This window comes from Cololabis saira, chromosome 8 (genome assembly GCF_033807715.1).
Source record: "Cololabis saira isolate AMF1-May2022 chromosome 8, fColSai1.1, whole genome shotgun sequence".
NCBI classification, from domain to species: domain Eukaryota; kingdom Metazoa; phylum Chordata; class Actinopteri; order Beloniformes; family Belonidae; genus Cololabis; species Cololabis saira.
In genome coordinates this window covers 10471236-10615414 of record NC_084594.1, presented here as the reverse complement: position 1 = coordinate 10615414, position 144179 = coordinate 10471236, and the positions used below count along the sequence as shown (strand labels likewise).

The following is a 144179-nucleotide window of genomic DNA, read 5'->3' as shown; positions in this document are numbered from 1 at the left end:
TATGTTCAATAAGAATCAAAATTAGAATGTTTTCACATTCGTTTTGGGTTTTGGTAATTCTAAAATTACTGACAATATCAACAAGTTACAACAGACACAGAATAATAATAGTGATCATAAAATTGTGTAATTGGCAATGAGGAAGCTTTATAAAATAATAATACAATAGAATTACAGCACTAGAGGAAAGAATGCAATGCAAAGAAAATGTATAGAACATTTCTACTGTGTTTCCTGAGAACTGTAAAATTGTGCAGGGCTGATCTGCAAAACATTCAGTTATTCACAGGTTGTAAAGTATTTTTTTTATTTTGTCAGTAAGTATGTTGGACTACTAATTTATGACGAAGTCCCTCTACAAAAACCAGAGCGTATGAGTTTGTAATTTGGGGCGCATTATCTGGCTGCAACAGGACAGTACAGGACAATAAAAACCAAGTTGAACTTAGTGATTTTCAACATTGTCATATCATATTGTTTAGCCAAAAATAGATACATTACCTCTTCGCTATCCATCCTGCAAACGACCGCTGAAAACAGAAAAGTAGTTTTGAAAGTCCGTCCCGTCTTCTCTCATCAAAACAAATGCAGCGGCGGGGACGGGGGTTTTCCGGCAGTACGTGCTGGTGCTCATGGGAAATGTAGTTCTTTCTGGTAAAGCACTACCGATTTTGTCCAAAGGAGCCGCCAAACTCAACAAAAGCTGAAAGTTACATTGTTCTGCTTTAAGTGTATTTGCATATTTGAATAAAAGGCTCAATATCATAAAACATGAATTGTATTTCATGTCAAGAATCCAAAGCTCATCATGCTGCTTGGACGAAGACGTCATTATGTTGATACTATTGGTGCACGTTTTGAGAGTTACTTTTTGTTACTTTTACTGTTTGTTATTGTTCATTTTTGAAACCATACAGTAATTAAAAGATATGTCTAATTAAACCACTGCATGACAGAGCTCTGTCCTTGGTAATTACCAGTTTTTGTATCCAACTTCTGTTGGTAGTGGGGACTGCTGCTGTGACCGTTTTTCATGTATAATATGTAAACAAAATTAAAAATAAAACACAAATATCTACTTTTGAAGACCAAAGATGTGACGACTTCAGAGGATACAGCCTCGTCTCTTGTTGGCTTCCCCTTTAACTTCATCGCAATCAGTACCTGCGATTTCAGAGGTGATTAATTGCTGGATTGATCCACTGATCAATTAGCAGGTCCAGAGGGGTAGAAATTGAAAATCCCTGATTACGGGGAATATCAAGAATAGAGATAAATCAAACAGAGAAAACTGAAGTGTGTGGAAACGTTTTAGCTACAAGTCACTTCCAACTTATTTATTTATATATATATATATATATATATATATATATATATATATATATATATATATATATATATATATATATATATATATATAAATAAATGTATAACTACACACCAGGCTGCTCAGTTGTCAGTGTATTAAAACTGCTTTTGTTTAATTTTCTCCGGTTAAACAAAAACAATACTGATTGTAATTGTCTTTGGAGCCAAAAAGAAACAATTACAGTCACTACAGACCTTCAATCTATAGACCTAACCCAGAAATTTGCCGTGTTGGGCAAGCTACTTGGAAAGTGTAGTGAGCTAAGCTACAAGTTACTCTAACATTAAATGAAGCTTAACTACATCAAAGCTATTACCTTCAGAAATGTAGTAAGCTAAGCTACAGCAAAATGAAAGTAACTAGTGCAACCACATCCAAGCATTTTACTAAATTGAACCAACTTTGAACAATTTCTTTCGTAGTTATTTGCACTTTTTTAGCAATTTATATATTTCAAAATTGTAGCTTCCTTGGTGTTAGCTGTTGTTGGTGAGTTGCTAGTAGGTTTGTGTTAGCAGACTGGAAAGTGATGGTTAGCTTTGTTGGCAATCATTGTGTCAACTTACCTGAATGTTCTTAAGTTCTTGTTCGACGTCCTGGAAGTTGAGAGCAGTTTCTTCTTTGGGTTGCACAAAAATACGGTGGCCGAGACCCGCCATTGCTTAAAATAAAAGTAACGCTGCAAACAGAAACAGAAACAAACAGAAACAAACGCTTAGCAAATAAAATAAACGCTGAAAATATAAAGAAACCCCACCGCAAATAAAATAAAAAAACGATGCAAATAAAAAAGCCACAATTGAAGTGAATTCAGCGTCATGCAGACATGACATAATGACGCTGACAGCTCATGCCTCTGTGTTGTAGCAGTGACAGTTTTATTTCAGTCCGTAACAGAAATCTCCGGCTCGTTTGAGCTTCAGAAATTATTTTGGAAATGTAGCTTGTGTGGACGCTACCGCGCTAAGTGATCAATAAAAGAGCTACTGAGAAGTTACTTGATTCAGGAACACTGGAAATCTGGATTTAGTGATGGACTCAGACCTACATTTGGAAAAACACCTTAAGACAATAACAAAGTCAGCTTACTAACACCTTAAGAATATGTCAAGGTATAAAGATCTGATGTCTCACCAGGAGATAGTAAAACTGGTCCATGCATTCGTCTTTATCAGCTTGATTATTGTAACAGCATCTTTGCAGGTTTACCTGAAAAAAATGTATGTATGTATGTATGTATGTATGTATGTATGTATGTGTGTGTGTGTGTGTGTGTGTGTGTGTGTGTGTGTGTGTGTGTGTGTGTGTGTGTGTGTGTGTGTGTGTGTGTGTGTGTGTGTGTGTGTGTGTGTGTGTGTGTGTGTGTGTGTGTGTGTGTGTGTGTGTGTATGTATGTATGTATGTATGTATGTATGTATGTATGTATGTATGTATGTATGTATGTATGTATGTATGTATGTATGTATGTATTCAGTATACATATATCTGTCAAGACCTGATGAAAAACAAGGGTAATTAAAACAAAAGGGAAGAGAAAGAGAAAAGAGGTGGAGGTGGCGGGTTGGAGTTGGAGAAGGTGACCCTGAGATACAGGCAGGGCTGTTCATTTAGGAAGGCAGGGAGCAGTGTGGTGACAGCCAGCACCTGAGCAGCCTCGGACCCCTGGAGAGAGGCACTGTGGCAGATGGAATAAGAGAATCTAGATTAATAACCCCTTCAGACCTGAGACGCCCTCTGAGCATGGAAACTGCATGTTGCATCAGCTCTTAATGGGTTAAACAATCCCACACTGCAGAACATCACCACGTTAGGCCTGTTCTCTTAGTAGACTGAAAAAAATACATCTAAGTGCATGTAAATATAACATATTTGAAACTGTGATATTAACAATAAAAAATGAAGTTTGTTGCTTTACATGAATACATCTAGTTTTTAACTTAATCTGCATTTGTTCAAAAAGCAAGACAGTGTGCATTTTTTTCTTTAACAAGCAGTATTTATGTAATCCCAGGCAATCTTTTCATTTAGACACAAACAACAAGGAATGATCTTGTTGTATTTACTTTTCCTTTAACAATTTTAATCTATTGGGCAGATTGACCAACATTTAGATGAAACATGCTTTATTTGTTTAAGTAGAACACAACAGTAAAACATCTTGCTTGATCGACTTTAAAAATTAAGGCAACTTTTTCGCATGACATTTTTATGTAGATCAAGAAAGACTAGTCTTTGTATAAAATATTCAATTTTTAGTATGTACAAAATTCATTTGCAAGTAAAGTCAACTTAATTTTCATAAATAAAGTAAACTTAACACAATTAAGTTGATTGTTCTTGCAAAATGTATTATACATACAAAAAAATAAGTAGCTTATACAAAGACTAGTCTTTCTTTTTTTTTTTTTTAACAACTTTATTTATCGTTTTTCCATATAAAAAACATCGGCATCATTAGTTATGCAAAAAAAAAAAAAAAAAAAAAGGAAAAGGAAAAAGGACAGACAGGAAAGACTCAAATCTGTGTCGATCATTAAAGTAATAACACCAACATTTTGGACCTTTGGCATAGAGAGAAAAAAATTCCAACAGTCAGGATATGGGCATTACAAGTATTTTTAGGCAAGAAGTTAAGCAAAAGGCAGGCTCTTGATATGATTTATGAACTGTGACCAGGTTCTGTTATATTTATCCTCCAACCCATGTCCTGTATACCTATTTTTTTCCAGAGCCAACCCCAACATCCCCTCTCTAATCCAATGAACATATGAAGGAGGGTTTTTCCCTTTCCAATTCTCAAAGACTAGTCTTTCTTGATCTACATAATAATCTCATGCAAAAAGTTGCCTCATTTTTTTTAAGTAGATCAAGCACAATATTTGTATCAGTGTATAGTTGATGTTAAGGCTACTAAAGAAGAGAAACCTTAACAAAATTTTACATCATTCAGAATAGCTAAGGTTTACTGCAACAACTTAGCCTCTATGTAGTTGCACGAAAATGACTGTGAAGATTCAAATACTTATTAAAAAGAAAATACAGCTGGATTTAGTATTGTTAAGATCTTTTTCACATTTCACTCGTACAATGAAAGAATCGCTTCTTTTTTAGACACTTGTCCTGAAATTTATACAAGTCTAACAGAAAACAATGAGCACATGTGGAGTCCAATCTTATCTTTAAAAGAAAAAAAAAAAGAAGAAAAAGTGAAAAAATGAACTGAGAGTGAGGACAGGGTTGAACAAATTCATCTTTACTGGGTACTGGACTTGTAATTTTTCCACCTCAGTCTCATTCTCCATTTCAAGGACACATTGGCTGCTGAGAATGTTATGACTTTGTGGCTACGGCGGTGAGGCTCACTCCATTGAGGCCGGTCGGCCGGCTGCCTGATCCATTATATCTCCTGATTACCACCCACCACACACGCTGATAAGATCCCAGCTGGAGCAGGACAGGGGCTCCAAGTGCCAGCACTCCGCTCAAAACCAGTATCGGCCTGTTTGCACATAATCGTGTGTTTGTGTGACCACTCGAACATCAGCAAACATGAATGTATTAGTGAAGACAACCCAACCAGCAGCACTTCACGTCTGAGAGAATTGGAAATACAAGTGACGGAAAATAAAAAAAACTTTAGAGAAATACAACCTGCCTGTGTATTTCAGAAACTGTCCTTCGAACAGCAATAGGGTTATTTGTTCAAGCAGGTATCTCAACATATATTTAAGGTCAAACCATGCTTTTTACACTTAATCTGGCAGTCTTAGGATGTATTCACACTTGTTGTTTGGTTGGTCTGGTGGCTTTGACTTTGTTGTGCCGCTCACCTGAATATGTGTGAACGTCGCTATCCAATTAGACCTGGTGTAATTGATGTGATTAATCAATCCAATCAGCCTGTGATCTTTCCCTATTTTTTTCTATGGTGTCTTTTTCTCCATCCAGTGTTGGAAGGCCAATGAGAACAAAGAACACAAAATGAAAAACCAAACACACAATTTTATGCTTTGATTCGGACAAAACGTGTGGGACTAAAGGCTCAGTTGTTCTTATACAGGCTATGGTTGCAACCAGTACTCGAGTTGTAAAAAAAAATCAGGGGGGGATGGTGGATTTTATAATATGGGGACGTAAAATAAGTCGAAAAATCTGCCAGTGGAACACGATTTTTTTGCTTGTAATGAAAAGATAAATCTTGTCCCACTGGCAGATTTTTCTACTTATTTCAAGTGAAAATTTACTTGAAACAGATGAAAATTGTCAAATAAGTAATTTTTCTGGTGTTATTTTTCTGGTGATGACTCTAAATCAGGGGTCGGCAACCCAAAATGTTGAAAGAGCCATATTGGACCAAAAACACAAAAAACGAATATGTCTGGAGCCGCAAAAAATGAAAGGTCTTGTATAAACCTTAGAAAGAAGACAAATGGTGAAAGGAGAAATGTCGAAAAAAAAGTCAAAATGTGGACAAAAAAGTCAAAATTTAGAGAAAAAAGTCAAAATGTTGAGATTAATGTTGAAGTACAATCTCGAGAAAAAAGTTCAAATGTTGAGAAAAAAAGTCGAAATGTTGAGAAAATAGTCGAAATGTTGAGAAAAAAGCCGAAATGTCGAGATTAAAAAGGAAAGGAAAAAGGAAGAAAAAAAGAGGAAAAAAAGGAAAGAAAGAAGAAAAAAGAAAAAAAAAACAAGAAAAGAAAGAAAAAAAGGAAAAAAAGAGAAAAAAAGAGAAAATAAAGACAAAGAAAAAGAAAAAAAGGAAGAAAAAAAGAAGAAAAAAGGGAAAAAAAGAAGAAAAAGGCAAAAAAAACAAGAAAAGAAAGAAAAAAAGGAAAAAAAGAGAAAAGAAAGAGAAAGAAAGAGGAAAAAAGGAAGAAAAAAAGAAGAAAAAAAGGGGAAAAAAAGGAAAAAAAGGTGAGGTCCAGGAGCCCCTAGGGTGGCGCTAAAGAGCCGCATGCGGCTCTAGACCGCGGGTTGCCGAACCCTGCTCTAAATGTTCAAATATCAGTAAAACCACATTCATTGATGAAATGGCATAAGGGATGGAAAGGGGGATGGCAGTTTTACAGAGGGGGGATGATTTTGACCGTTTTTATTTCAGGGAGGGATGCCATCCTCCCTCATCCCCCCTCAACTCGAGTACTGGTTGCAACAAATTTTTTGTCTTTTTTTAATCCAAATTATCCTCAAAAATGTGGTGTCATTATGATAACTTTACTGATTTTGAGTGGGAGCCTCCCCGACTGAATTATACTGTCCCTCATTAGATTAGCAATGACAGACTGAAGCAACTTCAGCAACAGAAACACAACATAACCCCAAACCAAATGGAATAAAACGACCAACTCCGGCAACTGTGGCACAAATATGAACGTCTGTATAACATGACATGTGGGACAAACCCACAACAAGACCTGTTTGTTTTTCTTCCCGTTTGATCACGTACGATTCCCTAAGACCTTGTGCCTGCGGAAATGCCCTTGTGAAATTGTTAAGCGCTGCATGTGGGGTCGTGCAGTCTGACTGAACTGTTCATTGTGTGCGTTTGCAGGATTGTAATACTTCAAATAGGTTATGCTTTTCCATGGGCATTACCCCAAGTTTTTAAAATCAGCTAAAATTTGAATATTCTGTATTGTGTCGCCAGTCTAATCCTGAGGGAAAAGTAAGTGAAGCAAAAGCAAGTATGATGGGTTTTTTTTTTCAGATTTTTGACCTTATCAGGCTTCCTTAGCTCTGACCAGTGAGGAGTTCCAGGTATTGAAGCCTGAAAATATTAACTTAGAAATAGATGCAAAAAGGAACACTGTTCACCAGTTTGTATCCATACATTTGAAATAACCAGATGTTCTCCTTGAATTCCTTTTGTTTGCTGTTGTTGCATTTATTGCAACTACCCAGGCTGCTGACATCATTTTGCTTTATTATCTCCATCCTTGTGCCTTTTCCTCATGACAGAGCCATTTTTCAACAAGACACTCTCTTCTAACTAATTCATTTTCCTGCGACAGAATTTATCTTCCATTTCTCTGCACATACAGGGACACAATCAGATTTTCTCTCCGTTGAAAATGAGGAAGAAGGGCTTTTGTTGCCAGAGTACGCCTCATGTTTTTTACAGTAGCCGGCTGCTGATGATCACCTCTGTACTTCTGAATGTAAACTGTCTGAATTTATAATGTGGCACTGACGGATGCATTCATTTTCTTGGCCACTTGTCTGATTCAATGTTATTATCTAAGAGAGCTGCCTTTTGTTCTCACTAGTGTAACAAACCCTCTCAAAGGAAAAAATAAATAAATAAATACTGTGGAAAACTTGCCTCTGAATATTTCAACAGAGGTCTTAAAATAGTAACAAACACGAATACAATTGATTCTGTTCCAAGGTTATTCTGCCTTTTTACCAGAAAAAACATGACGTAACCCTCTTAGAATAATAGCCTAAGTCATATTTTTCTCAAAATAAATACATATTAGCTTTAGTTTTTGCTATTTTCTGAAAATATGTGACTTAGGATGTGATTTTAAGAGGGAGACGATGTGATAGTTGGTGGATAATCTCTAAGATCTTCCACAAAATCCAATGAACAGCTGGTTATTCATTCATATTCATACTCATTCATACTCATGCTAGCCTTTAAACTGCTCACCAGTCCACCATTAGGCCACAAATAAATGATAAAAACAGCTATTGACAACCATACCTTTGGCCAATATTGCTGGAGCATTCTCATTACCCTGGACTTGTACATTCTATTGTTGATCCAACATCACAAAAATCCTATTTTTTCTTTTTTTAACCATGCTTCCCATTTATGTACTTTATCATACAGTCCAAACCAACGACTTTCACAGGCTTGGACTATTGTTGCCCAGGCAACAGGCCGATTTGCCCTCTTTTCCTGAGCTGCCCTGCAGAGGGGGGTATTTACATAGAAATGCAGCATACAGTATAGTTGTTTTTTTTTGGTCATTGTTACTTAAATAAAAGTTCAAACTTAATATAACCCATATTTATTTATTTTTGACTGACTTGGCTTGACACATGAGTAGAGGAAGAGCAGCAACATCATCTGACTCAGAGCCAAGAATAAGCAAACGCCTGAAGTGGCTGAAACTTTTTCCTGTGAGGACGACGACAGGTGAGCGTTTTTCCGGCCTCTACCACAGGAACTGACCTGAGCTAGCACATTAAACAGCTCAGCGGCAGGTCAGCCCAAGGTAATACGTCATTATTCAATAATAGATACAGCTATGATACCAGACTGGCTCTAGCTAATCACTTTTCTCTGCCTATGCCCAGAACCAATGCTTTGAAAAAAACAGTAATGTATAGAGCAGTCACACACTGGAACCATCTCCCCCCATGTATAGTTGCAATAATCAAGGCGTCAAGTTTTAAAAGGAGACTGAAGAAGCTGTGGTTCAGAAGGAAGTTATGATCAGTCCTAGGTATATATTGTGATTATTTTGCAAATTGTAAGTATATTATAAATGTGATAGTAAATATATTCTAAATTACTGTAGGCTATGAGTGTATATATAGTATAGTACAGGGGTCGGCAACCCGCGGCTCTGGAGTGGCCCTAGTGGCTCCTGGAGCTTTTTAAAAAATGTTTGACCTTTTTTTTCCTTTTTTTCTCTTTTTTCTCTTTTTTCCTTTTTTCTCTTTTTTTCTTCTTTTTTTCCTTTTTTCTTTTTTATTCTTTTTTCTATTTTTTTCTTCCTTTTTCCTTTCCTTTTTAATCTCAACATTTCGACTTTTGTCTCGACATTTCAACTTTTTTTTCAAGATTGTACTTCAACATTAATCTTGACATTTCGACTTTTTTCTCGAAATTTCAACTTTTTTCTCGACATTTCGACTTTTTTCCCGAAATTTCGACTTTTTTCTCAAGATTGTACTTCAACATTAATCTTGACATTTCGACTTTTTTCTCGAAATTTTGACTTTTTTCTCGACATTTCGACTTTTTTCCCGAAATTTCGACTTTTTTCTCAAGATTGTACTTCAACATTAATCTTGACATTTCGACTTTTTTCTCGAAATTTTGACTTTTTTCTCGACATTTCGACTTTTTCTCGACATTTCCACTTTTTTCTCGAGATTGTACTTCAACATTAATCTCGACATTTTGAATGTTTTTCTCGACATTTTGACTTTTTTCTCGACATTTCGACTTTTTTCTCAACATTTCAACTTTTTTCTCAACATTTCGCCTTTCGCCATTTGCCTTCATTCTAAGGCTCATACAAGAATTTTAATTTTTTGCGGCTCCAGACATATTTGGTTTGTGTGTTTTTGGTCCAATACGGCTCTTTCAACATTTTGGGTTGCCGACCCCTGGTATAGTAGTATAAGTATATTATAATGTATAAGTATATTATGATATATAGTATATCTATACTACTATAAATAGTGGTATAGGTATATTATAAATTATAAAGTCGTTGCAAACTATTTTGCTCAAAAGTGGATACAGATCTGGTGATAGTAGCAAATATTGTTACTTAAGATGTGGATGGTTTTGGTTGGTTACTTAATCTTTTATTTTTGTTTCAATTTATTATTTTAGGAATTCTAGTGAATGTTTTTCACCCTTTTTGAGTTGTGTTATTGTAATCTTTTGTATGTCTATGTGTGGACCCCAGGAAGAATAGTCTTCCCATGGTGAAGACTAATGGGGATCCTTATTAAAGAAACAATAAACAATTATTCAGAGATTCAGAGCCTCTAAAGAGCTGAATTCAGACCCTCCAGCAGCAGAATCTGTATGATAGAAATGTCAATCAACCATGTTCTACCATTAATCTAATATGATACGGGTATGTTATCTCATCTTTTATCTTACTTGTAGACTATGAACTAAAAACTAATATTACTGTCAACAATAAGTGCACAATGCACTATCTGTTCAGAATATTATTAAAGATTTCACATCGTGTTGCAATTTTGAGGTTTGCACATCTCTTACTGAGTTTTTTTCTCTCCACTGTCAAGTCAGCATCAGTCTACAGTATTTTCCTGCATTTAGATTGTATTCACAATTTTAGTTTTCAAGGAAAGAAGCTACAAGATCAAATTTATCGAAGTTTTTCGGGGTGTTGGAAAGCGAGCCAGTAAACTACACAAGGTGACCAGCACGAATGAATTCACACAGGGGGAAAGGTCACATCTGACGTGATTTGTGTGCAAAGAATTAAACATGTGAGTGTGATTTCTTGTCTTTGCAGTATTTTTTTGTAAAATGTAAAATCGACATTTTAGCTGATCAGGATGAACATTAACACGTCATGAGCGCTCAAGCTTTCCTCATGCACTATAAATGTGACTTCTGTGATTTATTGGCTCTTGCGAAGCAATCTGGAACCACGCTGTTTGACTCGTACTGGAATGATCTCACCTAAAACCTTGAAGTGTCGTGTTGGGAGTGTTTGTGTGAGGGGAGGGGAGACTTTAAGAGCATAGTCCGTCCTGATGAAGGCCTTTTGACTCCTCTGATTTCTGTCATCATTCTGTCATACTCAATCACAATAATTGTGTATTCATTCAGTTATGCATTTCACCAGTATTCAGTAGATGATATGTGTTAGATAAAATGCAAAAATTGTGAAAAGACAGCTTCACAGTTGGCTTGATTGGGGTTTGGCCATCAGTGTTGCATCTATAGGCAGCAGATATACTAAATTAAGTAACAGACGGGAAGCTAGCCAACGTTTTTACTGAAAGAGCTGCCAACATCCGTGCCAGCCACACACTGGAGTGAACTGCCAGTTTAGACCAAGCTGTGTCTGTTTCTCAGTTTAGAAGGAATTAACTGCTCTGACTTGTTTCTACTATGGAAATGTATTTTTTCTAGTTTCTCCTCACAGCTCACCTTTTAACATCTTTGTTTTGTTTTTGCCAACTGGATTTTTGTCTCTATCACCCACTGTGTTCTCACACTCTATGGAGGTAGATGTGTGTCTTAATTATTCAATCAAAAAAAATATATTTTCAATGAAAAAAAAATGTCACTTCAATCCAAAAAAAAATTCAATCAAAGAAAAAAAGTGTTTGAAGGCAAAAAAATATTTGAGACCCAAAAAAATGCATTTGAACACTGTTTTTCTTTGATTGGAAAGGTTTTCTTTGATAGAAGTGAAGATTTCTTTTGTTTGAAGCAACTTTTTTGGGGTGACCAATGGGGAAGCATCCACCCACTGCGGGATGTTTGGGTCAAAATGATTAAATCCAAAAAAAAAGATGGGCCATATTATGGGAACAAATAGAACATTTGTGTCTTTATCATTTAATCAAAAAAAAAAAAGTTGCTGGAAAAAAGAAAAAAATATTTTCAATCCAAAAAAAGTGTTCAAATATTTTTTGCATTCAAACACTTTTTTTCTTTTGAAAAGGTTTTTTTTTTATTGGTGTTTTTTTTTAATTGAAAATATTTTTTTCTTTTTTCAAGCAACTTCTTTTTTGATTAAATGATAAAGAAACAAATGTTCTACCCATAATATGGCCCAAACACAAAAAAACACTACTTCAATCAAAAAAGTAGCTTCAAACAAAAAAAACTTCACTTCTATCAAAGAAAACATTTCCAATCAAAGAAAAACAGTGTTCAAATGCATTTTTTTGAGTCTCAAACATTTTTTTGCATTCAAACACTTTCTTTCTTTGATTGAAATAATTTTTTTTGATTGAGGTGAATTTTTTTTGATTGAAAATATATTTTTTGATTGAAGCACCTTTTTTTTTGATTGAATAATTAAGACACAAAGCTACCTCCATAACACTCCTGCAACTGTGCTTTTTCTCACTTGCAATCAATCAATCAAGGTTTATTTATAAAGCACCCTTCAATTATCAGCTGGCATCTTAAAACAGAGCAGATAAAGGACCAATAAAACCAGGTTTAATCCATCCATCCATCCATCCATCCATCCATCCATCCATCCAGTGGGATGTGCCTAGAAAACCTCACCAGGGAGGTTTAGGGTGGACCCTCCCCAGATGCCGGAGACACCTCATCTCAATTCTCTTGATGCGGGAGAGTCAGATTTGAACATAAAAGATACATGAAATAAGCTTTAAAACATAAAACCTTAACTTAAAATATAATATCAGAGGACTAAAATAAAAACACTAGTCATAATTGTGTGACAGTGTAAACTGATATTGAAAGTCATTCTAGGTTTACAGATTTTAAGCCTCGATTTAAAAATGTGCATATTGGTGACATCATGCATGTTGAGAGGTAGATATTCCACAATTTGGGACCAACAACAGCAAAAGCACGCTCACCATGGCACTCATTTTCATTTAATTTTATTGATTGATTCCATGTCATACCATTGTAAAGAGCATAAGAATGTTACTACTATGAATATATTTATCTATATATAAATAGATATAAATATAGATATACACTAGTGGTGTGGAAAAAAATTGATATTGCAATATATTGTTGCGCTCTCTGTTGCAATAAATAATCGATAAACTGACGGCAAATATCGATATTTTATTACAACTGTGGAAAAGGCTAGACCTGCGCGAGTTTCTCACTCTCAAGGCTGAGTTATGGTTCTGCGTCAAAACGACGCCGTGCCTACGCCGTAGGGTACGCGTCGACGCGTACCACACTCCGTCACTGACGCCGTCACTGACGCGCACCTCCCAAAAATTGACCAAACTCAGACGGAGAGGGCTGTGATTGGTTCGCTTGGTAGCAACGCATTTCCGGTTTCCGGTTTGAAGCAGTCATGAAAATTTCAGCGCTCTTTTCTTCGTGTATGTGTGATTTTTTTTTTGTTTTGTTTTTTTGCACAATAGTTGTCCTTATCTCTTTCATTTACTGTGACGCTAGACGCCAAAAAGCGTGCCCACCCTTCATCTGATTGGTCCATATTTGATAGTTTCACCAAAAGTCACCAAATTTTGCATGCAAGCCAGGCCTGGTGATGAATTTGATATTTCATGGTTTGCATGAATGTGCATGGCCTAATGGCTCAACAGCACCCTCAGCGGCCCGTTCATCGCTGCTTGCAGCTTTAATTGTCCTTATCTCTTTTATTTACTGTGACCGGAAAAGTTGGATAAACCATTCAGGAAAAGATCGCGAACTAGCGGTCGTGGGGGGTACTGCACCGCAGCGAAATGGATTGACGGAGAAGTCCGAAGGGTTCACGACGGCGTCACGGTGACGGCGTCACGGTGACGGCGTAGGCACGGCATCAATTTGATGCAGAACCATAATTCAGGCTTTACGCAGTGCCACTCGGTCTCTGCATGCCCAAACGCTCTCAGCCAATCAGGAGCAAGCAACAGCGCATGGGGACACATGCTCGTCACACATGCAGCCAGACAACTGTAGAAGCAGACCGCGACGAGTGCAGTACCAGGGTTAACTGTTTCTGTGGACTGCAACCTTATGTGTGTATCAAACGCAGGTAAATATTGATTGCATGAGAGCGTTGCATGTATTACTTCATGTTGTGTTCATGATGTGTTGTCTGTAGTTACTGTAGCTTAGTTAGTCATGTGTCATGTTCAATTGTGTTAGCTGTTAAAGGAGCAGAGCAATGTTTACATCCCTGTTTGTGTTATTATTATTATCATTATTATTATATGCTGGTAGTTCTGTTCTATATGGTAATTGTAGATATAACACTGATAGGAAAGTGTCTGTCTATTGATATTTCATTTAAGATAAAGATATTTAATTTGGTTATTATACAGAGGTGTATAATTAATATACATTATTTACTGTTTGTATTCCAGAACCATATACAGTGTACCAGCTTCACATTAAACTGCACGAAAAGTACTGACTTGACATCTCTGGCTCAAGTTCTTATCGGACATCCTGTAGCGGGCCAACTCCTCAGCTAACCAGTCAATAGTGGTTTTTACAACAACACACATAATGGATTTACACGGTTGTCACTGCACTATTATTCATGCACTTTAATTAGTCCAGCTGTACAGTGTTTACATTTACAAGCCTAGGAGGAAGTGAGCTACTATACAAATGCACTTTCTTTGTACATTGTATGAAGTTTTGGAATTGAATAAATGCATAACTACGGACGTTTTCCTTTTTATGGGTATTTTTTCTTTTTCAGTCACATATATCGTGATATATCATTGATGAAATGTCTTACAATATATCAAATATCATAGATATCGTGATATTATCGTTATCGTGGAACACATATTGCCACAGTATTGAATCGTGAGTTACTGTATCGTCCCACCCCTAATATACACACATGCATACACACACATTTAGAACATGTAGAACCCTTCATAATAAATCTATGTAAATAAATGAATCTGTTTTAAATAAATGTACACAAAATAAAAAGATATATACCCAATGTGCACACACCTATCTGTATATACATACTGTACCTATATACATGCACACTCTTAACAATACACATTACCCATAAATCCCATTTAATGAGATGTCTCAAAAACTGTAGTCTTTGTGTGGTTGTGGAGGGTTAGCAGCTTTAGTCACCTTAGATGCAAAAAACTGAACAGATGTATGACGTGCATCTGTATCATAACTAGCAGTAGTGAGTACATTAACACCACTATTGTAGACCAGACATTACGCCTTATTACAACTGAAAACATTAAGGGTTTCGATTAAAAAGTCAACCTTTTTAGGAAGGAAGGAGACATATTTCTGGATGTTATCTGTGCCAAACTCAGCGTCTGCGATGGCATAAGGCCACATCAGCATCCGTTAGTGTGGGGGACTTGGATATATTTGAAGGTGCGATTGATGCAGAGGCGTTTATTGGAATTTTGGAGCGCTGTGAGCTGCCATCAGTTTCCATGGAGGTCATTTCAGCAAGACGGTGCCAGGCCTCACTCTGCATGACTTATAACGGCGTGGTTTCATGGAGTCCAGATCTGTTTGATAAAAAGAAAAAAAAGAAAAGGCTTAAAGGAGGATCAGACAATGAACATCACACGCTGATGAGCAGCTGAAATGATGTACTGTATTCATGGGGATAGGAAAGAGATTCCTCTTAAAATACGCTAGTTTAAACATTAAATTAAAGCCTGTAATAATGTTAAACATACAATTTAACTATTTATTTTATGAATACAATCTAACTGGGAAATTATTACATTAAAAGAGTCCATTTCATACAATGTCTTCAAATATAATCTTAGGAATTGGTTGATCGATAAGTAAAGATGTGAACATTGATGTGTATACTGTCGATGTGGGGATGAACTGTGTATATTGTAAGGGTTGAATTATATATGTTATATGTTATTTCTGATGTGTTTGTACTTGTGTTTTAATCTTTTTTTACTAGGTACTAGCCTATTATTTCTGGCAGGGGGACTGCCAATGTAAACTAGCCTTTTGGCTACAATTGGGTACATTTACATTTTATTTTATAAAATGTTTCTTAATGTACGTTGTCCCTCTCTAACAAATAAAAATAAACTGAAACTGAAACTGAAAAACATATAACCTTTACTTGCGTCTGCAAAATAATCAAATCAAAAGGAAATTTCAATAATCTTCACATTTTTTATACTGGTATTTAAATTCACCAAAAGAAAAAAAAACATTAACCCTTATTAATGCTTGCTCCATTTATCCCATTATAAATGTATTAAGTTTAAAATAGAAACAGTAACCACTTTACCTCCATCAGGTTTAATCTGACAGTTCATGAGGACTGGCTTCTAGAGACTTGTTATATATTCTCCAGAGTATTTGTTGATCATTGGCACCATTCTGTCAGTCAGCCATACAGGTGATTTACTCTGAAAAAGAAAAAAAAAAAGACTTAAAACAGTGTACAGTCTGTGCCCATCAGTCTCTTCGTCTGTCACTGTCATGTTTCTTCAAAGACGTGTACCCACTGTCACCACTTGAAATATTCATCTAACCTTCCAAAAAAACACATACCAATGCAGTTATTTGACTTGAGGTTTCCTGAAAGAGCTAATAAAGCAGTTTCAGCGTAAAAACCACAAAGACAATGTTTTGCTATAACTGGCAGAAAAACGGAACAAAATGGTCGACCATTTGTGGTCGCACAAATACGTGCTACATTTTGCAACTGGCCCCAGTAATCGCTATTGCTTCCCAGCTGTCCCAACTTTTCAGCGCTTTGAATGACTCTGTGCTCCGCTGAAAGACATCATGACAGGCTTTCCTGAATTTCTCCCAAGAGAATAAAAACTGCTTATGTTATATTGATTCCTCTGCTTTATTCCCATCTCCCATTCTGCAGACTCTTCACTTTACTTTTTTTTGCAGCCCATCTGTATGTCCTGCATTTTCCACGAGCGGATAACGGTTATCTGCACAATTATTTGCAGCGATGTGATGATCAATATGGCTAATATAAAATGGTTTAACATCACACAGGAAACAAAAAAAAATACATTACCATAAGTGGGTTTGAGTGCTGAAGCCACCAGGATGACAATTAAAGGAGATTAGGCATGAGAGACACGGAAATGTATTCTGAGTGCGTGACACCTCCGCTGCCACTTGTCAACACATCACAGTGCACACACACAAACACATGAGAAAACAAGAGCAACTTGAAGGGGAAAAAAACAATGTCTTGCTTTACAGAGAATACACGTATGTGTGCATACCGGTGAAACTGCACTGGCACGGAAACATTTTCCTCATGTGTCCAGGCACCAGTGTGTGTCCAACCCATCTGCTTTGAGCAGGGCCGGTTCTAGAACTTGATGACTAGGGCTGCATCTCAGATCAGAGGGGGTGCACATGCCTGGCACGTTATTCAACACTAAATTATGCATTTTCCCCTAATTTCAAGCGGAATGATACTAGCAAAACAAGAATATTTAAAGTGTATTTAAAATGCTTTATTGCAGCAATATTGCTGCAGAACAAAGACAATGCTACATTTAGTCTGGGCTACCTCGCCCATCAGACAATCTAGCAGTTTCTTACCCTGAAAATAAAACATAGAAATTCAAACTAATTTTATCTATACAGCTCAAAACCATCACTAAACATGACAGTCATTTCAAGTGGAATGATACCAGTCAAACAATAATATTTAAAGTGTCTTTCAAGTGCATTTTTGCAGCAATATCGCTGCAGAACAAAGAAAATGCTACATTTAGTCTGGGCTACCTCACCCATCAGACAATCTAGCAACAGAAAATAAAACAGAGAAAAATAAATAACAAAAATAAATATAAATATAAATATAAACTTGCTGGCGTGGTTGTGCTTGAACCACTTCCGAATATCCATCGTTACTTTGTGTTAACGGAGCAGCAGCGTCTTGCTGGTGCAGGTAACTGCGCACTGGAAGCAGATGAGTGACGTACACTGGCTGATTTATGGTTCCGCGTTGCACCAACGCAGAGCCTACGGTGTAGGGTACGTGGCGACGCGAACGTACGGGCGCGTCGCCGCGTACCCTACGCCGTAGGCTACGCCGTCAATTTAACGCGGAACCATAATTCAGGCTTAACGCGTGCGCACTTGTCAGTTTTCTTTTCGTCTTTTCAACTGAGCATGCAAACACATAACAACTGAAGGTGCAATGCATGCTTATGCACTAGAGGTGGGTGCAATTCATCGATGTGTCGATGCATCGCGATGCGTCACGTGACGATTTGGAATCGATTAATTAAAAAAAATAAAATAAAAAAATTAAGTTATCCTATCCGGATTCCAGACTGAATAAGCTGCTGAATCATTTCATTTTCAAGAATGCACATTTCTTATTGTTCACTTGAAATATGGCAGATATGTTTACACTAAATAAATTTGATGGAAGTACATATCTTGTTTACTTGAAGTAATGAACTCATTAAATCCATGGCTTGTCCGTTTTCAGTGTTTTCCGCCAATAGAAGGGGCTCTCATGCAAGTGCAGCTTTCCCTGGTCAAAGTTAAGTAAGTCAAAGAGCAAATGTTTACATAGTCATAAAATAAATTATTTTGTGTCTTTGAAAAATACATGTCAAATGTTCAAAAAACCTTGTCATTTACTTAATAGAGGAACTGAGTTAATTGATTGGCTATTTATTTACAAATGTAGCCACAGATGAAGACAAAATCAATCTTGTATGGAAAAAAGCATTAAAAATCACAATAATCGAAGAATCGTGGCACCAATAATCGAATCGAATCGAATCGTGACGTACCCTTGTTTGCACACCCCTATTATGCACCCTTGTAGAACCGGGCCTGGCTCGGAGAGGAGAGATTGTTTTTGGGGGGGAAAAAGTAATTTAATGATTCAAAATATCAAATACAAAGAACTGCACATGCCTGCAAACATAAAAATCAGGCACATATTACAAATTTACACTACCAACCTACAGTTCTTCTAACCATTCTCCATTATTATTCCACATCTTTACCCTCACCTGAAACAGAAACAAACTGATCCGAATCAGCTTACATGTAAACTCCACTTTAACACAATCAGCAACCAGACCCATGAGCATAAGCTAGACCTTATTTGTTTTGTTTTATTTCCCCTTGTTGATCAGAAACTCATTTATGCCTGATGTAAAAGGAAATTGGTCTGACAGACAAGCTTCCGTGTCCGAACAGCCTGTCATCAAAAACCAAAGTATGGAGGCAGTAATGTGTTACACTGATGCACGCTCTGTTGGCCTAAACCATCCTAATTGGATATAAGAGGAAAGAGAAAAAAATAAAATATATATATATATATATATATCCAGAGGTATATGGAAATAAACAGCTCTTCTGTCTGACAGACTCGCTCTTATCCTGACAGAGCACACTAGTAATATTCAACTTGACATACAGTATAAATCATAAATATGCTCATGCTATAAAGCATGTGAAGGGGTCAGAGTATTTGCCATCCCTGTGTTAATAAATAAATACATGAAAAAAACTGGTTAACAACACCAGTGCTAATAACTGGATATATTTATGCTTCAGAAGGAATGTGTGGACCTTTGACCTTGAAACAGGCTAGAGACCAAACCTGATGGCAACACAAGTGGTCCCCATGACGCAGAGATCCAGTTTGCAAACATACAAATAAACCCATTCTCTCTATTCACTTGTTTATCCTATCATCTCAAAAAATAGCTCAATTTTTCTTTTATTGGATATTTTTGTTGCAAATCCATGACCCGACCAAGCTGTTGTAGGGAATATATTATTTTGAGATACTGCTATCTAGTGGGTAGTTGTAAGGATTTTTGATGAGTTTTTTTTGTTGGCTACTTTTAGTCAAAGTTGCAGGGGCAGGACCAGAATGGGGGTAGGAGTGATCAATCATTGAATTATGAAGTAAACATGTCCAAACCTGTTGCACAGTTATTGATAAACACTGGAGGGATAACAAGATACATGTGAGGACAATCAAGCACCAACCATCTAACTTCCGGATTGAGGTTCATGCAGAACTAAGATTTGTTGCAGTTCCTCGACTGACCACTAAAGCCTGTCTCCCAAAGTTAGTCAATCTCCATTGATTCTCATGTCAAAATGTCCAACTTTAAAACAGAAATAAACATATTTAAAGCCTGTTTAAAAAAAACAAAAAACAAAAATATTTTGGTCTTGGAGAAATTATTTAATTTGACATCCATGACAACTCTGAGGTGGGTGATATTTTTTGTAATTTACTTTAAGCAATCAATACCACACCAGACAGAAGTCCAAATAACAAGAGTCAGAACAATACTTAAACTCATAATAAAAATCAAGACATGTTGTAAAAGAGGGCTTGGTGTCTTGGTGGTAGCAAACTAACCCACATGTTTTCTAATATCTATTATAGCCTAAAGATGTTGTGGTATCCGTATTGCTGTAGTGTTTGTGAAAATCGTGGAAACTGAAGACAAAACGCAGTGCCATTATGGAAGTTTGCCTTTTTATTTTTCTGAAAATCACAAACAAACACAATATGTGCTCTACAGGTGCAGCTATAAAGATACACATCTCCACATCTGGTCCAGAAACTGTACACTAACGCTTCTCAAACGTTTCCGGTTCCATTTGGGGAAGTTTTCCTCCAAGACTATAAAAACATATCAAACGTGAGGTGAATTGGGTGGGGTGAATAAATAAATAATTGGATTAAGACCATTCTTTCTATTTTTTCTAAATAATTTGATAATAATATTTTGTCTATTACTAGATTACTAAATCAGAACTGATTTTTCAAAAATATATAATCTGCACAGTGTTGAAGAAAAGGCAGTAAACTACACATTTCAAACAGTCAATACTTTTTTAAAAATTTTAATGAAATTAACAAAATGTTTGGTCACCTTTTTAGAACAATAAAGTTGCATAAACTATAAATAAGACAGCAGAGGCTGAAAGGACGCTGTTCTCCACTGCTCGACTTTTTGAAGATAATAACAGTCTGTGTCTTGCAGATCATTGCTCTGTAATGCATCGCAACTGCAATGAGCCTGTTTTGCTCTGCACATGTTTTGAAACAGGACTGTTTATCTTTGGTGTTCTCTATTCATGCTCAGCGTTCAGTTTATATTGATAGAAAAGAAAAAAGTACGGATGAAATCATAAAAGTAGGAACTGTTGAAGGGAAGCAAGATACTTGAAACCCTCTGCCTGGTTGATGTTTGTCCATCTCTTTCTCTCTCTCTCTCAGTCTTTGCTTCCCACTCTGTCACTTCGCCTCTCTCTTTCTCCGTCTAATCACAGTGGGAGCTTAGTTTGTTTGTAGTATGAACTGAAAATGAGTCTGATGTTAAAACATTAGTCTGACTGCTACATTCAAAAAAAGAATAAAAAAAGGCTGCAGACTTGTCACCACTACTCTCAATTCAGTGTCCAATTTAGACTTTACAGTCTAAAGCAGGGGTCGGCAACCCAAAATGTTGAAAGAGCCATATTGGACCAAAAACACAAAAAACAAATATGTCTGGAGCCGCAAAACATGAAAAGTCTTGTATCAGCCTTAGAATGAAGACAAAAACATGCTGCATGTATCTATATTAGTTATAACTGAGGGAAGATTTTTTTTTTCATTATGCACTTCGAGAAAAAAGTCGAAATGTCGAGAAAAAAGTCGGAATGTCGAGAAAAAAGTCAAAATGTCACGGAAAAAGTCGAAATGTTGAGAAAAAAGTCGAAATCTCGAGAAAAAAGTCGAAATGTTGAGAAAAAAGTCAAAATGTCACGGAAAAAGTCGAAATGTCAAGGAAAAAGTCAAAATTTAGAGAAAAAAGTTGAAATGTCGAGATTAAAAAGGAAAGGAAAAAGGAAGAAAAAAATAGAAAAAAAGGAAAAATAGAAGAAAAAAAGGAAAAAAAAGGTCAAACATTTTTGAAAAATCTCCAGGGAGCCACTAGGGCGGCGCTAAAGAGCCGCATGCGGCTCTAGAGCCGCGGGTTGCCGACCCCTAGTCTAAAGGAAACAATCCAACCCCCCCCCCCCCAAAAAATAGCCTCTTCCAACTCAAGTCTCTCTTTCTAATCATCATGAAAACAGTTAGTTTTGTGACAAAAAATTAGGTGCAACATTTTTCCAACTGAAAAAAGGCCACCTGTTAAACTTCCACAGTTTGAGAATCACTGCTATAAACATACTTGTCTTCCATAGGTTATAAGTGAATTTTAAACGTGTTATTACCAAAGATCCTCTATACAGAAGATAGCGCATTACCGTTACTGCCAATGGTATGGATTGGTATACACTTCCTGTCTCCTAAGTGGGCGTGGTCGCCCCTCTCCCCACATCGTTTTGAAACATACAACACAGTACAACTTTCTTCCAAAAAGACTTAAATAATAAAAATAACAATATTATTAAGCAAAGAAGCAAGTTTTATTTTTGTTTTAAACTTCATTTTATCCGATGGGAAAACGATGAGAGCCAAATCTCGCGAGAGTGTGTTGCTCAGACAGAGACAGGTCTCAAACAAAGTTCATTTTCTCCTAATCTGTCGGTCTGAAAATTGTCATTTTGGTGTCAGAATGTTCAGAAGGTTTGTGGCTTTTGAAAAATGGGTCCCATATTTACTTAGGTTACTATGGGGCGAAGGAATTGGTAATAATCTGTGCTCACGTTCACTTTTCCCATAAGACTCAATAGACTCAGGACCTACTTCCGGTCTCCTAAACGGCAGTGGGGAAACCCACGTGACACAGATACAGGAAACACAACCGGAGTGGGCTGTCTCGTTTATTGAACGTCTCTGTTATTACTTATGCTTTTGCTGAGGCCTCAGTGATGTTTAGCCTGACCTTCTAAATTCTGATTGTTGTTTAGTTGTGGCGACAGAGGCACCAGATTATCTGAAAGAATTGTCTTTAGCGATGCTTCACCTCATACTTTGTCTTTATTTTCACTGCTTTGTCACTTGCACCCAGAAAGCAGGTACTCTGAATGGCTGCCGAACTCCTGTGCAGAATAAAACACACGAAGACCGTTTCTCCAACACGACTTTATTTCACTCTCAGGAATTTAGGATTACCGTAGTTTGAAAAACTACAACATTTGAGGATCTTAATAAATATTTTTAAAATGAAATATGCATTTATAGTTGTTTTTAATTACTGGCTTTACCGTTTCCCAGAGAGATTCATGTTGACATGAAGCTGTGGAGAGGACTTGGCATTTAGCTGTGTGGGTTTTAACAAAGCGTGCTATACGCTCTTTTTTTTTTTAATCTCCAGTGACGGAGCTTGTTTCCACTTTTGAGCATGTGCAGCCCCTCAAACAATACCAAAATGGAGTGACTGGATACATGGGAAATGAGCTGACGGAGGGTCTAAGTGGGAGTGGGGGTGTGCTGAGAGGGTTAAAGAGGGGAGAGAAAAAGACGGAAATAGAGTTGTTTGTGAGTTTATTTTGAGCTCCATTACCCCTATTACAGAGGAGTATCCACTCTCCACCTTCCTCTTGATGCTGAGGATGCAGGTGGCCCACTGAGGAAAGTAACTATCAATCTCTCACAGGCCATCTACCTATCCGCCTGCCCATTTATTCATCAGCTCATCTCATGACAATCCACCCAGTCCATTCCACTCTTCTCCTGCCTCTCCTCCATCTTTCAGATAATCGCTCCATCAACAGATCCATCTGTGAAACCATCCAGAAATTCATCTACCCATCCATTTATCTCCCCATCATTCATCCATTTGTCTATCTATCCATCTATTCTCACACTGGCTTGCTTCCATCTGTTTCCAGTGGCGCCATCAAGCCTGAACTTCGGTTCTTTAAAGTGCCTCACATGAATAAAAACAGCTGTAATAGACATCCAAACAGATAAATGCAAAACAGAAACACGTTTTGATTAATGGCTGAGGGCGTCTGCAATTGTTCATCGAAATAGATATCCTTGCAAAAATAAAGAACAACAAAAAATTAAAAACACTTGTAAAATATAATGAACAAGGTGTTAGAGGGAATGGGTGATGGAGCTGATCCTACAGGCAGTAATTAAAATTGATTGGTGTTAAAGCATTACTCTCTTATGCCGTCTCCAGAGAGAAAATTGATTGTGGTAAACTATATAGATCTAGATTTGGATTTTCAAGATCACTTTTGGAAACAATATTGAATGACAGACTGATGACTTAAAATTCGGATGTACCTTGCACTTTTCCATTTATTTGAGAGGATAGAAACTAAAATTGGATGCAGAAACAACTACAAAGCAGACAGCCTTGCTAGTGAGGCTATTGCGGAACAGTGTTTATAATAACCTGTGAATGTTATTGATGGATATTTTTGAATTTAAATTAATTGTGCTGTAGACACTGTAAACTGTCACGGCTAGCATCTGCATGGTGTTTATAATAAGCTCAGTCCAATGACGAACTTTCAGTTTATTCTGGGAACACAATTGCAATCATTTATTCATTTACTTTTGGAAAACACCCCCCCTGGATCCTCCAGCACTAATAAGCAAGATCATATCTAATATATTAGTTAAAGACAGTAAACTCAATTTACACTGAAATAAATGAATGGATCAATGCAATCCTCACTTGGTTATACTTGGTTCTTTAGTTTTGGTGGTTCTGTTCGGACCTGCGTTCAGTTATATGTTGGTGTTCTCGCAGAGGTGTCAAGTAACGAAGTACAAATACTTTGTTACCTTACTTAGGTAGAAATTTTGGTTATCTATACTTCACTGGAGTAATTATTTTTTAGACGACTTTTTACTTTTACTCCTTACATTTTCACGCAATTATCTGAACTTTTTACTCCTTACATTTTAAAAACAGCCTTGTTACTCTATTTCATTTCGGCCTTTAAAAAAAAACTATCCAGTTAAATTGCTCCATCCGGATAGAGTGAATTTGGTTGTGGTTGTTTCAGATGTTCTTGTCCAGTTTTGTTCTTACATCCGTTCCCTCAGATTCCTGCAACTAAACTTGGATGTACATTCCAATAAAGGTTAGGATAAATGATAACATGCCTCTGAAGTTTGACTTTTTGCACCATTACAATATTTATAGGCAACTAGTCATCATATCTCCTGCTCTCTGAAACACATATTAATGCTCAATAGTACACATTTACTACACTTTAATATATTTGCATTATACTAAGATACATTCATTTTCAATGGCTTTTGTCCTTAATGGCTTTTTTCCCCCTTACATTACTTTTACTTTTATACTTTAGTTTTGAAACCAGTACTTTTATACTTTTACTTGAGTAAAACACTTGAGTTGATACTTCAACTTCTACAGGAGTATTTTTAAACTGTAGTATCTATACTTCTACCTGAGTAATGAATGTGAATACTTTTGACACATCTGTGTTTTCGTCCTGTTTTATTTTCTTGCCTCTGTTCTCTTGTTTCTGTTAAAATCACTTCCTGTTTTACTTTGAAAGTCTGCTTTTGTCTTGTTGTTTATTGTTTTAATTTCCTTGGCCACATACCCTGATTGTTTGCACCTGTGTCTCAGCCCTGTGAGACTAGTGGTTTCCATTACCACCAGATTAGCACAAAACCAAATATCAAAAAGGAAATCCTGTAATGGAAACAGCTCAAATTAAAAAAAAAAACAATGACAATTCCGAAATATTGCAATAACCGTTTTACGCTTCCAGGAGGGAGTTTAGTGTAAAACTGTAACGGAAACCCTTTTTGCGAATTTCCACATCTCTGGCAGCGCGGCATGTGACGTAGCTGGTCAATCTAAAGTTATCAAAATCTAGTTTCCAGCTGTTTTCTCATTAATACAACTTAGTCGTGCTATAACACTACTTAATCATTATGCATAACATAAGGGCTTAACTTCTGAATAATCATTTGAATGATCGTTCGCTGCCTTCATCATCTGACTATTTTCTTAACAGCCGTACCGGCAATTGCAATAATTTGTCAAAGACTAAAGATGTTTTTGTCCATCTTATTCTTCCTTTCTTTCTTCTTCAAGGTTGAGATTTTCTTTTTTGTTGTTTTGAAGAGAACTCTCGCAGGACAAGATACAGAAAGTTATGAGAACTACACTCATTCGAAAAACACTGATCAATGGAAACACCAACCCAGTGTACCGCTACCTTTATCCCAAATTCAGAGATTTGATTTTCTTTTGCACAAAAGTGTAATGGAAATGCGACTGATATCTTGTCTTTCCCTTCCTCCCTGCTGTCTCTTTGCCGGTTTACTTGGACTTTTTCAGTTTTTGCTTATTGACTAGTAAAGACCTTGTACTTCTTCTTTGGAGTCCTGCATGTACAATGGTTTATGTTAATCAAATAACTTGTATTTGTACTCTTGCTGCCTCTGTCTCCTGGATTTGGATCCTAATAACTTATCTTATAACAAAAAAAAACCCAAAAACATGAAAAATGTTGCATTACATAATGATAACATAACCTGTTACAGCTGTACAGAATAAGTCTTAGGTGTGACAATGCACCGCTAATAGTTATTTGAGTTAATTTAATGTTACGATGTTACGTATCAGTCATCAGCTGATCTAATTATTTAATGGAACATATAAGTGTCTGTTTGAATGTCTGAGGTGAAACAAACTGCTAAATATCCTTGAAAAGCAGCATATACAGTATGTGTGTAATAGTTCTGAACATTACCCTGTAAAAAAACAAACTAGTGATCCCAGAAAGAAAAATGGAGCCATAGTTAAACTCAAGCAGCTCCAAGGACTATATACTGTACCATGGACGTAATACTACATGATATTTGACTGATGTATCAGTCAAATACTGGTCATCATTTGCAGTGCATCTTAAAAACCTGGGCTAGTTCCGTGTAAAACTCACAAGAAGATTGTGTCTTAAAGAGGCGTCAGTACCAACTGTCTGTAGCCAAACAGCAGACAGCAGACAGTGTGCAGTTTGCACTTTCAGACTGTACAGACTTCATACAATAAAAGCAAACATCACAGGTTACTGAGTGTGATGTGTATCCAAATTTACATTTGCATGGCAGCTGGAAGCTGCAGGGCTGATCCCGAATGAGGCCCATGGCTGATGAGAGAAGTGGAGTCGAGTGGAGTCGAGTGGATCACTCCACCTCAGCTGTTCCGAAAAGGACTGTAAATTGGTTGGCAGGGGGGGGTGCGGTACTCTGTCTCTGGTATTTTCTGGTATTTTTGTGCAGTGAATTACTTTAAGCCAGGGGTGTCAGACTCCATCTCATCCAACATCAGCATTATGGCCCGTTATAATGTGACTGTAAGGATATTCAAATGCAGCTCCTTTTTGGTCGTATTTTTATTATTACAGTTTCTGCATTATCAGTACTGTACTGTCTTAAGGGATACAAATATATATATATATATATATATATATATATATATATATATATATATATATATATATATATATATATATATATATATATATATATATAGTATATATACACACAGGACTGTCTCAGAAAATTAGAATATTGAGATGAAGTCCTTTATTTTCTGTAATGCAAAAATGTCATTATTCTGGATTCATTAAAAATCAACTGAAATATTGCAAGCCTTTTATTATTTTAATATTGCTGATCATGGCTTACAGTTTAAGAAAACTCAAATATCCTATCTCAAAACATTAGAATATTCTGGGAATCTTAATCTTAAACTGTAAACCATAATCACCAATATTAAAATAATAAAAGGCTTGCAATATTTCAGTTGATTTGTAATGAATCCAGAATGTATGACATTTTTGTTTTTTTAATTGCATTACAGGAAATAAAGAACTTTATACACACACATCAAACAAGTTTCTGTAAACTTGTGTATATGCATGTGTGTACTGTATATGTGTATGTAAATCTAATTGTATACACATAGACACATAGATTCATACTCGTGTTAATGATGTTATGCTCTATACAATGGTTCTGACCTGTCTAGAATGAATCAATATGTGAGAATGAAATGAAATGAGGGGTGAGAAATCTCGGCTCGGCCCCACTTGACTCAATTCTGTTTTAAGGTGAATACCAGTTCTTTTTTTTGTACCTACTTGGCCAGGGTTCTAACCGAGCTGAGTTGGGCTGAAAATGCAACGTCACCAGGCTACAGTCTCTGCTGAGTCCTGAGAGCAACTCCTTAAGAATAGTATAGTGAAGTATACTTGGTTTATTAATACTACATTAGTACATTATCAATACATCTTACCCGTATACTTTAACACCAAAGCTCATACTTGTACTTTTACTATGCTTTTCATTTCTTTCTGCCACAAAGCACTAATACTTAGCATATTTTGATCAAAGTACAGGATAAGGTCGGTTCATTGATTCATGCTTACATTTATTTCGGCAGAATAAAAGGTTTTTTCACTACACACACACACACACACACACACACACACACACACACACACACACACACACACACACACACACACACACACACACACACACACACACACACACACACACACACACACACACACACATATATATATGACATTGTCACGGAGTGGTAGGATGAGGACCCAGATGCAGGAGAGCGAGAGGCAGGAGTTCCACAAACAGGGTTTATTTTGCAGAAACCAAAAACCAAAGCGCTGCTTAGCAGGATCAAAAGAACACAGAAACAGGGATCGAAAAACTATGGGACAACATGGAGGGAGCAAACAGGACGGAACCACAAGGAGCAAGGGAAAGACAAGACCAGATATACACAAGGGGGTAACGAGACACAGGTGTGAACAATCAGGGCAGATGGAAGACAGGCGGGGCAAAACAGAAACACAAACTGGGGGAAATGTCAACCACTGACAGACGTCTTTTACAGGAGCCGCCCATGCAACAATCCAGTCTACTTTGTCTTGTTTCAGTGATTTCTTTGTTAATTGCTAATATGATGTGCTACTGTATGAGCTCACTCTCAATAACAGCTGGAAGTGTTGATGTGTTGGCATTTATGTGTTTTCAAGTAAGCAGTGAAGTGGGAATGTGTAAGTCTCAAAGTCTCAAAGGTGTTTAATATACCAGTTCACACAAATATCTTCATTACTGAGACATTCTCTGTTAAATGTTATGTGTCACATACAATTCAATTCAATTCAATTGTATTTGTATAGCGTCTAATACAACAAAAGTTGTCTGTAGGCGCTTTCCAGAGACCCAGAACATAAACCCTGAGCAATTATTACATAAAGAATATACATAAATACATAAACAAACATATAATGCTTCACCTTGCTTTTTTAATAACCGATCAGCCATGGATGAAATCAATTACCCGAGTGGTGATGTAAGCAGGAACTAAAAACTCTTTACTGTAAATCACTTAATAAAGATATGCGCATATCAATCTCAGCTTAATAAAAGCAGAAAACAGATTCTCTTTTCAAGGTTTCCCATTTTAGACATGCACATACAGTAGGACTGAATTTTAAAAAAAAAAATGTGTTCTCTCAACTTCAGTATTTACCACTTTTTTTTCTTTTTTTTATTTCGGCAAAGGCAAATCGAACTGATAAAACTGGGGGGATGACAGACAAGTGCAAAGGGAAGAGCTGAACTGCACATGTCATTGTCTGATAGCCCTGCAGGCCAACCATTAGCAAGCAAGAGGCAATCACCATTTCATCAGAGCTCGCCACACGGCCTCTCCCCCTCTCCTTTTATATTTACGCTTTTTTCCCCCCCTTTGTAGCCGCTTCTCACCAACTCGCATTCTCATTCTGTTTTCATCCCTGTTTTCCTTCTTGGAGTTCATCTCTCCTTGCTTTGGTCGACTGCGGCGGTGGGATGCATCCCCTCATCAGCCGCTGCATGTGCTGATGAATGCTGATTTGAGGGAAGAACACAAACCCAGTGTGAAACGCGGCGTGTGTGCGCGGTGTCTCTCAGGTGTGTGTTGATTTCTCTGCGATGCGTAGGGAGCTCCCTCTGGGTGACCGGCTACACCCTGATGGCAGTGGAGGAGAGCGTGGGGTTAGGCTTGCCACCCGTCCCTTGAAATACGGAATTGTTACGTAATTGGGAATTAAAAGTTGCGTTCCGTATTGAACCAATACGGACACATATTATGCTCTTATTTATTGATGTCATAATATACAGGTGAAGGTCGGAAAATGTGAATGCAAAACTATATTCGTAATAAATTCAACTAAATGTGAAACATATATATTATTTCCCACTACATTCATAGTGAGATATTTCAAGCCTTTATTTGTTACAATTTTGATGATTATGGCTCACAGTTTATGAAAATCTCAAAAAATTTGAATATTTGATGAAATCAACAATTAAATCATCAAAATTATGACAAATACCGTATTTTCTGGACTATAAACCGCTACTTTTTTCACAGGTTTTCAACCGTGCAGCTTATACATAGGTTCTATTCTGTGAATTTTTCTTCCCCCGCTCAGGGCGCTCTAACCGGAATTAGAATCAAAACTAAGACAAAGTAAATGCAAAGAAGAATACGCTACTTCTTCTTTAGCAGATAGAAGTAGGTAGGTAGAAGCAGATTTCAAACAGATAAATAGATAAATAAATAGCGGTTATTTTCTCTTGGTTCTGTCCTGTTTTAATCAGCAAAGTTGCTGCCGTGTTAAAAGACACTGTTAGGAAAGGATCTATTTAGGTACAAACATGTACATCATTTACAGTTCAAAATCCTTCTGTACATGTAGTAAATATCTAATCTAACAACATAAATATCTGCGGTTTGCATATCTTTTTTAGAGCGGATGCAGCTTATGTGCAGGTGCGGCTTATAGTCCAGAAAATACGGTAAAGGTTTAACATATCTTGTTTTGCATGTAATAAGACTATGTAATATATTATTTTCACCTTTTAAATTCAATTATTGAAATAAATTAACTTTTACACCATATTCTTCACCTGAAGGCTATATTCTAAATCTGGGCTGATGTGGACATACGTAGCATAGGAGGCTATTTCAGTTGCTATATGGTTGGCTGTCCGTACAGTCATGCAAGTTCAAAGCTATTAAAGCACTTTAAACTTTAAATCAAAGCATTTTGTTTTTTCATATAAAATAAATACATTTATATGCAGTTTAGAGGTTTTGTGGATGTCCCTTTTTTTGGCGCCTGGGCTGCTGAAATCGAAGCGTCCCTTATTTCTATTTCTGAAAGGTGGCAACCCTACGTGGGGTCCAGCGGCTGCAGTTTCTGTGGGGTAATGGATGATGTATCATTTGTTTCCCACATTATAGGTCTCACACAAACACATGTATATACACTGGTGTCCTGTCCCTACCGGGTTTCTGTGAGAGGCTTCACTCCAGAGCTTATCGGCTTAAACCAGCTCTGACAGAGCTGGCCCCGCTCACCCACACCTTGTCCCGGGGGGCACGCCACATTATGAAACAATTACTCCTTTAATTGACAGTTAATTAATCTAAAGTCAATTTGACCTTGGCTGCCTTACTTTGAGATTGAGAGCTGTGGCGCTCGTGACACTGAGGCGGAGGTCGGCTGGCGAGGAGAAGAAGCAGAAAAGAATAGCGGGGAATGATAGACCATATCGCTGCGGCAGGAGGAATGACTTACTCGATCTCTTTGTCAGAGTGAAGAGATATAGACCGAGCGGGTCTGGGATAAATGTCTGGGGATGCGTGTGATGGGCCCGCTCGTGCGCCCGACATTAGACCTTATCAGACAATTACCTGCTGACTCTGCTGAGCTAATCACCGAGGTGTTAATTATGCCTCCCATTGGCGCCTTGGTAACAGTTCGTATTCATGTGTCTTTTCAGTTCAAAGGTCAATGAAAAGAGAACTTTCTAATGTTGCTCTGTTTGATTTGACTTTGACTTTTTTTTCTTTTCTTTTCTTTTCCAGGGTCAAAAGTTCAAGGATAATATATTTGGGTCTCACGCGATGACACCTCCCTACAAGTACTTAATTCTGTGTTTTGTGTGAGATCAGTGTGATCAGAATAATAACAACTGTTTAGCAAAATTATGAATTATCACATTAATTCTGTTGATTTTATTTATTTATTTTAAAATAAATATGGTTGCACTCGCTCCTGGAAGTTCTCTTTGCTTTTTTATATAACGTATATTAAGATATAAAACTTAAAGAAAAGTTCCTCCTTAATTAAAAAGCACACGCTTTAAGGCGCTTTAACAAGTTTTGTATGGGAACTCGGGCTCCTTTACATTTTGACACTGAACTTTTTGGGCTTATTTCTGCCACAAATTAATAAAATCAGTCACCTTAAAGGAGCATGAGGCTCCTTTTAAGAAATGAGACTCTCTAGCGCCACCCTTCCCAACGACGGCCGTCGGGGGTACTGCAGCTAACAGTGAAGCCGGCACGGGAGAACGGGGAGAACGCGCATGCAGCGTCATGTGACGTCACATCCGCAGGACAGCGCAGGAAATTCGGCCTCACAATTGCAGCACATTTTGCAGCACACGGTCTGTTCAAGGCAACGGAGAGATACACTAGAGAGCTCATTCTTTTTGGTTTGGAACGCTTCATCTGACATTATTACTAGAAAACTTAAAATGTATACGGATTACTTTCATAAATCCTGCCTCAATCCTGCCTCATGCTCCTTTAACTGATGTTTGGGTTCAAATGAGGATACAATGAATAATTGTACAAATCAGTGCAGCCTATGGTCAATCAATCATGCTTACTTTGTTTTGCTTTTTGTTGCTGTTTTTGGGAGCAGATATGTTTTACTATAGCTTAAAATGCACACATTTGTTAAATTATAATAAAATAAACGTTTTCAACAAAACTATGTTGACAAGCCCACTGAGATTCAGCTTAAATGTTTCGATTGCATTGAATGTAATTATATTCGGCTTGTGCGTTTGTATCAGAACTTTTAGTTTCATACTGGACTCAGCGTTAAGCGATTTTACAAACACAAGTGCGAAAGCAATTGTTTATCCTCCCTCACTCAGCTTTTTTTTGTCATCATAGCTGTCACATCCAAAGTTGAACGTATTGCCGTGCAGCCCAGCAGCAGTCAGCACTCATCAAAATAATACCAGAGCCGACCTCAACGCCGACACCCCCCCTTTTTGTTTAGCCCTTTCTCTTCAAAAATGACTCCGCTTTTCTCCATCAAAATCTATGGCAAGCAGGTTAAATGTGTCCCTACTTTGTGTTGCTTTGACAAGACGGAGCTCCGACTTCATGGCCGACTGAATTTGTGTGATTAAAGAGATGACAAGCAAAACCATCTGCTTGTCAGATCCATCTGTCATCGCACAGCGTTCGCCATCAGCCGCGCATCACTCAAAAACAACGGCGAGTCACGAGTCAAGTCATGCTTCAGGATGCGACTGAAAGAGCTGGATTGACCAGGAGAGGGTGTGAGTGAAAGTAAATGAGGGGAAGAGGGTGAAAAGACAGAACGCAATGGTGATGGAGAAAACAAGAAGACGAATTTTCACTGCCCTTGTACGAGCCAACCTGTTGATGCAGCCCTGCATGATGTTCCCATAGATGGATGACAGAAAACAGACTCCTGCCACGTCCTGCAAGCCAGTGATCGCATCGCGCCAGGGCTCCTCTGCATTTCCTCCTTTACTTTTCCTGACAGTGTTTGTTCAAAAGAAATGACCACAAACCAAACTGGTTCTTTAGACTCATAGGGCCAAATCCACAAAGAATAGACTGCGCCTGCAAATAGCGGTGAATTGCGCCGCATTTGCGCCCGCAATTTGCCTCGCTTTAAGGTCCTATTCACTAAAGATTTTGCTCTAATGATATGCCGGCGCAAACACGCCCATAAAGTTTTTCAGCTGAGTGCAATTTGCGCCTGTGATCGCCATGATTGGGTCAGTGCATGACATCTTACATACATACATCTTTAGAAAACAGCAGTGTCCACAGAATGGTGCAGAACATGGATGACAACTGCTGGTTACTGGGTAAGAACGTTTGTTTATAGAAAACATTTGTCTTTTAATATTGATTGCAAATGAGGGAAAGATAAGTGCTTTTGTATAATAGGTGACAGCGGCTAAACACACATATTCTAGATTTATATGTTTATACGGTGGAATTGTTTGTAATAAAGCAGCCCCTTACTGTATGGATGAATCCTGAGCTCCGTCCTGTTACTTTTATTTTTAAATCCGATAAGTCCACAACCCCACTTGATCTGACTGTCTACAGTCATGTCTGAATGTAGATTTCACCCTTAATATCATTCAGTATCACACAGGCTTGAATGATATTGAAGAGAGAGAGAAACAGAGAGTGAGGAGTGAGTTTGCGCGCAGTTAATACACGCTTCGAAAAGACGGTATTTGCTCCACTATTTTTGCGTGTGGCAAATAGCGCTGGCCTTTGTGAATTAGACGGTTTTTGCAATGAGGCTTATTTGCATAGAAAGGGGGCAATTTTGCGCCGAATGTATGAATATTACCTGATTTACATGCATGCAAATGGCACAGACGCACTATGACACTATTTGCTTGGCAGCGCAGTTTGTGGTGCAATGCGCCCTTTGCGGGTGCTTTGTGAATTAGACGCTCTCTTTTTGTCTCATTTGCACCGGTTTAGCGGCCGCAAAAGCCGCGCAATCCTTTTGTGGATTTGGCCCATAATCTCCCCGTAAATGTCCTACTTATTCCTTTGAACTAACAGTTAACATTTAAAAAATTTATCCATGCTATTAGACCACAGCAAGTTGGTTGCCATGGTAACCCTCTAGATGACAAACACACTAAATACCCAGATCGACTTTGCCCAAATGCCCAAATGTGTTGTTTCCACCTTTTTTGTAATTTGAACGGTGATCAATACAGCATTTGTATTGCGGCTAATCTAAATAAGACCAAACCGCTGCCTTTTAGCTTCTCGGTGCCAAACTCACGGCCTGTCAGGTAAAGAATTATTTAATTTATTGCGATGGAGGAATGTGTCAAAGTGGACAAACGATGTCGCAAAGACACCCAAGGCTTCAAATCTCGCCACCTATAATGACCTTTTTGAATCTCCAGGGGATATATCACGGACATGGACCCTTCAATGATGCGTCACACTTGACAACTGTAACTTCAGAACCACTTCGTATTGTATTTTCAACTACTGCTTCTTTTCTGCTATAACATGAGACAAGGAGTTTGTCATTGCAGATGTAAATGCACGCATGCACACCAAATTACAAAGACTGCCAGATGGTGACAAGAGATGATGACGAAACGGTAGTACTTTAGAGGAAGTGTCAGGGTTTGACACTTCCCCCCAGTTTTTGAGTTTCAGTTCTGTCCCTCCTGTTTCCCATTTGCCCTGATTGTGTCTGCACCTGTGTCTCGTCGTGTCTCGTTATCCCCTGTGTATATCTGGTCTTGTCATTCCTTTGTTCCCCGTCGGTCCGTACTGTTTCCACCTCCATGTCTCCTCGTAGTTTTTTCCTCCATGATCCTGTTTTTTTTGTTAATCCTGCTCTGCAGTGCTTTGTTTTTGCCTTTTTGTAAATAAACCATTTTTTGTTGTGAGCTCCTGCTCTCCTGCGTTTGGGTCCTCGACAAAACCGAATCATAACAGAAAAAAGTTTGACTGCAGAGAAAAAGAGGGCTGGATATCCAGGAGGGATAACAGTGCTAGCCTTCTGTCCGTTTTTAAGTTGCACCAAAGGAAAAACGCCATGACATGGACTCCAACTTCTGTATGAAATCTGCAAAATGAGTCATGACGTCCTGCAAAATGCGTAGCTGCTAGGCTTGCCACCCGTCCCTTGAAATACAGAATTGTTACGTAATTGGGAATTAAAAGTTGCGTTCCATATTGACCAATACAGACATATATTTATGCTCTTATTTATTGATGTCATAATATACAGGTGAAGGACGGAAAATTTTAATATACTTATATTTGAATAAAACTTCATTCGTAGTAAATTCAACTAAAGGTGAAACACCCACTAAATTCACAGTGAGATATTTCAAGCCTTTATTTGTTATAATTTTGGTGATTATGGCTTATGAAAACCCTAAATAAAAAATCTCTATATTATGAAATCAATAAACAATTCAATCATCAAAATTATAACAAATAAAGGTTTAACACATCTTGCTTTGCATGTAATGAGACTATGTAATGTATTAGTTTCCCCTTTTAAATTGAATTATTGAAATAAATTAACTTTTACACCATATTCTAATTTTCCGACCTTCACCTGTATCTATATTCTACATCTGGGCTGATGTGGACATACGTAGCATAGGAGGCTATTTCAGTTGTTATATGGTTGGCTGTCTGTACAGTCATGCAAGTTCAAAGCTATTAAAGCACTTTAAACTTTAAATCAAAGCATTTTGTTTTTTTATATAAAATAAATACATTTCTATGCAGTTTAGAAGTTTTGGCACCTGCACTGCTGAAACGGGGCGTCCCTTATTTCTATTTCTGAAAGGTGGCAACCCTAGTAGCTGCACAAAGCAGCGGTTAGCTTGGAAGAGATGGAAGCAATCACCTTAATCAATTAGAGATGTTTAATACTGGTTTTGTCAGGAAGAAAGACAAGAATTGTGGGAAGGTACCAAGACTTTTGCCAGGATGATGTCTGTTCAACGGATGGTATTTGGACTGATAACTATAGAAGTTTTTGAAGGTTTATCGTATCAACGGGTCGTTTGTGCCACAAGAAGCTACAAGAAAGAAAAACCTGTGCAATGTCAACCTTTAAGCCCCGTTTGTTTGGATACCAGTATAACCTGTTTAAAGTTGTCTTGTTGTCTGAAAAGCTAGCAGGGGAATCTAAGCAAGACAGCTTAGTCAAAGCAGCCTTGTTTGTTACGCTGCTATCTACAGGCTTAAAAACCCAAAATACTCACAACCACTGCTTTACAGAAGCTTTGATGCCATAATTGTCCTTTTTTACTCACTGGTTTCCTTCATTTTTATAGCAAACAAAACATTTTTTTTTTTTTTTCAAAACATTTTTAACTGTCTTCTACCAAGAAATCCAGAGTCCATGCTTTAAGCCAAGCTGATATTAGAGCTCCCTCTGCTGGATCACAGGACCGGCTTCACAATCGATGTTTTGAGAACACGACTGCACTGGGAATCACACACATGCCAGAGGAAAGAATGGTTTTAACGTTGCAGCTGGTACTGTAGGTGCTGAAAAATAAACTGTGAACCTTAATGTGACACTAACTCTTACACATACAGTAGCTTTCTTTAACTACAGTGACAAAAAGAAGGATTAATGCAGCCCTTAGTAGCATAAAGCTAGTTTAGTTTGGCCAGTTTCATATTTTGCAAACATCTTTAACGCATTGAATGGAAAGCAGGAATGAAAAATATCACAATATCAGCACAGCAATTATGTGACTGGCCCAAATATGCACGAGTGAGCAGTAATGGTCAGAAATTCAGCGGGACTGGAGTTGAGAAAAGGAGAAGAAGAGAAAAGAGTGTACTGACTGGACATTTTTTAATTTAAATTGATTATGGCAGTTTGAAAGTTTCCCGTGTTTGAATTGTTTGAGAAATCGACAGCACCAGAGGACAATAATCTTCTCCAGATGTTGTAAATCCTCGCAAGCAATTATAAAATACGTTTCCAGGATCGTTGGAAGGCAGAGTGTCTTATTTCACTCCATCAGGACTTGCTCTCCATGCTTCCTTTCCCTCTCCTGTTTTCACTCACATTTTGGTCATTTCTCCTTTTTTCCCTCTCTTCTTCAATCACCTTTCACCTCAACAATGTCCTCACATCATCAGATAAAAACACAGTCAGCAATGGGGCCTTTGGGAGTTTGCAGGAAAACCAGCCCTCATCTTTCATCTCCTCCATCCCGGCCAGGTTCTCCAGCGCTCCCATTCTTTTTTCCCCATCTCTCCCTTTCCCCTCATCCTCTTTGTGTGTCTCTCTCTCCCTCCCTCCCTCAGCAACTTTCTCTCCATCTTTGTCTCGCTCCCTCCCACCAAGTATCTCCAGGATTATCGATTTAACGTAGGCTGTGATTGAGTCTCGCGGGGTGTAATGCGGGCCCTAAGGTGTCTTCTGAATGGAGAGCATCATGAGTTATGGACTAACTATAGTCACTCTTCCACAAAACCTGAATCACAGGCAAAAACTGTCACCCACACACACACACACACAGAAAAAAACACGGTTGTCTCCAGCCCAAATCAATGCCTGCATATAAAAACAAGGATATACACTGATCATACAACCATCATCCTCATATTGGACATGATGATGGTGATTTGTTTTCCTCACAACAATCTGCTCTGCATCATTATTCTACTTTTGCATTTCTCTTGCATGTTGTGATGCTCTGACTCGTCCATGTTCACCGAAAATGACCTTGAAAATGGCGGGACGTTTACTGAAAACTCTTTTAGTCCACAACTGTGCCAAGTAGAAGCTACAGTAAGTTACTTTATACAATACTTTGGTACTCGTTTCCGGACCAGAGGAGACCGACCCTTCCAGGCCGTTGCTCCCGGGCTTTGGAACGATCTTCCGCTATCTCTGCGTTCGATGGAGTGTGTTGACTCCTTCAAAAGGCAACTTAAGACCTATTTATTTGTGCAGGCTTTTGCCTAATTGTCTTGGGGCTGTTATGATTGTCAATGTGTTGTCTTGGCCTCTTAAACTTAAATTTGTATGTATCTTTTAACTGTGTTTTGTTTTTGTTGTAACTGTGAAGCGCTCTGTGACCATTACTTACTTACTTACTTACTTACTTACTTACTTACTTACTTACTTACTTAGGCCCTGTCCCAATACTACCACTACCCCTAGTTTTCATCCCTACCCCTATATTTTGTGCGTTCCCGTGAAGGTAGTGGTGTCCCAATTCCTCTTTCCACCTAGGGGGAGTGGAGAAAAGTAGTGTAGTGGCTATGAATCTGTCCCTACGGATCGAGGGATTTCCGATCCTCACTAGCTGATCTAGTGACAGAAAAATTTCCCAGAATGCTTTTCGTCGTCATTTGCGGACTGAATAAAAAAAAAAACATGGCGGACATTTCTTATTTTTTAGTGAATAAAATCAATATTTTGAGTTAGTTTCTGCATAAACATGCGTTTTGATTACATTTCTAGCGAGAAATATATATTTTACTTTCATAATATTCACTCAGTGAATGTACATAATCACTCATTTGCCCGTTGTTGCAACCTCGCCAGAATAAAGGCTGATTTATGGTTCCGCGTTACACCAATGCAGAGCCTACGGCGTAGGTTACGTGGCGACGCGCGCCGTACGCCGTAGGCTCTGCGTCGATTTAACGCAGAACCCTAAATCAGCTCCCGAGCCGGCAGGCAGAAATCCCGAAATTTTCAGAGCAAATTTCTTAACAGGCGTAGCTACAACTGTTAGATTTCATCTATTAAACCAACATTTATCTTGCTAAATGATTTATTTCAGCCAGCGGTAATTCTCCACAGAGCTGCAGGTTTCTCCCCCGGGACGACGGCGCAGGTTGACCCGGCGATCACGTCTGTACGTGATCTGCTGCTGCGCCCCGGTCTCATCATCGCTGAAAACATCAGATCGAATTTCTTAACAGGCGTTATTTGGATAAACTGAGCCCAGGTTGGGGATCTTAACGGTTACTTTTACGCCTGAAAAAATATTAAAACTTAATAAAGTGGCATATTAACAGCGCTACAGCTGAAATTAAAACAGCTTCTGGCTCTCAGCTTCCTGATTGTAGGGGTGGTGCTGAAAGTAGGAGTAGTGGGAGTTTTGGGACAGGGAACAGGGAAGATTTCAAGTGCCATAAAATCTGTCCCTTCTTTTTTAGGGGTAGTGGTAGTGAGGGAGGGCTAGTGGTAGAAAGTAGGGGGTGTATTGGGATTGGGCCTTACTTAATTTACTTACTTAACTTTAATGCAGCTTCAGTTTTAACTGAATAGTGTATGTGTTGATTTTAGTCCCAGTTGCTGATAACTGATAAAAATCACACGTTTCACAGCAGTTTTTGCAGAATGTTTTTCAGTTTTACACAAAATGGTCCATTTTCACTGGCTACAGTCTCTGGTGTGATCTCCTCCAATATCATGTCAAACTAAAGCATTAATAGCACTCCTTCAGCGGCTCGTTGGGCGGCGCTGAGGGCTGCAGTACAGTGTATGCTGATACCATTAGGCCGTCATTAGGTCCGGCTTGAAGTCAATGACATTTCGTCCCCCTTGAATTCCTCCTCCTGGAGGAGTTTGCCTGAGCGGTTCCAGGAGCGGAACTCGGCCTCTCAAGGCAAATTGGTCCTGGGGGACGGGCCAGACTGAGGGCAATTCTACAGATTTGTATGGATGTGATTTTGTGGATCACTAGCTTTACCCTGGAGGCCGGCTGAGGCGAGTGCATGGTGGCTGGGTTTTAATCCGTGGGGTCCAGCCAGGCTCAGGCTGAACAAGCAGCATGGGTTTGTCCTCTTGTTGGCTCAGCGCCTGCAGGAGGAGGGCGGGGAGATCGGGTGTGAAGTGGTTTGAGCAGCGGCAGAAGGCACGGGCCTTGGAATGCTGCGCCTTGGCACGCCGACCTGGAATGTCACCCCTTTGGTGGGGAAGAAACCTGAGCTTGTGCTGGGAGGTCGAGAGGTGCAGGCTAGGTATAGTCAGGCTAACCTCAATTAGCAGCATGTTTTGAGGGAGGTCGGACCTTGTTCCACTCAGGGTGAGAGGCGTCATGCTGGAGTGGGCTTACTTAGGGGACCTACTATATCAGGGGTCGGCAACCCGCGGCTCTAGAGCCACATGCGGCTCTAGTGCCGCCCTAGTGGCTCCTGGAGCTTTTTCAAAAATGACTTTTTTTTTTCTTTTTTTTTCTTTTTTTCTTCTTTTTTTCTTCTTTTTTCTTTTCTTCTTTTTTTCCTTTTTTTCTTCTTTTTTTTCTTTTTTCCTTTTTTTATTCTTTTTTCCTTTTTTATTCTCATTTTGACTTTTTTCTCGACATTTCGACTTTTTTCTCGACATTTTGACTTTTTTCTCGACATTTCGACTTTTTTTCTCAAGATTGTACTTCAACATTAATCTTGACATTTCGACTTTTTTCTCGAAATGTCAACTTTTTTCTCGACATTTTGACTTTTTTCTCGAAGTGCATAATGAAAAAACAAATCTTCCCCCAGTTATAACTAATATAGAAACATGCAGCATGTGTTGCCTTCATTCTAAGGCTTATACAAGACTTTTAATTTTTTGCGGCTCCAGACATATTTGTTTTTTGTGTTTTTGGTCCAATATGGCTCTTTGAACATTTTGGGTTGCCGACCCCTGTACTGTGGCATCTAATACCTATTTTAAACAGGCCTTGAATGTCTTAAAAACACGCTTTTTTTGCTAAATAAATTAGAAATTCAGCCTCTAAACCATGTCTTTATCATCTCATTCTCTAACCTCATTCTCTATGCGGGATTCTGAGTGGGCGGGGCTATGATAATGAGGCTCTGTGCTGATTGGCTGCCTGAATGACACGATACGCCACTACAAAAAAATGTCGGAAGCTCCGGCCGGCGGAGTTAGTTGTGGGCGTGGTTTCACACATCGGAGGCCAACCGTTGTAAATCGCATTTTGGTTACGTAACGAAAGGGAGCAGAATCTTATTGGCTCGTAGATCCACATCACACTGGACGGCTCATCCGGGCGGCTGTACAGACACTGCAGAATTTGGTTGCTTTCCTCCTTCTCTGAGTTGGCAGGCTGAGGGGAGACCACTTTATATATGTTAAAGCAAGAGAAAACGTATTTTTCAAAATAGGTCCCCTTTAATGTCTGGGAATGTCTTGATGTCTGTGGAGAGGAAGATCTGGGCCTCTCTGCTCCGGCTGCTTCCCCCATAACCACAATCCAGATAATCGGGAGTTAATGGACAGATGGATCAATCAACAAGTTGAATAGTAGGAACAAAATTAAAACAATATAATATGATTTAAACATGCAATCTAATGCGTAAATGTACTTAAGGAAAATCCATTTAACATCACAGAACTCCACTACCTGATTTACTTTGCCACACATCCTGCTGCACAGGTAAAGCACCACGAAGCTGAAGTAATACAGCAAAAAAATCTCATAGAAACAAAGATTTGACAGTTATTTACAGTGTACCAGTACCTTGTAACCCTATATACACTGCTACAAATCACAGATGCATTGTGAAAACGACAAAGAATCTACTTTTTAAAGAAACGTTCATCGTTCTTTCAATGCGACCGTAAATTATTGTACGTTTCATCGCGCTTTTATTGACACTTTTCATCCTTTGTTGGCTCGGAAACGCCTCTGGGGCACAGGCACGGCAGCCAGTAAACTGCCAGTCGACTGTTGGAGACATTGCAAAGGGATCCAGTTATGAGCAACGTAAACACTATCGTGAGAGATTTAAAGGATCTTGTCTTCTTTTTTAAACTGTTGCCCTCTATCAGCTGGTGAGAAGAAAATGTGTGTGTGTGATCTGTGTGTGGCCGTGTGATGGACTGTGGACTCCCAAAACACTCAGAAGTAGCTATACAGATAACGGATGGATGGATTATAAACAGAGGTATCAAGTAACGAAGTACAAATACTTCATTACCTTACTTAAGTAGAAATTTTGGTTATCTGTACTTCACTGGAGTAATTATTTTCAGACGACTTTTTACTTTTACTCCTTACATTTTCACGCAATTATCTGTACTTTTTACTCCTTACATTTTAAAAACAGCCTCGTTACTCTATTTCATTTCGGCCTTTAAAAAAAAAACTATCCAGTTAAATTGCTCCATCCGGATAGAGTGAATTTGGTTGTGGTTGTTTCAGATGTTCTTGTCCAGTTTTGTTCTTCCATCCGTTCCCTCAGATTCCTGCAACTAAACTTGGATGTACATTCCAATAAAGGTTAGGATAAATGATAACATGCCTCTGAAGTTTGACTTTTTGCACCATTACAATACTTATAGGCAACTAGTCATATGACACTATAATTATAAAATATACTATCAAAAACATTCTAGAATGTGAAACGTCACTTTTATATTTTGTCTTACTAATTTTTGTCTTCTTTATGTATTGTTTGTTTCCACGGAGTAAAAGCTAATGTCTCATATTTTGCTGATCATAAGAAAAAAGGGTAGGCCCTATAAGCTACGGCTTCAGCCTACACCTTTTCGGCAAAAGAAATGTTGTTTTTTCTTTCCTTTTCATCTTGTTCTGCAAAAAGTGTGTACAAGCCGAAATAAAGATTCATAACATAACATAACATAACATAACATATCTTCTCTCTCTGAAACACACGTTAATGCTCAATAGTACACATATATGCTTCTTTAAGATATTTGCATTATACTAAGATACATTCATTTTCAATGGCTTTTGTCCTTAATGGCTTTTTTCCCCCTTACATTACTTTTACTTTTATACTTTAAGTAGTTTTGAAACCAGTACTTTTATACTTTTACTTGAGTAAAAAACTTGAGTTGATACTTCAACTTCTACAGGAGTATTTTTAAACTCTAGTATCTATACTTTTACCTGAGTAATGAATGTGAATACTTTTGACACCTCTGATTATAAACAGTTCAAAAATGATTCTAAGATACACAGGACGTCAGTAATACAATTATTTGCTTTTGCTTCTGTTTATTCAACAGTAATAACGAGACTGATCTCAGGTTCATGGCCGCCTGACTTGTCCACGTAATGCAACACACATCCAGGGACCCCACATCCTGTATATTATTCATGAAAGTTTAGGACCTAACAACACACTCAGTCTGCATAATTGATCGAATGGCATTTGACACAGCCGGCACGAGCTGGTTGCTGTAGTTTGAGCTCTTTCACAAATGCATGCCCACTTTTATCCGTGCATTAACACCCCTCCCTCCCCTCTCAAGCAACATATCTGCCCCAAACGAAAAGACGCTCATTGCAATTCTTGAATCCTATTAGGATTGGCCCCAGAGCCGGCCTCTGCTTGGCAAATAAATAATGGTAATGATGATGATCCCTCATCTTGTCACCGGGGCGCTCCCCGGGGGCCTCGTGGTGCAGGTGGAGTAAGCCTCTCCTGGCCTAATTGGTTCCAGCCCCGCAGCCTTTTCTGCAGCCTCTTCTCCCTTCCCGCCTCCCTCCATCTTTAAAGGCCCAGGGACTCACTCCGTAAAACCTGTCTTTCACTTTTCTGTGTGTTCGGTGTCATCGCCATTTTCAGGCGTATTATTGCACAAGCGTGAAATCACATGCACAGACCGACACTTACACATTTCCTCTCTCACACAGATGGATGGACAGCACAGAAAATGGACAGGGTTTTAAGCACCTGCTGCCCTCAGCAGTCCCTTGGCCCCGTCTTCCCCTGCTGTGTCGGTTTGGAGACGAGTTTCATATAAACATCTTGAACTGATTAATGGTGCCAGACAGAAACCCGTTTCCATCATGATAACAGTCCGTCTGGTCCAGAACTGTGACCTCTGCTCAACCTCCGACCGTCATCTATCTCGTTACATTTCCACTTAAAAACTGTGTTTTTTATGGCTGCAAAAAGTCATTTTGAATGTATGAAAAAAAATTTGATTAGATAATTGAATTTCAGTGCTTCGGCGGTAGAAAAAGACGGAAGGAAATAAAAGGCATGTTATTTGTTAAAATAATCACGTCAGGGTTTTAATCTGATGTTTTCAGAGGTTCTGTCAGGAAGTGTAATATATGATTCATATTCACGCTGTTGCATACACGCTTACACACATTTCTGTGTTTAAAAAAAACAGACATGGGAGTGAGCACGAGTGGAAAGAATAAATAAATAATACTTTCTAAAAATATATGCGGTTCCAAAGCATAGAGAAAGGTCTAAAGTGTTGCTTTGAGCTCTGTAGAGAGAAGCAGCAATAGCATCGGCCCACTGAAGAGACTTAGTGAAATATTTCTCTAAAAATCAATACCTTCTCTGCTACAGTAGGCAAAGAGGATCTCTAATATAGTTTTATGTTATTATTTTTCCTCACACATTGCTACATTTCTCAGCGCTTGGCAGAGGGAAGATGGATTTTCTCTTCGACTGGATGCTAAATGTGATTGTGATGGCGTGGTTCAATGAGATGATGCAGAGCCTGCACTCTCAAAAAGGGGCGCGTCACTTTCTCCATATCCATGAGGACAGTTTGACGCCTCACAAAGTTATATTGCTTTTTAACGCTGTGTAATGTTTTTCTAACATGCATTGAAAATTAAGCACTCCAAACCCAGAGAGGCTTTCATCTGTGGCAAGTAAGAAGCTGAGTGTAACCTAAAACCCCACCCAGTGGGATGTTATGTATGTGTATATATATATATATATATATATATATATATATATATATATATATATATATATATACATACATCAATGTATATGTCAGCTGACTAAGAAACCCACCCTAATAATTTAAAGGATAGAAATTGAGCATCAACTCTACAAATGTAATGTAAAGACATTTTTCCACGTCCAGATTCTTGATATCTGGCTGCATTTGCAGAGTTTCATCCTTCAGACTATTTTGTCAGCTCTTTATCATCACTGAACACACACTGGCTCCCCGTGTATTTGGATGAGGCTTTAGAGGAGCTCAGCGTGATTTGATCATTTTCTAGTGCAACAGCGACCTCTGTTGGAGGAAAAGCAGCATTGCATGGTGACGTTGATTATTTTGTAAGATAGTTTCAATTTGGAAATGTGATGACTTTAAACAATTAAATTATGCTTCTTTTTTTCAAACCATTTTATTTGTGTTTGTGTTCCCACTTTTAATCATACATTGTGACTTTTTTTATTGTTATTATTTTTAGGTTATACACATTGTCTGTATTTGCTACGACAGTTTGAAGATTAGAAATCTACCCAAAAATATTTCTGCCAAAGACAAATTTTATCCCTAGTTATGAAAACTTTTTTTATGTTATCGACATCTTTGACCACGTGAAAAGTGAAAAATGATCTCAATTCAGTCACCTTTCATTTTCCTGTTTTTGATTGCATCACATATATCCCCTCACCTTATTGACTCAGTTGTAAAAACCTGCATTTAAAGACTTTGACATTGTTTTCAAGCCAACAGCTAACTGTCAACCTGAGTCTTTTACTGCAGAGGAATTGTGTTAAAGAAGTTTTTTTGTCTCCATTGTATTTTATTTTTTAAAGTGGAAACAATTTCCTCAGATCTTAAAGAAATGTCAGTGACATATTCTGGTTAAAATGCTACAATGATACTACAATGTCTGCTTTTTTAACCGCTTCTAAACTTATATCAGGCTTTTATTTATATATATATATATATATATATATATATATATATATATATATATATATATATATATATATATATATATATATATATATATATATATATGGTTGTATTACTCTCTGTGTATTTGTTATTCCAAGTGACTTCTAGTAAGAGTACAGACACGACTTTAGGAAAGTATTCTGAAGATATTTAAGTATTTGAGTTTATTTTGATTCACTTACAATAAGGATACTTTTGTCATTCCCTGTGCTCTAAAGTAAAGGAATGCATTAGTCGCATTAGACATCGTCTGTAGGTATGCACTTTTAGGGCCTGATTTACTAAAGGTTTGCGTGTGTTAAAACGTGTGCAAACTTGACAGCACCCGCAAACCAATGTGCCAGCTGATCTACTAACAGCGTGCAAAGACGACTGCGTCTCTGAAATGAGCAAAATAGCACACGCTGTTCATTTAGTACTTTTGCCCTGATGAATAATCAATATGGGGCGTACCCGCCAGAAAGCGCTAAATACTGGGAGGGGAAAATGCAAATAGGTTCATTTACCACGCGCAATTAGATTTACCAAGCCTGAAAGTTATTGTCGTATTGTGATTGCGTCTGTATTTAATACGTTTGAAAGGAAGGTGCTAATCTGCTGCTGCTGTTATTGTGGCAAGGAGGCGACATCGCCAAAATCAAAGAATACGCAGAGAGAGAGTCTTTATTCTGCTGCATGCTATTTTAAAAATGGTTGCACAAGTTTTATTAAAGGCCTTATATTCGTCTTATATCTTATATCTTCGCCTTATATCTTGCCACCTTCTTTTAACTCATCTGCCGTTCTCTTTGTCTTACCAACTGCATTTATTCTATCGCAGATTTTCTCCCATATTGTGTTTCTCTTGGTAATGTTTAAATTTCTTTGCTGTAGTTCATGAATGTGTTTATTTGCCTCTTCCACTAATATCTCTAACTCCAACTCGTCAAATTTCATTTTGCGCTTGCGACTATCTGCTTCTCCTGCTTCCATCCAGACTCTCCATGGCGCAAACCGTAAGACGCAACACCTCATTTAAATACTGCAGTTTGCACCTGTTATCAATTGAGCAAGCAATCTTAGTTGATCACCCGCAAAACACACAACAACAGCACGTGCAAACTTTTTCAGTGCACACGCAATTTAGTACTCTTTATTTAGGATCTTAGTAAATCAGGCCCTTAGTCTCTATTTGGTTTTCACCGGAACACAGATCGATCACTCCTGCTGACTGTTAGGGATTACAGACTCATAACAAACCAGAAAGCAGTCACACTTCCCAGTTTTCTGGACCTGAACCGTGAGTTTGGATGGCACACATGAATAACGCCATCCTCTCAAGCAAATCCACACACATTCTTGGCAATCCCTTGCGATGCTGCCTGCATGGAGAGTTAGGGTCAGGGGGCTGACGAGGACAACGCCGCATCGTCCCCACGGTGACTCAGCTCAAACCTGCAGGGACCGGGGAGGAAGTGACCCGTGTATGAAGGGTGCTCTCCTCTCCAATCACACTAGCTGACATCTGGCCAGGCTTACCCACCCAGGGACAAGAGGAGGGGAGGCCTGGCCCAGCAACCTGCACCTGAATCTGAACACAGGTGATGAGGGGGGGGAGGAGAGGAGACTAAGCTGAAACAACGAGAGGTAATTAGGGATGGGCGGTATGGACTAAAAAATGTATCACGATAATTTCTGGCATTTATCCCGATAACGATAAAAAAAATACCAATTCAACTCCACCTTTGTAACTATAAATCTATCACCACATTCAGTCTTTGGAGCCCCCAAAACACTGCTCTAAAAGATACTAAATACTACTAAACTACACCAATTACATTGAATTAATAAAAAACAATTAAATGAGTTACACCTGTACTGCAAAACTGGAATGACTCAGATCCTTCCTTCCTTCCTTCCTTCCTTCCTTCCTTCCTTCCTTCCTTCCTTCCTTCCTTCCTTCCTTCCTTCCTTCCTTCCTTCCTTCCTTCCTTCCTTCCTTCCTTCCTTCCTTCCTTCCTTCCTTCCTTCCTTCCTTCCTTCCTTCCTTCCTTCCTTCCTTCCTTCCTTCCTTCCTTCCTTCCTTCCTTCCTTCCTTCCTTCCTTCCTTCCTTCCTTCCTTCCTTCCTTCCTTCCTTCCTTCCTTCCTTCCTTCCTTCCTTCCTTCCTTCCTTCCTTCCTTCCTTCCTTCCTTCCTTCCTTCCTTCCTTCCTTCCTTCCTTCCTTCCTTCCTTCCTTCCTTCCTTCCTTCCTTCCTTCCTTCCTTCCTTCCTTCCTTCCTTCCTTCCTTCCTTCCTTCCTTCCTTCCTTCCTTCCTTCCTTCCTTCCTTCCTTCCTTCCTTCCTTCCTTCCTTCCTTCCTTCCTTCCTTCCTTCCTTCCTTCCTTCCTTCCTTCCTTCCTTCCTTCCTTCCTTCCTTCCTTCCTTCCTTCCTTCCTTCCTTCCTTCCTTCCTTCCTTCCTTCCTTCCTTCCTTCCTTCCTTCCTTCCTTCCTTCCTTCCTTCCTTCCTTCCTTCCTTCCTTCCTTCCTTCCTTCCTTCCTTCCTTCCTTCCTTCCTTCCTTCCTTCCTTCCTGTACGTGGATTTAACACAGAACCATAAATCATCTTTACACAAAAACGTCATCAACGGGAATTTATCGTTTTTACCGCGAGATGAGAAATTCTGGGGAATTTTTAGATATTTTTATATCGTGAATACACTGAAAAAAATAAATCTAAGCGCATGTAAATATAACATATTTAAATCTGTGATATTAACAATTAAAAATTAAGTTTGTTGCTTTACATGAATACATCTAGTTTTGAACTTAATCTGCATTTGTTCAAAAAACAAGACATTGTGCATTTTGTTTCCTTAACAAGCAGTATTTATTTATGTAATCCCGGGCAATCTTTTCATTCACACACAAACAACAAGCAATGATCTTGTTGTATTTACCTTTCCTTTAACAATTTTAATCTATCGGGCAGATTGACCAACAGATGAAACATGCTTTATTTGTTTAAGTAGAACACCACAGTAAAAAATATCTTGCTTGATCTACTTTAAAAAAATGAAGGAAACTTTTTCGCATGAGATTTTTATGTAGATCAAGAAAGACTAGTCTTTGTATAAACTACTCAATTTTTAGTATGTACAAAATTTGCAAGTAAAGTCAACTTAATTTTGATAAATAAAGTAAATTTAACACAATTAAGTTGACTGTACTTGCAAAATGTATAATTTACATACAAAAAATTAAGTAGTTTATACAAAGACTAGTCTTTCTTGATCTACATAATAATCTCATGCAAAAAGTTGACTTATTTTTTTTTAAGTCGATCAAGCACAATATTTGTATCAGTGTAATAAAAACAACACTGAATCATAAAATACAAGAATTAAAGGCGGCCTTCTTCTCTAACAATCAGTAAAAGTCTAATGGTTTTTGGCTGTTGATTAATTCAGGGATGGCGTTCCCTGTAGTCTGGATCCCTGAGTGGTATACTGTATATTTAAATGGGAAAACAATCCCCACCGTCTCCTCTGGCTGCATTCAAAGTATTCAGATAAAAAATGCGCTGCACCCTTGTGAAAGTCTCTGTCTCTCATCTGAATCTCTCGTTCATCCGATGGTGTTACAAGAATAAAAACCTGCATTTCCTAATGACAACAGCAACAGCAAAATGATTTTACACTTATACACGACTTCTAACTTAGTAAGAGTAACAGATGGAAAGAAGTGAGAACATGCAAACAGGTTTTATCATGTTAACGGCCTTTTTAACTATGATATTTATGCAGAAATAATAACTCATGTCAGGCGCTTGTGATATTTTCACATTTTCTGACAGGCACTGGAGATAATAAAGCTGTCTACATTTACATAAAGATCTTCCAACAAATATGGTTTCGCAAAAGAACAACATTTGCATCAAATTTGTTTTGAGAAAAAAGGATATATTAATCTTAAGGTGACGGAATAAATAAACAGGAAAGTGCTTATATTTGGGGAAACCAGCTGCAGGTTTAAAAGTGTGATAATGTTTGTAAAACTCTCATTATCTGATAGAAGAGAAGGATGGAGAGCAATCTCACTTATTTCCTTGTTTTACATTGGTTGGAAAACTATATGAAAATATTCTTAAAATTGCTAATTTGGGGATTACAGCAGTTGGACTTCCTTCCTTTCACCACGTTAAAGTACCGATTGTTTTGGCTCAAAGGTCATAATCAAACGATGGCAAAAGTCCCAGACCTTGGTAATGACCAAAATGTAATCAATTGATCCTCCTGCCATCTGGTGGTGTGTGGGCTGGAAACATCCCTTTGATCACAGATATTTGTTGGATGATTAGTCCGAAAAATGTCCGTTTTCATCCAGCAAAGGACCCAAAAACACAGGAAAATTACGTTGCTTCTGTTGGCACTGCATTTGTTTCATTTATGCAGATTCATGTCAGAGAAAACGGGTTAATTGTTCAATAGTAGAATATATTTTGTGAAATTTTTATACAGCGAATACATTTATACCTACTGGACAAAATTATTTTGTCTCACGCTGTTCTGCAGAGATCACATTTGTGACATAATTATATGTAGGCCTACATGTAGGGCTGAGTGAAAGAAATGATTTGAAATTGACAGGAAGTGGAGTTGTGAAAGGGGTGGTGGCATCACCGACTCCACATGGCACTCGTCAGAGGTGTCAAGTAACGAAGTACAAATACTTCGTTACCTGATACTTCAACTTCTACAGGAGTATTTTTAAACTCTAGTATCTATACTTCTACCTGAGTAATGAATGTGAATACTTTTGACACCTCTGGCACTGGTGTCCCAGAGGACAGAGGACAGGCATTAAAGGGGACATATTATGGCATTTAATGTATATTTTAAACAGGCCTTGAATGTCTTACAAACAATCTAAAGCTTGTTTTTTCTACATAAATCAGAAATCCAGCCTGTGGGCCATGTCTCTAGTTTTACCGCTTCTAACCTCTTTTTCTGTGCTTCATTCTGAGGGGAAGCTATGATAATGAGGCTCTGCGCTGATTGGCTGCTTGAATGACGTGTAGCAGGGGAGGGAACAAAGCTGAAACACTGAATTTTCACAAATGGCAACTTTATTGTTAAAAAAAAAATAAATAAAACATGAGTTGTATATAAATAACATTTATGCACTATTGCTGGCTCAAGTGTCAAGAAATGGGGGTGTAGTGCTTGTTAACCACAGATGGTGTAATCCAGAACATTTATTGAAGGAGAACTTCTGCAACCCCAGACACTGAAGTGTCGGCAGAAAGTTTCCATCCAAGCAGTTTACTGGGAGTTCACCTGCGGATGCTGCACGAGGAAACACACAGACTTGGAGCCACCAAGCCATCCTGATGCCCCCATTAATTACCACGCGCAGTACTCGAGTTGTAAAAAAAAAAAAAAAAAAAAAAAAAAAAAAAAAATCAGGGGGGATGGGGGGTTTTATCATATGGGGACAGATAATTTGTGCTGATTACAAATAATATAATATATTATAAATAATAGCACTGACCAAAACACCTGCAGAAATACTGCAGGAATGACATAGCAGCAGTTAAATGCAGCCTTCTGTAAGCTTTAAATATCCACTGGGCTTACATCAAATACATCAAAACACAACAATAAAAAACTGTTTTCTGAACTTATCAATATGACTCTGTCCTTCACAGGATAAGTAAAATGGATCACTGCAAAAACTCAATATCTTAACAAGAATATTTGTCTTTTTTCTAGTTAAAATGTCTAATTTTAGTAAAAAAAAATCTCATTACACTTAAAACAAGACTCATCACTGGAAAAAACAACAATTTTCATCTGTTTCAAGTAGATTTTCACTTAAAATAAGTAGAAAAATCTGCCAGTGGAACAATATTTTTTTGCTAGTAATGAGAAGATAAATCTTGTCCCACTGGTTGATTTTCCTACTTATTTCAAGTGAAAATTTACTTGAAACTGGTGAAAATTGTCAAATAAGTTATTTTTTCTGGTGTTATTTTTCTGGTGATGACTCTAAATGTTGAAATAGCAGTAAAACCACATTCATTGATGAAATGACATAAGGGATGGAAAGGGGGGGATGGCAGTTTTACAGGGGGATGATTTTGTCTGAAGATCAAGTCCTGAACAAACTCAAAACATGTAGCATCAGAATCCTTTGCTGTTCCATTATTGGACCAGGTTTGGGTGGACTGTTTTTTTCACACTCTTATGGGAGATTGGCCCAAATGAGTCATTGCATTATCAAACTCAAATGTAAAAAATAAGCAGTTGAATTCTAAAATGCAAATATATTCATTTGCAAATATATCATAGCGGGAATGTACAGGTACAGCCGAGCACGCCACCTGTCTCATGCTTGCTCTCAGACTGCAGACTGTGGTTCTGTGGGGGCAGGATGGGTCAACGCAGTTCAGAGACGTAAAAATAAAAATTCACACACGCATACACACATTAACTTTACTCCATTTTGCCATCTGTGCCTGGAGGGAAGCCCGATGTCTAGTAGCTGCACAAGTATCCAAGAACTGCAGCTGAATACAACATCCAGCCATCTGGACAGACTCCTGAAAAAGATGCATTCACTGCTGCTTGAACACAAACCTCACCCTGTAATATTTACACTTTCACTCAAATCAATCACCATAAAAACCTCTTTTATTCCTGTTCAACTACACACACGCTCAGATCCAGAATTACTCAGACAACGGTTTCTATGATTTTTGCCTTTAAACACCAGCGCAACAGATTAGAAGTAAATCAGTCAAGATGTGATCAAAGTGTAGACTTTCAGCTTTAATTTAAGAGGTTTCACTGAAATATTTCAAGGAATCAAATGTACCGGTTAAGGACGAGCGACTAAAAAGAAGTTAATTAGCCGGTATAGTGCCTTTTCATGATTAAAAGACAAACAGTCTGGAGTTGATATCAGGTGTTTACTTGGTATTTGGCAGCTGTTTCTCTCATTACAAGTGAAGAAAGCAATAATTTCTTTGTCAGAGTCGGACCAAATCTTGCAAAAGAAATAACTATTCCATATGATGAAAGTGTTGCAAAACCCCAGATTGAAAGGAATACAGCGACAATTTATTTGAGAGATGTTACCAAAAATGACATTTTTATGATACGACTCTGATAAAGAAAGTAATTATTGATATTGTTGACCCGTTAACTTACATTTGCAATCTATCATTCAAATCAGGTATTTAAATGAAAACTGCTAAAGTGATTCCAATATACAAAACCGGAGACATTCACCTATTTACAAATTATAGGCCCATCTCATTGCTTTCACAGTTCTCAAAAATACTTGAAAAACTTTTTGCTGAACGGTTGGATAGTTTTATAGAAAAGCAAAAGTTACTTAGTGAAACTCAATATGGCTTTAGAAGCAACAGATCCACCTCAATGGCACTGATGGATGTAGTTGAAGACTTAACCTACTCTACTGACAACAAACAGTATGCAGTTGGAGTTTTTATAGACCTTAAGAAAGCATTTGATACAATCGATCACAACATCTTGTTGCAAAAGTTAGAACGGTATGGTATTAGAGGGGTGGGGTTCAGCTGGGTCAAAAGCTACATTGAAAACAGACAGCAGTTTGTACAGATGGGTGAGTATAGGTCTTCAAGCACAAAGTTTTCAAGGGGGCGCTGTTGAGCCATTTTGCCACGCCCATTAATGCAAACCATTAAATATCAAATGTTTCGCCAGTCCTGCCTTGCGTGCAAAATTTGGTGACTTTTGGGGCACGTTTAGGGGGGCAAAAAGGCCCTCATTTCGTCAGAAGAATAAAGAATAAAGAATAACTATTCCTACAGATACAATAGGGCCTTCGCACTGCAAGTGCTCGGGCCCTAATAATGTGAAGGTTAAAGGGTAGGCATTTATAAGCTCAGAGCTTCAGCCTATTCCTTTTCGATCCAAATGATTACACGATATGCTATGAATGAGTGTACCATATTGAGCACATGATCGAAACAAATAAATACCTAAAAAAATTAGACAAAAAAACATGATTTTCAGTTTCCGAAGGCAGAAAGTCCCAACAAGCAGCTCATGGATCTGGTTGCATTGAAATCCTGGCAAAACAACCCCAAGCACGTGACTCAGAATCAGGTGAGTTCTTGGGCCCCCGACTTCAGGCGGTCGACTGCAAAGGATTGTAAACCAACAAAGTTGTAAAAAATAAATAAATAAAAAGATTTTTTTTTTTTTTTTTTATAGTTGTCACTTCATTCACATACTTGACATAAAACCGCCGTTACTCCTCTTCAAAATGAAAGTCTACACTTTAATCACACCTCGACTGTTTTATTTCAAGTCTATTGTGGTTTTGTATTCGAGGCAAAATGCCTCCCTGTATGCTGTTAAACTGTTAATTTTACTCAAACCTCTTTGACTACAAGCATTTAATTAACACTTTCACACTACCAACATGGAGCATATATGTGTGTTAAAACCATCTGCTGCTCAAAGTGTTCGTTGCAGAGATATTTCCAATCCCTTTTTTTTCTTACTCTTATTTATCTTGTTCTATTTTGCAGAGTTTGATGGATAGCAACTCTTTCCTTTAAAATTAATACATTTGCTCAATCCACATCCTCACAATGCGCTGCAAGCAGTTATAGGTTATAGTTGGTTATAGTTGATGTTAGCAGACCATGAAGGACCTTGTGGTTAAAACGTTACATCTTGTAGTTTAACTTCCGACAAAGTAAAGCTTTGGTGTAAAAGAACAAAGGCAAAACAAAGAAATTAAGACAAAGTGCTTTTTGCCGATGACCTTTCAAAGCTCGTCTTTAACAGCCTGGACGGTGATCGTCTGTCCATCATAGTTACCGTGGAAACGGGGTGTGGCGACAACTTATTTATTCATCAATGGCAACAAAATAAGTGTCAGTTAAGTACAGGACTGTCTCAGAAAATTAGAATATTGTAATTTTCTGTAATGCAATTAAAAAAACAAAAATGTCATACATTCTGGATTCATTACAAATCAACTGAAATATTGCAAACCTTTTATTATTTGTATATATCCTATCTCAAAAAATTAGAATATTCTTGGAATCTCAATCTTAAACTGTAAGCCATAATCAGCAATATCAAAATAATAAAAGGCTTGCAATATTTCAGTTGATTTGTAATGAATCCAGAATGTATGACTTTTTTTTTTTTTTTTTAATTGCATTACAGAAAATAAAGAACTTTATCACAATATTCTAATTTTCCGAGACAGTCCTGTATACACACCACTACAAAGTATTCATCTACACTTTGTGGACAATGTATTAGGCAAGTTGTATTTTTGAGGTTTCATTTTATTATTGAACAAACTTCAGTGATCTCAGTCAATCCGAAATGTTAATAATAATCAAACCTGAATATTTACGAAGGTAAAAGAAAAGGAACAGCCACACAATTATTTAACTGCTCATGTAATTTATAGCTACCCCACTTGTGGAGTCTTTTGACAGCAGACACTTCACAAGGCTCTTTCAGGATTACCTTTAACATAATTAAACTCAACATCCCATATAAACATGTAATATATATTTTTAAATCAGATGTAAACAATATCATTAATTCAGTGTTAACAGGTGATTAGTTTAAACCACTGAGCAATGTTTTGGTCTATTAAATGTATGAATTGAAAAATTTTAAAAAAATCATATCTAACATAAAAAGGGCCTCCGATATAATAACTACACATAATGACTTAAAATTGGTCTATATTTCATCGCCTTACCTCAGGAGTTTATCGACGTGGCCACTGAAATCAAACGGGATCAACGGCACTTGTGGAACTATTGAAGCTCCAACCAGGAAGTGCTGCAGAACATCTTAACCTTGTGCTGTCTTAGGGTCAAAATCACCTAATTCTCCTTCCTTCCTTCTTTTCTCCCTTCGTACATTCTTACCTTGTTTTCTCCTTTTCTTCCTTCTTTCTTTTTTACCTTCCTTCCTTCTTTTCTCCCTTCCTTCCTTCCTTCTTTTCTTCCTTCTTTTCTCCCTTCCTTCCTTCTTTTCTCCCTTCCTTCCTTCTTTTCTTCCTTCTTTTCTCCCTTCCTTCCTTCTTTTCTCCCTTCCTTCCTTCTTTTCTCCCTTCCTTCCTTCCTTCTTTCCTCCCTCCCTTCCTTCTTTTCTTCCTTTTTTCTTCCTTCCTTTTTTCTTCCTTCCTTCCTTCTTGTCTTCCTTCCTTTTCTTTCTTTATTCCTTCCTTCCTTCTTTTCTTTCTTTATTCCTTCCTTCCTTCTTTTCTTTCTTTATTCCTTCCTTCCTTTTCTTTCTTCCTTCTTGTCTTCCTTCCTTTTCTTTCTTTATTCCTTCCTTCCTTCTTTTCTTTCTTTATTCCTTCCTTCCTTCCTTCTTTTCTTTCTTTATTCCTTCCTTCCTTCCTTCTTTTCTTTCTTTATTCCTTCCTTCCTTCCTTCTTTTCTTTCTTTATTCCTTCCTTCCTTCCTTCTTTTCTTTCTTTATTCCTTCCTTCCTTCCTTCTTTTCTTTCTTTATTCCTTCCTTCCTTTTCTTTCTTTATTCCTTCCTTCCTTTTCTTTCTTTATTCCTTCCTTCCTTCTTTTCTTTCTTTATTCCTTCCTTCCTTCTTTTCTTTCTTTATTCCTTCCTTCCTTTTCTTTCTTTATTCCTTCCTTCCTTCTTTTCTTTCTTTATTCCTTCCTTCCTTCTTTTCTTTCTTTATTCCTCCCTTCCTTCTTTTCTTTCTTTATTCCTTCCTTCCTTCCTTCTTTTCTTTCTTTATTCCTTCCTTCCTTCCTTCTTTTCTTTCTTTATTCCTTCCTTCCTTCCTTCTTTTCTTTCTTTATTCCTTCCTTCCTTTTCTTTCTTTATTCCTTCCTTCCTTTTCTTTCTTTATTCCTTCCTTCCTTCTTTTCTTTCTTTATTCCTTCCTTCCTTCTTTTCTTTCTTTATTCCTTCCTTCCTTTTCTTTCTTTATTCCTTCCTTCCTTTTCTTTCTTTATTCCTTCCTTCCTTCTTTTCTTTCTTTATTCCTTCCTTCCTTCTTTTCTTTCTTTATTCCTTCCTTCCTTTTCTTTCTTTATTCCTTCCTTCCTTCTTTTCTTTCTTTATTCCTTCCTTCCTTCTTTTCTTTCTTTATTCCTTCCTTCCTTCTTTTCTTTCTTTATTCCTTCCTTCCGTTTCTTTCTTTATTCCTTCCTTCTTCCTTTTCTTTCTTTATTCCTTCCTTCCTCCTTTCTTTATTCCTTTCTTCCTTATTTTTTCCTTCCTTCTCTTTCTTCCTTCCTTCCTTCTTTCCTCCCTTCCTCCTTCCTTGACCGAAGACAGCACGAGGGTTAATGATTGCAAGGGAGATTTTTCTTCTGAAGTCACTTGGTGAATCAGAGAATGTTAGTCTTGTGTCTCCATCTAGTGGACTCTTTTGTATGATCTTCTAAAACCTAATCACAAATACGGCGTCAATACCAGTAAATCATTTAACACACCTGAAAATAAAGTAGAAGACCTCACTGTGTACTTTCACATTTTAACCAAAGTTAAACTGACAAGAATATTTGAGGAACTGTGTTTTTTACTGATTATAACCTTAAATTTTGCATTTCTAATTAGATTTTTTTCCCAGATTTCTGAGCCACACGCCACCTGTTTGGTCAAAACTAAGTTTGATTCTCCCGTTTGTCACCCGTCTGTGCAGGAGAATTTCAAATGTACAGGACTGTCTCAGAAAATTAGAATATTGTGATTTTCTGTAATGCAATTACAAAAACAAAAAATGTCATACATTCTGGATTCATTACAAATCAACTGAAATATTGCAAGCCTTTTATTATTTTAATATTGCTGATCATGGCTTACAGCTTAAGAAAACTCAAATATCCTATCCCAAAATATTAGAATATTCTGGGAATATTAAATCTTAAACTGTAAGCCATGATCAGCAATATTAAAATAATAAAAGGCTTGCAATATTTCAGTTGATTTGTAATGAATCCAGAATGTATGACATTTTTGTAATTGCATTACAGAAAATAAAGAACTTTATCACAATATTCTAATTTTCTGAGACAGTCCTGTAAACCTCAGAGCCACTTTCCCGAAAGTCAGACAAACCACATGATACAAGCATGCTTTCATAGATTTTTCTCAACTTTTATATTTTTAAAAACAAACAAAAATAACAGATTAAATAAAATTTACAGTAGACATATGCAATCATTGTGCACTTTAACTACTTCTTCTGATACGTTCTGCACAGCTGTCAACGAAAAAACAAAAAAAAAACGCAAACACAATGGAGACGCCGGGCTGGAGCTTGGGGGACGTGGGACGGGTGTGAGCGAGGAGAGGGACGAACAACTGAGGTAGAGGGCAGGAAGGATGAAAAATGAGGGGAAGAGGAGCAGGGATGAAGAGGGGAAGGAGAAAAAGAAGGCCTAAACTTTGTAACTCCTGGAGGGACGGGACGGGGGGAGAGGAGAGGAGATATCAATGAATATATAGATTTCTTTTATTCCTTACATCAATTATATAAATATATAGAACCCTCAAAAAGGGGGGAGAAGAAAAAAGATCTGGGTAAGGAACAGCGCAATACAGAAACCCACAACAGCAGTAAGGCAAACGGAAAGCAAGAAGGAGAGTAGAAGCAGTGATGGAGCGAAGAGAAGAGAAGAGAAGAACAGAGAAAGGCGGCGTGAGACGTGGCGGGAGGAGGAGATGCGGGAGCGGCCGGGGAGAGCAGAGAGTTGAGCATCTGTTCGTATGAAAATGTATAAATACATGATAATCCGAGACAACTGGGCGATGGAGAGCCGAGGGAGGAGAGGAAAGCAGGTAGAAAAAGGAGGAAGGGTTGTAAAACAGAGGGGGAGGAAGAGGAAGAAGAGGTTTGACTCTCTGAGGTCGACTGTCCAGTGTGTTGTCGTGTGCTACGTGACCCTGTCGCCTGTGTGTGTGTGTGTGTGTGTGTGTGTGTGTGTGTGAATGACATTGAGTGTTTCTGTACGATGGCAGCACACACTGCAACAGTGAAAACACATGCTCAGGTGTCTTGTGTGCTCTTCTCCTTTATAAATACAAAACAAAAAGGTTAAAAATAAAAACAAAAACCATATTTGCAAGAAAAAAAAAAAAAAAAAAACACCAACCACCTCATTATTCACACCTTCTTCCCTTTTATACATCATTTAGTTCACCAGATAATTTTCGTCTTGATCTTAAAATTGTACACTTAGAGCAGTCCCCTTCTCCTTCCTTCTCCACCGAGTCTCTGAGTCTCCGTCTTTCCTCCCCCTCTCGTTTCCTCTCACTGAGAGCTGGCTCTCTCTAGCACACGCAGGTCGTAGTTCTTTTTGGCAGCTCTCAGTTTGAAGAGGTTGCCCCCACTGTTGTTAAGTTTGAAGGAAGCACTCTGGGCAGCCATGGTGCTGGGGAAAACTGCCACTACGGTGTAGAGGTGCGCTGGGTCGTGGTGGCCGTCGCCCATCCCTCCCATGCCGGCCCCCAGAGCCGCCGTGGAAGTCCCGGGACACGGGCCGCAGACTCCTCCCCGGCCCCCCGCGGGCTCCTTAAGCCACTGGATCTTGGCACCGCACAGCGACAGCTGGTTAAAGAGCTTCTCGGCCTCTGGACGTGAAATCCCTTCTGGCAGGTCTGTGACCTCGAGGACTCGACTCACCACTGCAGAAGAAGAAACGAGCAGAGAAACGCGTGATTATCCAAACTGGATCGTGAGACACGAAGGCCCTGTCCCAATACTCCCACTACCCCTCGTTTTCATCCCTTCCCCTAAATTTTGCGCGCTCCCGTGAAGGTAGTGGTGTCCCAATTCCTCTTTTCACCTAGGGGGAGTGCACATATCGAGGGCGAGTGGTTATGAATCTGGCCCTTCAGAGTGAGGGTTTTCAGATGCACCCTAGCTGACCGAGGGCTAGAAAAATTTCCCAGAATGCTTTTCGTCGTCATTTGCGGACTGAATCCAAAAAAAAACAACATGGTGGACATTTCTTATTTTTTAGTGAATAAAATCAATATTTTGAGTTAGTTCCTGCATAAAAATGCGTTTTGATTACATTTTTAGCGAGAAATATATATTTTACTTTCATAATATTCACTCAGTGAATGTACGTAATCACTTGTTTGCCCGTTGTTGCGAAGTCTTTTTCAAACCTCGCCAGAATAAAGGCTGATTTATGGTTCCGCGTTACACCAACGCAGAGCCTACGGCGTAGGTTACGCAGCGTCGCGCGCCGTACGCGGTACCCTACGCCGTAGGCTCTGCATCGATTTAACACAGACCCATAAATCAGTTCCCGAGCCGGCAGGCAGAAATCCAGAAATTTTCGGAGCAAATTTCTTAACAGGCGTAGCTACAACTGTTAGATTTAATCTATTAAACCAACATTTATCTTCCTAAATGATTTATTTCAGCCAGCAGTAATTCTCCACAGAGCTGCAGGTTTCTCCCCGGGGCCGGCGGCTCTTCTCATCTCCGAAAACATTGGGTCAAATTTCTTAACAGGCGTTATTTGGATAAACTGAGCCCAGGTTGGGGATCTTAACGGTTACTTTTATGCCTGAAAAAATATTAAAACTTAATAAAGTGGCATGTTAACAGCGCTACAGCTGAAATTAAAACAGCTTTTGGCTCTCAGCTTCCTGATTAGGAGTAGGGATGAAAACGAGGGGTAGTGGGAGTATTGGAACAGGCCCCTGGGAAGATTTCAAGTTCCCTAAAATCTGTCCCTTCTTTTTTAGGGGTAGTGAAGAAAAGAAGGGCGAGTGAAAGAAAGTAGGGCTAGTGAAGAAAAGTAGGGGGTGTATTGGGATTTGGCCAAAGTACCCATGTTCAAGATGTGCTCCGTGTGTTTGCTCGAATGTTTCAACTAAAAATGTTAAGGCCCCGTGGAAACTCGGGTGTGCATGGCCCTGAGGCAGGAATAATAGTCTAAAGGGGAATCCTGGAATGGAGTAGAGTTAAGGTGGAAATGCAAAAATCAACCTTCAACACCAAATCTGATTGATAGTCTGCACATCGGTTTGCCATCCTCTAGTCTCCTTTATTGACACTTTGAATAAAACACTTTGGATTAGTGATGCACCGAATGTTCGGTAACCGAAATTGTTTGGCCGAAAATAGCACAAAAAAACCACTTTCGGTGTTCGGTGGAATAAGTGGGGAAAAAAATAAACAATTAATAACGGCGTGTGATGACGCAATCAAACAGCGAACAGAGTGGAGTGAGGGGGGTGTGGTGTTAAATGCAGCAAACATGTCAGCATGTCAGATCATTACTTAGATGTGGGGAAAAAGCAGAGGACACGAGAAATGATCCAGGCTGAGTTGGATTTGGGAAACCACTTGATGATGGAGACGGTCACGGGACGCACAGCGCAGAGAAAAGGGCCCGTACTACCGATGCGGTGGAGAAACCCTCACTGTCTGATATGACCAGATCCTCCAAGAAAATAACCCAGATTTTTACAATTATTATACAAGGCTTCAAATTGCGGAGATAAGCCCCACCGACACCCGATTAACTGGATTTGAACAGGAGAAAATGAAAAAGGATGATGAGACAAAATACAATAAGTACAGTGAGAAAAATTGGGACTGGTATTTCACTGCACATTTATTTGATTTATGCAATGGTGAAAAAAAGATTGCAACCAATGGCAGGACACACTAAAAACCATAGCATATATGGAGACACCCCCAACCCACAGAGACACAACCTCCAAAACACATGTTCTCAGGTGGTTAAAAAACTAAAAGCCTTTATTATGTACAATAATAATAAAGTGCATGGTGCTCTGCTGCTCTCTCTGATGATTCAATTGCAACTTACCAACATCTGTGGTGCCGAGGTCCGTCGATTGAGATTTGAGCGTTGGTTTTCTCCCTCGTGCGCCATGTTTTATTACTCCTTGACCCTGGATACAAAGTTTATTATTTGGATTTCTGTTTTCATGCAGCATTACAAAAGGATACAATGTGAAAATATGATCAATCAGCAGGAGCAGAAACCTCAAGGCTCTAGTCAGCAGCAACACAAATATGATGTTATTTTGAAGGGAAGTGGAAAAAGATTAGGCCTCTAATGAGCGCTCGCAGCGTTCACTTCCATCTGCAAAATGTACCATCTTTAATTCACACGAGGTCCTTTTAGGTTCAGATTTTATGTCTTAACCCCTTGATGCCTTATACGTGAAATACACAGAAAAATTATACATTTTTAAAATTGAAATTGTTTTTAAACATTGGAATTACAACACTTCTAATTCTGCTGTTCCCTGTTTTCTAATAAATATTTTTCTATGAATACATTAGGCAATGTTGTCTTTTCTTTATTCATTGTATCTGTTCTTTCTATTTCTTTAATTTTATTAAAGAAATAATATTTTTTCTACTATTATTATTGTTTTGATAATGGGGGTGGTGCAGAGGTTTCAGAAAGGTATGTATCAAATATGCGATATCAGACGTTGTGGTTTTTGTAAGGATTTAGTAAAGATATATGTGGAAGACAACGATCAACCGTATAAATCCCTGAGAAGGGAAAAGGGATCAATTGAGGACTTGCTTTGGTTTGGTTAGTAAAGGCTTAAACATGATTTGTTTTCTTTTTGCTTCACAAATGAGTACACTTCATCCTCTCAAAATTACATCTACATTCAGAAATGTTTCCTTGACTAATCTAGAGAATTGTTGAGTGAATTGTTAAATGATGACTAAAGTGAAATAAACACTAGTATCCATTCCTAAACCAGTGAAGTTGGGATAGAATGTGAGGCTTGTACCTGATGGGAGCTGTAGGAGGACTGGCCGTGCATGAGGGACGGAGGACACAGACTGTACTGGAGCGGCTGCCCCAGCAGAGAGTAGCGGCCGTCACCTGAAACACAGAAAAATACATACTTTGAAACCAAAATCATTAAGATAAAATATTTATTTCCCCCAAAAGACATGCATAGTAATTTATTGTATAACTTGGTCTCAATTACATTTAGCTCAGGCCAACAAAGAAACCTTAAAAACATAAAATAATATACACCACCATTATAAATAATTCAATAGTCTAATAAGATGGATAGAATTTTATTAGAGGTCAATGGATTTGGAAATCAGGATTTGTGTTTTTTAAGTTAATTGCAAAATTGTAAAAACACCAAAAACCACTTACTAAATGTTTTGTTTTGAAACAGTGCAAAGAAACAGGGGAACAGCAATGTTAGAACAAATACAAAGGGTAGATGTTTATCCGTTTTAGGAGTGAAACTGTGGAACTCAGACAACGACCTTAAATTAGCAAACTCAATAAAAGCATATAAGATATTATTCAAAGTAAAGGTAATGGACACATAGAAGCAGAATTAGCAAACAAAGAAGAATGTACACATGTGTGCCGGTATGAACATATGCATGTATAGTATGTAGGATTTGATGTATAGACACGTTACACATGCATGAGATGAAATGACAACCTAAATTGGTTTTGTCGGTTTCTTTAGCATCTTTTCACTTTCTGTTTTCAGAGCTATCATTATTATTATTATTATTATCATTATTACTACTATTACTACAGATATTATTATTATTATTATTATTTTGTGTAACCTCATGATACTTCATTTGTTCTCTTTGCGTATTCTATTATGTTAAAAGGTGGGCAAGATAAGCTTTATGCTTCATACCTTTTCGGTCAAAATAATCACAATGTTGACCAGGGAAAAACCTGTGGATGTTTGTTATCTTGCTTGTTGATTTTTATGCTTGTGATTGACCGAAATAAAGTTTAACTAACTAACTAAGAAAACCTAAGCTGTGATAATTTGGCAGGAATTAAAACTGACAAGTTCAGAGTTATTATCGTTCACGAAAACGAACGAAATAACGAAAACTAAAATTGAAAAAACAATTGCGTTAACCGAACTAAATAAAAACGAAAATTAAAAGACAAAAACGATAACTAACTGAAACTATATTGCGTGTTTAGAAAACTAACTAAAACTAACTGAAATTATAGATATAATTTCCTCCGTTTTCGTCCCTGTCAATATACGGCACCTACGGCGCTACGGCACCTTAACGCCTCACGGTCCTTGACGTCAAAACTAAAACTAAAACAAATAAAAACTAAACTAAAACTAAGCATTTTTGAAAATATAAAAACTAATAAAAACTAGCAAACCCACACTAAAAACGAATTAAAAACTAACTGAATTGAAGGAGAAAAGGTCAAAACTAAATAAAACTAAACTAAAATGAAAAATTCAAAACTATTATAACCCTGGTTCAAACTGAACCTCAGCTTTATTTATTTTGCACTTTTCAAGCTCTTGTGAAAACCACAGTAATTTACATGGAAAAATCAAACTAGGAGAACAGTAATAAAGGCTTCCTGGATATGGAAGCAGACAGCTCCTGAAGGCGCGGGACAGCGGCCAGTTAGACACTCTGCTTCCTGGACGAGCGCTGATGCCTCCCGGCTGTGAATGAGCTGTTTCAGCAGGAAGCTGCTACAGAAGGAGGTGACAATCTAATCAAGCTAAGCCAGCTGCTTTCTCATCGTCTCGTCCAGTCCTCCACAGAGCCAGTCGATGCTGCCCTGGTTCTAGATTCCTGTTCTCACTCTCCCGGTCAGCCCAGCAGGGTTGAACAGGGCTGGGAGTCGTGTCAAGGTAGAAGGGATTTTTAAAATTCAGGATCTGTTCATTCAACTTCATGATTCTAGTGAAATAGACAAACTCCAGTTACCGTTTACTCATCGCTTATTTCACACGCCCTTTTTGCTTCTGTCTAGTAAAGCGTGCGGCTGTTCTTTCCGGCAAATTGAATCACTCACATCAGCTCATTAAAAAAGATTTGTTCACTGATTTTTTCTGTGCTTGATCTGAACCCTGATCAGACTCGCTGAACTAAAACAGTTCATCGGTTTGTGCTTCAGCTCATGATTTTCGCCTTCTACCACCGCTGCCGCTTTGACAAGACTCTGCAGTTCCTCGCAATTCATACTGATTCACTGAAGTCCTTTGTTTGCAGAAAACCAGTCGTGTTCCTTCGGTTTTGTGCGGTTTCTCCTTCAACCGAACTATGAAGTGAACAGCTCGTTTCAGTGAACGTTTCAGTTCACAAAATACTTTTTTTCATCTGTGATGGAGCAAAGGGCCACCTGCACACAGGAGGCATTCGTAAAAATTGAGCCAAAAAGGTAAAAAAAAAAAGGTTTGTCAAGCATAGGCCTGTGTTGAAAAGATCGATTCTCCGATTTTAAATCGATTCTCATATTAATTCCTAAAAATCGATTCATATGTCTAAAGATCGATTTAGAAAAAAAAAATATTTTTTTTTTCATCATTACATTACAACTTTTGGTACTTTTTTGTTTATGTCCAAAAAAGGAATATTTTGTTGGACACGAGAATAACTGGTGCCATGTTTTTGCCTTTAAATATGTTTAAAAGGTATGAAAACATTAAAGTTTTCAGTTATAATTGCATAAATTGTCTATATTTCTTTGCTTTATATACTGTCTTTGTAACTGGGTTACATTTGCATAAATGTAAAAAACCAAATTCTCATAAATGGGGAAAAAATAAAAGCGATTTCTTTCGTCCTCCGTTTGCTGCCCTGGATCTGTTTGGTAATTCTGACCCACATGATGTTTCTGTTTCAGTTCTATCAGCATTCTGGGAGCTGATTGGTCCTTACAGCATGATTAGCTGCCAATACTTGCTGTTTAATCTCAATATAATACTAGTATTAATATGTTGCATAACTAGACAGTCATATAATTCATGCAACAGCTGAAAAAACAGTTTTATTAACAGTAACCCAAATCAATATCGGATCGGATCGAAGCGTGATAATCGATTCTGAATCTTAAGAATCGGAATCGAATCGATTCTTGACATTTGAATCGATCCCCAGCCCTAGTCAAGCAATTTGAGTGGCCTTCATGTGCAGCTCCTCTGAATGAATGCTGTCCTCCAATCGTTGGTATATTAGATTAAAACGTTCACACATGGTCTTTACCTCTGCGTTCAGTGAACTTGCAGCCAGGTTGGATGGGTCTATTTGTAGGTGAAACAATGTGGACCTGAGTGTAAATATAGCCCAGAGAAAAGGGATGAGGTAAAGTCATGTCTGCCTACAGCAGGGTTGACCGGCTGGCACAGTGCCAGTCGTGTGATCCTGATGCGGGAACTGATTTCATTGTTGACTTGGTGTCGAAAGGCACTTGGTACAGTTTAGAGAAGGAAGTGGGTGAAAGAGCGTAAACCCGGTGAAAGGTTAAATGACACGGCGGTTCATTGACTTGTGCAATAAGGGAAAAATCTGGTTCTGGTCACATTTCATTTTATGTCAGATAAAATGCAGATGTTTGGTAAAACTGGTGAATACTAATAATCACAACATTTGTTCAGGGTGAAATTTATCTGAATTGTGCACTGCCGTTTTTTAAATTTTAAAAGGAACTTAAAACACAATTCAATCAGATGAAATAATAATAATACTTTAACTCCGTCATTAAAAAGCAACTTCAAGTGTAATCTGTATCTGATCATCTAATTAAGATATTGGTGAAAAGATATGGACATCAAGATACAAGAATAACAATAAAATAATAAGTGGACAACACACAGCATTAGGGCTGGGCGATATATCGAGATTTTAATATATATCGATACATTTTCAAACGCGATATGGTACGAGACAATATCGTTTATATCGATTTAAATTTTTTTTTTTTTTATGATTTTGATATAGCTTATTTTGTGACAAATTGACTTGAATGCATTATTTGAGATTTGCACAAATGTTTTGTTATTTGCACAACTGTCAACCTCAGTGGAAAAGTCTGCCTGTTACTGTCTACATTGTATTAATTGCACAGTGTATTTTAATTTAATTGTTATGCAGGAAAGGGATATTTGTTTTATTTTATTCAAGAAGCATTTTTATTCTATATATGCAGGCAGTTTATTTTTATTTCATTTGTTTTATACATTTTGATATTGTGCAGACCTCTGTTAATAAAGGAACCTGTGTGACATTTGGCACGAGGCTTTGTATTAAAACTGACTGTTTTTTTAAGGGTTTGCCTCAGAAAAAGATGAAGCTAACAGAGATGCTATGCTATAATGCTTTGGGGGAAACCCCAATTATGTCACAGAAAAAATATCGATATATATCGAGTATCGCCATTTAGCTAGAAAATATTGAGATATGACTTTTGGTCCATATCGCCCAGCTCTACACAGCACCAACAAAAGTGTACTTTTCTCAATTTGGAGGTCACTAGTGTACATGTGTTTTTAGGTCGCAATGACATCTAACTGCTCGTATATCAGTCATTCGTTGTTTCTTTTTGGTTGTTTTAGTAAAACGATAATAAAATATCTTCACTGTCATCATTTGCTTGTCATCAACACTTCTGCAACAATTTTTTGTTCATGAACTCCTCAATGTGTGGGCAAAGTATGCATACATTTGTATATCTGAATCTAAGTTGTACCTTGAGTGGGTCCTCCGGGCCGGGGGAACTGGGAAATAAGGGGTAACGGTCCAAGGCCGGGACATACGCTGCTGACGCTGCCAGACGGCGATGGGGTGGGAGACTGAGTAGGGGAGGCCAGGGGGCTCGTCAGCTGAGTACTGGCCTAGATGCCATGAAATAACAAAAATAAATAAAAAATAAATGAGCTGTGGAAAACTATGCTAAAATTGTCATGAAGTGGCTCAACTTTTTTCATTCAAATCAATCAAATTGTATTTGTATAGCACCTTTCATCCAGGTACATGAAATACAAAGTGCTTAACATTTTGACTGAAGAATAAGCATAATAAAAACAAAAAAAAAACTGGGAGACCAATGCACACTGACATACAATATAATTAATTAAAATGAAATAATGATAAAAGTTCAAGAATTAATGCTAAAAAATAATCAGTCCACAACAATAAAATATAATAATAAAAACATTACAAGAAATAGATAAATAAAACAAATACCTCTAAAAAAAAATGTTAAACAGAATAAAACAATAACATTTGATCCTACATAAAAGTCAGACCAAAGAGATGAATTTTTAGTTTAAAAATCCGATCCGAAAATCAGATCCTCCGGCTGTTCCACAGTTTTGGCGCATTGTGTCTAAAAGCAGCATCACCAAATGTTTTACTTCTACTCTGTGGAAACAGCTAAAAAGGAGGAGCCAGAGGATCGGAGGGGCCTTTCTGGTTCATAGAATAAAAACATCTCTGAAATATACTCTGGTGCAAGCCCATGTAGCGCTTTATAAACTAATAAAAGAACTTTAAAATCAACACAAAAACTAACAGGTAGCCAGTTTTGAACCAGTTGCAGCTGATTTATGGTATCCTTGGGTCGACCAGTAAGAAGAGCATTACAGTAATCTATCCTGCTAGTTATGAAGGCGTGCATTAGTCTCTCCGTGTTGCTCAGAGAGAGAAACAACACGTGTAGTTACTTTACTTCAGAGCACAGACTGAACTGAAGAAACTTTAAGACAAAAATGATCACAAATGACCAGTAGGGGGCAGAGCCAGAATGATCAGGGATCCTGTACCTGTGGAGTGTTGTCAGGTTTGTAGAGCTCCCCTGGCTTGCCGGCCCTCTGCTCGATGCTGTAGTACTTGCACGGGTTCCACTGGACCAGAGGAGGATTCTGGGAAGGCTGCGGCCCGTTGGGGACACTTAGCTGCATGACCATCACCCCGTGTCCCGGAGCGGGCACTCCTGAGGGAACAAACAGCCAGAAACAGATTTGGATTAACAGATTTTGTTTTGACTCATGCCCTGAGAACAGTAATGACTTGTCACTGACTTCCCACTTTTTATTTGTGGTCAGGGAAAATAAATATTTGAGTTTTTCAAAAGTGCTGTTAAGCTAAACATTTACAAAAGATTTGTTTTTCCTCATTTTACTAAAGTTTCAAAACAATTCTCCTATTTTGCATTTACAGAATAACCATATTAATATTCGACCACATTTGTAAATATGTCTATCCGTGAAAAGAGACTGCTTTGATTCTAAATATCAGAGATAAAGTTGATATTACAGACTCATTCATAAAAATGAAAAACAATAAGTTGAATAAGTAAAAACTACAACAACATTTTAGAGGCATTTACATGCATGCACACATGCATTTATCATTATTTTGCATACTTTTAAGATTACTGATATTGAAATCAAGTGTTTTTTTTTTATATAATCAGGTTGCTCCCGCCACTTTTGTTCCTTTTAAATAAACAAAAGCTCGAGTTTCACTTCAGGTTAAAATTGTTCAAAAATAGACCACAAATACACCAGACAAAACAGTTAGTTTTGTCTAGTAATAAATGCATATTTCACACATTAAACACATTGCCACTTACTGCAGGGTTCTTCAGTGAGACACTGAGCAGCGCTCCAGACTGAACATTTTGTTCAGTCTGGTTTGTTGTTATTTCTTTTTAACAGTGTGACTAGGTTTTACAACAAGGTGGTATTATGACTCTCATTTCCTATTATCGTCATGATCTAAGTATGATGATCACTAGGCAGTGAGAACTGAGTGTGTGTGTGAGTGAAGAGGAAAAAGAGCTAAAACAACGGCAGATGGGATCAAGAGAACATGGACTGTCATCTTTTCATGTCCGCCCTGTAAGCACTCAGCTGTAGCTCTCTGTTCACTCATCTCACAAAAATACTGATTTTTTATTTTTTTTTGCAAAGAAAACATATTTCAAGACTTCCTGTGACACAAAGGTCTCAAATTTCTGATGAGGATCAAATGTGAGCTCAGTAGGTGATCTCAGTTTAAACAATTAAAATGACTATTCCTCCTGGTGAGGAATGTTTCACGTGGCTACGGTGAGGAAATACAAATATGCCTGTTGCAACAAACTTGGTGGGGATGAATGTTTGCTGGAAAATGTGTTTGCCAACCCTTCCAAAAAACGTATAACGTGAAATACTGGTGAAATGTTCACATCACGATACATATGCTACGCAGTAACACATGCACCTATCAACTAAAGACACTAACACAGTGTGGGGTTTATATGTTTAAAAAGGCTAAGTTTAAGTGAATATCTAAATATCTGTCAATAATTTATGTGGAGTTCATTCAAACTGACAGGGATGAGTCATCCAAGTAACTTTCACTAAATTACGGATAAATACATTCACATTTATACGTCTTAATTACATTACTGATAAAAGCTTGGGTAATGAATAGATAGCTTCGTCTGCAGAAATGTCAAACTGCTGTTTTTAAGAGGATACATTTTATTTGGCATTTTAAATCTGATTGTCTTTCTTTGAAGGCATTACTTTAAAAAAAGTTTGAAAAAAGTGATTAAATCAATAAAATAGACATTTGGGTGTCCTCCACTGAACAGCAATTTATCTTTCAGCTCACCTGTGTAAACAGCACATTCAGAGACAAGCTTTCAAGGTTAACGTGAACATAAAATGACCATTTATATCAACATTTACTCAAGCCTTCAGTGGAAACAGAATTAGCATCTGACATTTGCTTTCTTGCCTTTTTTTTTTTTTTTTTTTTTAACTTGACCTCTTCATAGGACATTGACAACATGAACCCTGTGTCCATCTGAACTTTCCCCTGAATACCTTTCACTTAATGTCATAAAAGACGGATACACCTTTATTACTAGTTTGTGGGTTTTTACACACGCTGTGACCTCATAGTGTCAGAACCAGTTTATACAAAGAAAGAAAAAACCACTCAGTGCCGCTGTTTTCAAAAACAGTTCTGACGAAATGTTCTCGAACTGACTTTTAAAAACAATGTGTATAAATTATGCAGTATGGCATGACTGTTTGGAAAGTTATACACGCAAAGTTAATTAAATCAAAGTTTTGAAACATTTAAGATAAGATTCATAAGTTCTGACGGTGCTTTGACAGCAATTCTCACCTGAATATTGCTGTTGCAATGGTTGAGGGTTGCAGGGGGACGGCGACTGTGTAATCTGAAACTGTTCAGAGTTGGGAGGTTGCAAGTAACCTACCGACGGGCTGCAGGAGAAAAAAAAACAAAACATGAATAAAAATAATTACAATAATGGTATTGTAAATACTTAACCCCTGGTTTCCACTGGACGCAGTGGGACCATTTAGTGGGTGTCACATTTTACTCCTTCCCTCATAAAACATTTCCAAGCCAGAAGTATTTGAGACAAGCAACAGACCACTAGTCTCATTTTGTAAAGCAAAAAAAGCAAAATGTATTTGTATTGTATAGAAAAACTTCCATGTCTCCATTTTTCTCCCAAAACTACTGTACAGAATTTCCCCTCCTTGTGAAAAATATATGAGCAATTTTTTTACAAGACCTTGAGTTACCCAACTGGCAAAAATGAGGCCAGAAATTGACTGGTCGGTTATATTAATGCAGTAAAAGGACATGTGAGCAGGAAGGAAGATCTTTTGTGTTTTATTTTGAAAATTCATTGGATTCTCTGTAGTTAGTTTTTGCTCTGCTATCATGTCCGATACACGGTCCATGGTAGCTAAAGTCCTCAGCTGTGAGCGCCGTGCTGTTTCCGGGATGTTGTTCCAGTTACATCGAGTTGAGACAAAGGGTAATGCATGCACACACAAAGATGATAAAAGAAAATAAAAGCAGCAGTCTAAGTCAAAATGTATTAAAAGTAGGCAAGGGAGGAACATTCACTAATCCTCACAACTATTAACAAATTTAAGAGAGCTGAAATGATTTGTAGCTCATTTTTGTAGACATGTTCAAGAGAAAGTCTTGCATGCCACCAGAAGAGATAAAAATATGATAAAGAAAACTGCTTTGCACACAAAAAAAGCACTCAATGTTTATTTATTTTGCATCACACACCAACTTTATCAAATAATTCATTGTGCAAATGGGATGTCCTGATACCAACCTTGTGCTACTCTGCTGTGTGGGTGTGATAACACTGTAGTAGACAGGCATGGGGCCCTGCACAGACTGGCTGACTGGTACCATGACCTGCTGCTGGTACTGTTGCTGCACCACCTGCTGATTTTCATTTGCCACTGGTACCTGACACAAGAAAATAAGAAGACAGCTCTGTGAAATAGAATGGTGGTTGAGGTGGGCTAAAACCCGCCATTTAAGTAGTGATTTTTCCCCACATGTCGTACACAGTACTCGAGTTGTAAAAGAAAATCAGGGGGGATGGTGGATTTTATCATATGGGGACAGATAATTTGTGCTGATTACAAATAATATAATATATTACAAATAATAGCAGTGACCAAAACACCTGCAGAAATACTGCAGGAATGACATAGCAGCAGTTAAATGCAGCCTTCTGTAAGCTTTAAATATCCACTGGGCTTACATCAAATACATCAAAACACAACAATAAAAAACACTTTTCTGAACTTATCAATATGACTCTGTCCTTCACAGGATAAGTAAAATGGATCACTGCAAAAACTCAAAATCTTAACAAGAATATTTGTCCTATTTGTAGTTAAAATGTCTAATTTTAGTAAAGAAATCTCATTACACTTAAAACAAGACTCATCACTGGAAAAAACAACAATTTTCACCTGTTTCAAGTAGATTTTCACTTAAAATAAGTAGAAAAATCTGCCAGTGGAACAAGATTTTTTTGCTTGTAATGAGAAGATAAATCTTGTCCCACTGGCAGATTTTCCTACTTATTTCAAGTGAAAATTTACTTGAAACAGGTGAAAATTGTCAAAAGTTATTTTTCTGGTGTTATTTTTCTGGTGATGACTCTAAATGTTGAAATAGCACTAAAACCACATTCATTGATGAAATGACATAAGGGATGGAAAGGGGAGATGGCAGTTTTACAGGGGGGATGCCATTCCCCCTCATCCCCCCTAAACTCCAGTACTGGTCGTACACACACACACACACACACACACACACACACACACACACCGCTCACAAAACTAATCAAAGAGAAGTAGCTAGCCACTACTCGCTCACCTATAAAACAAAATTATAGAGCAACAGCCATAAATAAACAAAATTACCGGAGTGGATCTGAGTCAGAGTAAGATGTGGCTTATGACTCACGTTATAGACAATTCTGCAGTCATTCATTCATCATGTTTACTTAGACATTAAAAAAAAGGGAATTGTAATATTTAACTGTATTAAATGTGTAATTCAGATGAACGACTGACTCATACCTGATACGATGGCATCTGTGGGTACTGGACCATGATGCTTTGCATCTGTCCTCCCATGCCTGCCCTTTGGGAGTTAAGCAGAGCAGGGTTGGGAGGCTGCTGCACCCCCATCATGCCCTGGTAGTTTGGTTGCTGGCTGGGCATCATGGTCTGGAGACCTAATGACAATAATTGGAGAAGAAATTAAAAAAAATCAAAAAAAAAAAGGTAAAGGATAAGCAGTAATGATAGAAGATAATGAAACGAAAAGTTGAATATGAGGTATTTAATAACAATTGTCCGGTTACCTCTTAAAATATATATGAAGTATGCCAATTTACAGTTGCCTGCCAATGTATTAGATATACCTTGTATACCTAATAGTGGTGTTAACTGTATATCAGATATTTCAAAGTACTTATCTATACAACACAAAAGTGATATTTATATATATTTTTTTTTCATAAAAACAATAACATTCATTTATGTCTTAAACAGACTATGTAGAAAAAAATACTCAAGGTCAAAGCAGCTGTCCGACAGCATTTATTGAACAGAACTCCAAATTTGACCAAACGTATTTGACTTTCTAGAAAGAAAATGCAGGGAAAAGGTTGTTTAAATTCAGCCTTTCACCTAGTAAACTCAAATCTGAGGGCAAGTTAGGGAACTGCATTGGGACTGGGATCCTACAGAGGTTTATCTTGCAGGTTTTAAAATTACCGTTGCCAGGAACAGGTCAAAAAACTGAGGGTCCAACATTGACAAAGTCTGCACATAAAGAGCTAAATTCAATCACGAGTTTGTATTCCAAAGAACACATCTAATAACTTCTGTTACATTCATGTGGTCTTATGGAATACAACGCTCTACTTCAAAAACGCCACGTGCCAATTTAATTACTGTGGTCCTCAGAGCTAAATTTCAGTATCATTTCTCTCTTTTCTAAGCTTCATCATTTGTATTTGACATCAACAAAGGTTTAAGATAATTTGCAACAAAAGATGCATTCACACCAGCCCTGTTTGGTCCGCTTTAAACGGACCAGAGTCCAGTTGATGCAAGGTGGTGTGAACACAATAGAAGAAATTAATTTATATTGCATCTGAATTTTAATTCCACGTGATACTGATGTAGAAATCCACCTTAGCACTATTAAAATCTGCCTATATTGAGAAGCATATCAATTTAGAAGATTCAGATAAGTATTTGTGCTTTGTTGACATCCAGGTTCCCTACAATCACAGTTGACTTCACAAATTGACAAAAACAAAAAAAACAGGAAAAGCTTCTTCTTAATGTTATTTACCACAGTGTGTCACGATACAGTGCATGAACATGTACACACCTGACTGCTGGGTGGGCTGAGGCATGGGCTGTGTGCGTTGAGCCTGGTAAGACACCTGGTGGGACATCGGTTGGGACACACGGTATTGCTGGCCCGAGCTGGGATACTGCCCAGGAGGATAGTACGATACCTGTATCTGAGAAGAAACGAGACAAACACTTCCTAAAATCAGCAACCAGCTCAAACAGTTTCAGAGAAAGATGCATAAAGCTGAAACAGTCAATCACTGTCGTTTTGAGAGTATTGTTACATTTTTACATAATAAATAAAACTGCTGTATACAATGTAATAATTAATATGAATAAATCATTTTTTAAATCATTGTTTGTATTTGCATTCCTTTTCAAACCCATTTTTTGCAAACATAGGATTGACATCTACCGAAAAATCAATTTGACTAACCAAACTTTTGTTAACATTCAAATTTATGCAATCACTCATTTCTCTTCCTAATTAGTTATCAACATTAAAATGCATACAGATTGCTTAAATATGTGTGTTTCTAAGAAGGAAAGAATAAAGCAAGAAATGTGTTAAAAACTCACTATCATTAATGTAACTTTGTAGCGTTCATGAAACCTGCAGTATCAGATTTGGACCACTTGGCGGACTACACAAAGAACACAAACCTTTCATCTCTTCAGAAGTTGCCCTGATCAATGCCTATCTATCTATTTTGCTAATGAGTAGAGGCAATGTCAACAATCAGTGTTGTGTTACTAAACATCTTGTGAACAACAAATCTAATACACAGTTTTGAACTCTTATTTGGCAGAGATTTGGCAACTCAATACTCTCTGCTTACAGTTTCAAGTTGTGTAATTAGTGCTACCAATATGGAGCCAAATCAAGGCCAACAGTTTTGCTAATTTGAAAATAAAATTGTAATTGAAAAACTAAGATTTGAACCTGAAAATTCAAGTTTTGATCATGAACTTATTTTTTTACAGTTTCAATTTTTATTTTTTTCAGTATCAGATCTTTTTGATATGATACTGGCTGGAGGATGATGGCTAAGCTGTCATCCATGATGGAGAAGGACTCCTACCCCATGAAGGACACCTTCAGAGCGCTGGAGAGCTCTTTCAGCGACAGGCTCCTTCACCCTAGGTGTGTGAAGGAGCGCTACAGAAGGTCCTTCCTCCCTGCAGCTGTGAGACTACACAACCAGCACTGCTCACAGTAGACCACATACATACAACCTGACAATAAATGTACATAAGGGAAATAATGTGCAATATCTTTCACTCACTGCAACGTGCAATTATGTAAATATCCATCTGTAAATATCCGTTAGTTATCTTTTTTTATATACTAGTATTTCTTATTATTTATCTTTATTATTATTATTATTGTATACCAGTTTACTGTTTATAGTGTGTTATTATTATTACTGTGTTATTACTTTTACTTTTTCTATTGATGCCTCTTGTTTTTGCACTATCCCCTTTGCTGCTGTAAACTGCAAATTTCCCCTCTGTGGGACTATTAAAGGTTTATCTTATCTTATCTTTTTTCAGTTTCAGATCTTTTTTTTTTCCAGTTTCAGATCTTTTTTCCAGTAAAACGGTAAACAAATAAGTTCATGATCAAAACTTGAATTTTCAGGTTCAAATCTGATTTGGCTCCATATACCAAGCAATAAAAATGTATTTGCGATTAATTAAGCTCCGTTATAATCGCTTTTTTAATCGCACCTAAAAATTGCAGAGAAAAGCCCTCAACTTTTCCTTTTAATTCATTACATTATCATGGCAAATCAAAAGACTGATATATAACAACAACAAAAAAAGTGGCTTTATAAAGTATTTTTTTCTTTTTTAACAGACTTGAACAGATGCAGTCCTAGCCATTTACATGCACCTGGAAAGATCATCCGTCAGCCTCTCTGTCGCAGGCGTGCGCATGTGCGCCTGCTCTCCTCCAGTCTAGTTTGGGGAAGAGCGTTGCTGTGGCAACATCATTCCTGCTAACGTTAGCTGCGGCAGCGCTTGCGATCGGGTGCACAAAGAACACACATCTCTCTACGTTTATCAACGCCATCGGGGCGTTTTAGAAATGTAAATTCACTGGACCGATAACTTTCACATGCTCCTCCATTTTCACTTCTTCTAACTCTACTCACCACCATTTTCTCTCTATCATAAGTACAGTCACAAAGTATTTGTACTTCATTATTTCCCACCTCTGATCAGGTGTCATACAATGGATACTGGACAGTGTTAAAGCTTTTCGAAAGCTCACAGCTTACACAACTTGACTAAAAGTAGCATATAGAGATTCCAAACCGGACATCAAAAAGACAAACAGAAAGAAATGTTGAATGTTAAGAGGATCAATAGTTCCTGCCTCCACCTTCATGTGAATTCATGTCCACAATCAGCTCATACAGAGGCTGCAACAGTGTCTGTACCGTCACCCTTTTGCACTGTCATCCACCCACACAATGCTTTGTTCTTCCCCATCAAATACTGCTTACACAAGTATGGAGGTCTAAAGACAGGAACAAGACAGGAAGGTTTGCAGCAGGACAAAACAGGTATGGTTTATGAAAGGTCAGACCTTGGAGAAGAAAGGTGCAATATTATACTGTATGTGTGTAAATATATATATATATATATATATATATATATATATATATATATATATATATATATATATATATACATATATATATACATATATATACATATATATACATACATACATACATACATACAAGACTGTCTCAGAAAATTAGAATATCGTGATAAAGTTCTTTATTTTCTGTAATGCAATTAAAAAAACAAAAATGTCATACATTCTGGATTCATTACAAATCAACTGAAATATTGCAAGCCTTTTATTATTTTAATATTGCTGATTATGGCTTACAGTTTAAGAAAACTTAAATATCCTATCTCAAAAAATTTTAATATTCTGGGAATCTTAATCTTAAACTGTAAGCCATAATCAGCAATATTAAAATAATAAAAGGCTTGCAATATTTCAGTTGATTTGTAATGAATCCAGAATGTATGACATTTTTGCATTACAGAAAATAAAAGGACTTTATCACAATATTCTAATTTTCTGAGACAGTCCTGTATATGCATATGCATACATACATATATACTTACACACAGTTTCCCATATCAATTCCCGTTGTTTAAACTGTGGATAAATTGTAACCTTTTCTAGGATGTTTTATAGCCACAAAAAAAAAAAAGAAAAAAGTTACTATTTGCTTTACAAAGACATTACTGTAAAAACCTACCACAGTAGTTCCACATTAATGTTTAAATACACTTTGCTGGGAATAACACTTTGCCCAGAATAATGGCGAAGTCTAAACATTTGAAGGCTGGATTTGAATCCTTGTGAAAGCGACGTACCTGCTGAGGCGGAGGGGGCTGCATGTAACCTTGGGGAGGCGGTGGAGCCTGCATGACGGGCTGGGATGGAGGCGGTGGAGGAGGTGGAGGATGGGGGTGTCCAGTAGCAGGTTGATAGCCAGATGGAGGCGGCAAAGGCTGACCAGTGGTAGCCATGATGTAGCTGGTCTGCGGTGGCGGATGCTGCGACAGAACTGTGGGAGGAGCCTGATACAAGGGGGGAGGCTCGGGGTTGTCACTGGAGCCCTGCCGGCTCAAAGTCATCTGGGTGAACTGAGGAGCCAGCTCTTCTCCCTGAGGGGGAATGCAAATGAGATTCATTGCGGGTTTTGACATGTAACTATTTTTGCTTTATCTATACCTTTTGTGAATTTGGAGCCGCATGGCCAAACTTCTACATTAATAAATCTAAATCTAAATCAAAAATATGAATTTATATAAAACTGTTGGCAATCTCCTGACAACTAGAGTAATAGTTGGAGAAAATGATTGCCAAATGTTTTCAAAACCCACTCATACATTTCTATGGTCTTCATTTCTAGCCAATTTTTGAAGGAAGTCTGAGCCACTTATTATGAAATGTAAAACTTAAAAACAATTTTATTCATAATAAAATAGAATCTGACAGTGATATCAATACAAACAATCTTTGCCAAAAAAGTGGTTCTTCAGTAAGTAGTACCAGATAAACTGAAACACACTGTAGTATTTAGGCAGTAATATCAACTTTAAGGAAAACAGCTACTATTAACATTTTTGGTGTTGCCTTTCATGCCAAAATACATTTGTTCAAGCAGTCTCCAATTCTTAGATTTGCATTCTGAGAAAGAGTAACTGGTCAGAGCAGCAACGACGGAGCTTTGCCAAGCTCCAAGTTAAATATCTATCTGATGTTAATGAGAACAGGGACACAGAATACAAGGCTTTTTGGCAAAAGAAATCTTCAGCCAGGTGTCAAAGTGTCAGTTTTGATGTGGTCTATAAGTGAATTAGTAACAACAGATGAAGCTACAAGATGTGTCAGTACCATTGTGTACTGCTGGGGAGGAGAAACTGGCAGGAGAACCTGGGGGCAGGAAGGGCTGGAGTAGGAGACAGGCTGAGAGGGCTGCAGAGACGCCACCGGCTATCCACACCAGAAACACGGAGGAAGTCAAAAAGAAGAGCATGAAGAGTGAAGCATGGCAGTGAGAAGTGAGAGGAAGATGAAAAGAAGGGAGGAAAGAGAAATTAAGACAAAAAAATGTGGGTTAGAACACAATGTAAAAGTTGTTAATGAGCAGAAAGGACAGAAACTGAGATCATGCGTAGCTTTTAAACAAACAAATACAACTTGTGCATAAAATGAAATGCATTAACCATGATTTAAAGACTAGAAAGGAAAGAAAATGTTTTCCATTAGAAAAATGGCTAGGGACCACTAAATGCTACATGTTCTCCTTGTATTTGATTAGATTGCAGCCTCTGGGGCTTCAATAATGAATAGCCACTTTCCTAATGCAGACATTCAGGTTTTCACTCAAGGTAGTTCCTCTTTAATTTCAAACTCTTTCATTGTTAATGATGTGGTTGGTAGTAGGGCTGGGCGATATATCGAGATTTTAATATATATCGATATATTTTCAAACACGATATTGTACGAGACAATATCCTTTATATCGAAAACATTTTTTTTATGATTTTGAGCTTTTGAGCTTATTTTGTGACAAATTGACTTGAATGTTTTATTTGAGATTTGCACAAATGTTTTGTTATTTGCACAACTGTCAACCTCAGTGGAAAAGTCTGCCTGTTACTGTCTACATTGTATTAATTGCACAGTGTATTTTAATTTAATTGTCATGCAGGAAAGGGATATTTGTTTTATTTTATTCAAGAAGCATTTTTATTCTATATATGTAGGCAGTTTATTTTTATTTCATTTGTTTTATACATTTTGATATTGTGCAGACCTCTGTTAATAAAGGAACCTGTGTGACATTTGGCACGAGGCTTTGTATCAAAACTGACTGTTTTTTTAAGGGTTTGCCTCAGAAAAAAATGAAGCTAACAGATGCTATGCTATAATGCTTTGGGGGAAACCCCAATTATGGCACAGAAAAAATATCGATATATATCGAGTATCGCCATTCAGCTAGAAAATATCGAGATATGACTTTTGGTCCATATCGCCCAGCCCTAGTTGGTAGGTTAGTGTTTGTCAGGTTCTTACCTGAGCAATCATGTGGTTGCCGATGGCGTGCTGCTGCGGGGTGGGTAGCAGGGCGGTCTGAGGCGGAGCCTGCGGCTGCGGCTGCTGAGACGGACATGGAAGCAGACTACGGCTGGACTGGGAGGCTGCAGGAAGAGGACACGCATCAGGACTGATGAGGGGCAAACCTGGTGATGGAGGGGAAGAAAAAAAAAACAAACACCTTTAGATCAGGGGTGTCAAACTCATTTTGCTTTGCTTTTGCGGATTTCACCAATTTTTTTCTCGCGGGCCGCACGCTCAAAATAACAAAAACGGTGCAAAAAATGTTTTTTCTAATTCTTTTTTTTAACTATTGTTATCTAATCCAATATCAGTTTAGTTAATTTTAAAGGAAATATGCACTTTGCTTCAGGATCTTTTCTTGAAATTTCTCTTTTTTTTTCAAATTATGTAAGATACTTTTAATATCATCTTACAAAGATAAACAGAAACAAGTACGTTTTTTTTATATTTCGCTTTTTATAGGAAATTTAATTAAAAGCAAAATCTTTCTTATTACATCCGAGAGTGTTTCTTTGTGATTTAGAGATTTTTCCAGTACAATTAAGTGTATTTATATTTAAAAATTGGCGCGGATATTTACGCCAGTGTGCCGAAAAAGTCAGCACTTCTCTTTTAACTGTTTTACTTTGTCACTATCCTCGTATTCAAAACTGAAATTCTCTGAATAAATATCTTCTATCATCTTTTTTAGCAGTCATGTTTTTCCTGCGAAAATATATAATAGTAGTCAGTTAATAAGAATAAACGACCGTCTACAAAGAAATAAAATCGGCAAATGCATTCTAGAAAACTGAAAAAATGTCGAAAACTGCTGTCTTTGTGGAATAACGATGGATTTGTAGAAGAAATATATTATCGGATATGCTGCGATGCATGGCAATTATTTATGCCTTCCTTTTTAGTAAATTAACATTTCATCAGACATAGCAGCTCCAGATGGAAAAAAAAAATAAAAGACTGAAAGAGAAAACTGCTTCTAAGAACAATAATGCTCATGACCACTAGGTAGTGAACTCTGTTCATTTTGGAGTTAAACATGCAGACTGTGTGAATAAGTAATTTGTACATACTTCACACCCGTCAGATATGGGCCAGTATTTAGTAATTGCTAGTTTCAGGTCATCAATCAGAGTACCTTTTTGGTTGCGGTTGCACGGGAGTGGAACTCATACAATCAGAGCTATTGTCATTTATCATCTATTTAAAAAAACAATTAAAGAATTGGTTCACAACAAATCAGACCTGTCAACATTTTGAATAAGTACTTTCTAATTCCACCTTGTGGCCACCTGTGTTTTTCCATCAATATGAAGGTTTAATTTAGTTTTAATTATTTCTTACTTTTTATGATAATTGTGTTGTACTTTCCTTGTTTCGTATTTATTCGACACATTTGTGTAGTTAAGTCATTTGAACCTTGTTTGTATAGCCTTACTTTATTTTTAGCAAGAAAAGATACCATTACTAAAACCTTTTCAAAGAGCCTAAGGTGAGTTACTAATGTTGTTTTCCTGAAATGAAAAGTGAAAAATGAAAATGAAAAATTACGACAGCCCTTTTGAATTTGCAGGCTTTCAGAAAAACCTTTTAAAAGACTCTGATTTCCAAATTAAATACTCTATAAAAAGGTTTACTCAAAAGAAAAACAAATTCATTGTCATTTTGTCCATCGGGGTGCATAGATGACTTTGGCTCTCTAAAGCAAACACTACAACTGTTAAAAGAGAAAAAATACAAAACAGTTAATGTTTATAAAACAGAAAAAAGACATAGCTTCATGTTCATGGGTTAGAGTGAAGGTCCTTATAGTCAGGGTTTGTGTTTATACAGAACTCCACAATGGCAATACGTCACACCTAGAGCGATACACAGGTAGCAGTTTATATGACTTTGAAGAATCACATTTTTTTGTAAAAAAAAAAAACCAACAATTTTATTAAAACTGCATGCTAGCCTTACTGGCATTTACTAGAAACCTAACTGCCTCTCCTTTTTCTTTCAGTCCTTACCAGACCGAGAGCCTTTGCAGCTTCCTTGTGATCCTTTGTTGCTGCCAAGGCTATCCCCTCTTGTGAGGATGGAAATGCCGGAGAAACTGCTGGCCTTGGTGACTGGTGGCCGTAGGGTCCGGTTGGAACTGTCTGAGTCTGTGCTGCTCCAGGGCCGCGGCTCCAGGCACTTCATGTCACTATCTGTGCTGCTTTGACGACTGCTAGACGCACGGCTAGAGCTTTCACGGTTCCCTCTGAGAAACAAAATAACAGAAAAAAATATAAGATTGCATGACAAAGAAAATATTCCAATGGGTTGAAACTAGGGGTGTAACGATACACTAATCTCACGATACGGTACGATACACGATATTGAGCTCACGATAACGATATGATATCATAGCAGTATTTTTTGAACAACCTTGAATGAGGAACATATGACTGGAAAAAATTGTCTTTTATTTGAAAGACACAAAATACAAAACAATACTGTGCGTTTGCCCTATTGTTACAGTTTGTAATGCTTTATAACTGTTTAAGTTTTAAAGAGAAAGCCAGGCCAACCATTTTCCACAAACTGAACTAAAAGTAAATGTCAGGTTTGCATTATGCATCTTCAGTTTCATACAAGTACAAATATTTAACCACAAACTGAATAGTTTCTCTCATGTATGATTTGACTTTTTTCTTTTCCAGAAATGTAACAACTAAAATTAAATAAATAAGTAAAAGTAAATAAATACATACAATTTTACATCATAAAAAAGATTGATTCATGCTCACCTTATAAGTGTAAGAGGAGATTTATTTTTGTTAAGAAGGTTATTTTGGTAATTCAGGGTTCATTATTTTATGAATATATTCTTTATATTCTGATGTAAATCAGGGACTATAATGAAACTAGTCAGTTTATCTGTAGTGATTAGTCTGTTTTAGATTGGGCAGAGTGATACGCCACAGTACGGCACTAGGTGCTGTGTTGATGTTCTAAAATCCTACACTGTTGAGCGGACATTAAAGTACACTCGAACTCGGAAGAAGTTGCCCCCGTGTTTATCCTACTCACGACCCGAAAAGGGTTTAATTTAATAAGGTGAGGCTTAACTGTACACCAGCCTTACATAAGTAAAGGTTCAGAGCTCAAAACGGGACCGCAAAACGGTACTAGTTTCTTCTGAGCGGAGTGAGATTTTGGTCTGCGGGTCGAGGCGCGGTCGGCACACACGGTCGGATGCGCGTTACTAGTCAACACAATAGATTAATATTAATAACTCAATATCGCGATACAGTTTGTCACCTCCACGACACGTATTGTGATGTTTTTGTATCGCGAAATTTCGTGGCACGATATATTGTTACACCCCTAGTTGAAACAGAGATTAGTGGGAGAAAGCTGTTAGGTAAAGGGAGACGTAGAGGTTGCAAGTGAGAAGTACTTGCAAATAACAGAGAAAAGAAGTAGAACAGACAGTCAGAGGAAGAGAAAGAAATGTACAGGGGCAGGATGAAGAATAAATATAAAGTATAATGTGCATATGGAACATATTTGAAGCAGAGTGATGTGAAAATTAAAATAAAAAGTTAACAAGAGAAGGAAACAGAGGAGCAAGAACAGGAGCCGACAGCAGAGTAAGGTCATCAAGTAAAGTACACATTTCAACAGGGTTCGGGTAAAGCATTCAACAAAGATGCACGTCGCTTGTTTAGTGTAATGACGATACAAATGCAGGCAACATATCAACAAAATTATCTCTAATCTTAAACAGACAACCACACATACATCCACACCCACAAACCCATCCATATAGGAAACAAACATGCATAGGAAAAAGATGCTCCAAACAGCAGCAAGAGTTTAGGGGATTATCCAGTGACACCAAATGAAACAAACTATGTAAGATCATGGACATATTTCAGATAAAGAATACTAAAAAAAAAAAAAATGGTTACTTGCAACGTGTATTTAACACTTACAGACAAAAACAAATATTAAATAAATAATTAGTTCTACTTAATAAAAGACAAATAAGGCACAAGTACACACTTTTTAATTAACATCAAGTATAGATGAACATTAAGCAACAAAAGGTACATCACCACTCAGACTCGCACACATTAAATCACACTCTATATTACTTTTCCTCTACACACTCAGCGTATTGTTGTGATGCTGTCCCCTGAGGTTGAGAGTACAAGAAAACCATCCATCACATTGTGAGAGCAACCAGCACTCTCAAAAACACTGATCGTAACAAGTGAATAGCTGGACTCTGACAGTGATTTAGTAAAATTACTGTTGCGTTTTAACATTATATATATTGCGACTGTGGTTGACTACCCATAACACAAATTGAATTTAAAAGAATAAGAAAGCTGCTTTTCAGACGAAGCTGAAAGCAGAAGGCTTAGCGGACCTACATTAAATATTCAGGACATATTACAGAATCACCATAACAAAAACAGCAACAAGGGTTGTAAAAGTCTACTAATATGAAGTAGTGTTTAATGGTGGCTACTGCTTATAAATATTTCAGGGAGCCTGTAATTAATGGACGATCTATTTTGAGGCCTCTCTGCACAGCCTATTTTAAGGAAGGGTGGGTGCAATGAAATTCTCCAAGCAGGCAGGCGCACACTTGTGTTGTTATACAGACATACATGATAGCAGGATGAGCAAAAGGAGGGGAAAAAAATGTAAAAAATGGATTTGGGTGTTGATCACATGACATTTCTTCTCCACTGTATTCTCTTGTTTTTAGGTGCTTCTATCCCTTCGGATTTTCATTAGATGTTAACCAAAATAACTATCAGTCAAGGGGTGAATGTGAGATTCCAATCACATATTGTCCATTCAGAAGGAAGTATTTCCTTTTAAAAGAATCATTACAGTAATTTCAGATGAAAATGTAATCATCAATCATCATTTTTACAAGCAGTGTGGGGGGTGGGGGTGGAGAAGAGAGTCAGGATGACAGTCAGATTCCAAATCAGAAGGAAAAATGCCAGTTCTGGATCTGCTCTTAATTCTCACTAGGGTCTTGGAGGAGGTATGGGACACTAGTAGGGCTGGGTATCGATTCAAATGTCAAGAATCGATTCGATTCCGATTCTTAATATTCAGAATTTATTATCATGATTCGATTCGATCCGATATTGATTTGGCTTAGTGTTATTTAAAATGTTTTTTGAGCTGTAGCCTGAATTATATGACTGTAAAATAACTAGTGAAATAATGATTTCACAATAATTATTGTGAAATAATAAAGAAATAAATAACTCAAACAGGCCTTTCAATATCCATTTAAAGTGCAAAAAAGAAAGAAATTGCAACAGTTCATGCAGTAAACAAATAATTTTATCTTATCTAATTACTTATCTATCACCACGCACACATATTGCCATGAAGCACCTGGCATTTTTCAGAAGTGTCATGACAAACTGTGTGTCCGACTACTGAGATTAAAGTTCACCTGGCTAAAATGATGGAGAAAAAAAAAAAAAAAAAATCGATCTTTAGACATAAGAATCGATTTTTATGAATTAATATGAGATCGATTTAGAATCAGAAAATCGATTTTTTCAACACAGGCCTAGACACTAGGTCTGTCTTTGCAGGCCATCCCTTCACAAATTGAGGAAGGGGAGGAAAGAGCCAATCAGAGTGGCAGGCAGTCCGGTGTGGCACCCCTATGAGATTGTGGACATAAGTGGATGAAATGAACTTCCACTGTAGGGACTCTCAGAGATGTGGCAAGAAGCTGCAGCAACGTTCAGGAGATACTCAGTCACTGCACATCTTTACTAAGAGGAGTCAGTTAAGGTTGTATGGGCAACTGTTTAGGATGTCCCCCGGATCCCTCCCTTGGTGATTTTTTTTTCCAAACAGACGTCCCAAAACATCAATAGGGTCATGCTGGAAATATTTCATCTCTCTAACACCTCAGCATCCCACTGAAGAGATAGAAGAGGTGGCTGGGTAGGGGGGGGGTCTGGTCAGGCTGCTGCCCCCGAGACTCACACTTGGGTAAGTGGAAGATGATGGATGGATCAATTTCAAATGTTTCACATTACTCGAACACATGAAATATTACTATGTTTTGTACATCTTTGCGGAAAACGGAAAAGAAAACACCCCTGCTTTTAACCCATCACTAGTTACACTAGGAGCAGACATTATATATATATATATATATATATATATATATATATACACACACACACACACACACACACACATACATATACATACACAAACACACACACTTCATCTGAAAATCTTAGTAATTTGATAACAGATTGGTAGTTAATAAAAATCATGCAATTTGATTCAGATATCGCAATGTCTAAAATGTGAAGATTTGATGTTCTTCCAGTGTACGCTTGAGTAAACTAAGTGAATATATGAACCAAAATATATATACAGTAATCCCTCGTTTTTCACGGGGGTTACGTTCCAAAAAGAACCCGTGATAGGTGAAATCCGTGAAGTAGCAACCTTTATTTTTATTTTACAATTACACGGCTTCAAATTGCCGAGATCAGCACCGCCCCACCGCAACCCGAGTAATTGGATTTGAACGGGAGAATCGGTGCAGAAAGTTTTGTCAACATTATGGGTTTTGGAGAAAATTTGCAAACTTAAATTTGGCAAGCTGTTTAACATACATGTACAGTAGCCTACATATTAAACCGTAACGTTATTGACACACAGGAAGTGAAGAAGCAAGGAGACTTTTTAGCCAATCAGAATGCAGAACACGATGCAAATCTGTGAAGCAGCGAAACCGTGGAAGGTGAACAGCGTTATAGCGAGGGATTAGTGTATATATATTTTTTTATTGGAAACAAAGGTTTTTGATATTACGGACACACATCAGTGTTTGTGAAACTGTATAAGAGACCATTAGTGAATGATCACTTGTTGCACTCAATCTGGGGGCTGATGGGCTGATCTTCAACAGGGCTAGTGTCGTGCCACTGCTCGGCAATATTAAGTACTTACTGTAAGTGGTCAGTGAAAGGATAAACCAAAATAGCAGACGTGGTGTTATAGGATGTGCACAAACAAGCCTGATCTTTGGTGGCTTCTCCTTGCAGATTAAAGATCTTAAAAGGATTTTCAACTAGCATCTTGCTGCCAGACATTGTGTGCGCTGTGACTGGTCACAACAGTCATGGATGGAGAACATTTTCATGGATGCAATGTTGAATTTCGGAAAGTCCCAGAGGAAAGATAAACGTGTGACAGCTGTTTAATCAATCTTCTGACCAAACATAGCCTGGGACAAAATCCTGACAGTATAAGAATCCTAACTTACATGACCTAACTAACTGGAATGGAAGCAAGAAAAGATCAGAGACCCTGGTGCTACTTTGTGGGAGAAAATAAATAAATAAATAGGAAACATGCGGAATGAAATGTCACGAGGAAAGACACAAACCTTCTTATGTCAGCGCAAGCCTGGTCGTGACTACAGCTAGTGGAAAGTAGCACAATGAGTAAATTAATTAAAAAAGAAGAATTGCAGTTGTGTATTGTACCCAAAGGTTCAGGTGGCATCATCATTGCTAGTCTACATATAAACATGATGCTGTGCCCTACTTTATGTGGTCTATGCTCCAAATCTAAGACTGAAAAATCTTCGCCTGTTTTTCATTTTATCTTTGGGTTTTAGTGAATAGTCTAAAACAGAGGGCAACATAAATGCCAAAGTTCTTGGAAATTCTGTTGACTGTTTTACTATTTGATGATAACTCATAAATTAAAACATTCATAAAATTAAGCAACTAATTAACAATGAAAATAAGCATAAATTCAGCCTATTAGCACTGATATTTTAAATTACCGTATTTTCTGGACTATAAGCTGCTACTTTTTTCATAAGTTTTCAACCATGCAGCTTATACAAAGGTGCGGCTATTCTGTGGATTTTTCTTCCACCACTCAGGGTGCTCTACCCGGAGTTAGAATCAAAACTAAGACAAAATAAATGCAAAGAAGAATTCGCTACTTCTTCTTTAGCAGATAGAAGTAGGTAGAAGCAGATTTCAAACAGATAAATAATAAATACCGGTTATTTTCTCTTGGTTCTGTCCCGTTTTAATCAGCAAAGTTGCTGCCGTGTTAAAAGACTCTGTTAGGAAAGGATCTGTTTAGGTACAAACATGTACATCATTTACAGTTCAAAATTCTTCTGTGCATGTAGTAAATATCTAATCATCTAATCTAATCAACATAAATATCTGCGGCCTGCATATCTGTTTTTAAATAGAGCGGATGCGGCTTGTATGCAGGTGCGGCTTGTATATCTTTTTTTTATTATTATTATTATTTTTTTTAAAAGAGCGGATGCGGCTTATGTGCAGGTGCAGCTTATAGTCCAGAAAATACGGTATCTATTATTCTTCGGCCAGCTTAATTGTGAGTTACATCATGTTAATGATAGAGTTATGTTATGTTCATCCTATTCTACTGAAATTGCATGTATTTACTATAAATGTATGTACCTTTATGTATCTCTATGCATCTAAGTTAATATAAAAAAAAATAATAACAAAGTCATCCATAAAACAAACAGGTTACTGTGAAAGTGATGCAGTTACTTAAATTAAAATGTAGTTAATGGTGGATGGATGAACGGACGGGGAAGCGGGTCAATCAATCACCAATGAAACCACAAAGCAGCCATGCAGGGGTCACTGGAAGCCCCAAGGTGCAATGCTGGTATAGCCATTAATCAGCCGACTCTGCCAAGCAAAGATAACCACCACAAGTCATCACTTTCATCACCAAGCCATTTTTAAAAATGAGCATGGCAACACAAGGGTCAGTCAGCAGTACCCAGTACCTAAAGATCTGCCTCCTCTTTTGAGAGCTAGAGCAGTAGCCCTCAGTGGAAAGTCTGTTGGTGTTAACATTAGGAAGAAATGTTTGGGTTACAAGTCTGGACTGAAGAACACCAGCGGGTGTAAAGAAACATGAGCTTACAAAAAAAGAAAAAGGGGGGACTATGAGAGACATTAGAAAATGTTTACCAGTAAGAAGAAAGTGGGAAAATAAAACACACAAGGCAGAAAATAACTTTTGAGAAGCCCACACCTCTCATCTCTCTCAGCATATCATCTCCTAATCAATTAAGCTAAATGGTCACAGGGATGGAGAATGAACACAACTGACATGTGAGAAAACTGTTTCCTAGAAAAAAGAAAGAAATGCTACACCAAATCTTTCTGAAAGAGATTACAGCATGTGTATATATAAAAATCTGGCAAGAAAACTTTGACAATGCTTAATAATCATCTGCTTGAAAATTATAATTTAAAAATCAGCTATTAAATGTAAATTCTCATTTACTAGCAAATTAAAAAGAAAAAAGAAAAGAAAACTTTGCCAGGGATGTCAGATTTATATCATCCAAATGTATACAGTCACATTTAGTATATGTTAGGGCCTACAGGTACCTAGCTATCTTAACGGAAACCTAAAAGGCAAACTATATCAGTAAATGGAGAGGTTGCAACGACTGAGTCTTAGGAATCACACACACTAAAGTATCCAGGAGATCACATAATCTTACCTGTTGTCATTGATGTAGCCATTTTGAGAGGACTGCAAGAAAAAGGACACCTGCACATTATGAAATGGAAAATTATTTTAGGAGAATTCAGGTTTGTATTTTTTTTCTTTTCATATTTCAGAAACTTTCAAGTTTAGACATACTGTATATGTATTCAGAATGTGCTATGTCACTTAAAGCAGTGGCGGCCAATATGAGATTTAAGAACCCCCTCAATAAATGAATGAATGATTAATTTTTAGGTACAAAATCACTTCTGCAAATTTAATAGTGCTACATATTTCTACTCTTCTCTTTTACCGAAAAAATGTCTAAGACGACGAAAATCCCTCTGAATAAATTGTGCATATTTTACAGATATCTTTAGTGTGCTATTTGCATTTTGAGACTGCTTCATATCAAAGTAACAAGCAAAACCTAGTAATTTTGTCCCACTCAAACATACCAATCAAAAGTAGACAGAAACCACATCTAATAGACACTAAATACCTTGTAATCTGATTTGAATCTGTCCTAAAAAGTATTTGCAACCCTGTTCAGGTTCAATACTTACTTCCCGTGCAAAGATCCGGTCTCGTACCCGCTGATACTCTTCCTCTCGCTCTTCTATGGACTTGCTACGCCGCCCGTCCTGCAGTGGCACACGAATCTAACATTTATGAAAACAAACAACCTAAAGTTAGGCAATCAATCTGAAATATCTTATCAAACACAATGTTCCCATCAATACATGCACTCACGGTTAACTCTGCTATGGAAAAAAGTGACAATCTGTATATTATAAAAGCATTAACACGTCAGGAACCATAGATGTCTGACATCTATGGCAGAACATCTTTGACACCATCCTCATGGACAAGCATTGTGCTATTGTTATCCCAGTAACAACTTTTTATTTTTTTCCTGAATAGTCTATGTTTTATTGTCTTTATTGTGCATTCTGCTTGACCTGGAGTGTCATTAAAAAGGCACCTGCGAATAAAATGTATTATTTAGAGAAATGTTCCATGAAGTCTGCTTATAGGAGCAGTATCCTTTTACATAAAACATATTTTATATATTTTCTTTATTTCAATCGTTAAGAGTATTAGGGATGTGGTTAAAAGTAGAAATGTTTTTCTAATTTCCACAAGTTGGACATATTTTTCTAAAACACCTTTTTGAGTTTCAAAACCAGAATTTGGAACATCCCACAAAACTATTGTGTTTATAAAACATCATGTATGGTAAGAAAAAAACAAAAAAAAAACCTGAGAAACAAAATCCAGAATCCAAAAAGAAAAAAAACAAAAAAAAAACAGAATCTATAACCAAGAAATCAATATATAAAATAATAAAATGTGTCCTTTTGATGTTTTCTACACCATTAACCACTTCTCTGTTTCGCTTTTCTTTCTCTCACTCTCAGTTCTAAAAATGTTTTGCATTCAGAATCTATACCTGAGAGAGGCAGAGCAGCACCGAGCAGTTCAGTGACCACTGAACGACGGAGCACTATTCGCACGCACAAAACTTGCTGTTTAAATGATGGTTAACTAGTGCATTGATCCTCCACTTTTTCTGGGCAAAGCTTTTCACAGTTTTTTTGTTTCCAGCTCAATTTGATCTTAACACAGGGGCACACACACTATGTACTGCTGGACACCTAACACCATGATTCCTTCAAGGAGGCTTATTAACTGAGCACACACTTTCAGTAAAGGCTCCACATAACCATCAACCTCCAATTACATCAAAACTGTTACCAGCAGAGTCTCAAGGGAGAATCTCTTCAGAACTGACACATCATGACTGACCCCCATGATCAGAAATTGTACATAATTGTGAATAATTATGTACATTTTATTTTGAGGTATTGAGTGGTGAAAACCAGCCTACCTGATTATCGTCTTTGTCCATACTAGCATCATCTCGCTTAAGAATGAATTTCTTTTGGAAGTCCATGTTACGTTCATCCTTGATGTGTTCTGAGAACCTTTGTTCTGGGCTGTTGAAAAAAATTGAAAAAAGGAGGGAATTTTAAAAAAGCTTTGCAAAATTGAAAATAATTTTGTCAGAAGTCATGACGAAACGTTTCACGGTGAATATAAAAATATGTCTGAAGATCAAATCTTAACACATTTTGTTTGCTTTACTCCGTTTTATAACCTTAACGTGTTAAAACCTAATTGAATTGAAAGATGTCTAAAAGTTATCCTTTTTATACTTTAACTTCAATTGTTTGAAAACAAAAGCTGTAAAAGTAATTTTTACTTCAATGTTCTGTCACAACTGGCGTAGGAAGGTTAAAAATCCTGAATCTTTGAATAGTCGCCGTTTCTTTTGTTTTCATCATCAGCCCTTCAAATCTTACCAACTACTGTTTTTAAGTATAACACAATTTGTTGATATGTCCTTCTCAACGATATCTGTACAGTTCATTTATTGTCATTCATTTAAATTGCACCTAATATTCCATACCACTACAAACTTGGCCAGTAGATTTTAATAAAAACTCCTAATATTTAAAAGCATTAACCAGGATGATTTCTCTTCTCCTATTTTTGCAATACACTTCTACCAGGATGTTAAACATGAAAATACATTATATATGAACAGAGATAAACTGATAAAACAAGACAAAATGCAAGAGATGTTGAAACGGCTCATGTTTTGCACAGCCTGAATGCTACATGTCAAGAAATTAAACACACATGCGTGTGTTGCCCGTCTTGTTGATGATGACAGCCTTGCCCGTCTGATCCACATTGTGGTCCATGCCGAAATAGGCCGCCACGCGGTGCAGCAGCATTCGATGATAAGAAGTCATCTGAGGAAACTTTTTATACTGGTTACTGCAAGTGGCACAAATGACAGAATTATGAGAAACATTGTTGGCAAAATAATGGAGCTCTGAGTTGTTTAAGATGATATCATCTTAACAATAACCTAGATAAAATTTTGTTTCTAAGTGAAACAAAGTCTAAGCAAAAAAAGTCAACCTCAAACTATCCCCATACAGAACAAATGTATCAACTACAACATATTTATCTCATGATCTATAAATAAGTAATGAATGGAGGGGGGCTAGATTTAAATAAAATGAAGCATTATGAAGACCATGGCTTACTTGTCATCGTTAATGAACTCCAGGATATCTTGTTCTAGTTTAAGCAGCATCATTCGATCCCTGGTGTGCCAAAGTGGGAAAGAGAGAGTGATCAGAGCTGGAACTAAATTGAAGTAACCTCCACCACCAATGAAATTAGTTCCTTCAAACATTTTCTAATGATGTTTTCCAAAGTTTGCCTTCTGTTGTTTATACACATATATTAATGCAATAATTTTATGATTTTAAGGAGACAAAAGAACAAGAAACCAAAAGTCAGGACTTGTAACTTACCCTTATGTCACTAATCAATTACGAAATTGAAGATTTTGGATTTATCAAAAACCCACATCAAATAAAAACTTTTAAATAATTTTAGATGATACTTCTCCAAAATTGCATACCATATCTAAATAACCTGGTTATACTAATACATATGTACATCAGTGACAACCTAACCTGCCAAATATATATATATCAATTATCGTAATTCTTCACTCATTACTGCGACTGTTCTTTGGTATTAATCTCATACCTGGGATTGTTTTTCAGTGTGTTGACCAAAAACTCATGCACATCTATGCCCGTGGAGTCAGTATATTCCTGACTGGAGTCTGTTAGAAGAAAGAAAAAAGGTTAAGAGAATAGATTTTCCAATTCTCACTCTTCTCAATTAAAAAAGTAAAACAAAGCGGACTGTATAGACATATGAGCATCCTAAAACGGTCATTCATCACACCATCAATGGCAATCTAGGTTGTTCAGGACGGATAAACATTAGCAGCGAATAACCAAAGACGAAAGCTGGCTGTTGTACTTTGCGCACCCACTCAAACACACATTCTTCAAGGGATCATTTCTGCCCTCCCATTTCCCACTTCACTAGACAGTCGTGCCATTTCATCTCTGCTCTCAGTATAATCACTCCTGAGGGGCCTCAAGGTGCAACAGTGAAGAGTAAGTAATTAAAACAAGTCGAGAGGGATCTCATTGCCTTTTTAAACAAATGATCTCAATCCTATGGCTTGTTGTATCATAAAATAATTTTACTAATACAGAACACTGCATGAAAAGTGTTACCGTTATTTAGGGTTACTGTATTTATATAAAGTAAAACATATGTATTGTTGTAATGACATGACCTAACTGTACACATGTGAACAATGAAATCCATTTATCAAAACTCATGAAGATGAGAGTAAAATAAATTAAAGGAATATTAAATCTTAGTAAAATATTCTTCTAAAAAAGGAAAAACAAAAAAACAGATTCACTAAAAACCATGTCCTATGACCTACAAAGTGTGAGGTGGTTATCTATCTGCAGACACGCCTTTTGCATTACATTGTTTCTTCTCATTTGCTGGGTACAGAATGGCCTTGGGCTGCAACCTTTGAACAAAACGTGATTAGGCATCCTCCTATCTTTGCTTTCTACCACTTTCTGAACTCTTTCTGCTGGACTTGTTTGTAGTGCTGGGGAGAAGGGCCTAATTTGAACTTAGTTTGAATTAAGTTCACACTTAGTATACATACAGTGTCTCAGAAAATTAGAGTACTGTGATAAAGTCCTTTATTTTCTGTAATGCAAAAATGTCATACATTCTGGATTCATTACAAATCAACTGAAATATTGCAAGCCTTTTATTATTTTAATATTATAAATATACAGCTTAAGAAAACTCAAATATCCTCAAAAAATTACAATATTCTGGGAATCTTAATCTTAAACTGTAAACCATAATCAGCGATATTAAAATAATAAAAGGCTTGCAATATTTCAGTTGATTTGTAATGAATCCAGAATGTATGACATTTTTTTTTTTTTTTTTAAATTGCATTACAGAAAATAAAGAACTTCATCACAATATTCTAATTTTCTGAGACCGTCCTGTATACCCGAGTCAAGCGTTCATTCTGTTCTCACAGGGATGAGCACTTGTGGAAAGGCACTGTGTATGAGACATTCTTTGATGTGAGAAAGACACGTGAAGGAGGAAAGTGATAGAAGAAAAACATAAATCTTGCACTCAGTCTTGTAGGAGTAAAGGGACACCTAATAAAGACCATATAAGTTACTGATAAGTTACTGTGCCCACAACAAGCACCACAAAGCTGGATCTTACCACGCGACAACATCTTTCTGGGAGTCTTGTCTTTCTTCTCCTTCTCCTCATTTTCATACTCGTCCTTTGAGGACTTTTCCTCCTCTTTGTCTGATGGACAGCTTATGTGAAGCTGGATGATATCCTAGAAGAATTGCAAACCATTACCATGAAAATAGATGCAATCATTTTTTTTTTTTTTAAGTAAACTCTTAGCCGTTCGTAATCATCGATTAAACATAAGCAGTTCTCTGAACAAACAATTGCAAGCTGGGCTGTCTCTGCAGAATAGAAACTACAGTAAGTATCGTGAAAATAGTCATGAAAGAGCAAAGTTACCGATTCTGGAGGTCCGTCGTTTGAGAATGGACCAGAGGACTCCTCACATACGGCCAAGCTTCGTACCAACTTTGGCAGTTTGGCATTGGACTGAAATGTGATGACACAAATATTATGCGTAAAACTAATTGTTAAAAAAAAAAAAATACTGAGGTAGAGTGGCGGGGGCTCTTCCCAGCTCTAAAATAAAGTGGTTCCTTCACCTGATGTGAATGAGGAAGAGGTGACCCTTTTTTACTGCGCCCCAAAGTTGTGCTGTGACTTCGTTTTTAAAAGGACAAACAAGAACTTTAATATGTTACATGGCCTTTCAAGATTGTAAAGCTCATTACCGTTATTTCAAAGTAACCTTGAAAGTCTATGTTCCATGATAAATAGAAGAGCTTTGCCATGTCTTTGTAAATCTACAGAATGTGGTTTTGTTGAAAGATGCACAGATATATCTTTAAAAAAATGTCTTAAAAGCAGCACATGTTGCTCGCAAACCTCAATGTACTTTTCTGCATTAATGGTGCCAATATAGAGGTGCAAATTAACTCTCCCAACTGATACGACCCAGCGCCTGGCTTTTGGACTTGTAATAGTGTAGATGGTGCTTTCTGTCTCTGCCCATTTCTTCCAGAGAAAAACAATCTGTAATACAAGTTCCCGACGTAGTATCTTGGGTTCAAAATAAATGCCAAAATACATTTCCACAGTGCTGTGTTATTGATTTTCATCTGCTCTTTCATATGATGCAAACATTTTCTAATTTGGGATTATTATTATTATTATGGAAACAAACACCAAGTTATAAAGTATAACCAGTGTTCTTTATTGTTTTATTCCCATAACTTTACTTAGATCATCAACATATTAACTCTCTAAAAAGATAAATGATTTTAAGACAATTTTGTTATGAAGGTAGTTCACTGTAGTTGATAGGACCATTCTCTTACGCAACAAACCAGCAAGCATTTTATAATTTAGGTGAATTTGGAAAACCATATTTGCCCGAGTTAGACATGAATAAAGAAACAAACCCATGTTCTCAAATAACTTACCTTGGGCCTTTTCCTGCCATGGCTGTGGTTAGGAGCCCGCTTCTGCAAGAAGAATGTATTAATCCTTTTAATAACAGGGTGCAAATTAATTGGACATAGGAAAATGAGTTTAGTATTTAACTAAATAGATTATGTTTACATATACACAATAACATTGCTAACAGTGAAGCTATAGATATTTTATGTTGTCCCTCGTTTAGCTACTCGACAAACAGAAAAAGACCCCAGGAGAGAATCTGTCCCAAATGGTAATTCAAGTCTGTGGTCCCGACTTTATTGCAGAATAGGGTGTAACGATACACTAATCTCAGGATACGGTACGATACACGATATTGAGGTCACGATAACTATACGATATTATAGCAGTATTGTTTTAACAACCTTGCATGAAGAACATATGACTAGAAAAAAATGTCTTTTATTTGAAAGACACAAAATACAAAACAATACTGTGCGTTTGCCCTATTGTTACAGTTTGTAGTCCTTTATAACTGTTTAAGTTTTAAAGAGAAAGCCAGGCCAACCATTTTCCACAAACTGAACTAAAAGTAAATGTCAGGTTTGCATTATGATCTTCAGTTTCATACAAGTAAAAATATTTAGCCACAAACTGAATAGTTTCTCTCATGTATGACTTGACTTTTTTCTGTTCCAGAAATTTAACAACTAAAATTAAATAAAAAAATAAAAGTAAATAAATACATACAATTTTACATCATAAAACATGCTCACCTTATAAGAGTAAGATATAAGAGATTTATTTTTGTTAACAAGGTTATTTTGGTAATTCAGGGTTCATTATTTTATAAATATATTATTTATATTCTGTAAATCAGGGACTGTAATGACACTAGTCAGTTTATATGTAGCGTTTAGTATGTTTTAGATTGGGCGGAGTGATACGCCACAGTACGGCACTAGGTGCTGTGTTGATGTTCTAAAATCCTACACTGTTGAGGGACATTAAAGTACACTGGAGCTCAGCAGAAGTTGTCTCCGTGTTTATCCTACTCACGACCCGAAAAAGGTTTAATTTAATAAAGGTAAGCCTTAACTCTACACCAGACTTAAAAGTTCAGAGCTCAAAACCATGCAAGAGTCCCGTGATCGGGACCACAAAACGGTACTAGTTTCTTCTGAGCGGAGTAAGATTTTGGTCCGCGGGTCGAGGCGTGGTCGGTACGCGCGGTCGGATGCACGTTGCTGGTCAACACAATAGATTAATATTAATAACCCAATATCACGATACAGTTTGTCACCTCCACGACACGTATCGTTTTTGTATCGCAAAATTTCGTGGCACGATATATTGTTACACCCCTATTGCAGAACATGTTCAATGGTCTTGAATATTTACTACAATTTAAAGTGCCACTTCCTCCTACCTGTGTATCCTGTGCAGAGCTTTCATCTGGATCCAGGCCCTCTCCTGTCCCTTCTTTGGTACCCTGTGGCTGAGGGGAGGTCTTGCCTCTACTGCAGGGATCGATAAGAGGCCCGCTCTCTCCCTCCTGCTGGATGTCCGTTGCCAGGCTCACTGACATCTTCTTAGGGGAGGGGGAGAGGGTGGGACTGGGGAGGGGGTTGGGTGGAGGACCCAACAGCAGCTGCAACAAAAGCAACATAAGATAGGACTGAAATTCCAGGCTCTGGCAGAACACCTGCAATATTTGCCAAGAAAAAAAGAAGAAACAAAACAAAAAAAATCAAAAGGAGAGTTAATTCTACACTATATACCTGTAGGCGGTACCAAATCTGTGCTGGAATCTTATAATAAGTCTGGATTGGAACCACACAGAAGGGTACGAAGATCCCACTAAGGCAGTGTACTAGGCTGGGTTGCAGCAAGGAGCGAGGGACAATCCATAGCAAGCTTTTACCTATGGGGTAGGGCTACAGGGATACAACACACCACAGAAAAAACTGTATAAAAATAACAGTTTACTCAGTGAAATGATTTCCATTTGCTGTACATGCCTGATAAACTGCTGGGGAACCTTTCTTTACTCTGCTCCATTCACTTAACATACCCAATATACAGTATGTTGCAATTGCTTTAGTGTAGTTTATGTTGCTTTCTTTCTCTACTTTTCCCATAGCAAATGTTTTGCCTTGGTTTGTATTAGGGCTGGGCGATATATCGAGATTTTAATATATATATATATATATAGATATATTTTCAAACGCGATATGGTACGAGACAATATCGTTTATATCGATTTTACCTTTTTTTTTATGATTTTGATATAGCTTATTTTGTGACAAATTGACTTGAATGTTTTATTTGAGATTTGCACAAATGTTTTGTTATTTGCACAACTGTCAACCTCAGTGGAAAAGTCTGCCTGTTACTGTCTACATTGTATTAATTGCACAGTGTATTTTAATTTAATTGTTATGCAGGAAAGGGATATTTGTTTTATTTTATTCAAGAAGCATTTTTATTCTATATATGCAGGCAGTTTATTTTTATTTCATTTGTTTTCTACATTTTGATATTGTGCAGACCTCTGTTAATAAAGGAACCTGTGTGACATTTGGCACGAGGCTTTGTATTAAAACTGACTGTTTTTTTAAGGGTTTGCCTCAGAAAAAAATGAAGCTAACAGAGATGCTATGCTATAATGCTTCAGGGGAAACCCCAATTATGGCACAGAAAAAATATCGATATATATCGAGTATCGCCATTCAGCTAGAAAATATCGAGATATGACTTTTGGTCCATATCGCCCAGCCCTAGTTTGTATCTTTGAATTATCCTCTTATACCCCAACCAGTGAAAGCACATGACTTCCTTCCCTGAGTCTGGTTTTACTGTAGGTGTCTTGTTGTTAAAGGAGTCAGTCCCTCTCCACTGCTGCCCTCTGCCCTGTACATCCTCAGGTATTGAAACTGAATTAAACTGATGATTGGATGGTATGCATTTTCAACCTTAGCTTGGTTGGGTCTTAAGACTAAAAATATAATAAACTGGACTGAACTGAATTATAACTAGACTATTATGGATTGGATTGACATTAAGTGTATTCATTTTAACTTGTATTGCACTTGTTTTCATAATTTGTAAATGCAAAGAGAACTATCGGATTGGCTATTGGAACTAAACAGCTATATGTTGAATAAGAAAAGCACTTATGAGTCAAGTTAATCAAAGATCAAAGAAAAACTCTCGTTTTACTTGACACTGGAACAATGCAAAAAGGTTTTCTGGTTTGAGTCCATATTAAACCTGTTACAGAGTGACAGATTCTTGTGCAGTGAATACCAAAGATACTTGGACTTAGTTAGTTGAAAGTATCTATCCAACATAATATTAAAAGAACATTAAACTTAATTAAATCACATCATACTGCATTGGTTTGTTTCATAAGTCATCCCTGAAAAGTATTGAACCCATTTTTCTAAATACCTATCAAATAGTTTTATAAGAAAAAGGTGCAAAAAACTGATTAACATGAAGCTTTGTAAAGATGCATTAAATAAAAATGAACCAATCTAAATAATCACTGTGTAAAAACTAATATATATCAATGACTAATTACATTGAGGACTAATATTCCCAATTATAGCACGGATTTACTTTAATAGATACACCTTTAGTGGAAGCAATAACGGCATGCACAAAATTAAAAAACAAACAGCAAGTGAATTATATTTACAGTGCTCAGGTGAACAGAAGAGGCAGCAGTTTGCCAGCCAGAGAAGGGGGTAAGAGGACACCGACAGGCCAACCACCGCCTCAGAGGTCGTCTGGGGCCTCTCTTCTCTGCCTCTGGCTTACGGCAGCAGCATGGTCTTGCCTACAGTCAGGAGCCCTGGACAACAAGAGCAGAGGAGGAAGACACGAATGACGTCAGGTTTCACACACTGCGTGACTCATCACTGCTGCTGCTGCTAATTCTGGCAGGGAGGGGGGGAGAGCAGCTGAGAGCTCAGAGATAACTGGCACACGGGATTTAAAGATGAACACCCAAATGCTTAACTGTTCATTATCCGACCACCTTCCTCACTGTTTAAAACGTGTTTTGTACAATTTGAGAACCATTCTGGTTTGTTTTGTTTTTTTTAAAGAGCAGCATATTAGAATTGGCTTGTTCTTTTGAAAATTCTTCCTAAACAAAAAATATATGATATGCAGCATCTCACAAAGCCAAGAATGCTGAAGTTAATTCCTTTTTAAATTAAAGGACCTATAAAGTACCTTACCACAGCTTCCTTTCTTTGTTTTATTACTATGAAGAGATAACACCATTGTTGATATTCTTACTTTTCTTTCAAAATCACATACTCAAAAAAGTCAGAAAGCACCATTGTTTGGAGTGAAAGCTATCACTGTACAACTCTCATCTAACCAAAACAACATTACTCGGTTTGTAACATTATTAGCAAGACGATTGATACTGCTTAATTGGAAGCAGAAAAAACCCCCAACTCATGCAGCCTTGTTGAACAATGTAATGCAATACTTGGAGCTAGAAAAAATAAAATACTCATTAAGAGAGAAGGAACACATGTTTTACTCCATATGGCAACCTTTTATGGATTATTTTAACAAGAAAGACCCATGTAGGGGAAAATGAATGTAAAAACGGATGTAACATGACACCCCCTTTTTTTTTTCTTTAGTTTGAATGCCTTTGTTTCTATTGTATCAAAATATTTATGTATGAAACCATGCAGTTTTAATTTTCTATTTTCTGTATGTTTTGAAAAATGCAAAACCCCAATAAAAAGAAGTTTAAAAAAAAAAAAAAAGTCAGAAAGCAGAAGCTTCGCATTGACAACCCCCAGACTAAAAATTAAGGTGCACATTCTGTAAAGTGCATGTTGAGCCAAACATGCTCCAGGTTTCCAAATGAACCCTTGTAGAATGTACTCCCTGCAAGGTCTTCTTAATTTTGGATTCATTTAAATAAACGTAAAAAAAAAGGTATGAATGGCTGTTCATCAATGACTAATACTCTCCATTCAGTAACTTCAACCTATTCACAAAAATAAAAAAATGATACCAACATAACACACATTCATAATCTAGTTTCTGACCCTGAGAGCACACAATCATTAGCAAATGATTAATATGGCCTACACGCCTCTTCGTCCAGAGATTAACAGTAGATCTTTTGTCCTTGTCAAATTAAAGAAGTATACAAATACCACATATATAGGATTGCAATAGTGACATAAGACTCAAAAAAGGAAATCCGGCATCACTTATGCAACTGCTACCATCAGACTGCCTCATGGATAAGTGCCATTTATTGCATGTCCCTTTTGATACCACTGTGCTCCAAAATAAATTAAATGAGAGAACTAATCAGGAAGGGAATCCCAGTGTGTACAAGAGCAAGGCAGTGCAGCAGCAAAGTCGTCATCAGCAGCAGTATCAGCACTACATCACGGACCAGAACACCCACACGCCCCAAACCCCGCTCCGCTTGCAGAAACTTTCCAGACAGCAGCGCAAAATACAGACACACTGTACTGTAAGTCACATTGACTGGTTTCAAAATAGCCCTGTATTCATTTCACAAGTCAATCTTACATCTCATGTGTAAGCTGTCTTGATGGAAAGGAGCTGCAACAAAAGATGACAATTAGAGCCATTAATAGAGTTTATATGAATAAGCCAGCTTTATCTATGGTCTTTTCTTCCTCCTGTTTCTTCTATGGTCTCAGCAAAACTCCCTTGCAGGTTCCCTCAGCGTGGGTACGCGCACACACACACACACGGTTGCCAGGGAGATGATAACGTCATTCTCAACTGCTGCTGTATGTGTTGAGTGAGTAAAGTGAGAAGAAAAGGGACAACCATGATATTAAAAATTAAAACATGGATGGAAGCAGAGAAAACACAAATTTTGCTTAGAAAAATTACCAAGAAAAAAATAAAAGAGGGAGAACTCGCAGTACTCTGTCACCTTATAAATTAGCCACAAAAAGAAACCCAAACTCCCCATATCACAGTAATGGAAAGGCAGGGAATTTAACTTGTTTTACAAACGTACAACATGGGAACCTTGCAGTCATTGAGTCAAACATGAACTCCTCTGTATATTGACGTATTGTAGATTCACATAGTTAAAACATTATAATCGAAAGGAGGCACATTTTCACACGACTGAAGGTGACCACAAATGGACCTCTAAACAATAAATGTTTGGATCAAGGGTGTACCACTAATTTCTCTGGGAAAAATAGGGCATAATAATAAAGACACTTCCCTTGGAGCCAAACCTGATGTCTACAATAGTTTATCATTGGTAGGTGGCATCATGACAATTTCTTAGGTAGACAATATCAGCATTTTAGATAGCCTCACTTTGCAATTATTGTAACATAACTGAACTCCAACATGAGACCATCCCTTTTAAAGTAGCTAAAAAAGGTTTGGCGTGTCGACCAAAAGATTGCTACAGTTTTATCAGGCAGCTCTTGACCTATGTTATGAATGAAATCAATGAATAAGCTTTATTGTCGCTGGGCCAGCGTCCGAGCACAGTGAAATTACTATTAGTACTATTACTATTATTACTGTCTGGTTTGGAAGTGTGTCTGCAGAGGAGGAGAATCAGCTCAATAGGGTTGTGCTCCCTTTCTCAAAAAGCACTGGCAGTACAGTCCCAGTCCAGTAGTTACATCTACAGGATCAGGCTGAAGGCGAACTTGTTAACATTTTAAAACTCTTCCTATCTTCGCAACTCTTTTTTTTTTTTACCATCTCCTTTCACACAGAAAGAAAGATGAACAGAAGAACCACTACATTTTATAATGGCATGTTATTTCAGGCTGTATAACTTTTTAAATCAGACTATTAATTTCAGTTTTTAACAATGGACCTATGAATGGTGTTATGCCAGTTTCTTTTTTTATGGTCCCAACTTTCTTACGTTTATGGTATCAACTTTCTTATGGTATTTATGTTGTATTTTCAGTGTTATTTTAGTATTGACTCTGGAGCCTAGATTCTAGTTGATTGTCTAGATTTGTGAGGATGTATTGTGTGATCGTTGAGTGTTTTTATCGTTACGGTGTAAAGCCTACTGCAACAATTTTCAATCAACTTCCAATCATCAATATGGCAATGAAGTATTGAATCTTTGCATAGCCATACCTGGCATGACCATGCCATGGTACCAATTTCTCCGTCAACTGACTTGTTCGTCAACTGTCTTGGTGTGTGACACAATAGATCAACCAAGAAAAGAAGGAAGCTGGGAACATGAAAGGTGGCAATATCACAACAGAATATGATGTACTTTGGTCAATAAATCTACTCTCCCTCCCATGTTTGTACAGTGGCACAAGGACAACAGCAATATTAATATGCCTATTCAAGCTACAAGCACATGTAAACTTACTGTCACTTAATATGACAGTAGTATGCCTGCCAAGTATGTCTGCCAAGGCCTAAAACATCAACAACAAAAATCCTGGATCCAGGTATGCAAATACAGGGCCAACGGTTTTCTCAGCCCCTTCGGCCGGCGTGTCTCCACTACGCTGTAGCGCCACACAAAAACCTTTGGAAATAGCACGATCGACCACGAGGTGACAGTAGTGCACATTTTTTGCTTTTCACTAACAGCCAGCAGCATAAAAAATGACTAAAAACAAGAGTGCCGCAAAAGAATTAAGAGAAGAAGAAACGAATTAACAATGGATGCTACTAAAATAAAAAATAAAAATAGTAATAGTCATACACCAAGGTTATAGCGATTGATATTAAAAGAAAACCCTCCGCTGGACCTTTACGTTGGCATAATATGCTAACAAGACCTCACCGGTCCATGTATCATTCTTTTAATCTCTAACTTGATCCAACGTACTTGTAGCAAAATGTCTCTGGTCCAAATGCTCAAATGAATTGTGGTCACAATGTATGTTCACGTCACGTGAGTACTAAACATAATTTAGAGATCCCTGGTCTCGAAGAACCGGAGGAATGCTGTTATCATTGGTTCCCAACGCTACTTTCCCCAAAACATTCCTCCATGCATCTTTTAATTTATAATACTAAATCTCTGACATTTGCAAGCCACTCTCAAATACCATGAAACTAACTGTTGAAAATATGTTAAAAATTATTAATTAATTCCAATGCATTGAGTTAGGAAATTGATGTAACTTTTCTGTTCATAAACTGTAATCTCCCTCACAGTATGGTCAAAGAGCATATACAGAAAAAAAAGTTAGCCACTCCTGCCTCCATTCAGTCCTAATCAATTGACTAGTTTTGTACACTTTCAAAGACTGTCATGGTGACAGGCAATTAGCTAAACCAGAGAGTCCTGCTCACTGGTTCAGGTTACATCAAGAACGTCCGTGGGTGAAACAAGTGGTTTCCACGCTGATTTATTGTCTTTTCAAAATTGTGAGTATTAAGACAGAAATGTATATGGCTACATCCAAAAGGTGGATAACCTAACATAATAATCCATACCATATGTGATCTGTCAAAATAGCTGTCCAGTTACAACGTTTTCCAACAGGACAAGTCAAAGGTATCAGAGGAATTCTTCTACACAGCAGCTAAAAAAAAGTAGATAAAATGTTTATAGCAAGTCTTAATGAGTGATGAACTCATATCTGGTCAAATTTTATCTTCAGGACAAATTTATGAATCTTAAGTGGTGATGTAGTCAAAAAGCATTGATTTGCATATTTGGCTAACTGCGTTGTCTAATTGTGATTCATTTTAAGTTGCACAGTGTGTGCAAATGAACAGAAAAAACAACAGGATTTTCATATTTCCTTCTTGGTACTAATCTGCTACACAGAATAAATATTTCATTCATTAAATTACTTCAAATTTCACAATGAAAAAGCATGCATGGCAAAAACCTGCCTCTCTATTTTCGCTGCAGCGGCTGAATGAGAAATGAATGTACCGGTAATGGTGAATGGAGGCGCAGAGCGCTGCAAAGAGGAGTGAGCATGCACATACAAACCCACAGAAGTAAGTGGGAGACACACACAGGCAGCTCAACGCAATTCGGCTCTTCTATATTCAGCTGCGCACCTCGCCCATTTGACGTCACACAGAACTCCTTTCACCAAAGGCAGTAAGGTTATGTCTTCACGGAGTGGAGGCTGATGTGTGTGTAGTAATGACAGAGTGTGTGCAAGCTCAGTGACTGCACATATATCAGCAGCCCTCACAGCGAGAGTGCACCAGTGCTCGACTGTGTCAGAGAGGATTCCCCTCTGCGTTGGTTGCACAATTTCAAGCAGGGAGGGGAAGAGGGGCCTGGCAAAGCACTTTTAACTGTAGAGGAACAGTCCAGGAACATTTGAGGTATGACAGAGCGTGTGCTTCACTTTCATAAAATATGTATAGATACAGTAGCCAATAAAATACGATAACACAAATGCTAATGAAGGCAACATGAATCGTTAAATCAACCGGAACACAGGATTTCTCATCTTCCATTTCATCTCTGTCCGTGTGTTTCTCTCTACCAATTTCACAATGTTGACAGGATACCCCCGGACACAGACACACACATATACCAGCCCCTCTCATCAATGTCTGCATTCATCCACCTACTATAAAATGTTAACTCTCTTCTCTCCCCCATCTCTTTCTTCCTCTTAATGTGTCTTCTTAAATTGTCAGGCCTGCTGCTGACGCCATCCTCCTCCACTCAGCCAGCCCACTCAGTCCTGTGGGACGAGCTATGACTCATTCTCCCCTTCGTTCCTTCCTCTCCCTCCCTAGTTACCTATCTACCTTTCTGTAGCCCTTTCCTTCTACTGCTCTCAAGAGTTAGAAACTATAGCTACTGTATGTGCTGCGTATTGAAGATATAGAAGGTGTATGGAGAGAATAAATGAGAAAAGTATAAAAATAAGCAGAGAGAATCCCAATAAGCTATATTATTGATAAAAGGTAAGAGTGCAAGAAATTTGTGTTTTGTATATCAATAAAAGATTACTTGTAGGACAGGTATAAAGATGTGAATAAGAGCAATGAAACATTCACTTTTAACAATGAAGAAAAAAATAAACCAAAAATGTAAATACTGCAGAATTTCTTTAACTTTTAACAAAGTTAATCTGCAGGGGTTCAATGATGTTTCTAAGTATCTTGTACCTGATGTAGTGAGTGTCATGTTCAGGGTGGAGAGTGGCAAAAAAAATCCTGATCCTGAACTTTTTTCTTGGTGGGTAGGGGTGAGGGGGTGTTATGCACTATATAATCGCATAAATAGTGCATTTTTTGCTCCAGAGTTGAGGTCAGTCATTTGATTGAGTATCAACTGATACAGCGTCTCGATCCAATACTTTGGTAAACTACAAAAAAGAAGAAAAAACTAAAAAAAAATAAATAAAAAAAGGCCAGCTCTGTCCTTTTTGTCCAACCAGTTTCCACTTTGAAATATTTCAAAATTGCAGACATTTCTAGATGCCTGTTTCATGTTTGTGCTACGTTTACACCAATATTACCAACTCCTTAATGAGGAAAATAGCTATGGCTATACATAACGCAATATACGTCGTTAGTAATTGAAAAAAAGTTCCTAGAGGAGCCTGAAAACTAACCAACTATTGCAACAAATCCACAAAAATGGCAACATCAGCTGGATAGTGGCAACTACTACTCTAGGCTGAAAGTTATGTCTGCTCTACCCTTGTAATCTGTAGCAGCGAAGCTTATTTATAGACAATATAAATTAGTAATGTAATTTAGTGAAATAGAAACTAAAGAAGTCTGATCATTTCCACCCGATCCTTCAGAAAGAATTCAGAAATTACGAGATCCAATTGAGATGTCACTACTTTTTAGGGCTGCCACTAACAATTATTTTCTTGTCGATTATTTTTTCAATTAATCGAAAGTAAGACATCACTTTGTGTAAAAGTCCATAATTCTAACATAAATTCTGCCCAGTGTTCTAAGTCGGAATGGTTTTTCATCACAAGCGTATTAGACATACCTTTATTGCTTGATATAAACTCTCCTGGCTTGGTAAAAAAAATCATCCCCCTCAGAGCTGTCCTGGATGTGAAACCACATTTTAACATTTGGACATTTTACCTTGAAGTCAATGGAGATCGACTCACTTTTGCAGAAAGCCTATACTGGTCATTGGAGAAACAGCAACGAAACTTAGTTCTGCGTGAGAGTTAATGCAGAAATGAAATGGTTGGCGCGTGGGTTTGACTGCTAAATTTTAGCTTCGATGCTGAAGCTCTTAAAAAAAAATTTAAAGAACCTCACTGACGACTAACTCAGCACACTGAAGTTTCTTAGCAAACACTAGCATTTTAACACAGCAAACATGACAGTCAGTCACAAGCATGTTTCAAAATGTATGCCATTCCTTAAATGTCCTTAAGATAGATCTTGCCAATGTATGGTGATTAGTAAGGTCACTGTGTCTCCTCAAGTACTATAAGGAGATATATGGATGAATCTGCCTGTTTTACTTGAGCAGCTGATGTAACTGTGTCAGAATGAAACTGGGTGGCAGCTACCATGCTCATTATAAACCTTATGTAATTCATCATATTATTTTAGTGTGAGAAGCAAGGAGGTATGAAAGGAAAATGCAAGATAGAACAAGAATAAGGCAAGAGAAAGATGGAATAGAGGGCTGGATAGCAGACAGGAAGAGAGGAAAAACTTCTCAATGATGAAATAATCTGCACTGTTATGCGATTGGGCCAGGCTTCCACCAATGAGAGGACCAGCTCCATGGCAACAGGCTCTGTCACCAAGAGAAAAGCTGCCATATCCCTTCAACACCCCCATATTTTTTCCTTTCCTTTTCACTCTCATTACTCCCCTCCTTTACCCAATTACAAAGCCCAGCGTATTTTTCTCTCTGTATTTGCATACAGAAAAATAAACTGGCACGGAGAAACACATAGCAACGGCAAGTGGAGTTACTTAAAGCCTGGAAAACCCAGCTGAACTGCACAGACACTATCAAGACACCTGCATAGAACTAAACATGGCTTAAATATGTACTCACTGGCACTCAAGCACTGTGGAGCTTTCAGTTATCAGAAGGTGAGTCATTCTCACACAGTTCTTGCAATGAGCAGACTTACAAACACTTCCCCTACACATCTTGATGAAGGCAAAGATTATCTGGTTTGGCAGATTTGATTCTTGAACTAAACAGATTGATCTAACGGACACAAAAACAGACATTTAGGTTAAGTAAATAGACCCAAGCAGACAGAAAATGCCCTTACTTCACATGCAAATATGGACTATGAAAGGTCAGTTGGTTTACAGTCAAATGCTGTCTTGGTTACATTAGACCTAGCACTTTAAACTTTACTGAAAGCTAATAATGGACGGTATTTGCCCCATGCCACATCTGAAATATTAAGGCGTTCCCAGGGTTCGACATTAACGCTTCCACACTTGCCTGAGACCAGTTAACTCTGTTTCTCAGCAAGCGGGATGTCTGATCCACTTGCCCAGTAAAACAAATGAAAAATAAATGGAGTCAGCCAGTCATCTCGGATACTTTTTGTTTCCTGACTTGTCAGCCAGTTGGACGCATGTTGTTTACTGTGTTTTAACCCAGAACTCGAATGAACCTTAACTCTTTATAAATATAGAGTATTTTCTCTATCATTATGCTCCTCCAGCTTACCAATCTAAAACACCTTTGCCACCATTAGCAGGTAATGATAGACCTAGAGTGATTTAACTCTAGTATGTTCCTTTAACTTAACACAAAGAAGTCATTATGTTCACAAATGTTCAGATCCATTTTCCATTTGGAGCAAGCAAGTTTGGTGCTCTGGCAAGTTAAAACACTTTTAAATTAAACAAAAACTTGAGATAAAATGAATTATGAAAGTATGATGTATGGTTTCTTTTAAAAAGGAGCAATATGCAAGCATGTAGGTTAAAACAATAGAGCCCTGGCTAACTCAGTGGGTTGAGCCCCCATACCATGTACAGGGTGCTTGCTCTTTTTCCAAATTAAAATTCCAGACTTTTCCCAGACTTTTTTAAAACTGATTTTTTTTTCCCAAGACCTTAACTTTACGTACTTGTATACTTGTGTGCCTACTGCCTACTTCATTGGTTGAGATTGTACCAATTGTGTTTATTAGAAATGTTTGTTAGAATTTTTTATAGGCTAGTATTCAATGAACGAATGCATTATTCACAGTAAATTATGTTTTGACTGATGAAAACTATTTTTATAGTTTATATATAAACTATAAGTTGTATAGCCTACCTTTCTATTTCTCATTTCACAATGCCTCTGAGCATACTGTAAAATTCTACCATACATTTTTTCCCCATACTTTATTAAGACTTTCACACAAAATTCAAGACTTTTCTAGGTCTGGAAAACAGTGTTTCAAAATTCCATATTTATTAAGACTTTCAAGACTTGCGCAAGCACCCTGATATAAAGAGGCCATCGCTCTCGCACGATCAAATCCTGCCTTGTCACTCTTTAATGCGTGTCCCCCCCACCCTCTCCTCTTTCTACCAATTTCCTGTCTGGCCACTGTCAAAATAAAGGCCACTAGAGGACCAGAAAATCTTTACAATTCCAAACATAACCTAATAACGTCAAGAGTATTGGAAGAAATCAGTGCAGCCATGTCACAAAAATAATTACTATGCATTTGGCTGCTGAGATTTCTACCGAGTTAGCACGCTAAATAACTAACTACCGGTTCATGCCATGTGTGGTGGTAGCAAGCAACATAACATCCTCAGTACAACATGACATTGAACTTGTCATTCATGTAGGTACTTCCCCAGGGTAACCGTTTTACGAAATACAAACAAAAACAGTAAGGATGGCCAAGGCTCTCGGGAGGAGAACCTTACCACCACCACAACCACCCAGTACAGGGGGAAGAAACGGGGGGGGGGAAAAAATAAATAAATAAAAACAGGGCTAAAACCAAAGTAAATAATTGGCAGTGTGTCCCCATTGGAGACAGTTCATGGACAGCAAAGAAATAAAGTCTGATGTTGAACTTGCCACGTTTCTTTCAGATCGAAAAGTAATTTGATGCAGAGTTCGGTTTTGCTAAAAATGTTTTATGGTAAACCAACTTAAGGCGCCAATGCAATACTACATGTACTGATCTTGACTATGTCTCGCCTGCCTGCTGTGGACTGATTCAGAAACGGATATGGTTTTAGAACTGATGGCGAGGGTAGAAGGTAGGCCATTCATCACAAGTGTATTAGACATAACTTTATTGCTTGATATAAACTCTCCTGGCTTGGTACAAAAAAAAAAAAAATCATCCCCCTCAGAGCTGTCCTGGATGTGAAACCACATTTTAACATTTGGACATTTTAACATTGAAGTCAATGGAGATCGACTCACTTTTGCAGAAAGCCTATACTGGTCATTGGAGAAACAGCAACGAAACTTAGTTCTGCGTGAGAGTTAATGCAGAAATAAGATGGTTGGCGCGTGGTTTTGACTGCTAAATCTTAGCTTAGATGCTGAAGCTCTTAAAAAAAAATGTAAAGAACCTCACTGATGACTAACTCAGCACACTGAAGTTTCTTAGCAAACACTAGGATTTTAACACAGCAAACATGACAGTCAGTCACAAGCATGTTTCAAAATGTATGCCATTCCTTAAATGTCCTTAAGATAGATTTTGCCAATGTATGGTGATTAGTAAGGTCACCGTGTCTCCTCAAGTACTATAAGGATATCTATGGATGATTCTGCCTGTTTTACTTGAGCCAACTCACTTTGTACAACTATACTGCCCCTATTTTGATTGTTGTGTTGACTGTGAATTTAATTTTAGCTTCCCATTATAAATTGATACTTTTAAAAGCTGTAGATGAGAAAGTGCGAATTTCAAGCTTTCAGGCAATTACAGCAGCAGCAACTCCAAGGTTAGATATTGATTTATTCTTTTGTTGATCTGCCTGCAGTGCTTCCTCTCTTTTTCCCACACATTAGGCAATTAGTATGCAGGAGTGACGGGTACACCAACTACCTACCTCGAAAGTAAAACTCCAAAGTCACAAACAAAGAATATTATGTACTTAAGATGCACACAGAAAGGGATGCGCACACACAATTTCTAAACACGAGGAGATGGGCTTATGTCAGTCATAGCTGAGCAGCTTGGTTTAGTCACTCAGCTGTCCCTGGGCAGTTTTACCCGAGAAAGGGGCTAAGATGATGAGACACCAAGGGGGAAACACTACTGGCTCTTGCAACATGACACCAAATGGGTAGTTTCCATCTAATTTGGGGTTGCTGCAGTGGTCATTTGTCTTTTCTGTTTCTAACTGCCAAGAAAATACAATTATGGGATCATTATTATTGTAAGAACATCAACTAGCCAAAGAGAATTTATCACAATGCCAGATGAGAGATACTCGCATGTATACAGAGAGAGCCATTATATAAAAAGGCCACATCCAACATAAGACAGATTTGGGCCAAATGAATAAGAAATGGAAGAGATGATGAGGAAGATTGTGAGCCTGTTTTAGAGTCATCAACAGCCAAATAGTTGAGGAGGAAAAACCAGGTAATCGAAACCTGAACAGTGCTCAGTCCGCCAGGATGGCTTACTATTTATAGTGCAAGATTTTTTATTCATAAAGGGCTCTGTTGTTGTGCTTCCCCTATTCCCCCTTTTCTTTACTCTTGCACACCCTGTTCCTCAAATAAAAAGACACTGATATACACATATGAATTTGAATTACATCTACAGATCAAATACATTTTTCTACATTTCAGCGTTGAATACAAGACTTTCCACATGCCTTATATAACCTGACAGGCTATCCTTTTTCTTTGTACACCTCCCTCTTTCCTTCAGAATGAGTGCTGCGAAAAAATAACTCCTACGTCACAGGGACTCCACCCCACCAGATCTCCTCTACCCTCCCACATAGGGACATTAAGGGAATTCCTCATTAGCAAAATATTTGTCTCAAGTATCATGGCAAATGTATGTATATATGACAAGGTAGTCTAAGCAGTAAACATACACATTCAAGTCACCATTCATGGCAGTAACACTGTACTTCTGTGCAAGACCAAACAGGACTGCTTTCTAGTTTTGCCACAGTGACAAGATCAGTTACACTTACACAAATGTTGCGAATGTTATTAACAGTGTATGAAACCACTGTCAATTAAAGTCCATTATATGATTTCTTGGTGCTTTAGTTACATAGACATTAAAGAAATACACTTGACAAAGAGAAATAATAACGCACGATGACAAGCAGCAATTACCCCAGCTACAATGGCTGCAAATGAAAGCAGATATACTGCAAAAAGAGGTTACGTCTTACCAACTAATTGCTGAAACCCATTTAAAAGAGAGGCACAGACTCACATTGGAAATCCTTATCAGAATGTAAAGTACAGCTTTCTACCAAACCAAGCTGAATTAAGAATCTCACAAATACATGTAGTATTAATACGAGAAGAAAAACCTTTGGATCAAAATTGTGATTAAAGTTTTACCTCACAATGTATTCCAAATAAATTAATTTAATTTCCTGCAGAAGGTAGACGCAGTTTGTTCAGGTCTGCCACCATTTTCAAATCCTTGTACTTTTCTTCATCTTTGGCATGTTCTCTTTTTGTCTGTAACTCTCCTTTGCCCTCTTAATGAGTTTAATGAAATAGTCAGGAAAAGATTATTTTGATTTCCTCCTTTTTTCCTGAACGAACTATTCATTCAGCACAACTGTGAGAGATAAAAACGTGCACGCACACGCACACACAGTGTAACAATATATCGTGCCACGTCACGATGTGTGTCATGGAGTTGACAAACTGTAGCCCGATATTGGCTTATTAATATATTGTGTAGCAACGCGCATCCTATTGGTGCAGCGGGATCACGTGACGGCCGCGCCTCGACCCGCAGACGAAAATCTTACTACGCTCAGAAGAAACTAGTACCGTTTTGCGGTCCCGATCACTGGACTCTTGCAGGGTTTTGAGCTCCCAACTTTTACTTCTAAGGTGCATTAATCAATCTTTTTTATGGTGTAAAGATTGTGTCATCCTCAAAGGTGGGAGCGGATGAAACAATAAAGGGGTTCACCCTACGGCCTCAGGCTGGGAGCATGTGGCTGAAGCTCTTAGCTCTGTCATAAGCTAAATAAGAGTAATGTTGCATTTTGAGTTTGGGACTTTTCATAGTTCATTTATTTACTTATTTAATTTTAGTTGTTCAATTTCTGGAAAAGAAAAAAGTCAAGTCATACATGAGCTAAACTATTCAGTTTGTGGCAAAATATTTTCACTTGTATGAAACTGAAGATGCATAATGCAAACGTGACATTTACTTTAGTTCAGTTTGTGGAAAATGGTTGGCCTGGCTTGCTCTTTAAAACTTAAACAGTTAAAAAGCATTACAAACTGTAACAATAAGGCAAACGCACAGCATTGTTTTGTGTCTTTCGAATTAAAGACCATTTTTTCCAGTCATATGTTCCTCATTAAAGGTTGTTAAAAAAATACTGCTATAATATCATATCGTTATCTTGACCTCAATAGTATTGTGAGATTAGTGTATTGTTAAACCCCATTTTATATATATATATATATATATATATATATATATATATATATATATATATATATATATATATATATATATATATATATATATATATATATAGCTCGCAGGAAGTTGTTGTTTTTTTCCCCCCTTTCCAAAAAGAGCCCAGCTCATACCTGCAGGCTATATGACAGTAAACAGTCTGTGAAGACACAAGCAAATGTTCATCACTCTCCTTTTTTTCTTTAAATAACTATATAAAATAATAACTGTAGCCTCTGTCTGGATAAAACAGATTGGTCTTAATATACTGACAGCTGCTGGTAAAATGCAACACTGCTGCAATGGTCAAAATTAAATAATACTCAGCGGGGGTGGTGAACGGTAGATAGTGGAGTGGAATAATGAAACCACCTCATTAGCAAGGAAAAACCTTAATCCCACAAGACAGCATATTTGCATGCTCTCCCTGCAGTCACTTAACTGCAAACGTCAGCTGAAAAATGTTGTGGAAAAGAAGTAGTCAAAAGTTCAGTGACAAAAGAAATATCAGCAGGGAACTTTACATAAGGTAGTAGGGACATCTGTCTCTCAGTTAAGTTCTTCACCTGTCAGCATGGGACCAGGCTTCATTGGGTAAAATCTGAATAAAGAAATGCAAAAAAACTAAACTATTCAGGCAGTATGTTTAGGTAGTCAGTTGATTTTGGGGTTCATACCATTGCTTAGCATAGATTTGACAAATTTAAGCAACCCCAGATTAGAACAATGCCTCCAAAACCTAGTTATGATTGGTCCAGCTTGTCATCTGCTGCTCCTCTCACTGTGATGAGGCAAGCACCCTGAAAGTGACCTGGATTCAAACCACATGACCTTGATTGGTCCCTCATTCCAACATGGCTGGAACAAGTTTCTCACTGGATCAGTTACAGTTAAATAATTTGCTGCCAGTAAAGACACACTTATCAATGCACTACTGTTTCAACAGAAGGATCTTATCTATTTGCTTAGTTAAATTCAGGCAGTGACTTAGATAAATCCAGGGAGAGATGTTTTTATATGGTTTTTTTTTAAATCATTCTTAGTATTTGTACAGATTTTTTTTTTCTCCTCACTCTCATATTGCATTTTATCAAAAAATTTGTTTCAAATAAAGGCTGGCTACTTTCCATGGTTTTCCTCTTTTTATTTTAAGAAAGTAGACATGTCTGAAATATTGACTGAAATGCAGTACATTGAGGCTAGTTAAAGAGCATTAACATCACTATTTCAGTGGGACACTCTGGTATGTAAAACTACCATAACTCGTTAATATTTCATCATTTATTCAAAAAAAGAACCACTGCAGAGCTACACACAGCATGCTTATCTCATTACAATATTGTGTTCTCCCCTCTTAATGCAGACACACTGAATCTGTAGATGATCATGCCTGGAGCGAAGGCCGGTAACAGTTTCCATCTGAGAGTTTTTTATGCATTACTTCCTTTTTATATCTCTTTAGTAACTTTTCAAGAAAGTCTCTGAAGAAAAATGTCAAACGTAATGCCACCTGACTGCAGGAACCTAAAAGAGGTCACACTAATGGCACTTTTCCACTAGTAACTACTCAGCCCGGCTCGGATCACCTCGACTCGGTTTGGCGCTTTTCCACTAGGGGTCTACTTCTGCTGAGTTGATACTTTTCCTGTAGCTACTCTGCCGATGTTCTAAGCAAGCTGAGTCGGGCTGTTTCTGACATCATCACACTACACGCCACCGATTGGTCGGGTTGTTGGCCAGTCAGACGTCTGAGTCAGGATGTGACATCAGTGAAAAGAGCAACTCTGACGGCGGCTTCTTGTTCATTTTATTCGACAGGCAATGGCAGCGCAAAAGTCTGTTTCGTGATCCAACTCTGAGGTGCAGATGTTCATAAACCTGGTGGCTGACGAGAGAATTAAAAAGGGATCTAGACGGGCGATAAGGAACGACAAGATCCACCAGGAGCTCTGTCACTTCATAGCTGCTCACGGCTCCCAGCTGACTTTTGAGCAGCGCTGAGACGAACTAAAAAAAAAATTAAAAAGCATCGCCGCTTGAAGCTTCTCTCTCTCATTTTTTAACTTGACATCAAACAAAAGCCACAGACCCAGCAGCACATATATCATCTCCTCCAGGTTCCACATCTTTGGTGTGGTTGTCTTCATCGTTTAGATCACACAATCAAATACGTCACAGCAGCATCGCTCCAACCCGCCCACTTCTGCTCCAGGTAATGAATTGTTATGGAAAAGAAACCAGGCCAAGTTGAGTCGAGCCGAGCTGAGATGAGTAGAGCCAAGTAGGTACTAGTGGAAAAGTGCCATAATGCCTTAACATTATGATAATCAGGCACATTCAAAATTTTGGGTTACGCTAATCTGACGTAGTACATGGTACTAAAAACATGACCACAGTCTTTTCATTGAGTAACAGATGAAAGAAGTGGCAGCACAGCAGCTTAAAAAGACATGAATGATGATGATGATCATGTTCTATCACTTTTTATTTAGTGAAGACATAACCATGAAAAATACAACCAAAAAGTTTGTTCGTACATTCAAAATAAAAATCATGAGAAATGATCATATGGGCTGCTTGCCAGATCATCCAGGAAGAGCAGAAGCTTTCCGAGAGAACGCCCTTAAGCAGTGTTCTCCAATCCTGCTCCACGATGGCTTCTGCCCTGCATGTGTTATATTTTCCTGCTCCAACACAAATGGTCATTAATGCACTTGCAAAACCTTAATGACAAGATGATGATGTTCATTGCAATCAGGATTGGGGAAGACTTTGCCAAGCATGACAAACATTCCAGGTGGAAAAAGGTCTAAATTCCTCTAAAAGCATTTTATATGCTCTGAATTTTTGCTCAAACTCAAAATGCCACTTAAACTACAAAAAGAAAACCGTCTTTTTTGAATATTGACAACTAGCAACGTAATATTTTCCATCAGCTCTTAAAGAGGTGTTTATATCACCATATCTGTCCATTATCAGATTAGCACTGTGGGTTTGTGTTTCTGAACATACAATGCGTTTCATTTGATTTAGGTCAGGGATAGTACTGAGGCTCAGTGGTTCCTGCTAACACCTCACCAGTCAACATCTTGCAAAGCATAAGCAGCCAGAGAAAACAGATGGATGGTTGTTAAGTATAGAACTTTCTAACACCACTAAGCCAAGTTAGAACCACAAACCAACATATGACTCTGCAATCCTAGCGTGGCCTTGGCAAAAGGTGGAGGTTGACCACATAACTAGGATAAAGGAGATGGCATTCACTAATGCCATCTAATACTGCTAAACAAGCCCAGATACTTCTGCACTTGAACAGCCAGATAGCTTCTTTCACAGGACAATAAGAATAAAGCTTAGAAACTAAGTAGGAGCCAAGGGAGGAGCTCTGTAATGATCAGTAAGCAAAGACACCATTAACAGACCATTTATGAACACAGTAAACTGGCAAGTAGGAATGGGTGATATTTTACCGTTCACGATAAACCGTCAAAAAAATTCCTCACAATAAGAATTTGTCATCTCGCTGTAAAAATGATAAATTCCTGTTGATGTTTTTGTGTAAAGATGATTTATGGTTCTGCGTTAAATCCATGCACAACGTATGTGAAGGAAGGAAGGAAGGAAGGAAGGAAGGAAGGAAGGAAGGAAGGAAGGAAGGAAGGAAGGAAGGAAGGAAGGAAGGAAGGAAGGAAGGGAGGAAGGAAAGGGGAGAAGGAAGGGAGAAAACAAGGAAAGAAGGAAGAAAGGGAAAAAAGAAGGAAGGAAGGAAGGAAATGAGCCTGAAAGAAAGAAAGAAAGAAAGAAAGAAAGAAAGAAAGAAAGAAAGAAAGAAAGAAAGAAAGAAAGAAAGAAAGAAAGAAAGAAAGAAAGAAAGAAAGAAAGAAAGAAAGAAAGAAAGAAAGAAAGAAAGAAAGAAAGAAAGAAAGAAAGAATAAATTCCCGTTGATGACGTTTTTATGTAACAAACATGGCGGATCTGAGGGCGAGATAGATTTATAGTTAAAAAGGTGGAGTTGAATTGGTATTTTTTTTATCGTCATTTTTATCGTTATCGGGATAAATGCCAGAAATTATCGTGATACATTTTTTAGTCCATACCGCCCATCCCTACTGGCAAGCTGCAACTGCTTGTACTTAAAGCATACAATTAACAACAAGCTATTAGGAAATACTACATAACAAATATCTATACAGCAAAAAAGGCAATTGGAGGCATTTGTCAAAAGATTCAAGAAGTGTTTGTAAAAACACATTACAGTTGCTATATGGATCCAAGAATTTCAGAGTGATTTTTAATGTGATACAAATGTGTATACAGTTTCCCTTTTGATTATGCAACAACCCTCCACCTTTGTATCAATGACAACAAAGTCAGTGAGATATCCCCAATCCCCAACACGAGCTTGAGGCAGCCAGTCAACTCCATTCTGTCCTGATTAATAATGAATATCAAAGAAAGCAATAAAATATGAAAATTAGAAACAAAGATAATCAAGCACAAAGAGTGGAAACACACTAGGAGAAAATTAGCTTACACAATAAAGATGAGCAATGAAGAGGAAACAGAGATGCAGAAAGAGATGAACAGAAACAGGAGAGAAGGGAGAAGCAACAGCAACAGCACCATGCTTGGTGCTTGGCAGAGATCTATAAATAGCTGTTCAAATCTCTCTAGAAAAAGCCACTCTTCTACTTATGCTGCTGCAAACCGTTTCATAGGCAGATGCAGATATGGATACCTGGCAAACAAACACTGATCACTTCTAACTAGATAAAATCTTTTTTCCCTACGTCACTCCATAACACAGAGCACTGAAGGTTCAAAAATTATACAGGCTTGTAGACCAAAATAAGCAGATTTATCACATAATTATTTGCTGATCCCAACACTTTTCACTCTTTTCGCTGATAAGCCTGCATAACAATTTATTGATGCTTCAAAATGTGATAAGTATTGCAGAAAGTGTACAAGATTTTTAAGATGTATAAAGACCAATTAGCTGTTGGGTATAAGGGGGAAAACATGGCAGTAAAGCATGCTTTTCCATCTTTTTTGTGCCCTTAGCAACAGAGACTGTAGATACGGTGACTCATATATACCAGTTCAAACTGTGGATTAGCCTTTTTTCAATGATCCCGTTGTTACTCCAGCAACTGGACTTTCACTAGGAAAGATATGTTGCTGCACTGTGCAGACATTTTTTTTTTCTTTTGTTTTTTTCCTCCCCCTCTCAAAAGAGACACATACCGTTTCCCCAGAGCAAATGTTTGAATTCTGTTCTGATATTCCATGCCATGATCTCAACTTGTTTATCGCAATCTTGCTGTCTATTTTTGGCTCCAGTGTCAGAAGGTAAAGCTAAAGCCAAGGCACAGAGAGACAGTTTCTCAACTAACCTCAATGTCTTGGTTGATTCTTCCTCAGTGTATTTTACCAACTGTGGATTGTAACAAAACACCACCAAGCACATTTCTGATTCATCTCAGAAGTTCATTCCAAAGGTATTCGTACATTATCTAAACACTAAGATGACTTATATTTACTTAGCTTCATTTGCTGCATTTTAGGCCAAGTATGGGATTAAAGATGACAAACTTAAAAATGGCATAGTGCAATAATTAATGTAACTATTAACACACTGCTAAATACTGTGCTATATTTTGTCTCAGCATCTTTTGCTCACACAACACGATGGATGTCAAAAGGTATAATGTTAAACTAAGTCAAATAAACTCAAACATATGGAATCATTTTTTCTTTGTACAGAAAACATGCTGAGTTTTTCTAAATGTCTCATATAGGTTCACAGAAAAAAAAAAACATAGCTTTGTAAATAAAGTGTCTTATATGTAGTAATCTTATATATGTTTTTGCCAGTACTCAATATTTTGAGAATAAGGTGTATGCACAAAAGGTAATTACAGAAATGTTTTGCACATATGGCTGACTGTGCAAAAAGCTCAGTCACCATAATATCTGTGCAACTTATTTAAACGTTGCAGCAATGGGTTGCAGCTGGGTAAAGTATCCGACAGCCAAAAAACTTGCAAAACAATTCATTGAGCAACAAGTGAGAAACTGCATGAGGACCATTGCTTAAATCACAATACATTAGTGATTTGATTTGTGACAATCCAGCAATTTCTCCATCTGAGTTTGCAACCTAGCAACAATAAAAACCGTTTCATTTGGTTTTATACGATTATATTATGTACCAACATAGCAAACACCTTCATCTGCAAATCACTTTTAACTTCACTGAAAATCTTTGGCTTTAACCTAAGGTGCTCACAAATTTGTGAATAGGCAATATTAGTTGCAAATTGTAGTTTGTACTTCTTGCGTTGGCAATGGCTATCGTGGCAGATACAGTATAGATACCAGCTGATAATGTAGAAAGGCCATCAAGACGAAAAGAAATGCCATCCTGTGTGCCACTACACCAAACTCTCCCACTGACGCATCACTACCCAGAGTGGGTGTGTCCCTTCAGATCTCAAAATTGTGTCTATCCCCTAGTTAGACAGGTTTCTGATAATGTGTTATATTTGAGCTCTGCTATGTGCCTCTACCGTTCAAGAGCCTTCTCCAGAGTACCCTCATCCCTAGGGAAGGGATAACAGGCATCCTAGGGAGGCACTGAGACACCTGCTTCTACGCTGTATAGTGCACTGAAATCCAATTGTAATGGATTACATTTAAAGAATGACTAGCATGCAAATAATTGAAGTAACTATTAATTTATCAGCATTTTATAAATATTTACAATTAAAGTGCATGCCCCTTGACAAAAACAAATCAATGATTATTTAATGCACCTTTCAATAACCATGCTTTTTTTTAAAAAATTGTATACATGTTAATAAGAGCTGTCATTTGTCTATTTACTGTACAATAAGTGAAAATAACCGAGTCAAATTCCCTGTCTTGGCCAAATAAACCTGATTCCGACTCTGATCAAATGGTACTCTCTAAACTGAAATGAATATAATATAATATATATATATATATATATATATACATACATACATACATACAGTTTTTATATCTCACCACATATTACTGAATTACAAAATATCTTCAAGGTTTTTCCCTTTTTGTCCAGGCCTACATTGAGGTAGGGTTGTTTACGGACTAAATACAAAACTGACTAACTTCTTTTCAATTATTTGCAAGAACATGAAGAATTTCTTTCACTTAAACACAGGCAACTCTGACACTTTCTCTACTGTAGTAGTAGTAGTAGCAGCAAAACGCTGTCGCCAGAGTCCTAACAAACACCAGGAAACTGGACCGGTCGTTGAAATCGCTACACCGGCTTCCAGTGAGTCAAAGGATAGAGTTTAAAAAAGGAAGGAAGGTCTACAAAGCACTGAATGGTCTTGGACCAAAATCCATGGTTGATCTGTTAGTTCCTATGAAGCTCCCAGACCCTTGAGGTTCATCTGGATCTGGTTTGTTGTGGTTCCCAAGAACCAGAACCAAGCAAGGTGAGGCAGCGTTCAGTTATTCTGCTCCTCACCGGTGGAACAAACTTCCCGTAGACCTGAGGTCTGCTCCAACTGTCAGCTCCTTTAAATCAGGCCTTAAAACATTACCGTTTACTGAAGCATACTCTTAAATAAACTTGCACTTTTGATTATTTTAACTATTTTCTCATCATTTTATTTGTTATTTACTGTTCAATTGTGTCTTGCTGTTTTTAATGTTGATGTAAAGCACTTTGAAGTATCTTGTGTTGAATTATGCTATACAAATAAACGTGCTTTGCCTTGCCTTGCCTTGCCTTTGCATACTACAGTAGATTCTGATAATCAGTGCAATAACACAGAAATACTTCAGCGTGCAGTGGAATAAGCGACACCTTGTTGACACATTTCAATGTGGGCTTTGGACATGACTGCAATGTTTTAAGTCTCATTTCCACTACAGTCACTCATTCACTCACACATAGGGTTACAGTTACAGTCTCTCAAGCTACGGGGTTAAAAAATGTAAGAACATATTAACATAGCCATTCGTGTCTGCCCATGCACAGCGCGAAAGATACCAATACCAAAGATAGCAATAAACCAAAAAGTGACTTCAGCAGAGATAAAACAATAATAATAACAATAAAAATAATAATAACTCTACAAAAACACTTTTGTGAGTATCACATGGGCTTTGGACATGACTGCAATGTTTTAAGTCTCATTTCCGCTAGTCACTCACTCATTCACTCACACATAGGGTTACAGTTACAGTCTCTCAAGCTACGGGGTTAAAAAATGGAAGAATATATTAACATGGCTCTTACTTGGTACTCTTAAATAAACTTGCACTTTTGATTATTTTAACTATTTTCTCCTCATTTTATTTCATTTACTGTTCAATTGTGTCTTGCTGCTTTTAATATTGATGTAAAGCACTTTGAAGTATCTTGTGTTGAATTATGCTATACAAATAAACGTGCTTTGCCTTGCCTTGTAGTTAGTCTACAGTAGATTCTGATAATCAGTGCAATAACACAGAAATACTTCGGCATGCAGTGGAATAAGCAACACCTTGTTGACACATTTCAATGTGGGCTTTGGACATGACTGCAATGTTTTAAGTCTCATTTCCACTACAGTCAGTACTGGAGTTGAGGGGGGATGAGGGGGGATGGCATCCCCCCCTGAAATAAAAACGGTCCAAATCATCCCCCCTGTAAAACTGCCATCCTCCCTTTCCATCCCTTATGTCATTTCATCAATGAATGTGGTTTTACTGCTATTTCAACATTTAGTCATCACCAGAAAAATAACACCAGAAAAATGTGACAATTTTCACCTGTTTCAGGTACATTTTCACTTGAAATAAGTAGGAAAATCTGCCAGTGGCACAAGATTTATCTTCTTATTACAAGCAAAAAAATCTTGTTCCACTTTCAAGTGAAAATCTACTTGAAACCGGTGAAAATTGTTGTTTTGTTCCAGTGATGAGTCTTGTTTTAAGTGTAATGAGATTTTTTTTACTAAAATGAGACATTTTAACTAGAAATAAGACAAATATTCTTGTTAAGATTTTGAGTTTTTGCAGTGATCCATGTTACTTATCCTGTGAAGGACAGAGTCATATTGATAAGTTCAGAAAACTGTTTTTTATTGTTGTGTTTTGATGTATTTGATGTAAGCCCAGTGGATATTTAAAGCTTACAGAAGGCTGCATTTAACTGCTGCTATGTCATTCCTGCAGTATTTCTGCAGGTGTTTTGGTCAGTGCTATTATTTGTAATATTTTATATTATTTGTAATCAGCACAAATTATCTGTCCCCATATGATAAAATCCACCATCCCCCCTGATTTTCTTTTACAACTCGAGTACTGACTACAGTCACTCATTCACTCACACATAGGGTTACAGTTACAGTCTCTCAAGCTACGGGTTAAAAAATGTAAGAAAATATTAACATGGCCATTCGTGTCTGCCATGCACAGCACTTTAAAGATGGGGCTCCATACGTGACTAAAGGCTGATTTATGGTCCCGCGTCACACCGACGCAGAGCCATACAGCGTACGGGTGCGCGTCGCCGCCGTCGATTTAACGCAGAACCATAAATCAAGCCTTAAACATAGTCGACCATGGATTTCTTTTAAGAAGTCATTCCTCGCGGTTTTAGCTCACCGTGTTTTCGGAGTCCTGCGTGGAAAAAACCCCTCCCGAGTCGTGGTCGCCGTAACCAAACCGACGGCGGTATTTGTCGCTGGTTGCCGTGCAGTTTAGTGCAAATACTCCGCTAACAATAGCTAGCCGAGTATAATTAGCCACCTACAACACCTAGCCAGCCTGCTAGCAGTCTCCACTTCGGGTTGGAAACTTGTGTTAAAAGAGGCTCGGCGTGGGGAATATCACGTGTTTTTACGGCGAGGGTGAATCCTGCTATGGAGGATCTTCTGTCATTGTCGGGTCTCAACGTAAAGGTTTGGTTTGGGGGTGTTTGGGGCTGGTTTTAGCTCCCCAGATGACTTACCGAGGCTGTAGCGATGATGGTGCTGCAGCCGACTGTCAAAATAGCGCCGCATGCGGGGAGAGCGTGGTGGACGCCGAGCACAGTGCTCCGACCTGATCACAGCAAAAACGCCTGGTTATTATTATATATATATAAAAAAAGGATGTAAATTAAAAGGGGGGAAACTAAAAAAGAAAAGAAACAAAACGCTATTCCCCCCTTCTCGGCTCCGGCTTGTGTGTCAGCGTCACTTTTCTTTTTTTTTTTTTTCTCCACCTCACCGACAGTTTACGTCAGCGACGCTGTTCGCGGCAGCGAGGAAATAAAGGAAATAAAGGAAATAAAAAATAAAGGAAAAAATAAAAAATAAAGGAAATGAAAATAAAATTAATAATAATAATAATAATAATAATAAATAATAATAAAAAAATAAAGGAAATAAATAAAAAGTTGTATAGGCACACCCGTCGCTATGGGCGGGCCATAGGGGGCCGGGCCCGCCCATAGCGACGGGTGTGCCCCCCCCACTGGGGGCACGTAAAAAACAAACAAACATTTTTTTAATCTTTTTTTCATTAGGCTATTTTTTAGTTAAAAATACTAATGTTGCTCTCTTTATCACTAAAATATTAAAAATATAATATAAGAATGGTGTGTTTATGTTTGATTGGGAAATTTACACTGCAACGGCCAAAACGTCAGATTACGTAGGCTACTTAACGTAGCCTGAGTCAATAACCGTTACCGCGCAATTCGAATGAATGAATGAATCTGCGGTCTAGTTTTCGCTGGAGAAGATATGGACTTGTTCACTGCAGTGACACTTGTGAATAGCGCTTCTGACTGTGTGAAGACACTGCGCACAGAAAAGGAATTTGCTGCGCTATGAGATCTCTGCGCTCCTCCAGGCACGGCCAGCGAGGCTGTGCCAGTGACCGGCCCCGGTCCAAGCAAGAGAAGACGCACAGTTAACAAGAACCTCCGTGAATTTGCAGTAGAAGAAACCATTGGGCAAGCACAGAGTGACATAAACGAAAAGACCGAGTTCAAGAGGCTATTTTACAGTGTCATCGATGCTGTGCAAGGATAGATGGATGCGCGTTTTGGAGAGCGCAGCTGCTGCGCTCTCCAAAACGCGCATCCATCTATCCTGCGCCGCAGCTGCGAGCTCATAGGCGCACTGGCTGCTCTGGATCCAGAGGCCGAGAATAATTTAATGGACCCATCAAAGGTAACCCCTCTACTGGAATTAGCTGGAGCTTATGTGGTTGAATCTGAATATGCTGTGGCCCGTGAGTTCTTGGCGAAGAAAATGACCAACACCCCCACGAAGATGGAAAATGGACTGTCGTGCCAAAAAGTGATTTCCTGCCAGAATCTGATTTCTCCCCTGAAAATGGGTCTTTTTACCTGCCAAAAATGTATTGAAGGCCAAATACAGTTAATGAGTTGTTTCTACCTAAATATGATTTGATCTCATTTGAGCTTCATAATATAAACACTGGGCTCACAGGATTGCTTTTAACTCTTTTAAAGGACCATTACAACACAAAATAGGCATTTTCACCTGCCAAAAATTGATTGAAGGCCAAATACAGTTAATGAAAAGTTGTTTCTGCCTAAATATGACTTGATCTCATTCTTGAGCTTCATAATCTGAAAATCTGACGTTTTAGCGCTATCGCTCAACGGGCTGCTGTGCGGGCTCCCGCGGCCAGAAATCACATTCTGGCAGGAAATCACTTTTTGACACGACACCGCCTCCCGCTGTACTGACACAGGATGGACTAATAAGAGGACAGCGCTGCCTCCACTAAAAGTAGGATCAAAGTGCGTGTGCCTGTGTGTATATGGGTGCGCGCGCGTGTGCGTAATGGAAATGCATATCCCTCTGTTGACTGTTTTAAAATGCACCCGCCGTGAACCGCGGTTGAATTGGTTTGATATTGGATATTCGACATTCAACACCCATAACACTTGTGATAGCCTACATACCACTGATTTTGGTCAAACCACTTGATGTGTTCATGGTGATCTAGACTATATATCACAAAACAGTAATTATTAAAAAAATCATATAAAAAATCATATATATGGGCTGATTTAAAAATCATATATATGGGCTGATTTAATGTGGTTTAATGAATTCAACACCCATAAAACAATCGGTGTTATGTATCACAAGTTTTATGGGTGTTGAATTCATTAAACCTCATTAAATCAGCCCATAATATGATTTTATAATAATTACTCTCTTGTGATATATAGTCTAGATGACCATGAACGCATCAAAAGCAATATGACCAAAATCAGTGGTATGTATCACAAGTTTTATGGGTGTTGAATTCATTAAACCACATTAAATCAGCCCATATATATGATTTTTAAATCAGCCCATATATATGATTTTTTTATATGATTTTTTAATAATTACTGTTTTGTGATATATAGTCTAGATCACCATGAACACATCACAAGTGCTTTGACCAAAATCAGTGGTATGTATCACAAGTGTTATGGGTGTTGAATGTCGAATATCCAATATCCAATATCAAACCAATTCAACCGCGGTCCGCCGTGATGCTCTTTCAGTTTGAGAGACGATTCTGGCGTTACATCTATGTTGCATAGTCAAGTGTTTTGTGGATATTGCTTCAATGTTTTGTGGATACTGCTTTGATGTTATGCTTAAAATTGCAAGGAATTATGCTATATCGGGTATATAGCTGGTCATATTTACTGTTGGTTATGTTCAACGTGATGGTTATGTGTATCAGTGCTGCGCGAATATATGGCTGAAGTAATGCCCCCCCATGCAGTTGATATGCCCCCCTTAAGATTGAGGTCTGGCGACGGGTCTGTGTATAGGCAAGGCAAGGCAAGTTTATTTTTTTATAGCACAATTCAACACAAGGTAATTCAAAGTGCTTTACATCAACATTAAAAGTGGCAAAACACAATTAACAGTAAATAACAAATAAATTGATAAGAAAAGAGGTAAAATAATAAAAATTATTATTATTATTATTATTGTCATATCATTTTATTTTATTTATTATCATATTATTATCTTATCATTTTATTTCATTTATTTGTTATTTAAGGGTACTCCTAAATCAGCAATTTGTGCTTTTTATTATTTTACCTTCTTTTCTCATAATTTTATTTCATTTTATTTGTTATTTACTGTCTAATTATGTCTTGTCGCTTTTAATGTCAATGTAAAACACTTTGAATTACCTTGTGTTGAATTGTGCTATATAAATAAACTTGCCTTGCCTATTATTATTACTATTATTATTATTATTATTATTATTATTATTATTATTATTATTATTATTATTATTATTATTATTATTATTATTATTATTTTCATGTATTTTTATTATATCATTGGTTACTGCTGTACCTGTTTGCTCCTCTTCCAGCAAATATATAGAGAAAATAACAAAATATGACATATATGGTCCAGTTAGTCATTGGATTTGGTGCCCCCGTGCGCTCGCCGGGTTTAGTATATGGATAATCCGGTCTAGTGTACAGTATGTGCTGTAATGATGATACACAGAGCGTAGGAACTACAGTGTATAGCACAATTCAACACAAGTTAATTCAAAGTGCTTTACATCAACATTAAAAGCGGCAAGACACAATAAATAAATAAATTTAAAGCTGCAGCAGCGATGAACGGGCCCTCACACTCATGGCCACCGTCCCCCATAAGCATATCAGAAATGACACCACCCACAACTTCCTATGTCAAACCATCCAAAAGATATAGCATAAAATAGGGACAACCAATCAGAAGAAGGGGCGGGACTAATTCAGGCCAATGAAGGTCAAGGACTCAATACAGAGTCTGATGACACCACCCACGAGTCTTTATGTCAAACCATTCAAAAGTTATAACAGAAATTAGGGAAAACCAATCAGAAGAAGGGGCAGTGCTAATTCAGGCCAATGAAACTCAAAGACTCAATACCGAGTCATATGATACCACCCACGACTCTATGTCAAACCATTCAAAAGTTATAGCAGAAAATAGGGCCAACCAATCAGAAAAATGGGCGGAACTAATTCAGGCCAATGAAGGTCAAGGACTCAATACAGAGTCTGATGGCAACCAAAAAACTTTTGTCTTTTAATCTTGTCAACTTGGTTTTCATTTGTATACATACACCTATTCCTACATTTTTAAGGCAAGAGAAACATTGGAAAAAAAAAAGGAATTTAGTCACAAGGTTTAGAAGGGGTGTTTTTTCAACCAACTAAGGTGTATAGATCCATCCATTATCTTGATGACCATCATGATACTCTACAGTGCCAATATGAATAGTTGCCACCAGGATCAATGTGACACCGCAAGATGAACCAGTTGCACTAACAAAATGAGAATCAATACAGAAGATTTCTTTATATCCCTATTCAAAGAAAAGTGGTTTTCACAACCCCCGAGAGCCGGAAGTGAACCGCACTGAAATGCAAGACTAATTACTAGTAAAAGCAATTCATTCACAAACAGCCCACAGACTACTTTATGAAAAGGCTTTATTCTGAAATACATGTGTAAGATTTCAGAAGACCAGCATGGTGTCATCCCTTCCTTATCTGTCCCTTCAGCTTCGATGGCCTTCAAAAAGAAATATTTGCTTATTATGCTAATATTTGTCATGATGACACACACCGTGTGTCATCTAGGCTGTAGTTTAAATCAACTTTGTGGCACAGTACAGTACATTGTAAAGTACAGCCTAATTTCTGACTCACCTCTTGGTCCTGCGTGTATTCCTCTTCCTGACATCTCTGTGCTGCCTGCTCAATGTTCTCTAGCCTGTTCCTCTCCTGCTTGCTGTTGATTTAATGCACATTAATAGTTTGTAAAATTGCACCCATACTTTTAGTTTAATTATCTGTAGCTCTTAACATTAATATGTCCTACTTACATTTGTTTTATCACCATAAAAACAAGCGAATGAACAGTCTCCTGGGAGTTGAACCAAGACCCTTCTTGCTATTGCTGACAACTGTGCTAACCACTAAGTCACCATAATGTCCATGAGGCTAACTGTTGATAGTCTTTGTTGTCATTTTTTGTAATTCAACTTTTTATTGTTCAGCAACAGGTATTTGTAATTTTGTTTGGAAAGAAACTGAGTCTGCGACAAGCAAAGACAGTCAAAGCACATCCGGTTTGTCCTCAGATGCATGAAATGCATTTAAATCTTTATAAAAAAAATGTATTCAAACAAGAACTGGTGGAAAACAACATATTCCTTGTTTTAAAGGATATAATAGTAGTAGTAGTAGTAGTAGTAGTAGTAGTAGTGTTTATTTCGAATATGAATCATATAAAAAAAAGAAAGAAAATAAGACAATCGTCTTAACATGAGACATAACAGAGTACATATTCAAAAGGGAGTGAGAAGAAGTAAAACTTATAAACTCTCACCCCCTCTCCTTAAATATGACTAGCTAACACATGCGAACATAACATTGCGAACAGAACATAATATAATGCAAGTCAAGAAATCTGGAGGAATATAAAGGGCAAGGGCGCAAGACTAAGCTGGATGCCCTTGATCTCTGGTCCCTCAGATGCCAATACATCAAGAACTGTCATTCATCAATAGCTGATCAAACCATCTGGGCAACGGTTAACTTGGGAAAATCTCAATCAGTCCCAAAAATAAGGCCTTTTATCAGAATCAGAATCAGAATCAGAAAAGGGTTTATTGCCAAGTTTTCACACGAGGAATTTGTTATGGGGATTGGTGCAACACAATACAAATATAAAAACAAATATGTAAGAGATAAAATAAAATGAAATGTATAAACAATAAAAAGTATAAACAGTAAAATAAAATGTAGACCAGAAACGACAAAATTAGGTTTTAAAGTGCCGGGTGAGTCTGTACAAAAGTTACAGGATTGGAGTTTTTACGTTAATGTAACGTAGAGTGGGATGGGGGGGCAGTCCGTGGTAGTCGGGGGGGGGGGGGGGGGGGGGGCCTTGTTGACGAGGACAGCTGCAGACGGGAAAAAACTGTTCTTGTGCCGTGAGGTTTTGGTCCTGATGGACGACTGTTTGTGATGCATGACTCTGTTGTAGCATCCACCCTTTCTCTATGCAGCGGTCTTCTGGGGGATCAGATGGGCCGACAAGCACAGGATTGACAAAGTGGTGCAGAGGTTTAACTCTGTGCTGAGATGCTGGGATGTCCTCTGGAGTCGGTGGTGGTGGGTGTTAGTGAAGCTGAGATCCATCATGGACAACCCACATCACCCACTGCATGAGACCATGGGTGCGCTGAGCAGCTCTTTCAGTCAGAGACTGAAACACCCCCGTTGCAGGAAGGAGCACTTTTCGCAGGTCATTCATTACAACAGTAGTTAGACTTTATAACGCGTCTCAATGTTGACTTTACCTCCACTGTCATCACTATGTGTAGACACATATATCCTTGATATATTCTTAAGGTGATCGTAGGCGGACTTTGTTATTGCCTTAGAGTGTTTTTCCAAATTTAGGTCTGAGTCCATCACTACACCCAGATTTCTGGCCTGGTTGCTCTTATTTAGGTGTATCGATTGAAGCTCTCTGGTGACCTGTGATCGTTTCTCTTTGGCTCCAACGACAATTACCTCAGTTTTGTTTTTGTTTAACTGGAGAATTTGTGGCACATCCAGTCATTAATCTCCCGAATGCATTTACCAAGAGTCTGTACAAGGCCTCGGTCTCCTGGTGACATTGTAATATATATTTGTGTGTCATCTGCATAGCTATGGTAACATATTTTGTTATTCTTTATAATCTGTGCCAGTGGGAGCATGTGGATGTTAAACAGAAGAGGTCCCAGGATGGAACCTTGGGGAACTCCACATGTAACTCTTGTCAGCTCAGATGTAAAGTTACCTATTGACACAAAGTACTTCCTGTTCTCTAAGTATGTTTTGAACCAGTTTAATACAGTTCTGGAAAGACCTGCCCAGTTCTCCAGTTGTTTACGTAATATATTTGTGGTCCACTTTATCCAAAGCAGCACTAAGATCCAATTAAACTAAGATGGACATTTTTCCACCATCTGTATTCAGACATATGTCATTAAACACCTTGATCAGACCAGTCTCAGCACTGTAGTACCGTCTAAAACCTGACTGGAAGACATCATATCAGTTGTTTGGTGTTAAAAAGTAATTAAGCAGTTGAAAAAACACTTAAAAAAACACTTATCTTGCTTAAAAATGGGAGATTTGAAATGGGCCTGTAGTTGTTCATTGGTGTTTTGTCAAGATTGTCCTTTTTCAGCAGAGGTTTAGGGCCAATCCCAATGTTCACCCTACTTTCTACTACTAGCCCTCACCCACTACCACTTCACCCTAAAAATGAAGCCACAAGAGTAGGGCCCTTGTAATCTTCTAGGGATCTAGGGATTGGGACACCACTTGCTACGTCACTGCGTGGTTTACGTTCGGGTACGTAAACGACTGCGTAGTTACGTTTGCACATACGTCACACAATATCAGGAAGCCAAAAGCTAAAAGCTGTTTTAATTCCCGCTGTAGCGCTGTTAATATGCCACTTTATTAAGTTTTAATATTTTTTCAGGCGTAAAAGTAACCGTTAAGATCCCAAACCTGAGCTCAGTTTATCCAAATAACGCCTGTTAAGAAATTTGCTCCGATGTTTTCGGGGATGAGAAGAGCCGCCGGCGATTTATGGTTCCGCATTAAATCGACGCAGAGCCTACGGCGTAGTACGGTGCGTAACCTACGCCCTAGGCTCTGCGTTGGTGTAACGCGGAACCATAAATCCGCCTTTATTCTGGCGAGATCTGGAGATACAACGCAACAACGAGCAATCGAGTGATTATGTACATTCACTTAGTGAATATTATGAAAGTAAAACATATATTTCTCGCTAGAAATGTAATCAAAACGCATTTTTATGCTGAAACTAACTCAAAATATTGATTTTATTCACTAAAAATGAAAAATGTCCGCCATGTTTTTTTGTTTGATTCAGTCTGCAAATGATGACGTAAAGCATTCTGGGAAACTTTCTCTAGCCCTCTGTTGCGAAGTCAGCATCTGAAATCCCTCGCTTTTAAAGGCTCAATATGCCCACTACCCCTAGGTGAAAAGAGGAATTGGGACACCACTACCCTCACGGGAACGCGCAAAATTTAGGGGTAGGCCTGAAAAGTAGGGCTAGGAGGTGTACTGGGACTGGCCCTTATTTACAGATGTTCTTAGTGGCTCTGGAAACACACCCGAAATTAAGGACAAGTTCATGATGAGCAACAGGTCTGACTCCAAAATCTTTGAAACCTTTTTGAAAAAACCTGTCTGCAAGATGTCTAAACAGCAAGAGGAGGAGCTCAGTTGACGTAAGATGTCCTCCAGGTTTTTCCTGTTAATGGGATGAAACCGTGTCATGGTGTATAAACTGGTTTTCGGTGGACACAGTCAATATCCTGCTGCTGCTGATGTACCAACTTCTTGTGTAATATTGGAGATTTTGTCTTTGAAGAATTTGACAAAGTCATTGCAGGCCACGGTGGAAGTCGTCACTGACACAGAAGGGTTTGTGAGCCTGTCAATGATGTGATGATGTCAGATAAGTAGGACTTCCTTGCATCCCTCAGTTGTAAATTATAATACTGAAGTTTATCTTTATAGATGTCATAATGAACCTGGAGATTAGTTTTTCTCCCCTTTCTTACACTCTCTTTTTAAATTTTTCACCAGTGTGGAATTTCACCTTCCACCTCACCAACAATAATTACACGTTCAAAATCAACACAGATCGTACATAGCAGATAGACATACTGAATGCAACAAAGTAAACAATCCACAACCTTCAATTGAACAGCTATGTCCCAGTTTTATCTTACTTTTTAAAAATGTCTTATATCCATGCTTTTATGGTATTTTATCCATGACTTTATTCTATTCTATTCTATGACAAAGTCAGCACAGTATTTTCGGGGCCTGTAAACATCCAGAAACAGGACTCTGGATGAGGCCTTCAGCTGTCTAGCTACGTATTCAAAAGACTAAACATTTCCAGGAGGTAATCGCTTGCATTGAAAGAATTAATTAAATAAGACTGCAACCCCTCCTCCTCTCCTGCTCACTCTGGTTTCACTGATAACACTGTAGTAAGGAGGGGTTGACTCCATGAGAACAGCTGCACTGTTATTTTGGTCTGACCAAGTTTCAGTTGAAAACATGAAAATCCAGCCTGTGCTCAGTGATAAAATCATTCATTAGAAATGTTTTCCCAGCTAAAGACCTAACATTTAATAAAGCCAACTTAAATGTTTTAGAGGTTTTATTTGCTTCCTTCTGGTTTGGAGCAGTCTGTGGCACGCAAGGTATGTTTACTTTATTTAAAGATCTTCTAGAGTGCAACTCTCTGTGTTTTTGAGTGGGTCACATTTCTTCTTTCTGTCATTTTCCATTTTTCCATTTTATTCTTTATTTCATTCAAAAAATAAAACAAACAATTCAATACAAATACAAATACAAATGTTCATAAATTGTGAATGAAAAGGGAGCAGAAAGAAGAAGAATCTTATCTAATCTGCCCCTTTTTCCAAGAAATAAATTCACAAATAACATAAATTAAAAATTAAAAAAAAACAACAACTAAGTGAATAAAAAACTAAAATAAAATAAAATTACCGCCGTCTATGGGTATGTCAATCAAACTTAACTAACATATTTCATTATATTTACTTAACTTGAAGGCTTTAATTGTTCTTTTGAATGTAATGTTTGATTTGGACTCTTTGTTTTCTTTATTCAGATTGTTCCATAAACTGATTCCTTTCACAGAAACACAACGTTCCATCAATTTTGTCCTGAATCTTGGTTTTTTAAAGATCTCTGTTCCTTTTAAGTTATACTTGCTTTCTCTTTTTTCAAATCTTTTCTGAATGTTGATTGGTAAAGTTTTTTTATGAGCTTTAAACATAATTTTCAGAATACTATATGGATTTGTTAGATCTCACTTAAAAGTACAGACATTTTAAAACCTTCTAATAAATAGGGTCCCAGCTTGTGCTGGGAAAAGTCATGACTGCTGTAATCCTCATAGCCTGAACCCTCAACACATCACACAGAGGGGGGCGGGGCTGGACGCCTTAGCTTCAGCTGCTCTGGTGGGAGCAGGGCTCTGTGGCGAACCCTTGGCCGCTCTGCTGGGAGGTTTATGGGGGACAAAAAGGGATTGGGCTGGAGTTTAGATCTGAGCCCAGCTCCATCATCTGTTCAGATAATTTCAAGTGCGGGAGGAGGGAGAAAGGGAGGGGGAGGAGGGCGATGACCAGTACTGGAGTTGAGGGGGGATGAGGGGGGATGGCATCCCCTCTGAAATAAAAACTGTCCAAATCATCCCCCCTGTAAAACTGCCATCCCCCCTTTCCATCCCTTATGTCATTTCATCAATGAATGTGGTTTTACTGCTATTTCAACATTTAGAGTCATCACCAGAAAAATAACACCAGAAAAATAACTTATTTGACAATTTTCACCTGTTTCAAGTCAATTTTCACTTGAAATAAGTAGGAAAATCTGCCAATGGGACAACATTTATCTTCTCATTACAAGCAATTAAATCTTGTTCCACATGCAGATTTTTCTACTTATTTTAAGTGAAAATCTACTTGAAACAGGTGAAAATTGTTGTTTTTTCCAGTGATGTGTCTTTTTTTAAGTGTAATGAGATTTTTATTTACTAAAATTAGACATTTTAACTAGAAATAAGACAAATATTCTTGTTAAGATTTTGAATTTTTGCAGTGATCCATTTTACTTATCCTGTGAAGGACAGAGTCATATTGATAAGTTCAGAAAACTGTTTTTTATTGTTGTGTTTTGATGTATTTGATGTAAGCCCAGTGGATATTTAAAGCTTACAGAAGGCTGCATTTAACTGCTGCTATGTCATTCCTGCAGTATTTCTGCAGGTGTTTTGGTCAGTGCTATTATTTGTAATATATTATATTATTTGTAATCAGCACAAATTATTTGTCCCCATATGATAAAATCCACCATCCCCCCTGACTTTTTTTTTACAACTCGAGTACTGGCGATGACCTGTCTGAGGTTTGGGGGGCCGGGGAAGGCCCTGGTCCTGGTCCTGGTCATTGGTGCTGTTGAGAAAGTTGGAGGCAAATAAGGACCCCTCTTCTTGCCCCTTACCTGTAAATGCCCCTTAAAATTGTGCAAAAAGAAAGCATTGTGTGAGGCTTGTCCAGAGGCTACATTTACAACATCTATTTACTACACCTTACTCCCTAACAGACTCTTCACCTTTTCTAAGAAAGTGGTTTGTTGTCTAACAAGCCGCTGGGTAAAACAAAGAAATAAAAAAATGTCTTTCTTTATTTTTGCATGAGTGTTTTGGAAGAAACAGATGCTACATATATGTTTTTCATATATCCAATCATTTTTCTTTTGTGTACATTTTTTGTAATTTTCCTTTAATTTCTATCATCTATAGATTTCTAACTGCTCATTTGTATATTTTGTTTTTATAAGTATGGTATTAAATTTTATGTTAACTATAGGTGGAGGCACCTGATAAGCTCTTTGAGTTTTCGCCTCTTCCTGCACTTTCAATTTGTAAAGTTGGTACTTTTATTTGTGTAATGTTTAATTGTGCAAATAAATAAATCTAAAAAAAAAAAAATCTAAATCTACATGCTCTCAGAGCAAGCAAGAGCTTGCATTCTGCACAGCACAGTAAAGTGAGTTTAGTTATTGTAGTACCACAAATCCTCCACATGTGGGCAGGCAAGTACTCCACTATCAGAAAAGATCTCACTCGAATCAAGAGACTGCAAAAAAAGAATAAAAAAAAAAAGGCTGACATATTTATTAGAGGTGACAGTGGCTGACCAAGTATCACGTTTAGTTTAAACATTATGCTATTCTAAGAACATACGGAATAAATAGAATTGAAATTAAATGAAATGAAAAAAACATAAAGCACACTTTAAATATGGTTAAGTGATGTATCACATTTAAAGTTTATGACTCTACCTTAAAGTGTTTTGGGCTGGTTGGCAGGTCCACCTCATATACTGAGTTACTAATGTCGAATATTGTGGATTCTACTATAGCACGTGACCCCAAATGAAATCAAAAATGTATTTTTGTGATTTAGTCCTCTTTGGAATGCATTTAATGAATTAAAAATGTTTATTAAACGGTGTAAACCCAGACACTCAAAACTTGTACCAGCTTGACTCAATTCTTCATCTGCTATACTCATCCCCCCTCTCTCTCTCTTTCTTTCTCTCTCTCACACACACACGCACGCACACATGCACCACAAATACACACATCCTATCTCTGCATTGAACCCTATGATGCGCCTCTTAGAAAGTCATGACATAACATGTTTCAAATACCAACAGGCTCCGCGTCTGATCGCCCCCAGACATTTCACAAACGTGAGAAACAATCCCATTGTTTGCCGGCTGCGCCTCGAAAGTAACTTCTGTAAGTGGGAGAAAGGGCAAAGCTTTTTAACTTTGAGCGGCAGTTATTGGCCAGGCTGCGTACATGCAGGTATGGCGCTCATTAATAGCCCTGGAGAGAGCGCAAAAGAGACACAAAAAGTGTAAGATATCATCATTGTACTTTGTATCAAACGGTTGAATGGACTTCACTGAGTCTAAGGAGAAAATCACATATGTTAATATTTATTGCAAAAGCATTACTGGGTAAACTACCACTGTACATATCCAATTTATTAAAATATTACTCTAGCAGCTATAATACCAGATCATCAGAGAAAATTCTCCTCAAGGTCCCAAGCACTGGAACAGAGTTGGTAAATCAGCCTTTTCCTGTGTGTGAGTGTGCTACAACACATACTCAACCTTAAATATTTACCCTCTCTTAACATGTTCAAACACATGTTAAAATCAGTTTTTACAGAACAATGTCATTGTTTTTAATCAAGTGTCATTCTTGTCATGAATTCTTTTTAGCTTTCTGATCCTTGTATGTTTTATGTTGTTTTTTGTTTTGATATTTTTTCATTTTTTGTAAAGTTACTTGTCCTTGTATGTATTTTTTATTTTTTTGCTGCCATCTTGACCAGGACTCCCTGGCAGAAGAGATATAGTATCTCAATGGGACTTTCCTGGATAAATAAAGGATAAATAAATAAAATAAAAAAATCGGGTTCCAACCAGTTGTAACAAAACCAATCACATTACGCATTTATTAGATTGAAATGAGATTGAATGAGAAGTGAGATCATGTCTGTGCCAGAACTTGTGCCAGAATACGCGTGAGCATGTGCTGTGTGAAGGCTGATTTATGCTTCCGCGTTACACCGACGCAGAGCCTACGGCGTAGGCTACGCGTAACCCTACGGCGTCGATTTAACGAGTTGCGCTCCAGTCGGGTGCTCGGCCAGTGATTTCCGCGGTGCCCCGGTGCGCTCATTGGTGCGTCCTTCCAACGTGTCACCACTTTTGGTGGATTACCCCATTTATCTTCAGCATCAGGAGGGCGAGACACCACTCTGCTTCTTCCTCAGCTCCGGTCCTTCACTTCTCCAGCAGCTGACAACATTTTGGGGGGAACAGCAACTCAGAAAGAAACATTTTTAGAAGTTTTTTATTTGCTGTCCCGAGAACTCCACGCGTGTTTTCGCCACAATGCTTTTATTAACTTCATACAGGAGGATGACATCGTCCTTTTCACTTGTGACATTTCTTTTTCTGGCACCCTTGCTGTTCAAGGGGCTCTGGGTCGACTGCTCCCCGGGGTGCGCGTCCTGCCGCTTGCCGGGGATGGACAAAGGCGCAGAGGAGAGGATGATGATAGAAATAGCCAAACAGCAACTTTTGGAGAAGCTGCACCTGAAAGAGAGACCGAACATCACTCACACGGTGCCCCGGGAGGCGCTGCTCACGGCGCTGCGCAAACTGCACTCCGGGCGCGTCAAACCCGATGGCACCATTGAACTAGAAAACAACTTACCAACCAAAGATCAAGGCTACGAAATTGTGAGCTTTGCAGATATAAGTAAGTTTGCTTCCCACTTTTTTTTTTACATTGTTTTATACAGTTTTACCCATGCAAGAAAGTTTCCATGGGCGCTTTTCGTGTTCGTCTTGTGCGTAAAGTACGCAAATGAGGTCAGAGTTTCCTCGAAGGTTGTGCATTATGCACAACCTTCCGGGGTATGCACAGTGCATACTCCTGCTTCTTGTACTGTTAAGTAAATCGTGGCAGAATATTATAATTAAAGTATATAAAGTATAGGCTATATACGAGAAATTAAACACGAACCTTTGGTCTCACGTGTGCAGATTGCACATTTTGTTGATTTTCAGTAGGCAAACACGCCCCCTGCGCTGCAGCAAGCAGACATTAATAGTGAAAATGTCATCAACTTTTAATGCATGATTAGTTTTTATAGATATTAAGCAAAAAAAGGTCAAATAAGAACACTCAGCTAAGCCTCAAAACGTCATAAACCTAAAGTGACTGATTGGAAGTCTTACTGTGTTAGACAACACTGTTATTGCCTCAGGTAACTTTGTGACTCCAGCAATGATGAGCAATGAAGTTGATGTGTCTGAAATCACATGCATGCCAGTTAAGGGGAATTCTGCAAAGGGTGTGTGAGAGAATATAGCTGCCACAGAAGACTTGGCACAAATAGGCAGACCTCAAAATCCAACCACTGAGTATAGAGGAAACACATGTTGAGCATCTTTGGAATTTTCTATCCCTCTTTTTTGTTTTGATAGATCCTAAATAGATTATGCGTGCTTGCCTTCAATCATAAATAATACTAAAAATGTTACTTTGGAAACATTTTTTAAAGCTGTGCTGCCAAAGAAGGGGGATATTAAGTCTTCATTTTTATGGTACCCAGTACTTGAGAAGAGCATTTTCTGTTACTACTGTAAAGATGCACGCACTCGTTTTATTTTCACCTAAATGAAATCAACAACATGTAATCTGCTGACATCTTGGCCTTCAACTGTTACGTCTTTGGAGCTTTTTGTAAGCCAAGGCAAGTTTATTTGTATAGCATAATTGGACAACAAGGTGATTCAAAGTGCTTTACAGAGACATTAAAACATCACATAGTAGAAATAAAAGCATGATTTGAAATTTAAACAAAAATGAAAGAAATAAGAACAATAGATACAATCTGATAAAATCAGTAGTTAAAATATGACCAAGTTTTAAAACTCAAGCTTAAGAGTGCTAAAATGAAATATTTATGGAATTTGGAAGGATAAGGAGAATTTGTAACTTCCATTTCAAGAATGATTGAAGAAAATTTGTCCTTTTGCTTAAAGTTGAGATTCTCTAAAATGCTGAAAATACTAACAGTCTGTGTGTTCTTTCCTTACTTTTCTCTGTTTCATAGATGAGTCAGAGAGGGGTGACACGGCCAGCCTTAGCCTCACCTTCCAGTTTCTGCAGGAACGTGGAAAGAGTATCCAGGTCCTCCAGTCCTCCCTCTGGATCTACGCCCAATCATCCCAGGACCGTCACCGCGACTCCCGCCTGCTCGCGAGGGTCTTCCTCTCCGCAGATGGAGGGAGCTCGGGCTCTAACCGCACCCTGGTGATAGAGAAGATGCTGGAGGTTCAGGAAAGTAACTGGCACACTTTCCCCATCACCCGCACCCTGCAATCTTTCTTGGATGGAGGCCAAAGGCGGTTGATGCTCGAGGTCAGCTGCGAAGAAGATGGAAAGAACCTTTGCTCCCTAGAAGGTTCTGCAGACACCCCTAACCAGCCCTTCCTGGTGGCCCAGGTGCGTCTCCGCGACGACCACTCCAGGCACGTAATCAAGAAGCGCACATTGCGCTGCGGTGACGATGTAACAGTCTGCTGCAAGAGAGACTTCTACATCAAGTTCAAGGACATTCAGTGGGATGAGTGGATCATTGCACCTGAAGGCTACCACATGAATTACTGCATGGGTCAGTGCCCCCAACATCTGTCTGGTTCCCCGGGCATAGCGTCCTCATTCCACGCCACCGTCTTTAGTCAGCTCAAAGTCAACGGCATCAACACGGCCACGGCTTCGTGCTGCATTCCCACTGAGCGCCGGCCACTATCCATGGTCTATTTCAACTCTCAACACAGCATAGTCAAAACGGACGTCCCCGACATGATAGTGGAATCGTGTGGATGCACATAAAAGACACAGCTTTTGCATGTGTTGTAGACACACAGACTTTGAGAGACATAAACTCACATGCTAACAGTGGAAACATGTCCACATCTACAAAAAGTTTTAATATGTGAAATGAGAAATATATCCACAGATGCTTATTTTTCTATAATTTTTCTATCATTTTTACTAATGCTTGGACGATAATAACAATGCTTTATTGGAGGTAATAGGAAACATGGTTTTGTGTGCATTTACACACTGCCTTTGATCGTTTCAAAACTGTTATTATATCAGTAAAAATGTAGGGACAAAGAAATTACAATTGTATTCTATTACAATGGTTGTTATTGAAATTTACTAAGATCACAGTCAAATGAATTGTTAAATTATAACATATTGAAAAAGACACTTTCCACAATTGATCATTGTGAATATGTAGATAAGCAGAACGCAACTATTTAAAACAAAACTGGTTCAAATCCCATGTTTAATGGAAACCATTCAAACATATCATCATGGAATTGTAAAACTGTATTTATTTTATTCTTTTGCTCATTTCATAGTTGACGCAAATCGCAAGTATTTAAAACTGCTGCAGATGGTGAGCTCAGTTCTCAAAGGGTAAAACTATTGTCCAATCCTGGCTTGTTGTAGAAGTTCACTGGCTCAAGACTTTAGGGCCTCTTTTGTTGTGTTTTTCATGTTATAATGTGCTATATATTTCCATTTGTCACGTCTGGGCTGCAGGTAGAACAGTTTCAGTTATAGGTTCTTAGTATAGGTTAGTATAGAGCCATAACATTTACACTTATGATGGCTTGTTTCGCACCTCAGTCCACCTTAACTCAGTTCCAAAGGAGAGTTTTGGATCTTCATAATTGCCTGGAAACAGTGATGAACTGTCTTCACTGACAATTTTCAGATGTGATCTGAGCCCTTGCCAAGATTTCTCCAACAGATTGATATCAGAGTTGCCTCACGTCCAGAAGACCTATGTCATGTTTGTGTTGCACAATTATTCATATTGGTTGCCAGGTGTTCCACTGGAAGACTTTGTTGGTTTTTGCAAATATATACAGTCACTTTCAGCTTTTGATATGTAGTCTTTTGATACCAGAAACATTAATTTGACACAGAAGCACAAGTTTTCTTTAAAAAAAAAGATGTCTTACTATTTGTGTGCATTTTTTTTAGAATGAATTCATTTTGTTAAAATGAATTCCCTTTTCTAGTTTCAAGGACTTGGATACATTTCAGTGCCTAAATCATTGAACCATTATATTTCTATCAAACATCTAGAAACTTAACTTGAAGTGAAGACTCAGGATGAAACTGATTTGATAAAATGAGTTTTGATTCCCAAAGAGTCTCATATGTTTAACCAGCATCTTCACTGTATTATTTACACAAGTCGGCTAATCAGTTAGGTAGCTTTGACAGTTTACGAACTGAAGGTCATTTCCAGCAGCGTGAGCAAACATTTAGCTATTGCTTCAGTGTCTTTTAATGTGAAGGTCTGTGTGGCAGGTGGGTCAATAAGCATGTGCTGTTGCACGTTGGCATGTGTGGTTTTCAAAGTCTAAAGTTCCAGAGATGATGTAAATTTAGTAGCTTTGCAGCAACAGGTATTCTCGCTGGATCTGTTTATATTATAATCTGTTCACATCTTTCTTATATCCCCATAGTTCATTTTATGGCTTATAAGGCTACAATTTGCAAACCCAACTTTTATTCTGACAGTGCTTTCATTGTAATATTTCAAAATATATTGCAGCAGAACATCCATAGTGTTAAAATTGACCCACAGGGGTAGTATATTAAAAAAATAAATAAAATGAAAACAATGACAATACATTTAAATGGTTTAATATTAATTAATAAACAAAGTTTCACAGTGACAACAGTGGAACAGCTCACAAACCAAGGAACAATTACAATCTGATATTTCAATCTGAGTTTTCCAGAGTGAGGAAGACTGTTAAAGGTGTTTTGTGTGGTACAACTGAACTGATCATCACAGATGGAAGGTTTCCCTTTGATTTGTCACTTTTTCTTTACTTTTCTTTTATTCTGGTAAGCACTTTTTGTCACAGGACTCAATGTGACATTGAAGTGCCATTGTAACATAACTTGCAAAGCACTTTATCACCCTACTGTGATTTTAAAGCAAATTTTGCATGACGGGTATTTTACTGTACTTATAACTGTCTGGTCCTCAAGTGTAATCAGACCCACGGAGAGAAAATGTCCACGTGTACTTTCTCAAGCTCTAGTTGTATTTAAACATGTGGTATTGAACGTATACTCACAGCACACAGATGATGTAACTGGTTGAAACCGAGCCAGTATTTGAATTCTTTGTCAATTTAAACATATGATTGGTGTCTTAATTGTTTTTTTTTACAAATATAACTCTGTATTTCATGTACAATGAATGGTTTGCAATAGCATTTATAATATGTTGAAACTATATTATTGCTCGCAAAGTTTATTTTTAATAAATAAATATATATTTTAAATCAAGCAAGTTATTGTATTGTATTTTATTGTGTACATTTAAAACGCTATAACAGCACACTCCAACACTGAGCACTAACAAGAAAAAAAATAAATTAAAAAATTCATATGCTTGAAATGTTCGCAGATAAGAACACCCCTTTATTTTAGAGCAACTGTTTATAAGGTGCATTGGTTGGTATATTATCATTCAATTATACTATATGTTTGAGTTCAGGTGAAGAAAATGCACTTTTTATTTTTATTAAATCTGTATTTTTATTCAGTCCAAGACACAAGGCACCTGCCATGCAGTCATACTGGTTCTTTCTCTAGGGCAAAGGGTGTGTTTGCTCATACAAACAGTAGAAGTGGCTTTATGGACCGTCTGTGTTTGATGTGCAAACAGTTATCACATTCTTTTGGCATGTTACCGTTATCATGTCATGCTTTTGCATTGTGGATCGATAACAATGCAAAACTGAGAAAAAAAGGTGGAAAATAATCAGACGAGTCAGGAAGGAGTTACGCATCTATATTAAAACTTAATTTTGATAAAATGTATGAACTTTAAATATGATTTTTTAATTAAATGATAACTTCAAGTTTGAAGAGTACGGCAACATGGATGAAGAATATGTACAATATGAACATGAACCATGTTTCCAAATGCCGTTGCAAAAGACCAAATGCTAAAACGCCTTATCTCGTGCTTTTAAAATCAGTAGGTCATAACATAATGTCCCTTTCTGCAAAAATGTCCTAACCTTTCCTGTAAGGCCAGCAACAGTGGTGATGTTACACCATCCAAAATGGACTATAATCAGTGTCTGAGGGTAGTCTGGCACAAAAATGTATGTGTACACAAGTTGTTTTTAAATATTACCGGCCAAGTAACTGATCCAAAATATTGATTTACGAATGAACAAAAATCAAGTGAAATTTCTTCGGTGAAACTGAATTGCTTCTGTTTGTAAAAGAGCTTTCATCAATAACACTTGAAGAAAAGAGCTTAAGTACAGCTATTGTGGTTATTTTGGTGGTGAAAATTGTCACCTTGTAACTACACATTTTAACAATATTTACAAATCAATTGCGTGTAGCTTGCATCATGGATTACGATAGGAGCTGGCTACAAAACGTTAGAAAATAATTGACAAAATGAAAGTTGTGTGTCCACATTCAGAATCACAGAGAGCAATATCTGAAGTGTCTGATTGTCATCTTACACCTGTAGAAATCCATCTTAACCTGTCTTCTGCAACTACATATCCTTTTTCACCACATCCAGAAATTTCCTGTGTGGTTTTCCTCTTTTTTTCCCTGCCTGGTATCAGCATCACCAACATCCTTCCTCCATTGTATACACTATGTTTCCTCTTTGTGAATGCAAGCATCTCAATCTAGTCTCTCTTGCTCCGTGTCTAAGACGTCTAACCCTGGCTTTTCCTCTGATGTGCTCATTTTAAATCCAGATCCATCCTTACCACTCCCAAAGAAAAACCATAAAATTGTCACTTCCAGCTCTGTTTCCTGTCTCTTGGTCAGGTCTTGCAACTGCCTTGTAAACCTTTTTATTTAAGCTTGTTGCTTAAAGCTTGTCTTCTGTCAAAAATGACTCCAGTTACTATTGACCTCCCACTCAACCCTTCCTGGATTCTCTTCTTCCCACAT

The 144179-nt window shown here is 37.7% G+C and overlaps 2 protein-coding genes and 1 long non-coding RNA gene across 18 annotated transcripts in view; 1 reads left to right on the top strand and 2 right to left on the bottom strand.

The window, feature by feature from the left end:
- Positions 1–57983: 57983 nt before the first annotated feature.
- On the bottom strand, positions 57984–124081 carry LOC133448321 (R3H domain-containing protein 2). Of its 14 annotated transcripts, none has more exons than XM_061726732.1 (27): positions 123855–124081; positions 99969–100124; positions 98047–98202; positions 97695–97916; positions 96310–96351; positions 95267–95356; positions 94949–95072; positions 93359–93437; positions 92845–92904; positions 92429–92569; positions 91614–91722; positions 90289–90384; positions 89736–89785; positions 89007–89060; positions 82177–82412; positions 80123–80247; positions 78938–79036; positions 77911–78204; positions 74537–74672; positions 73210–73367; positions 71940–72079; positions 70958–71058; positions 68596–68765; positions 67521–67665; positions 62803–62897; positions 61851–61935; positions 57984–59682 (listed from the first exon to the last, which is right to left on the bottom strand). In XM_061726732.1, exons 4-27 carry the CDS (start codon positions 97851–97853, stop codon positions 59309–59311), a joined length of 3162 nt encoding a protein of 1053 aa, XP_061582716.1. In that variant the 5' UTR covers positions 97854–97916; positions 98047–98202; positions 99969–100124; positions 123855–124081; the 3' UTR covers positions 57984–59308. The 14 variants fall into 14 exon arrangements, with proteins under 14 accessions (XP_061582716.1, XP_061582715.1, XP_061582712.1 ...); XM_061726731.1 differs by having other exon boundaries at positions 57985–59682; positions 80123–80289; positions 90289–90366; XM_061726728.1 differs by having other exon boundaries at positions 57985–59682; positions 80123–80289; positions 94949–95060.
- A 13030-nt stretch (positions 124082–137111) lies between these two features.
- The window catches only part of LOC133448320 (uncharacterized), a 25674-nt gene continuing 18606 nt past the window's right edge, over positions 137112–144179 (bottom strand). For 2 of the 3 annotated variants that reach the window (XR_009782960.1, XR_009782961.1), the window contains exons 6-7: positions 139292–139448; positions 137112–137722 (exon numbers count right to left, since the gene is read on the bottom strand). This is a non-coding gene — a long non-coding RNA (uncharacterized LOC133448320). Of the gene's footprint in view, positions 137723–139234; positions 139449–144179 lie in introns of all 3 variants that reach the window. The other variant, XR_009782962.1, reaches the window with a different exon arrangement.
- Positions 137170–142532, top strand: LOC133448319 (inhibin beta B chain). The gene is made up of 2 exons (XM_061726723.1): positions 137170–137888; positions 139252–142532. Exons 1-2 carry the CDS (start codon positions 137519–137521, stop codon positions 140031–140033), a joined length of 1152 nt encoding a protein of 383 aa, XP_061582707.1. The 5' UTR covers positions 137170–137518; the 3' UTR covers positions 140034–142532.

What these genes read in the sequence shown, in the direction of transcription:
- LOC133448319 (XM_061726723.1), top strand. Translation starts at nt 137,519, where the DNA reads ATGCTTTTATTAACTTCATACAGGAGGATGACATCGTCCTTTTCACTT. An exon ending in TGTGAGCTTTGCAGATATAA is followed by an intron (nt 137,889 to 139,251) that starts GTAAGTTTGCTT and finishes TCTGTTTCATAG; the next exon opens with ATGAGTCAGAGAGGGGTGAC.
- LOC133448321 (XM_061726725.1), bottom strand. Translation starts at nt 97,853, where the DNA reads ATGTCAGTGAGCCTGGCAACGGACATCCAGCAGGAGGGAGAGAGCGGG. An exon ending in CAGAAAGATGTTGTCGCGTG is followed by an intron (nt 93,438 to 94,948) that starts GTAAGATCCAGC and finishes TTCTTCTAACAG; the next exon opens with ACTCCAGTCAGGAATATACT. An exon ending in GCCCGGAGGACCCACTCAAG is followed by an intron (nt 62,898 to 67,520) that starts GTACAACTTAGA and finishes TCTGTGTTTCAG; the next exon opens with GTGACGGCCGCTACTCTCTG.